At 40.4% G+C, this 144,179-nt stretch overlaps 3 protein-coding genes across 3 annotated transcripts; 2 read left to right on the forward strand and 1 right to left on the reverse strand.

The window, feature by feature from the left end:
- Window positions 1-13,926: 13,926 nt before the first annotated feature.
- Window positions 13,927-22,947, forward strand: si:ch73-390b10.2 (Golgi pH regulator). The gene is made up of 14 exons (XM_067409111.1): window positions 13,927-14,106; window positions 14,287-14,346; window positions 14,433-14,536; window positions 14,629-14,735; window positions 14,840-14,941; window positions 15,190-15,310; window positions 15,410-15,490; window positions 16,251-16,360; window positions 16,619-16,707; window positions 18,867-18,959; window positions 19,051-19,146; window positions 19,840-19,929; window positions 20,176-20,241; window positions 21,766-22,947. Exons 1-14 carry the CDS (start codon window positions 14,065-14,067, stop codon window positions 21,970-21,972), a joined length of 1,368 nt encoding a protein of 455 aa, XP_067265212.1. The 5' UTR covers window positions 13,927-14,064; the 3' UTR covers window positions 21,973-22,947.
- A 3,100-nt stretch (window positions 22,948-26,047) lies between these two features.
- pdzk1 (PDZ domain containing 1) lies at window positions 26,048-36,785 on the reverse strand. Its single transcript, XM_067410555.1, has 9 exons — window positions 36,721-36,785; window positions 34,685-34,897; window positions 34,349-34,577; window positions 33,659-33,795; window positions 32,372-32,567; window positions 29,563-29,759; window positions 29,077-29,298; window positions 27,079-27,408; window positions 26,048-26,748 (listed from the first exon to the last, which is right to left on the reverse strand). Exons 2-9 carry the CDS (start codon window positions 34,889-34,891, stop codon window positions 26,674-26,676), a joined length of 1,593 nt encoding a protein of 530 aa, XP_067266656.1. The 5' UTR covers window positions 34,892-34,897; window positions 36,721-36,785; the 3' UTR covers window positions 26,048-26,673.
- Window positions 36,786-39,017: 2,232 nt separating this feature from the next.
- cckbrb (cholecystokinin B receptor b) lies at window positions 39,018-116,605 on the forward strand. The gene is made up of 5 exons (XM_067409992.1): window positions 39,018-39,180; window positions 102,391-102,639; window positions 105,808-106,069; window positions 107,827-107,954; window positions 116,076-116,605. Exons 1-5 carry the CDS (start codon window positions 39,018-39,020, stop codon window positions 116,603-116,605), a joined length of 1,332 nt encoding a protein of 443 aa, XP_067266093.1.
- Window positions 116,606-144,179: the final 27,574 nt, after the last annotated feature.

Here is a 144,179-nt window from a genome sequence, read left to right on the forward strand (position 1 = left end):
TAGTTTGAGTGTGTGAGGTTGGGGCCTTTGGAGGAGGTTGCAGAGCTGGTGATGGACAGGGATGAGGGGGAACCTGTGGAGAGAAACACCACGGTGGAACAGACAGCGGGAGGAGCCAGGGCGGAGCTTGGCTGAAAGCCCGGCAGAACCAGGGGACCGACTGATGGAACCAGGGTGCGTGGAGCTGCTGACTCACAGGACCAAGGTGGAGACAGGGGCTTGGCAGACCAGGACGAAGATGGATGAATGAGGATGATGGGAAAGCCGGAGGGAAGGAGAAGCCCGGTGGAGCCAAAGGGGTGGAGGGTGGAGCCTCAGCATGAGACCTGGAAGTCTGTGGCGGAGGCAAAGCGACGACTGACTGAAGCTGGGCCAGAGGGACGAGGGTGCCCAGAGGAGTCCAAGGGCCAATGGACCACGGTGGAGCCAAAGGAGCGCGGAGCCGACAGGCTGATGGGTCCGAGGAGAAGCCGGGGACTCTGTCTCATGCTGAGCTGGTGGTTGGAAGCCCAAGATGGTGCCGAAGAGTTGCATGGAGTTAGCGGTTGGGGCAGAGCTGAGGAGTTGGATGACACCAGTGGAGCTGACAGATACAGGGGAATGGACGTAACCAGCGGAGGAAATGGGACCAGGAAGTTAGGTGGGAACATAGGGGGGGGGGGGGATCTTTGGATGGGACTGGAGCATCTAGGTAGCTGGACGGGACCAGCGGAGAAGATTTGAGGGTGGGGACTTGCGAGAGAACTGTATCTGGAAACTACAGATCTATAATGCAATGGTCCACTCCTTGCTTTGGGATGGACTGGGTGGCTGTTTCTGGCTCCGTGGTATACCCGGGGATGATGGGCCTCTCCTCTGGTTCACGAACAGTGAGAGGGGAGTCGCCTTGCCAGAGCACCCATTACAAATATTCCACCAAAGGCCTTTGCTTTCGGAGGATACACAGTGCAGGTGAGTCCAAATTTTATATTTTTGGTTGGCTATTCTGTAATGTTATAAGCAACACGCACAAACTAGGAATATTTCAAACAGTCATTATTGATAAATACAGGAGATAGTTATGAGAATACAGGAAATAAACATCACATAAATACAATAAGCGAAAGCAGACTGAACTGAATTGAACTATGAATAGGCAGGAGATAACAACGGAACTAAATAAGATACAGCTGATAAAAATAACTAACCTCATTGTTCCTCATAAGCTAATAAGACTGGTTTGTCCACTATCTGAAGAATCATTTATTAGTTACAGTTTTATGCTTTTATTTAATTCCCTTTCTGCTTGTTTGAACAGCCAACAGTTAGATATATTTGAGTTGTGTACTGCTATGAGTCTGGCCCAGAGGGAGTATTAGAGAAATCATTCAACATCTGGAGGAGAGAGAGAGAGACAGAGGGGTGGACAAAGGTTAAGGCATGAGGCTTAAAGTGAGATGAGTGTTTGACGTAACTCGTCACTAAGAGATGAACCATTTAGAGCAGGCAGCTTTTGACCCTGGCCTATAATCTCTCAGATATATGTCAGCAAATCACTTCCAAATTTCTGCCTGGGTAATAATTTGGTGTCTGATGCCTCACATGAAACTTAACTACAGTTCATTTGAACTGAATGAACTTTGTTTGAACTCAGCTCTCATATTTCCTCAACTCTATTCTTTTCAATCACTCTGAATCTGAACAACCTTGGTACATTTGCCCACCTAAAGTTATCTCACCACACAGATTTCAAATTGGGTCAGATAACCCTAATAAATTGATTTCATCTTTCATCCAAATAGATCACTCAAAACTTCAGTATAGAGTAAACATATTCAGTAGTCACTTAACCTATCTGTTTCAATGTTATTTCACATGCCTGTACAAAATGTATTTCAGATGAAATCAGTTCTCTTCAAATTCACAGAGTACACAATTATGTTAGCATACCATATATGTCCAAATACTGTATTGTTTTATTTTTTAAAACTTAAAGCTCTTTCTGTGTAATGTGTTGTTTGAAAAGTGTGATCTATCAGTTTTTTGTCTGAAAGAGATCCTGTTCTCTGAATCTGTTCATTAAAGGTGTAGTTGGGCGATAATGACATGAGAAATTTCTGGAAAGTACTTGGAACTCTCACCAGTGATGCTTCTCTAACACTCTTTATTCACAAGGTCTCCGTACACACACACACACACACACTCCCCCCCCACACACCTCTAATTAAATCAGCACTCTCAGCTAAATCACCTCACAACCTTCTTCTTTGTCTGAACTCTAACTAAAATTAACATTATAGCATTATAACACACTAACATTTTTAGGCCTATTGCGGATCATGACAATAATGTATATTGTTTAGGGCTGTCAATAGATAAAATATTTTAATGCTTAATCACAAACTTATGATTACAATAAACAAACCATTTATCTTGTTTAAAATGTTAATTTTCACTCATAATTTGCTATTTTCAGCAAAGTAAACCATCAGACTGAAGGGTGATTCTCACAAAACTGTATTTTATGCAAGCTTTTCAGGTTAATTTCAAAATTAATTTAAGTGTATTCCAAAAAAGGACACTTGGAGCCTCAAAAAAGACACCAAATAACCATGTGATAAGGATTCCATATAATTAATACATTTATACACATTTAAGTACCCATAAAAATAATAATAATAAAAACATTACAGAAAAAAAAAAAAAAAAAAAAAAAAACAGTTTTCAGAAGTCACAGTGTATAATATTTGTACAGTGCAACAGCAAAGAGCTTATTTACATTTTAGACAAGTCATGTTCCCCCGAGGGCAAGTGCTTAGGGGGGTTTGCTAGAGTATGTCTAAAAGTAGAGTTAAACTCAGCTGTCAAGATACACAGACCAGAGAGATGGTAAGTATTTTATAAAAGACAAGCTTTATTTAAAAACAGCAGAATGGTAATGGCGAATGGTGAAGCAGGTAAGTATTGAAGACACAGCAGGTGGATAACAGACAGGTATGTTGTTAGACAAGGAGGTGGGCCTGGAGTCCATGATCTCTCGAACTGTAAAGACTCCACCATCATCCACCAAGGAAGGCAAGGGAGGTACGCCACTATCACCAGGCTCTGTGGAGGGGAGAGAAACAGGTGAGTGATAAGGCTTGAGTTGGGAGACATGGAATACAGGGTGAATGCGATAGTGATCTGGGAGTCTGAGTTAAAATGCTACCAGATTGATCTCCTTGGTGATTTCAAAGGGGCCAGTGTACTTGGGACTGGGGCTGCTTGCAAGGTAGCCGTAACCTGATGTTCTTGGTTGATAGCCATACCTTCTGACCCGGATGATAGCCTGGAGTTGTGGATCTACATGTGTCAGCGTGTTGTTCTGTCTCCATATAGCCCTTTGAAGATGGTAATGAGCTGAGTCCCAGACCCTCTCACTTTTCTGGAACCAGTGGTTGACTGATGGTACATCCGATGGTTCCCCCGACCAGGGGAACAAGGGTGGTTGGTAGCCGAGTACGCACTGAAATGGAGTAAGACCTGTGACTCACTGACGAAGGGAGTTTTGTGCATACTCGGCCCAAGCTAGATACTGGCTCCAGGAGTTCTGGTGGCTATGGCAGAAGGTTCAGAGGAAACGGTCAACTTCCTGTACCTTCCTTGATATCTGCCCATTGGTTTGAGTATGGTGCTCCGAGGACAGGCCCGGGGCACCATACTCAGGGGCGATTGGGAACGGGCAGAGGAAGGAGCTTGCCAGATGGAAGATGGCAAGGAGTTTTCGAGATCGCAATCCGTACATACATTCAAAAACCTTCTGATTTCTCTGGCCATACTGGGCTACCAGAAATTGTCTTGTAGAAGTGAAAGGGTTTGATTGGCCCCTGGGTGACTAGTACCAACAGAGGAATGAGAATTCTTGATAAGGTGTGTTCGTTGGTTACGTGGAGGACAACCTGGGAGGATTCTAGGGTGCACTGGCTTGTGTTTCATCGGGATTGCACTGGATGGGACTGACAAAAAGACGGGAATCGAGGATAGGATCGGGCTGTTTGATGTTTTCATTGGATAATTGAATACGAGATGTTCTTGGAACCTGGACGATAGGCAATCTTGAATCCAAATCTGGTGAAGAATAATGCCCAGCAGGCTTGGCGATTTTTTTTTTTGTGGTCTGTTCAGACGGTGAACAGATATCGATCCCCCTCAAGTCAGTGCCTCCATTCCTCCAGACCTAGTTTGATGGCAAGGAGCTTACGGTTTCTGGTGTTGTAATTCCACTCCGCCAGGTTGAATTTGCAGGAGAAATAAGCAGACGGATGGAGTTTGGGAGGCATCACATGCTGCTGGGAAAAAAAAAAAAACACTCCTACACCAGTGGTAGATGCGTCCACCTCCACAACGAATTGACGATTTGGATCAGGATGATCCAGAGTGAGGAGCATTGCAGAACAGAAAGCTTCTTTCAGGGCATTGAAGGAGGCTTCAGAGGACCAGGACACAGACATGGGCTTACCACGGAGCAGAGAGGTAAGTGGATTGGTAATGGAGCTGTAGTTATGGATGAACCAACAGTAGAAGTTAGTGAATCCAAGAAATCTCCGAAGTGCTTTGATGGTTTTGGGAATCGACCAGTTGTGAGTAGCTTTCACCTTCCTCTTGTCCATGGAGATTAAATTTTTGTTGACGATGTAACCAAGGAACTGGATTTCGGACTGGTGGAATTGACACTTCTCAGCCTTGAGAACGAGATTAAATTCTCTGGGCTTCTGGAGGAGGCAATGTTCGGCCTGGCTCTGGGAGTAGATCAGGACTTCGTCTATGGACAGCACGAATTGATGAAGAAACTCCCGGATCACCTCATGCATGAAATCCTGGAAAACGGAGGGGGGCGTTGACCAGGCCATAAAGCATAGCGGAGTACTCGAAGTGGCCAGTAGGGGTCACAAATGCTGTCTTCCACTTGTCCCCCTCATGTATCCGGATGAGGTTGGATGCTCTGCGGAGGTTCAACATGGTGAAGATCTTCACACCTTGGAGATGTTCCAGAGCAGCAGGGATGAGACAAAAGGGATATCAAACTTCACAGTGATTTTGTTGAGGGCCAGTAGTCAAATCAGGGCTGCGAGTCTCCATCCTTCTTGGCCATGAAAAAGAAGATTGAAGCAGCAGTGGAGGTAGACTATGTGATGTAGCCCTGTTGTAAAGCCTCCCGAATATACTCCTCCATGGCTTCCTGCTCAGGGTTGGTTAATAGATAAATTTTACCTCTGGGTACTGATTATGGAAGGAGATCAATCGCTCAGTCCCATGGCCGATGAGGTGGTAGTTAGGAACAGTTCTGGATCGATTGGTGAGTGAGCGGCGAAGGAGATCCATGACAGCAGCTTAAGAACATCTAACTGCGCAACGTAAATTACATTAATGGCGCAGTTTCACATGCTTCAGTAAATTGTGTTTAATTATTTTAATCACATTTGTTAATATTGAGAACCCTGATATTGTTATAATCGTTTATTTTCACATTTAAAGTCTCTATTTTTCCAAAGGTTTATTGGCATGCCATTAAAATTGTATTTTTGCCAAATCACTGATTGTTTTTCATGGTGAATGATTAAGATTTTTAATTGTTTGTTCATTTGTTGGACTGTGTTTTTGTAGGTTTCTCACAGAAAACCATAATTTGGCTTCAGGAGGCTTGAAGCTAAAGTTGTTTAGACCACTTTAACGACACTTTACGGTCACAGTGTTTGGCATTTTCTTGAAGCTTGAAAGCCTTAGTCTCCATTTATTGAAATTGCATTGAAAGAGCAACCAGCACAAATGGTCAAACGATACAAAACAAATACATTCATGATTCATTCCACAACTGAAAAAGTCATACAGGTTTTGAATGGCATGCGGGTGACTAAATAATGACAGAATTTAATTTTTGGGTGCACTAATCCCTTAAGTAAGATGAGAAATGGTTTTAATCCTAACACAGAGAGGACATTAGCCTTGTAAGATTAGTCCCATGGTAGGCAATGATCCGGTGCAGTGTTCAGGACATTTCCCTTTATAGCAGAAAGGATATATAAAGGAGCACTTAGATAATAGAGGAACAGCCTAATAATTTCAGGCTTTCACTTCTTTTAGTGATTGTTTTTGAAGGTAACACTTTACAACAAGATTTAATTAGTTAATGTATTAGGTATTATGAACTAACAATATACAATACTTTTACAGCATTTATTAATCTAGGTTCATGTTAATTACTATATACTACTACATTTTTAACTTAAAAAGTAACATTTGTTAATAAATTGACAATTACAATAGTAATTTTATACTACTAAATATCACCCCACAACACACAATTGTATTTTAAACAGAGATATAAATGAACATTGGTAAGTGCAGTAAAAATGTTTATTTGTTCATTGTTGTTTACGATACCTAATGCATGCATACAGCAAATGAAATGCAAATATATAATGTCAAACATAACAAATTACTTTGTAAAATGTAAATAGCATACCTCAGTTGAACAGGCAAACAAAAGAAGGAAAATGAGAAATTATAGCGCAGTTTTCCACCCAGTCTATACAGTCTTCCCCAAAACCGCCCAACACCTATCCTCCACTTACCTCTTAAACCCCTTGTAGCATCTTAAAGAATTTACAAGACCCATTTGTCTTCTAATTACCACAAACATGCAGATCGAAATATCTCGTCCTTTCTGTGCATGGCCTGGGGAAGAGAGTTCCTCCACACTACATTGATGAAGCTCTGAAATGTCAGCCCTGGGGAATGTTTTACTTTTGTGATGTGTAAAGCAATAGCAGAACCTCTTTCTCTCTCTTTCTCCTTATCACCATCTATCTCTGTCTGGTAAAGCCATTTGTCAGTGGCGTGATGGTATTCTCTGCCTCAACATGTCCACTGTCACACTCTGTAGAGGCTGTAAAGGATACAGTGTACCAGTGCTGCAGCCAAAACAAGGGGAAAAAAAAGGTAAAATTATAATTTTGCGTGGGCCGATAAAATAATTCATAAGGTACGTGTGAATAGAATAGAATAGAATAGAATGGTTCATTCTTATTTCATCAGATGATGGTCTATGAATATGGTCAAACAGAATATAATAGATTTGTCTATAGATGCTGTTCCAAGAATAGAACAGAATAGAATAGAATAGAATAGAATACAGTAGAATACAATAGAATATAATGGTTCATTCTTATTTCATCAGATGATGGTCTATGAATATGGTCAAACAGAATAGAATAGATTTGTCTATAGATGCTGTTCCAAGAATAGAACAGAATAGAATAGAATAGAATGGATTCATTTCATCAGATAATGCTCTATGAATAGGGCCGAACTGATTTTTTCTATAGATTTTGTTTCATGAATAGAATAGAATAGAATAGAACAGAATAGAATAGAACAGAACAAAATAGAACAGATCCTTCTAATTTCATCAGATGATGTTCTTTAATGGATTTTTCTATAGATGTTCCGTGAATAGAATATAAAATAATAGAACAGAACACATCCTTCTAATTCATTAATGATGTTCTAGAACAGAATTTAATGGATTTTTCTATATATGTTGTTCCATGTATAGAACAGAATATAATAAAAATAGAATAGAATAGAATACAATAGAATAGAATAGAACAGATCTTTCTAATTTAATCAGATGATGTTCTGGAACAGAATTTGATGGATTTTTCTATAGATGTTGCTCCATGAATAGAATAGAATAGAATAGAATAGATCCTTCTCATTTCATCAGATAATGCTCTATGAAAAGGCCAAACAGATTTTTTCTATAGATTTTGTTCCATGAATAGAATAGAATAGAAAATAACAGAACAGAACACATCCTTCTAATTCATTAGATGATGTTCTAGAACAGAATTTAATGGATTTTTCTATGTATGTTGTTCCATGTATAGCACAGAATATAATTAAAATAGAATAGAATAGAATAGAGCAGATCTTTCTAATTTCATCAGATGATGTTCTAGAACAGAATTTGATGGATTTTTCTATAGATGTTGCTCCATGAATAGAATAGAATAGAATGGATCCTTCTCATTTCATCAGATAATGCTCTATGAATAGGGCCGAACAGATTTTTTCTATAGATTTTGTTCCATGAATAGAATAGAATAGAATAGAATCATCTAATTTCATCAGATGTTGTTCTATAAATAGAGTAGAACATACATTTAGGGAATTTTCTATAGATGCTGTTCCATGAAAAGAAAAGAAAAGAAAATAAAAGAAAAGAATGGATCCTTCTCATTTCATCAGACAATGTTTTATGAGTAGAGTTGAACATAACTGAATGGATTTTATACAGATGCTTTTCCATGAATAGAATAGAATAGTTTTCATCAAATTATGTTCTTTTAATAGAATACAGTAGAATAGAATAGAGTAAAATAGACTAGAGTGGATTCTTCTATTTTCATCAGATGCTGTTATAGAATAGAACTGAATAAAATAGAACAAATTCTTCTGATCATCATCAGATACTTGGATACTGTTCATTGAATAGAATAGAATAGAATAGAATCATTCTCTCAAAATCAGATACTTCTTTGAATAGAATAGAACAGAATGAATCCATTTCATCTTCAGAATAGAACAGAATAGAATAGAATAGAACGTTATGATGTTAAAGTACCTTCTCCAGTCACAGCTTAATTTGCAGAGACAACATTAAATTTGTTTGCACATTGCGAACAGCCAGACATAGCAACACTGACTCAGCCAATGACTCTTCATGCATTTGTGCACAATTTGTGCAAATGTGTGGGTTGTATTTTGCACAGGTTTAAACTGTAAAATGAGCAGATTTGTGTAGAATTATAACATTAATCACCACAGCTGAAGGTTAAAGCTGACACTGATGCCCTGAACCATGAAATGGACGTTTGAGCTGTGTGTACACTGCTATGGAGGTGTCTTTAAGGAGCACCCATGTGGGACAGGCTTAATTTAGCTCTCACAGAAGAGGATTCTGACACAGATTGTGTGTGACAGCTGTTTCCTCCCACATATACACAAACATGCTTTCAGACTTTCTCTTTTCCTCTCGCTCATATGCACACAAAGACACACAACCCTTTTAGAGATAAAAGATTACTCTGGAAAATAAATTTACCATTTAAAAATAAAAACTGAAAAAAAAAAAAAATAAATAAATAAATAAATACAGAATGCATGAAAATGAGTGAAAGGTCAAATGTGAGCCACTTTTCAGAAAACCCAGATGCTGATAATAAGTATGAGCCAATTAATCTCTTTGACTGCCTATAAATGGATTATGTTAAAACTGTTTGCAGGGTTTAATGCTTTGTTGTGTTCAGTGTTTTCTCAATTAGCATATACAAAGCATAAAAAGAAGAAATACCTCCAGACAATCAATGTGCTGCTGTATACATTTGTAAATATGAAAATGAAAGCTGGGATCTGAAAGAAGCCTGAGAGAGATGTGTGTGTGTGTGTGTGTGTGTGTGTGTGTGTGTGTGTGTGTGTGTGTGCGTGTGTGTGTGTGTGTGTGTGTGTGTGTGTGTGTGTTTTACCTTTCTCACATTCAAAGAATATTTACTTCCCGAGAGTCCCAAAAGCTCATTAGAAACACTTTATCTCTTGCATCGCTTCACAATCTCGACGGCGGATGCTTCCTCACACATCAGTCCTGAACTCCTACAGTATATAAATAAATCACACCAATGAATTAGAAAACTCTCTGTCACCTCCAATTGTCTGCTGACAGAGCTGTGGGACACCTGAGCATCTGTTTCAATTCACACCTCAGTACTGTCAAGAAGCACTTCAGAGGCCGTGAGGAAGTCAAGCCTTTTGTGGTGTTATAGGAGGTCTTGACTTAATGCTTATTTTCTTTGGGCAAGTTGTAGCAAAGGAATAGTGTTGGTTGGCTAAAGCAGCTGTTCTCAACGGGTTTTGCTGCAGGAATCAGATGTTTATTGGTCTTTTGAAGCTCACAGGATGCGTTTGAGTCAAGTAGCTATCAGCTGTTTCTCAGATGTTTCTTCTAACATTTTTTTTTTTTTTTTTGATGAATGTTAACACAGTACAAGTAAAGTGCTAAAATATTAATGTGGATAGCATATGCTCTCAAAAATAAAGATTCTTTATTGGCATGGTTCCATTAATATACATCAAAGCTTTCCATTGCACAAAAGGTTCTACAGAGGAAACATATTTAGATTATTAAAATGAAGAGTTTATTTGCAAAAACAGATAACTCAATTTTTATGAATTCTCACAAATCATGTTTATTGTGCATTCCAAGTAATAACAATCAAACTGCAGTTGGGCTGTTTTGATTAAAGTAATGATAACTCTAAAAAATACAGGTAAATTAAAATTCATTGAAAGTATGTTTTATATAGGGTGAATTGCCCTAATGTGGGACATTTTTTGCATTTCAGACTTCTGTGACATATTGCAATTTGTAGCCAAAACATTAAATTCACACACAATACCATTTTAAAAACCCCAAGATGTCTCCTAATCAAATCAAAAGATAAAATGGAGATAACACATTCATAAAAGAAATTATAGACATATTAGTGCTCTTAGTGCAAGTCGTCTAAAACAATCTGGTGTTTCCTAATGTGGGACAGTTGTATCCCTAATGTGGGACACTGAAAATTCTATGATAAAAGGCCAAAATCTATGATGATAATAATAATAATAATGATAATAATAATGATAATGATGATAATAATAATAATCATAATAATAAAAGGTCTATGAAAAGGCCAAAGTCTACGATAAAAGGCCAAAATCAATTGATTCATGCAGAATAGTAAAAATCTTCTTAAGTTAGTAATTATCTTGGTTATGGATGGATTGATTGATAAGTGAACATCATCAGAAAAATAATACAATATGATAGTTTTGATGCATCTATTGTAAAGACATTAGGCATCTATTTTCATAGGCTATGTTATGTAATATATAGAAAATAATTAAATGCACAGTCAGAATTCTTCACTGTTCTCTTCAACATATAGCCTAGGCTTATTTGAAGGCAAAAAATAAAATCTTGCAACCTGCAAAAAATAAATCTAGAAAAAAAAAAAAAAACCTTGAACAAACTTTAGGCTAGATTTAACATTGAGTCAAAATTCATAAAAATGCTGCGAACTGCATAAATGTTTATTTGGCATAATGCTTTCTATTTCACTAAACAACAAACACACACAATCATTCTATTATTGCACAACAACATTAAAACACTGTAAATAACCATTTTTGTCCCACAAACCATGCCCCAATACACATTTTTGACTGACTAAAGTACTGTCCCACATTAGGCAATAATACTGTCCCACTTTTTGAGACCACATTTCCTAATGTGGGACACTAGGAAATTTGATAAAAATATAAAATATATAGTTTACACATAACAATGTTATAGTATTTTTTGATGGGCATACATTTCATAAGCACATTAGGCCAAAAGATATCATGATTTTTTTGTTTAAAATTAATTTATACTCCTTAATGTCAAGTTTGTCAAAACTCTATGTCATTGACCTTTGGGTGGCTTTCACACAAGGTCCTTCCTTTTTGATGATTGCTACAGTCTCATATATGACTGGACATTTGAGAGGCTATGTGATTTTGATCACATGGCACCACAGCTTCAGATAACCTATAGTTTCACTGACATTCATGTATTTATGCGGGACCTACAAACACTAAACCTTAGGTGTCCCACATTAGGCAGTGTCCCACTTTAGGGCAATTCACCCTATATATATTAAAAGTTTGTTTTTTAGCAAAAGCAGATAACTCCACATTTCATGTTTCATAGTTAAACAAAACCCAAGTAATTGCATTTAAAACACTCTCAAACACACATGTGCACACAAACACGCGCGCGCACACACACACACACACACACACACACACCTACACACACACACGCTCTCTCTCTCTCTCTCTCTCTCTCTCTCTCTCTCTCTCAAACACACACACACACACACACACAGATCGGCACACAAGCACACACACACGCACGTGCGCGCACACACATACAAGCAAAAAGACAACCGATTTTTCAGCATGTAAGTCGTGTATGGTGTACAAGGACTTACAGGAGTCGAAATCATAAATCCTCGATCACTTTTAGTGAGCTTTGATAAAACGTCCCTCAGCTAGCGCGTCTTTTTGAAGTGACTAGAAGCCTTGTCACCTGACCTGAATACTGCGCGCTGATTCGCTAAAACGGACTTATCGGTTTCTGTCTGTACACAAACAAGGGCGCTTGTCGGCTTCTGCTGTAAAACGTGAACTTGCGATGCCTGAAAGTGGGCAAAACCGGCTCTTCTGACAAAATGGATTTAGGGTACAGAACGTGCTATATATGGAGAATAATGCACAGCACATTTTTTTTTAAATGGCGTTTATCGGTTTTTGCAAATGAACTCTTCAAATGTTCTTCACACTAAGAAATAAAATCCGAAAAAGGTTCTTTGTGGAACCCAAAATGGTTCTTCTATAGCATCGCTGTGAAAAACCCCTTTTGGAACCTATGTTTTGAAGAATTTGGTGAGAAACATTTGAGTTCATAGTGAAATATTTGACTTTTCAATGCAGACTTTATGTGTTTGAGAAACCTTATAGATCTCTTCTGAAACTCTTGAGGAGACATAAGAATTCTGAATACCAAAAATCTAAAGTTTTGATCTCCGTTTTGTATTGCTGCTTTTTATAACATGATCCTATTTGCAATGTTTTCTTTTTTCTTTTTTTGTGGGTGAAATGCATAATTGTGATTTTGCCAAGTAAGATATGTTCCTGAATCAACATATTTTATTGATCCTGGAACAACATTCCTGTCTGAAAATTTAGTCTTAACCCTATTCCAAACCCTAAACCTAACTCTACCCAATACCCATAACTTATCCCTAAAATCAGAGGGGACAGATAGGTGAATAACATTGATGTAGAAGCACCTAACCCTGGTTGTAAGCCTAAACATGACAAAAACGGTAAACATGTCCCTCAAATCTGATTGGTTGATTGGAATGTTGCTCCAGGATCAACAAAACATGTCTTACTTGGTGAAATCACATTCACCTAATTGGGCCTATTAGCTACCATAAAAGTCAGACAATATGCAAAATAAAATGTAATTTAATTTCGACATTTAACAAATTAATAATGAAAAGGAACTTCAAATGATGTAAGTGAAGTTTTGATATTTACATGCTATGAAAATGACACCACAGCCTGAATGGGCCATTGGGACTGCTGTGTGGTGACAGCTTTCACAGGATGTGATTTAGCCAAGACTCCCATGTTCTCTGTTCCATATGTCGCTTCAGTCTGATGAGACTTTCCATCTTAATAATGAAACACCCAGCCCTGGCCTCAATCACACACCAGAGCAGAATGATCTCTCTCTCTCTCTCTCTCTCTCTCTCTCTCTTTCTTGGTAAAAATGGATATAGTAGGCCCTACCTACAACACTTTACAATAAAATATCATTAGTTAACATTAGTTAACATGCACAAAGAATCAACAATACTTATAAAGCATTTATTAATCTTAGTTAATGTTAATTTCAACATTTACTAATACATTATTAAAATCTATCTATCTATCTATCTATCTATCTATCTATCTATCTATCTATCTATCTATCTATCTATCTATCTATCTATCTATCTATCTATCTATCTATCTATCTATCTATCTATCTATCTATCTATCTATCTATCTATCTATCGTTCTATCGTTCTATATGTCTATCTATCGTTCTATCTGTCGTACTAACGTTTGTTTATGATATAGCAGTGTCGACTGTTTCCTCCGGTTTGCTCCTAATTTTTGAGGTGGTGCCGCCCTCTAGTGTCTGCATTACGAAACAGTCAATGATGACATTACTCTGCGCCGGAAAACCTGTGTGCTCCATGTCATGACGTCAGCAGCTTGACAGCTTGGTCAAACACTTGTTCTGTTCAATATTTGTTCCTCTGTATTAACCGAGCTTATTAACATTATGAGCTGAGAGTGCGTTTGACATTTTCTGTGTACAAACCTGATACCACATGCTACGCCATGTCTTTCTTCGTAGATTCAGTGATTATGTTTACTTCTCAGGTAAGTCTCATCTTTTTTTTTTTTCTTTCTCAATCCTCGTCTTCAATCTCTCCAGTAGTTTTTTTTTTTTTAGTAGTTTTAAAGCTATTTGGTTTGTGTTGCTGTATGTTACAATATATAACATGTCCCACATAGAAAAGCTTGAATAATGTATGAAATAACGTAGTTTCCTACACACAGGTGCTGTTTTTCGGGTTCGGCTGGCTGTTTTTCATGCGGCAGTTGTTTAAAGATTATGAGGTATTGTGAATACGTTTAGACTTAGACTTGTTTTGTTGACACTGGCCTTTCAGTATTTCTCATACAGGTCTACATGTCTTCACCAGGTTCGACAGTATGTTGTGCAGGTGGTGTTCTCTATCACATTTGCCTTTTCTTGCACTATGTTTGAGCTCATTATCTTTGAGATCCTAGGAGTATTAAGCAGCACGTAAGTATTTGTGATTTACTTGATGAAATCATTATTGGTGAGAATTGAGAACTGTAGATCAGATTGGTCACAAATTGTTTGTTTCTAAACAGGTCCAGATATTTCCATTGGAAGCTGAATTTGTATGTAATATTACTAGTTCTAATATTTGTGGTGCCTTTCTACATTGGTTACTTTGTGGTCAGTAATATACGTTTATGTAAGTAAATTCAGTCCTCTTTTTATATTCCTTAACTTTTCTATTTGTTAAATTTGCTCAAAGTTTGCTTATGCACTGCATGTTTGCTTTCTTCTCTCTTACAGTGCATAGACAAAGGTTACTTTTTTCATGTGTGGTCTGGTTCACGTTCATGTATTTCTTCTGGAAACTTGGCGATCCTTTCCCTATTCTTAGTCCAAAACATGGTAGGCATTGTTCTTGTCAACATGAAACGTTTTGCAACTAATTTTGCTTTTGTTATCTACGTATTTATGAATGAAACAGGATATTTAACAAGAAAAAAAAACAAAAAACAGGAAAAAACAGAATCGATTTGGTATATGAAAGGTTTTTAGTAGATTATGAGAAATAATGGAAATAATTGGCACCTGAGAATCATGCACATTATGTGTGCATTAATATGCAGATGTGTATCTCTTTCTTGTTGTCTTAGGCATTCTGTCCATAGAGCAGCTGATTAGTCGTGTGGGGGTCATTGGGGTCACACTGATGGCTCTTCTGTCTGGCTTTGGTGCTGTTAACTGTCCTTATACATACATGTCTTATTTCCTGAGGTATCTTTGCTCTCAGACACATCAAATAACATAGAAAATTGTGTTGTTTTGTATTTATATTTTTTTTATGCTAGATATTTGTTTGGTTTGTTTACTCAGAAATGTGACGGACAGTGATATCCTGGCTCTGGAGAGAAGACTGCTTCAGACTATGGACATGATTGTCAGTAAAAAGAAAAGGTAAGAGAGTGATCCAATCAGTTCACCCCAATAATGAAAGTACTGTCATTATTTACTCACCCACATGTCTTTCTGAACACTTTTGCTGTTAAGTATTTTTGTTTTGTTGTTGTTGCTGTTTTTTAACACAAAGACTTAAAATGGTTGTTGTATGTATAAAATATATATTGTTCTTTAAAGTGATATACTACTGTTTAAAAGTTTGGTGTTGAAAAAATGAATAAAAAAAAAGGAAGAAGTCTTTTATGTTCACCAAGGCTGCATTCATTTAATAAAAATAACTGATTTTTGTTTTAATATATTTTTAAAATGTAATTTATTGCTGTGATCAATGCTGAAGCTCCAGTCGTCAGTGTCACATGATCCCTCTGAAATCATTCGAATATGCTGATTTGCAGCTCAATAAATATTTCTTATTATTATCAATAGTCGTGCTACTTAATATTTTGTGGGTTTCAAGATTCTTTGAATAGGAAGTTAAAAAGAACTGCATTTATTTGAAACAAAAACCTTTTGAGTTGTTATTAATTTCTTTTGATCACCTTAACCCTGAATAATAATAATAAAAATAAAAAATCTTATTGACCCTACATATTTGGATGTTATATGAACCTAAAATAGTAAATCATTTAAGAACATAAGTTGTGTAGTCAAGAGATAATGCAATAAGATGTTTTTTTTTTTTTTTTTTGTAATAAGATTTGTATTCAAGAGATAAAGTAAGATGTTTCTTTTTAAGAGGTTTTTAATGTCTTTGTAGGATTGCCATGGTAAGAAGGCAGATGTACCAGCGTGGAGAGGAGCAGAATAAACAGACAGGATTTTGGGGAATGATAAAGAGTGTGACCTCCTCAACATCAGGCAGTGAGAGTATCCTTAATGACCATGTTCATTTGAGACATCAGGCTAAAGACTTCTTACAGTCTCATTTAGGGGTGACCCAGCAACTGGAGAGTTACTGAGATCATAATAATCACCATTGTGCTCACAATGTCTGAGCAAAGAGCTTAAAGGGATAGCTCACCCAAAAATAAAAATTCTGTTGCTCACCTATATGAGTTTCTTTTTATTCTGTTGAACACAAAAGAACCATGTAGTCAGGGATGTTTCTTAACTCCGGCTCTGCAGATCTCTCCCTGATCCAGCAGGAGGTGGATGCTCTGGAGGAACTCAGTAGGCAGCTTTTCCTAGAGACTGTGGACCTGCAGGCCACCAAGGTATTTAACAAATGAAATTCAATGCCTGAGATTTATTTCTATCCACCTTTTTCCAAAGCCTCATTATGCTTAGCACGAATTATTAATCAATCAGCAGAACATTCGCTCTATGAACGCAATAAGCATTTTCAAAAACTGGCTACAATGAGATGACATTATAACTCACCCTTTAACTATTGAACGTTAAAAGGACATTTAAAAGTGTAAAAAGCATTAAGAAATTACTCCCACAGTCCATGAATAACCCCCGATTATTTCCGCAGCAATATTACGGATGTGTTAAATGTCACAGAAGTAATATAGTCTGTATTATGTAACACATTGCCTTAATCAAAAATGTTCATTAACCGGAACATTGAGTGATAATGATTCAAAGTGATTGTGACAGAAAATAAATATTATATTTACTGCTTTAGAAACATTCCCATAAACACTGCTTATAGGAATTAGAAGTGAAAAGTCAATAACATTTTAAAGCATCTGTGTGAAAATAAACCTGGAAAGAAACATGAGGATTTGGGGAGAAAAACGAGCGATTCTTAGTGCATTTCAGTGAATTATTAATGGGATGTATTGTAAATTAAATCGGGAGAGCAGATCATGAATTCTCAGTGTGTTGTCCTTTTTCACACTGTTATAGCGGAATACAAAGGGGAAAAAATAATAATCAGGAGGAAAAGATTGCAGAAACTGAAAAGAGCTCTTAGATATTCTTGTCTTACTATGTCACATTAAAAATACCAAGCATTATGTTATTTTGTTGAAATTTGAACATGAGAACATGAAGGAAATTGTACAGCTCATTCAGTCAAACTGACGGATAAGGATTATTTGTAGTGCAACCTTATGATTTGAAATTATTTTTCCTCGCAAACCGTAAGTGCCTCCCATAATCTAAAACGCAGTAAGCTTTTTAGGAAAAAGGTGGATATACAGGGATCCCATGGTCATGTAAAACTGGGATGTATCAGGCAATTTAAAGGTGCCCTCGAATGAAAAATTGAATTTATCTTGGCATAGTTAAATAACAAGAGTTCAGTACTTGGAAATGACATACAGTGAGTCTCAAACTTGATTGTTTCCTCCTTCTTATATAAATCTCATTTGTTTAAATGACCTCCGAAGAACAGGCGAATCTCAACATAACACCGACTGTTACGTAACAGTCGGGGTGTACGCCCCCAATATTTGCATATGCCAGCCCATGTTCCCAACATTATGAAAGGCATTACACAAGGGCAGGCATTAACGTTTGGAGCAGCACAGCTGAATCATCAGACTAAGTAAGCAAGCAAGAACAACAGTGAAAAATGGCAGATGGAGCAATAATAACTGACATGATCCATGATATCATGATATTTTTAGTGATATTTGTAAATTGTCTTTCTAAATGTTTCATTAGCATGTTGCTAATGTACTGTTAAACGTGGTTAAAGTTACCATCGTTTCTTACTGTATTCACGGAGACAAGACTGTAGCTATTTTCATTTTTAAACACATGCAGTCTGTATAATTCATAAACATAACTTCATTCTTTATAAATCTCTCCAACAGTGTAGCATTAGCCGTTATCCATGGAGCACAGCCTCAAATTCATTCAGAATCAATTTAAACAATATAACAGTATACAATACTCACATAATCCGACGCATGCATGCCACATGCATGACGAACACTTTGTAAAGATCCATTTTGAAGGTTATATTAGCTGTGTAAACTTTGTTTATGCACTGTTCAAGGCAAGCGTGAGCTCTGTGGGTGTGGAGCGTCAGCATTTAAAGGGGCCACACAGCATAAATCGGCTCATATTTAATGATGCCCCAAAATAGGCAGTTAAAAAAATTTATTAAAAAAAATCTCGGGGGTATTTTGATCTGAAACTTCACAGACACATTCAGGGGACACCTTAGACTTATATTACATCTTGTAAAAAAACGTTCGATGGCACCTTTAAAACATTGTAATTTCCCAGAACAGTTATGGAAATTAACAATACCATAAAAATAAATAAATGACTAAATTAAATAAAATAAAATGTTTTTTAGTCATGATTGGCTTTAAAATATCCAGTAATTACACATTCTAGGGAAGTCATTTATATAAATAAAAATACATATTGAAAGCACTATATAAACAGTCTTATGTCTTTGTATCCCAAGGAACGGATAGAATACTCAAAAACATTTCAAGGGAAATACTTCAACTTCTTAGGGTATTTCTTCTCCATCTACTGTGTGTGGAAAATATTTATGGTAAGAATTGATTTCTCACAATATTTTTGGCAGGTATTATAGAATACTGTAAGAATGAATCTCAATCAGTGACATAATGTGTTCTTCTTAGGCCACGATAAACATAGTGTTTGACCGTGTCGGGAAGACTGACCCGGTGACAAGAGGAATCGAGATCACGGTCAACTATCTCGGAATTCAGTTTGATGTATGTTATTATCGTCAACTTAAGCTGCTTTTTATGTTTTGGTTAACCAAGTCTCTTTTAAGGTTCCCCATTAGACTTTGTAAGTCTTCATTTTTTTCTTTCTCTTCTTTTTTTTAAATTTTCTTACTCAGCATTGAATATTAATGTGAAGTACACTATTGTTCAAATGCATAAATCATCCCTTCTCATTTACATTTTTAATGTCTCTTCATCTTATAGGCAACTCTTTCTTCTTGTGTTTCTCTGCCCCCTATTGGCCAATATATAAAACTGATCAGACAGATCAGATTTTAGCACTGCATTGTCACAGCATGACAAATTACCACACCAGTTGTGTTTGTTTACTTTTTTTAATGATAGTAAATGATTACACTTGTTAGTCCACACTCATATACATAATTGTTGTGTATCCACCCTAATAGACTTTATACTCATAACTGCAGTTGTATATTCAGGCTGTGATTGTGCGTGCTGTGTCAGCTGACATTTACTGCTTTGGTTGGCAGTTAATTGTTCTCCAGCCTGTTAAATGATGTTTAATCTTTCCCCATGAGGAGGTAATGATTCAGCCTCTTAAACATGTAATCTTGGTCAGAATTCACTCTCGCTCTCACAAATGCTGCTCATCCCTTTCTAATGGATAAAGCCTCTTAATTTATGTGCAGGAGAACTTAAACCTCTGTTTTCCCACAGGTCAAGTTCTGGTCTCAGCACATTTCCTTTATCCTGGTGGGAATCATCATAGTCACGTCCATACGAGGCCTTTTAATCACACTCACCAAGGTAATGAAGGGTGAACATGTTTTTTTTTTGTTTTTTTTTTCTCATTCAGTCTTATCACTTAATGGAAAAAGGTCACATATTACACGTGCATAGGCGTGTTTGTTCAGCTGGTGTTGAGGGAGGAGATTATTATTTACTTGAGCAACTGTAATATGGTATTGATGGAATTCAGTTTCTGAGAAGCATTAAAATATGTTCAAAGCTCATAAAAAACAGTTTTGGTTAATCTCTTTCTTTTGTTTATAGTTTTTCTATGCCATCTCCAGCAGCAAGTCCTCCAATGTCATTGTGCTCGTCTTGGCTCAGATCATGGTGAGACATAATATAAAAAGCAGACAAAAAACAACTGCACTATTTTAGAAGGACAACTTTTGTTTGGCCAATACTGATAATTATTTGTACATTATAGTCGTTGAAAAATTTAAATATATTTCATACACGTTGAAAAGTTTGGGGTCGGTCAGATTATTTGTTTTTTGAAAGAAACTAATACTTTTACTCAGCATGAGTGTGTTAAATTGATCTAATAAATGCTGTTATTTTGAACTTTGTATTCATCAAAGAATCCTGGGGAAAAATAAATAAATAAAAATAAATAAATAAAATAAATAAATAAATGTATTTATTACACACAATATTATAGAATTAAAAATAATAAAAATATATTTTCCATGAGATAATACTGATTATAAGATACTAGTACACTAATATATATATATATATATATATATATATATATATATATATATATATATATATATATATATATATATATATCTATCTATATGAAATTATTCCCCCATGAATTTATATTAAGTTAATAAAAATTGACAATAATTTATAATGTTTCACAAGATTTCTGTTTCAAATAAATATAGTTTTTTAACTTTATATTCATCAGAGAATGTTGAAAAAAATGATTTCCACAAAATATATTTTTTGTTTTTCCATAAAATGTATAGTAAATTAATTTTAAAAAGTGATAAAAGACATTTATGTTTTAAATGATTTCTGTTACAAATAAATGCCAATCTGTTGAACTTTCTATTCATCAAACAGAATATGTATTACAGTTTCCACAAAAATATTAAGCAGCACAACTGTTTTCAACATTGATAATAAGAAATGTTTAAAGCGTCCACTGACACTGAAGACGGAGTAATGATGCTAAAAATTCAGCTTTGAAATTTTTTAATATATTTACATAGAAAACGTTTATTTCATTTTTTTATTGTAACAATATTTTACAATATTGCAGTTTATCCTCTGTATTTTGATTAAATAAAATGCAGCTTTGGTGAGCATAAAATACTTCTTTCAAAAACATACAGTTTTGACTGACACTGTCGGTGTAAAAACAGTTCAGTTCATATATATATATATGTATATGAATATGTATATGTATATATGTATATGTATATATATATGTGTGTGTGTGTATATATATATATATATATATATATATATATATATATATATATGTACACAGTTATATAAACAGTTCAATAAACAGTTCATATATAAATATTATATATATATAAGAAAAAAAGTCTAATATTATGTTATAATAATTTATATTATCTCATGAAAACATATAGATAGACACTAATATAGTCTCCAGTATATTAGGATAGGAATCATAAAGAAGTAATCCTGGTTCCAATTCTGAATTCATTTTCCAATTTATGTTCCAGAACCTAAAAGTCATAGTTCCAGTGTTGTTTAAAAAAAGTGCAATTGTTTTTGATTCCCAACTATTGTATTGTAAATCCTTACTATAAACAAAATGATGGTGTGGCATCTCTCTCTCTGTCTCTCTCTGCTGTCTATATGTAGGGAATGTATTTTGTGTCGTCGGTGCTCCTGATGCGGATGAGCATGCCTCTAGAGTACCGCACTATAGTGACTGAGGTACTGGGAGAACTACAGTTTAACTTCTACCACCGCTGGTTTGACGTGATCTTCCTGGTCAGTGCTCTCTCTAGCATCCTCTTCCTATACCTGGCCCATAAACAGGCACCTGAGAAGCACATGACCCTGTGACCTTACAAGTGACCTCATCAGAGAGAGAGATATGCACAGGACTGAAGCGTGCCTTTTTTTCCCTCTCCTTTTAGAAGGACATTCATGCCACTATCCTGTAATAAACATTATTGGGTCTGTATTTCCTGAATCAGGAGGGTCCCAGAGATGGTGTTTATTTGACTTTGGGTTCAAAGACAGTGATGCTGGTTCACTGTATCATTTGAATAGACTTATTATTGGAGGGAACAAAATCATATACAATAAAGGTGTATTTTTTTTTTTTATAAAGAGCATGTAATTTCCCATACCAGGTGTATTGTGTTTTCCATGGTAGAAGAACAAACTAACCCCTCTTACTAGTTTGTTTAGCACAGGATCAGTCTTGAGCCATCTTTTATCATTAATAGACAACACATACTGTATATCTCAGCTACACCCAGAGCTGTTACAGTGGACTGTTGGACTCTTTTTCTTACAGGCCTGTTAATCGTTACTATCAATCCATGTCTTGTCCAGGGACATTATGAACTGTAGTGATTCACATGTTGATACCGTATCGAGTAAATGAGAGTCATAATCTGAAATCATGCAGAAATACATGTCTTACTTTAGGCTATTGTGTTATTCTTTTGTGTTAAATGGACGGGTGCTTTTGATTTACTAAAAAGGCTGTGCCAGAGATGTAACTGTCTGGGGTTTATGCTCAAATAAAGTCAGCTCAGAATTCAATTAAAAGGCTTTTTTAAAGCATTTCCACTGTTTCTTAAAGATGCATTTAGTAGTGCTGATTTAAAAGTTTTTACACTAAGAAATAGTGTTTTGTCGGCGCCGATAGCCTTGTGGTTATTGCGCCTACATATGGTGCAAATGCTTTCACGGCGACCTGAGTTCAATTCCCATCTCGTTGTCCTTTGCCGATCCTGCCGAACCTTCTCTCTGCCCAGTGCTCTCCTGTCTGCTCTCTACTGTCCTCTCCAAATAAAGGCACAAAAAGCCCATAAATATAACTTAAAAAAAAAGTTGTGTTTTTGTGAAGAGCCTTTTGAATGGTGTGCACTCAAATGAGCTGAAGGATGTTTTGAATATGCATGTTACAGGTCTCTCCCCTATTTCGCCATTTTGAAATGATGTGACCCATGGTGTTCCACTAAATGTCTCAGAGATTACTCACGCTTAGGCTGCAGCCTCTGTAGATACGCTAGTAGCGTAGTGTTTGGTGATGTGAAGAGCGAAAATTGGATAGTTGTTGTTGCATCTAAAATCACATACTCTTTTGTGTAGTTACTTATTTTGAATAAGTGCTTACTTTGTAAGTGCTAAAAATCTATGTTCTACATAATATGAAAATGTTTAGTATGAATATAATCTGGATGCACTACATTTAACATGTTATCATGTGACCTGACAGACTAGGTAAGCAAGCAAGAACAATAGCAAAAAATGGCAGATGGAGCAATAATAACTGACATGATCCATGATATCATGATATTTTTAGTGATATTTGTAAACTGTCTTTCTAAATGTTTCGTTAGCATGTTGCTAATGTACTGTTAAATGTGGTTAAAGTTACCATCATTTCTTACTGCATTCGCGGAGACAAGAGCCGTCGCTATTTTCATTATTAAACACTTGCAGTCTGTATAATTCATAAACACAACTTCATTCTTTATAAATCTCTCCAACAGTGTAGCATTAGCCGTTAGCCACGGAGCACAGCCTCAAATTCATTCAGAATCAAATGTAAACATCCAAATAAATACAATACTCACATAATCCGAAGCATGCATACCACATGCATGACGAACACTTTGTAAAGATCCATTTGAGGGTTATATTAGCTGTGTTTACTTTGTTTATGTACTGTTTAAGGCAAGCGCGAGCTCCGTGGACGTGGAGCACGAGAATTAAAGGGCCAGTAGCTCTGAATCGGCTCATTTATAATGATGCCCCAAAATAGGCAGTTAAAAAAACTAATTTAAAAAAATCTATGGGGTATTTTGAGCTGAAACTTCACAGACACATTCAAGGGACACCTTAGACTTATATTACATCTTTTTAAAAAAGTTCTAGGGCACCTTTATGAATCTCGCCCGAAGTAGTAGATCATCCGGGTACTTTTGCCTACTCTTTTATGAGTACTGTGAATTCGCACATACTTCTTTTGTCACATACTGTTTTTCGCCTACTATACAGTAGGGCAGGAGTGTCTAAAGGCCAGAACACACCAAGCCGACACCGACGAACTAGTGGAGATGAAAGCATACTGTGGGGTTGGCTCACGTCGGCAGCGTCTGTGTCCAAAGTTGCCCTGATACACCAAACCGACGCTAAACAGCCAACGGCCAAGCAGCACGTCAGTTCTGCGCCTGCGTGAGATGAAATGCCTTTCTGAAACAGCAGGCGGCAGTAGCTGAGCAGCCAATCAGAATGATCGGATGGCCCGATGGACCGCCGAGCTCCAACGCCGATTCGAAAAAAGGCAGACCAGGACCAACTTCAGCCGACGGTGCAGAACACACTGAGAAAAACTGCCCGACGGCCGACCGCCGGCATGGTGTGTTCCTGCCTTAATTCTGCTCCTGGAGATCTACCTACCTGCAGAGTTCAGATCCAATCCCGCTCCAACACACCTGCCTCTAATTATTAAGTGCTTATTTAGCTGGTTCAGGTGTTTGATCAGGGTTGGAGCTAAACTTTGAGTGAAGTTAGATCTCCAGGAAAAGGATTGGGCACCCCTGTAGTAGGGAAATATGCGATTTCAGACACAGCCAATGAAACGCATGCTGTGTTCACCCCATGAAGACAGAAAGACAGACAAAAGCAAAAATTAGTATAAACTTTGTTACAGCAGACACAATTAAAATATTTGATCATGGAGAAAATGATGAAGCCCAAGTCATGTACCCTCATAATCAAAATATTTCCCCCTCCCTCTTGCATAAACATCTCTTCTTTTCTCTGATGACATGTTTACTGGAGCAAGGGTGGGACAACCTGTCACTCACATGACATCACAGCAATTTCAAACCATGACCATCCAATCAATTCCCCATGGATAAAATCAAGTCCAATGTTTCACTCATATATACGTCACAATATGGAATAAAATACTATTGCATCTTCAGTTACACGCCGACTTTAAAGGAACACTCCACTTTTTTTGAAAATAGGCTCATTTTCCAACTCCCCTAGAGTTAAACAGTTGAGTTTTACCGTTCTCGAATCCATTCAGCCAATCTCCGGTTCTGGCGGTACCACTTTTAGCATAGCTTAGCATAGTTCATTGAATCTGATTAGACCGTTAGCATCGCGCTTAAAAATGACCAAAGAGTTTTGATATTTTTCCTATTTAAAACTTGACTCTTCTGTAGTTAAATCGTGTACTAAGACCGACGGAAAATAAAAAGTTGCGATTTTCTAGGCTGATATGGCTAGGAACTATACTCTCATTCAGGCGTAATAATCAAGGAACTTTGCTGCCGTTCCATGGCTGCAGCAGTGCAATGATATTACACAGCGCCCGTGAGCCCCTGCTTGCACAGGGAAGCGTGCCCTGCAACCATGGAGACGTTTGTGAGAAACGCTGCGTAATATCATTGCACTGCTGCAGCCATGGAACGGCAGCAAAGTTCATTGATTATTACACCTGAATGAGAGTATAGTTCCTAGCCATATCAGCCTAGAAAATCGCAACTTTTTATTTTCCGTCGGTCTTAGTACACGATTTAACTACAGAAGAGTCAAGTTTTAAATAGGAAAAATATCAAAACTCTTTGGTCATTTTTAAGCGCGATGCTAATGGTCTAATCAGATTCAATGAACTATGCTAAGCTATGCTAAAAGTGGTACCGCCAGAACCGGAGATCGGCTGAATGGATTCGAAAACGGTAAAACTCAACTGTTTAACTCTAGGGGAGTTGGAAAATGAGCCTATTTTCAAAAAAAGTGGAGTGTTCCTTTAATTATTGTGTAGACCTCTCTCTGAAACTCACTAAGTGTAATTTAAATAAAACATAGTTAAATAACACTGTTATTGGTACACGAAGAGCAGCAATACCAACACTTGCTAAAGAATTTGCTTTAAAATGATAAGAATGGTTTACACAGAATTCGATTTGACGTCTCGTCAAAAAAGAGCAGGTTTTATTCAAAAGGCATTCATCAGAAAAATGACATAGAATAAATTACACATCAAGAAGTAGGCCTATGCATTGTCTGAAAGTCCGTAACTGCTTGTAATTTAATATTTCATGCATCAAAAGTATAATAACGCAAGTTTAAATAGATTGTCATTGTTGTAGATCCCAAAGAAAGCAGTACAGGAATAGTTACATTTGATATCCTTACTAAGTGTAGCTATGTAAATTCACATTTAAAATACTTCAGAATTACAGTCTCTTTTTCAAACGGGCATTTCCTCTCTTAAAAGATTGTGCAGTAGTTGATCAGGTAAGTGCATCAACCTGTCACTAAATCACAGTATTGAAAGGGTTAAACTTTATTTTAAGGTGTCCTTGTTACAGTGTAATTATACTGAATAATATTAATTATCAAGATGTACTTACTTTAGGGTTAGGGCTTGGTTTAGGGTTAGTTGCATGTAATTGTGCTTAATTTACTGTTATTACTATATGCAAAGTACATGTAAGGTGTAACAAGGACACTAAAATAAAGTGTTACTATTGAAAGTATCTGTTGGTATAGGGAAGTGTGGTGTCCTCAGAGTCTGTCGTCCTCACTATTTGATGCTGAGGAAGATGATGATGATGATGACGAGGATGACGAAGAAGAAGCCTAGGGTGAAAAGATAGATGCTGGCGTTAGTATCTCTTTCAGGATTTAGTCATGGCTTTTATCTTTAAAGGCATATTTATACCTATATGGATATACCTCAGTGCATGACAAAGCAAATTAAATCTCAATATAAACTATTCAAAAGTTTGTGGTCAAATCTTACCCAATACCTAAACTTAGCAACTACCTTACTAACTATTAACAAGTTGTAAATTAGGAGTTTATTGAGGGAAAAGTACATGTGTTCCCCATACTAAAGTGGAATTCTTTTTTTAAAAGTATTATTTTTCTGTTTGCTGAGAATGGGAAACGTTGAAAAGCGGTACTGACCCTTGAACGGGTTTGAGCTGGTGGAGTGGCTGGTCTTTCACTGTCACTTCCTGTGTCTTTCCTCTCATCCTCTTGTGCATAAGCTGGTGCTGGGACATTAGTGGAGGGAGCATTAGCATTCAGCAGTTGAGGGGTGATGGCAATCCCTTGTGCTTTCAGGTGGTCATAGGCTGTCCTCTCAGCCACTAAGAGGACCAGCGTGTCCCCGCTCTTGCGGATGAGGTTAACGACCTCCTCATGTGTGCTGGTTTCCACGTTCACACCGTTCACCTCCACAACAATGTCATCATCCTCCAGTCCAGCTTTGTCTGCTGCTCCACCTTTCACCACCTGACAGAAAATACATTAAAGGATTAATTAATTCATAGTAATTAATGAAAAACAGTAACTCATCCTTATGTTATATATCTGAAGGATGTTTGTGAAGAATATTTTTTTGTGAAGAATATAAAAAAAAAAAAAAAAAAAATATATATATATATATATATATATATATATATATATATATATATATATATATATATATATATATATATATATATATGTGTGAATTATTAATTGCAGTCAAAATTTCAGATTTGTGAAGTTTCAACTAAAAATACCCCACAGATCATTTATTATAGCTTGTCAAATTTGCCCCTATTTGTATGAGAGCAAAAACATGCCATTTTTATGTGTGTCCAATGCTATCTCACGACCAATTCATACGTATTTTGCAAGGTGACTAATTTTTACGAATTCGTATGACCTCACTCATACGAATTAATATGATTTGTCTAAACCTCAGTGTCGAGTAGGTTTAGGGGCGGGGTTAGGGGTAGGTCATTCATACATTTGGCAACTCGTAAAATATGTAGGACTTTGCAAAAAACGCACTAATTTGTACAAGTGAGGTCACACAAATTAGCCAATTGTGAAATACGTACAAATTGCCGTGAGATCGGGTTGGTATGTCCCTTTAAATGCAAATGAGCTGCTGCTCCCTGCCCGCTTTCCAAAAAAGGGCGTAACTTTAACAGCTCGCGCTTTGGTTGCTCAACAACAACAAAGCTGGAGAATCTCATGATTATCAGTAACAGTGTTCAGCCTTACATTGTTCAAACCAGAGTCGGACACTGATGGAGAGACTTTCAGAATGCAACTGGACATTTTTTTTGAATGGTTAGAGGATAAATTTATGCAGTTGCTGACTGTGGAGTTGATTCAAGTAATCGACTAGCATGTGCCGTCATGTTAATCTTTTGTGCAAAACCCGTATGCAAAATGCCCACTATACATAGTGTACCTGTTTGCCAAACAGAGCAATACACACCAGGCTAATGATTATGATTGCTATCAATTGCTGTGAATGGTCTGATATTTTTTCCAAAATATCACTCGGACAGAAACGCTCCTTTTTTTTTTTCGCAATCGAGCTTGCCAGGGTCAACTTGCAGGCTATCCAAGCTAACAAGACTCTAAATAGTGTTCTGTGCTCGTCTGTACAGCCAACGGCAGAACAGTTAGCATGCCTTGCTTGAACTTTTGCCATGGCATTAGAACTGGTACAACTGTTTTCGCTTGCAATAACAAAATGATGGCGACGCGGGTGAAAATGTGCTGATTAAGAGGCGGTAAAATTATAATAAGATCCCCTTCCTACGTCACAAAGGGAGCAAAATCTGAGTGGCTCGTTTTTTCACATGCTTGCAGAGAAAGGCTTGCCAAAAACAAAGTTACTGGGTTGTCCTCTTCACATTTTCTGGGTTGGGGAATGCACCGGGGACCCGATTATAGCACTTAAACACGTAAAAAGACAGATTTGGAGTGTATGGCACTTGGAGTTAGGGTTAGGGTCAGCTGAAGAAAGTAAGCCATACGAGTTTGAAATGTGAGGTGAGCAAATGATGAGAGACTTTTTGGGTGAACTATCCCCTCTGAACCTATTGAAACACTGAACCTATACAATTAGATCTAGACAAGCTTTCTAAAAATATCAGTGTAGGTCATTTCTCAGACCTCTTTGATGTACTGTCCATTAACTCCCTGGATGCCATTGAGATGGAAACCATATCCAGCAGAGGTCTTTTCCAGCCGGCACAGTTTGGGTTTGTGGTCCACATCTGCTGGAGCAGGTACAGCTGGGACAGGCACGGGCACTGCTGGAGCAGGTTCATGCTCAGTATAGCTGGGAAGGGATCCTCTCATTTCCTCCCAGTACAGAAGTGGAGAAGCACCACCCTTGATAATACAGCATTATTCAATAATTTAATATAGTATGTAATGTATAATATAATACAAATGCAAGTGGAAAATTTAAGATTTTCATTTTTGGTTGCATGTTTCGATGGTCCACTTTAGACATTCTAGAAGGCACTTACAGTTAGTAGAAGTGTTACCCAATTTTTAATTTTAAGTATACAGTCACTTCAGTATCAATGTAAATGTTTCAAATAAATGTTTAATGTTGCATTGCAGCTATGTTAGTGAATGAAAAGGACTCACCAATTTGTAAATTTTCTCGGTTTCAACATCCAGCACCAGGAGGCAGCACTTGTTTCCTTCTTTACTTATTTTGTCCACCACCTCCTCATGTGTGCAGTTATCAATTTCCTCTCCGTTCACAGCCACTAGTCGGTCCATTTCCTTCAGTCCTGCTCTCTCCGCAGGGCTTCCTTTGTCTATTTCTCCAATGAAATGACCTAAGATAAAAAATATGTCATGAATCAAACACTGAAACATGAAACACATATTTTTTTTTCTATTTCTCACTTTATCTTTTCTTTAAGTCTGTTATTAGTATTGGGATTAATTTATTAGTTCTAATAAAAAAATAAATAAATAAATAAATGAATTTAATCAATTTAATTAGGCAGCGGCTATTTACACCATCATTAAATGCTGTGTACACTAACTGAAAATAAACATAGATGCTATTTACACAAAGTGAAAATAGTATTTTCTCTGCACTAAGTGTAAATAGTTGTTAGATGCTATACTTACAGTATACTTAGTGTTAATAGTGGAAGATGTTTGCACCTCAGTGTATTGTAGTAGTACATTAAAAAAACAGTAAGAACAACATATTCAGTGTATATGATTGTATTCATTAAAATCATAAATGGACACTGCCTTATTGGGACATTACTGCCTTATTGTGAAAAGGGAGAAGAGTGAGTTCAGAAAAGGGAGATTTGAACTCGGGTCGGTTGCATAAAAAGCTAATGCCACCTGCCTTAATCTCCAGGCAATTTTATCTGGCTCAAAACTGAACTGATTTTCGGAGCTGCTTTGCAGCAGAATTGAATTCTGTTTGCATCACTGAATCATTATTTTTCTGTTTATCCTTGTAAAGCTGCTTTGAAACAATCTATATTGTGTTAAGCACTATATAAATAAAGGTGACTTGACTTATTTAAAAAAAAAAAGAAAAAAAAAGTTAATTATTTTATTAAAATGCCTTCTTTTACCATTTGCACCCTAAATCACTGAACATGAAATATTTTGTGGTATTAAATCACACTGAAATGCTGTAACAGCACCATAGAGCGATTACAGTAGATAACCTTTGTTATCATTGTACAATGTTATCAGAATTCCTCAGTTACGCAATGTCAATTATCCAACATGAACACATTGCCCTTACATTGCAATAAACTTCAGTAAGTTCAGCTGGCACCACCATGCTAGACAAAATAATAATAATAATATGAATAAATAAATAAACAAACAAAAGGGATGATAGTAATGCAATGGTTATTACAATCTGGGCTGCTAACATCAAATTTCCAGGACCCAGAAAATTACAATCCCGCTGTATTTCCCTTGTGAGCAGTGCACTTAATCATAGGCTGCTCCAGAGAGAGGTCCATGCAATTAGAGTACTGTAAATCACTTTGGATGAAATGCAAATTCTTGACAAAATTCTTAATGCTTAAGAATAAATAGTGTGTGACTTATTAAATATTCTTATTTAACGTATTTTATTTTGTTTAAATATCTACAACTACTTTTAAATGCACTAGCTGGTCAGATACAAAGTGCACTTCTCCCTCAGCAGGAACCAAAATATATGCTGCCAAGACACTTGGAAAGGTTTTATTTACCCAAAATAAAAGCTCACCGATAGCTTATTTTGATTATTTTGACAGAGCAGATTTTATTTAGACTGCATCAAACTTTGACAAGACCTTAAAGTCAATATGAGCATGATAACACATTTTATTTAAAAAGGGATAGTTCACCCTAAATGAAAATTATTCCATAATTTACCCACCCTCAAGCCATCCTAGGTGAATATGACTTTCTTCTTTCAGTCAAACACAATCAGAGTTATTTAAAAAAAATATATTCTGGTTCTTCCAAGCTTTATAATGGGAGTGAATAGTAACCAATATTTTGAAGCCCAAAAAAGCACATCCATCCATCCATCATAAAAGTAATCCATAAGGCTCCAGGGGGTTAATGAAGGCCTTCTTAAGCAAAGCGATGTGTTTCTTAAGAAAAATATCCATATTTATAACTTTATAAACTAGAATCACTTGCTTCTGTACACAAGACGATTCCAGCGGAAGAGTGACCTGACGCATGATGCTTTGATGAACACGGAAGCACATTGGATAGAGCAAAGCAAAACACCGGTCATGAATTAGAAGTCTAAAACAATCATTTTTAAAGAGAAATGTCGGAGCTTGAGTTGGTTGCCCAGCCCTATTTGATTGAACCGCAAGAGGTGTCTACTACTACTATACGCTATGCCTACATCCTACATTGGTGGAACTCAACTCTCTCATGAACACATAGACGGACGTTATAAGCTAGTGATTATAGTCTATAAAGTTATAAATATGGATATTTTTCTTACAAAAATGCATCACTTCGATTCAGAAGGCCTTTATTAACCCCCTGGAGCAAATCACCTTTAAAGTTGTCCAAATGAAGTCCTTAGCAATGCATGTCCATATATTTTTGATACATTTATGGTAGGAAATTTACAAAATATCTTCATGGAACATGATCTTTACTTAATATCCTAATGATTTTTGGCATAAAAGAAAAATCGGTTTTGTGATCCAGCTTTTTTGGGCTTCAAAATATCAGTTACTTTTCACTCCCATTATAAAGCTTGGAGGAGGCATAAAATATTTTTAAATATAAGATTTTGTTCGACTGAAATTCATTTACATATAAGATGGCTTGAAGGTGAGTAAATTATGGTATAATTTTAATTTTTGGGTGAACTGACCCTTTTAAGTAATGTGTAAAATCGAATTTCATGTTGATATCCACACCATGACAGATGGCACACACTCACCTTTACGTTTAGTATCTTCCTTCAGGATGAAGCCATAACCATCTGCTCTCTTGGTCATGTCTGCAATGCGTGGCTTATGTGCGAGGTGCCTGACCGTGGCATGAGCCACCCCTGGTCGAATGCTTTTGCTCTTGAAGTATTTGTCAGCATCCTCATCCACCAGCAGAAACATCACTTTGTCACCGACTGCTTTCACCTACAATAACAAATGGAGTACATTATTATAATATTTTCCTCAAAGCACTGATATTTGGGGTAATGCAGGGTAAAACAGTTGGGTCAAGTTCTTCAGCAGCATGCATGGCAGCATTCAGGTTGCACATGAAAAGCTATTAAATAGAAACTATTATGATTTTTTACATTTAGTATGAAATGTGGTTGTTTGAGCATGAAAAAGGTCTGCAAAGTTACAAAGCACAAAGTCACTCCAAAGGGATACTGTAAAACATTTTCAGCTGGTTAAACTTAGAAATGTAAGTTCACCTGCTGCCTTAAAAATGTGAGTTAACTCAACTAAACATAAGTTAACTCAACTTGAAGATAAGCTTTGTTTCAACTCACAAATAGTCAAGACAATGCATTAATTTAAGTTTAAATTTTAACTTAAAGTAATGCGTTGTCTTAACTATTTTTTAGTTGAAACAAAGCTTATCTTCAAGTTGAGTTAACTCACAGTTTAACCAGCTGAAATGTTTTTTGCAGTTTCTGAACTTCCTAAAACACCTCGATTGTAGTTTTAAATTTTCTTCTATGAACGTACAGTACGTCACAATATTCCTCATTAATATAATTCCTGTCCAAGACATTATGCTAAAAAGGGGCGAGGCCTGGTTGAGTTGCATTAGTAGTGTGTTGAAAATAATGTTTTTTGAACATTAAAGCATAAAAACCTATTCTCAAAAAAATAAAATCAAGACTGTACAACGGCATAATATGGCCTCTTTAAATTGATGGTCCACCCAAAAATGAAAATTCTATCATCATTTACTCACCCTTATGTCACTCCTTACGGGTCCATATGTTCAAAAAAATATATAATGCAAATCAATGGGAACGAAACAGCATGGTTACCATCATTCTTCAAAATATATTCTTTTGTGTTCCGCAGAAGAAAGAAAGTCTACTGGTTTGGAATGACATGAGGGTGAGTAAATGATGACAGAATTGTCCCTTAAAAGCTTTTCTAAAGCATGAAAGCTACCATTTTGGGTGGCAAAGTGGGAATAGACAGGATATAATTCATGTTAGACGTGACTGAAATGATTGTAGAATGAAAATTAAACTTACCTTTTGCACAATCTGTTCATGTTTGAGACTCTCAACATTTTCGCTGTTTATCTCCACCAAACGATCACCCAGCTTGACACCCGCCTGATCAGCTACTCCTCCAGACACAACGTCAATCATGAATATGCCATTAGTACCTGAGAGAAAACAGGGTTAGAGCAAATATCTACTGTTAGTATTTCAGTTCACGTGTCATTCCAAATATTTCAGACAATTATCAACATATTGGTTGATTTATCCAAGACAGGCTTAAGAAAATGAGTTAAGCTTTAACTTTCTCAGCATCAGATGACCATTTGCTGACTGTTGACAGGACTGGAAACACGTTCTTGAGTTCTTGAGTTCTTGAGCTCTAATCTGATTAGCTGACCATGAGCATTTTTTGTGGATGAACTAATGACTGGATTTACCAACTTTTGCCAGTTTAGAGGCAAATCTTTAAAAGATATTCAGACAGTAAATAGATTTAAAGTTTTTTATTGGCATCTATAATTCCATCGAGACTCTTTCACATCTATGGAAACTTTCCATTGCATAGAAGGTTCATTACAGTGGAAAAGGATTCTTCAGATCATTAAACTAAGAAACATGATGGTCTATTTTGTCCATGTAGTCAATTCTTGGTCCAAACTGTGGACCAGATGTTATGCTGTTACTCAAAGATCTGGCAATTGGAGTTTTACAGCTTACCTTTGGTGGACTTTAAGGAGAAACCAAATCCACTGCTGGATTTTTGCAGATAACAAAGTTTGGCTTTAGCGGCTGGTGCAGACACTCCATTCATGGTGGGCTGGCTCTGACCTGACTGGGACTGAGGGTCGGCGAGATTCACACTCTTGGCTTTGGCCGTCTTATATGGCTCCTCTCCAAGAACGTGCAATGTGACGCTCATCCCACTCTTTTTCACCAAATCTGCAACCTGATCGAGAAAAAGACAAGTGCGAGGTTTACCTCCAAACTTTTTGAATAAAACATAGTTTTCCTGAGATTAACATTTACAGAAAGGCCATTTCCAAATGGTCAAACCTGACTGTGCTCCAAATTGTCTACAAAAGTTCCATTGACTCTGATAATGCGGTCTCCATCCTTCAGACCGGCTAGTTCAGCCACGCCGCCCATCTCAAGGGCTCGGATCAGGTGACCCTCCTCGCCTTGCTCCACTCGGAGGTAGAAGCCATAGCCCTGTCCCTCTCGCTTGGTCAAAGTAATAATACGTGGTTTGGGCCCAGCCATTATTTTCTGTTAGGAAACATTGATCGATCAGTGTTGCCTTCAGACTGAGGTCATCAAACATGTGATAATATGCTCTTCTTGGTAAATCAGGTGTTATCTTATCAGATGTACACAATTCATTATATACCAGTCATTTGGTGATAAAAAATTACAATCCAAAATGTACCAATGAAGTGATTGGAGAACGATTTCATTTCTCACTATATGTAGCAGTGTTACAATGACAAAATGTTGCGATATAAATGACAGGTGTTGGTAATCAATGGCAGCAGACCAGGGCAGATTTGGGGAACACTTCCATGCTGACATGATTATGTAATCTTACGTTCTTCAAATGGAGGTGATAACTGGGGTAATTTAGAATTATCAAAGGCCATATAATCATCGCCCTGTGTTAGAGTGCATCTTCAATTCTAAAGTAAATCACTTAAGGTTTAAAGTCAACATGAAATGACATTTGTAACATATTTGACATAGTCCTGTGCAGGTTATTTAGCTTAAAACACAAAAAGGTCAAATCATTTCAGAGGGAGAGTCAGTATGTTTTCTTTATTAAATATAAATTAAAATTAAACTAGTTACTAAATTTAATTAGGTATCAAATCAAAATATATATATATTTTTTATTTTAATCATATGTACAAAGCCCCTAAAGGACATGGTGAAGGAAAAAAATATGAGAAAATTGTTTGTCAATGCTTTTTTGCATTCTCTCGCAAATGTTTAACATTCTCGTGAGAAATGTTAAATGCTGAAAAACGAGGCAAAGTTTCTTGGGGTAACGCAAATACTGACATATTTTTCCTCCATCACATTTCCCCCCCCCCACCATGTCCCTTTAGGGGCTCCATAAATAAGCACCAATTAATCATGTGCAATAAGACCAGGAATGTGTAAAAATAAATAAATAAACAAATAAATAATAGAGTCAGTGCTCTGACCCAACTGTTAATTGTTAACAAAGTGGCTAATTATGTCCAAGTACATTTTGCTCTAAAACGCTTGTACCTTGTCTCTACAATTATGATTACAGATCATGAAGAAAGCAGAGAATGAGTGAGTGCTCCCACATAATTGCTTATAGGTTTTGACCTAAAACATTTGTACCTTGTCTTAGTAATTACAAACTCTTTACAAAACTGTAGACACAAATGTGAGGAACCGTCATCAAAGCTTTTAAGTCTTTAGCAAGACTGCAGCCTTTGCTCATTTTCATAAATGTTTTACTAGGGAAAAATGCATGAACATCTAGCTTTAGATTCAAGCACCACAGATGCCATATCAATTACACAATACCTCACACATCAGCTGAGAGCTTAAGTACACTTCTCACACTTGAGTGGTCCATGAACTGCTATATGAGCTGGTAATGCTTTCACATCACCACATTATGCTTTAAACTACCTGCTTGCTGCTGTTTAATAATTAATGCTACTTGCTTCAAGTTTCTCATCTGGTACAAATCAGTTGAAAACAAGAATTTCACTTAAGCTGTCAAAATGGATAGCAACATTTCTTAACAAGATTCCTAGGTAGATTCTATTCTATTCTATTCTATTCTATTCTATTCTATTCTATTCTATTCTATTCTATTCTATTCAAAACTTTCAAATGACATGACTGAATATTTTCCAAATTGTACATTAAATTTCTATTCTGATCAAATCTTTTAAAAGACATGACAATGAATATATTTTCCAAATTGTACATTAAATTCTATTCTGTTCTGATAAAAATGTTCAAATGACTTGACTCCAGATTGTTAGTTACACCTTAAAGGAGATCACTTATATGTATCTATGTTCTGAAAAGAAGTGGCTGTCACTCACCAGCTGCAGTCTCCTCGGTGTCCCAGCCTAAAGGAGGTGGCTGCTTTCTTCTGCTCAGGTGTTATCTAGCTCTGTGTATGTGTATATGAAGGACTTTGACAGGCCAAAGGTTGATCTAAAAGGTGAGTTATTTAACCATGTCCCGTGGCTGGAGGTTTAGTCTCTGTTGCTATGAGTGACCATATTCTAATTTAAACAAAAAGATCTTGTTTTTAAGGAGATACCTTCATTTGTAAATCTATGAAGTCTGCAAGGATAACTCTTATTCACTCTATTTACTTGGTTTACATGGCTATTTCATATAAAAGAGTGTTCGTTTAAAGCACTACAACATGCCATTTGTGACAGTTGAATGACTCTTTTAATGTCATCAAGTCCACAATATTAAAATCCAAACCAAGTAACCAGACTGCATATCTTGAACAAGGCTTTTGCAGTTAAAATTACAATGCAATTCTAAATTTTTCATCTGAGAGAGTGTAATCTACAGTCATGGCCAAAAATGATGCCCAGCCTTGGAAAACTTACATCTTCACCCTTTATTTAATTAACTTAATTAATTTATTTAATGATTTTGTAGTATTACATAGATGTGCTTGGAGTCAATTGTTTTATTAGTGTTAATGCAATGAAACATGCCAAATTATGCAAATATTATTTTAAATATGCATTATTTTTTCAATGCATTATTACATATTTATTTTTATCATTTATCTATTTATTTTTGCACATACATGTTTTGGTATAATCTTTTTTTTTCTTCTTTTTTTTCAATAGGCCTACTTTCAAGGTAAGTAGTTTTTCAAAAATGCTGTTGGACATTGTTGATATTTGAAATCAACCCGAACAAACCTCCAAAACTCACCCTCCAATCCTAACCACCCTGCTCCGAGTCAGTCTCAAACCCCGGCCCGATCGCTGCTGGCAGGCGAGGCGAATGCACTAACAATGATGCTAAACACTGCGTTCTCTAGCAGCCATTAGTGCGCACTGCGCAGTGGTTAACCTGCAAAACTATCTGGCCTCTGTTACACACGCAATGCGAGAGTGGATGTCTGTTTATCACAGCTGACATGCAAAATAATACTTCAAGAAAAATAAAGCGCAGATGATGAATAAACGACAAACAAGCACACACACAAAAAAATATTACAGTACACAAGAGTAAATACAAAGTGTTTGTTGTTAGTCACAAACAGCACAGCAGCTCCAGACACTCAAACCCAGTGTTACTCACATGTGAAGCGGAATGAAAGCAGCCTCCACGTCTGTTTTCAGGCCTTCCCACTTAGCTCTCTCCAGCGCTGGAATGCTTTTATAATATAAACGCGGATCCTAAAGCGCTTGCCCAGTCATAAACCTTCATCCCAGTGATATTCTTTTGAGCTCTTTTGTATTGTGTCCCTTCTCTCTTTCTGCAGTTTTTTTTTTCCTCCACCTTTAATATATATATATAGGCAAGAATATATATATATATATTCTCATGGCAAGTAAAAAATAAATAAATAAATATATATATATATATATATATATATATATATATATATATATATATATATATATATATATATATATATATATATATATATTTATTTATTTATTTATTTTTTACTTGCCATGAGAAATGTTAATTAAAGTAAATTTTATGACAACTAGCTCCGTTTTGTATGACTATTTATTCATTTAGGATGAAATTTATTAACACTAAAATATATTGGGTCTGTTAATAATGTTTAAAATCTTACAAAAATCTTTTAATGCTTTTTTGAAAATGGACAAGTTTCACCAAAGCCAATCACTTTTGCTTTCACAAGAGGGCGCTGATGCTTCACTTCACCTGCCTCATCATTCATAACTTTCCCTTAGCCTTTTCTGCACATACTCCACAAACTCCTTTCAGTGTCTCCTCCTCTCCAGGATGCTCAGATCCCTGAATTCCACCGACACACCCCCAAACTCCCACCCCTGCTGTTTAAGACCTCATCAATAAACCCTCAGTCCACTCGCCAGACTCAGTGCCGCTCCGCGCTTCATCACATTCTCATACAGAGCAACTGTGCCTTCACACTGCTGAGCTGAGCAACAACGACTGAAACGTTTTATTTCACCATAAGCTAATCCTATTTATCCCTGATTGCCTTTTTTTTTGTTGTTGATTGATTCCTAATTTATCCTCTTTAAACGTTAAATACTCTAAGCCACTTACCGTAGCTACTATTGCGCACTCATTAGACACTTATTGTTGACTGATGATTGAGAGGAACTACTAATATAAAATAGTTGTGGATAGGTCCGAAATGGATTTACAAACGCTAAATGATACTTCTGGGATTTGGGCATGTCTCCAGTTTCAGAACAGCTCGGTTCTGAACGGGACCTCAAACGGAAGTCTGGAGATCCCCAACGGCACCTGCGAAGACGCGCATCTGCTGCCCAAGACGGAATCAGCGCGACCCAAAGGTGAGGATCTCTCGACACAGCGCTGTTTCAGATCATTCACTCTAACAAAGAGGTACTAAAGCTTATCGTGAACATGTTTTGACATTATGCGGAGGTTGCGAAACCTCCAAAAGCTTGAAGTGGTTGGGGTGTTAAAGATTAGCCCAGACTATACATAAAACACATAATAATAATAATAATAATAATAATAATAATAATAATAATAATAATAATAATAATAATAATAATAATAATAAACATTTCAGTAACCACAAAAGTTAGAATGCAAGTTAGTTAGAGCGTACACAGTATTCTAGCACTTTCAGTTAAATGCGTAACATCTGCAAAACAAGTAGCCTATTTTATATATATATATATATATATATATATATATATATATATATATATATATATATATATATATATATATATATATATATATATACACACACACACACACACACATGCCTATTAAAATTATATATAATGTATATACACACACACACACTGCCTGGCAAAAAAAAAAAAAAAAAAATTAATGGATGAACTATGAACTATGAATGGATCATTATTACAGTGATTATTATTTTTCTAGCATGTTATATGTTTGGCAACAGTTCTTTTAACCCTTAAAGATGGAGTTTGTAGCTTTTAATTTCTTAAACAACCATGTATCAAGATGTATCATGGCCATAATCCAGGATGACAATGTCAATTGTTGGGAGGGAGCATAAAGAGTCATTTTCACACATGAATTGGCACCTCTGAGTCCTGACCTTAACCTCAGTGTAAAGTTTTTGGGATGTGCTGGAGGAGACTTTACAGAGTCCTCACCTCTTGCATTATCAATACAAGATCTTGACCAAAAAATAATGCACCTCTCGATGGAAATGAATGTTGTTATGTTATTCCAAGAGATGGATCAATTTTTTGGTCAAGATCTTGTATTGACAATACATGAGTTGAGCACTCTGTAAAGTCTCCTCCAGCACATCCCAAAGACTTTCAATGAAATTAAGGTCTTGACACTGAGGTGCCAATTCATATGTGAAAATGATTCTTCATGCTCTCTGAACCATTCTTTCACAATTTTAACCCTGGTGAATCTTGAAATTGTCATTCTGGAATATGGCCATGATGTGTCTTCCTACATGGTTGTTTAAGAAATGAAAAGCTACACACTCCATCTTTAAGAGTTAAAAGAACTATTGCCAAACATAAAACATGCTAGAAACATAATAATCACTGTAATAATGATCCACCAATAGACTCTTAAGTATTTTTTTTTTTTTTCTGGCCAGGCAGTGTGTGTATATATATATATATATATATATATATATATATATATATATATATAAATATATATATATAAGTTTTGTTTAAAAAGTCTAGTAGATGATCAACCTTTGGGTTCTAGGTGTGTCAAATACAATTTGGTTGCTCAAGACAAACCTAAAAGAGATTACCTTCAGAAAATGAAAAGCCAATTAATAATTTGCACATGACATACCATAATAGTGACATGTTTTTGTCCCGTATCACTCATGGTAAATTACCAGGAGGCTAATCAGAGACTTCTTGACAATACACATGTTTGCTGTCCATTTCCTACATCAGAAGCTGCCGGGCTCTCTGTTCTTGTGTCAAGAATAAGCCTTTATCATCAAACACGCGTCTGTCATCATCGCCATCAAAATAGTTCTCCAACAGCCTCTTCAAATCCATTTGGACTTTTAACATACACTATACATTCATTCTTCATGACTCGAGTGTGTTTTTGCCCTGTATCATTTCAGTCCTTACCTTTAAGTGCCATATATCTAGAATGCCATGGCATTGATGTGGTAATCATTCAGCACTCATGGTGTATATCAAATTACTGAAGTATTACCATCTTGTATGGTGTAGGGGAAAGAACGATGCTTGTTATATCTTGGAAAACTGTAAATCACATTCTGGCAGCATCTCTTCAGCTTGATTTATCACTGCATAGTGGTAATTCAGATGTCGGTGTGATTATAATCCTATATGGTTTATTAGTTTCTGATGCTAGTAAGCCAACAGGAGATGATACAACAAAAGGAAAATTAAGTGTGTATATGTGGAAACCTGATGTAGTTTAGCTATTTAATTAAACCCTTTTATTCCCACCTGTGACCAACGTTTACATATGAGTGAAGGTATAAGAAGGTGTGTTTTGTGTTAGTGCATTAGTGTGAACTGTAATCAAAGCATATTAAAAAAAAAAAAAAAAAAATGTAATATATAAAATATATATAAAATAAAAATATATAAAAATTCATTTTTAGGTGAACATTTTTACATGGCTGTTGTAAATAGTCACGACCAGAGGTTTTTTTTATTTATTTTTATTTTTTTTTTATTTAACAATCTGTTCCATGTAACATGTCCTACCGTCATATTATGGACATACTGTATATTTAAAAGTTCTGAATATGCCCTATTTCATATACAGTAAATCATGATTTCAATACATCAGTGGTCACATTCAGCAGTTATCATTCATAAGTTGATTTGTAGATTTCAAACTACATTAAATTAAACAAAATAAAAGTAAAATGAAGCATGTATTTTATATATTATCATTCCCTTTATGTCTGATAGTAGGCTGCTAGTTTCACACTTGTACACAGCAAAATCCCTAGAGTTAAATCAACTCTGCTCAGAGAACATATAGTCCCTCTCTACATAGAATTAAAATAACACTGACGCAGAGTTAAAGATAATGAGATAATATGCTGTTTGTGGAGTTGTTTAATCAGATCTTGAGATATTTAATATCTTTTATCTTCAGTTGAGTTCACCTTAGGCTGTGGCTGGAAGTCAGTTGTAGTTCTTGTATTTCTCTTCAGTGATTCTGCTTGTTAACAGCAGGTGTTCATCACTAATGCTCAATCATCACTTAATTAATCACTTAATCTCATTACCTTTAACTCTGCTTCAGTGTTACTTTAACACTGTATAGAGAGGAACCATATGTACTCTGAGCAGAGTTGATTTAACTCTGGGGACTTTGCTGTGTAGAATTGAGGAATAAAACACTCTTACTAACCCTTAGTAAAAGCATGCTATTGTATCATTAGTCTATCCAAGAAGTACAATACATGTGCTCACGCTGATGGAAAAAATTGGATTAAATGGGTTAATTTAATTTCACAGATCTAAATGAGGCAAGCAGTGTCTATTCAAGAGACAAAGTTTGCAGTCTTTCCATTGCTATTAGAATCACAGTCAAACCATGTAAATAATTCAGACGACTTCACTGCATTCGTTGCATGTTCATCTTCTGGGCATTATGACACGAGGGACTGTTTTATGACATGATGAAGCAATTGTTTCTACAGACTTCTTAAATGTTAACATTAAAACATAAAACAGTAAAAGTTCTAAGTATACAATATCCCAAAGCATTAAAGGTAGAAAAAAACTATATTAGCAATGAAGCAGTGGGTAGATTACTTACAAATTGTAGTCCAAATTGCATGACAAAAAGTGTAGTGATGTAATCTAGATTACTCATTTTAGGTCATATATTCTGACTAATTTTTGATTTCTTTTTAAATTACTTTTAACATTGTTAGGTTGATTTGAAAAGACTAATCTTGTATCATATTGAGATAAAAATACAAAGAGATAACATATTAACAACATGAAGTGTATTAAATATTACATTCCGTCAGGGTTAAAATAAATACTTTAAAATAAATCAAAATAAAATGTTTATTAAAATAAAAAAAAAAAAACAACAACAAAAAAACATAAAAAACTTCATTTTATTATTATTATTAACTTAATTGTATTATTGACCTGACTTATTAACTTAAAATCTTGGGATTTACTTCAAGTAAAATAGGGCAAAGAGTTTCAGCTTACAAAAAGTTGAGGATTCCCTTGCATATAAATATGAAATGACGTGAATTTGTACATTTGTTTGAAAGACAAAAGCCTTCCAGAGACAGTAATGGTTAAATGACTGATAAATGAGTGATAATTAAAATAATTAATATGTTCATCAGGAGCTGATTAGATATGCAATGTCGAAAAAAAAAAAAAAAAAAAACACTTCTTAAAAGTGAAATGATTTCTGTAAATCCAATGATCAAATGCTGTATTTTGCTCAGTTTTCAGTGATAGGCTCATGACTAGTGGCTGGTCTGTGTGTGTGCAATTCAATTCCAGGCAGGTTTTTGAGCCCATAAGTCACGACTTCAAATCACGACTCACGACTTTGTAGCGTTCCAGGAAAGTCACGCCAAACTGCGTAAAAGTGTATACAAACCAACATGGCGGACCGTACGGGGCTTATGCTCATTAACAATTATTTCTATCGCCAAAGGTGCTTACTCCTTGCTTATCTGAGGGAAACAGAGGAGGAAAACGGCACATAAGGCAAGAGAAGCTGTTATTCCTTTTATTTTACCATGCATTTGCATAAACACTGCATCAATAGGGGCTGCCATTGTAGTTTCGCGGGTAATGTGACGTCAGAACCCGTAACTGGGGGTACATCGATCTAGTACGAGTTCACGGGTGGGAAGTCATGGCTTTGACTGCTGTTCCAGTGCACTTTCACGGGTAGAAGGTTGGAAAAACACGGGTTGCGGATTGCCTTGAACGCGGCATCAATTCCACAAACATGGAAGACCTTCTGAGCATATACACCAATCAGGCATAATATTATGATTACTGACAGGTGAAGTGAATAACACTGATTATCTCTTAATCACGGTACCTGTTAATGGGCAAAGCGTAAGGATTTGAGCAAGTTTGACAAGGGCCAAATTGTGATGGCTAGACAACTAGTTCAGAGCATCTCCAAAACTGCAGCTGTTGTGGGGTGTTCCTGGTCTGCAGTGGTCAGTATCTATCAAAAGTGGTCCAAGGAAAGAACAGTAGTGAACCGTAGACAGGCTCATGGGTGGCCAAGGTTCATTGATGCAGGTGGGGAGCGAAGGCTGTCTGGTGTAGTCCGATCCAACAGATGAGCTACTGTTACTCAAATTGCTCAAGAAGTTAATGCTGGCTCTGATAGAAAGGAGTCAGAATACACAGTTCATCACAGTTTGTTGTGTATGGAGCTGCATAGCCACAGACCAGTCAGGGTGTCCATGCTGACCCCTGTTCACCGTCAAAAGCTTCAACAGTGGGCATGTTATTACTTAATTTTTACTTAATTTTTAGAATCTGATTACGTAATCCAGATTACATGTTATGTTACCACCCAGCACTGCAATGAAGTAAGTGACTTCTTATATTAGATTAGTGATGGACATTACATGAGGCCAGGTTCCAGCTGCCACTTGCAAAATATCAAGCCATAACCACAGTGTCCTCAAGGCTTCAGGCTGTTGTTCACTTTAACAGGATTGTGAACTTCATGGTTGTGACTGGATTTCTAAAATTCAAAAACTGAATATTAAATTAGATCATGTTTAGAGATTTTCTAGACAAATTGCACTAATCATAATCAAAGCTGCAGTACATGTCTTTTTTTCTTTTTTTTTTTTTTTTTTGGTTAAAAATGATCCAAAATCAATTATCAAGCAAGTACATAACCAGCCACTGTTCAAAACTATCGCCTTACCTCAGCCCGATTCACAATAAGCTTGTAATAATGTATTTTTTTTTTTTTTTTTTTTAAGTTTGAGTGGTACTGGTAGGTTTCTACGGGAAATACGAGTTTGCCTTTGCGTGATTATGTCATATCTGTATACATAATGAAGGAGTCCCGGACACTGCAGGTGGCGGATCATTTGAAGACTCTAACAGCAGCTGTAATAATTAAGCTTGTTATTTTGATGCCGGATTGTAATCAAGAATGGTAAAGACGACCATCATCACCAGTGAATCACCAGTAGAATAAAAATATCGGCAGGGCTTTTGAAAGGTGGCGTGAACTCTGAGTTTTGAATGAGTTTAAAACAGACGCAGAGTTTGATTTTTTCTTCTAAAGATATTTTAATGGTTCATTGGGTACATAATGCTAATTAGATAATGCTAATACACACTAAATACACAGTCACGCAATGCTGATGTTGTTAACATTTACAATTTGAGAACAAAGTTTAACATTAATAATAATTTGCAGTTTGACGTGATGAGCTAACTTTGCGATTGTTAGATTTAAAGGGTTAGTTCACCCAAAAATTAAAATTCTGTCATTTATTACTCACCCTCATGTCGTTTCACACCCATAAGACCTTCGTTAATCTTCAGAACAAAAATTAAGATATTTTAGTTGAAATCCGATAGCTCAGTGAGGCCTGCATAGCCAGCAATGACATTTCCTCTCTCAAGATCCATTAATGTACTAAAAACATATTTAAATCAGTTCATGTGAGTACAGTGGCTCAATTTAAATATTATAAAGGGACGAGAATACTTTTGGTGCGGCAAAAAAACAAAATCACGACTTATTTAGTGATGGGCGATTTCAAAACAATGCTTCAGAAAGCATCGGAGCATAAATGAATCAGTGTATCGAATCTGCAGTTCGGAGCGCCAAAGTCACATGATTTCAGCAGTTTGGCGGTTTGACCCACGATCCGATACACTGATTCATTTATGATCCGATGCTTCCTGAAGCAGTGTTTTGAAATCGGTCATCACTAAATAAGTCATTATTTAGTTTTTTTGCCGCACCAAAAGTATTCTCGTTGGTTTATAATATTAATATTGAGGCACTGTACTCACATGAACTGATTTAAATATGTTTTTAGTACCTTTATGGATCTTGACAGAGGAAGTGACATTGCTCCCTATGGAGGCCTCACTGAGCCATCGGATTGCATCAAAAATATCTTAATTTGTGTTCCAAAGATTAACGAAGGTCTTACGGGTGTGGAACGCCATGAGGGTGAGTAATAAATGACAGATAAATGACAGAATTTTCATTTTTGGGTGAACTAAACCTTTAATCACAATTAGGTTTATGCTAGAACTTTTTTTTTTTTTTCAGTTGGTCAGAACAAACCTTACCTTGATCAGTTGACATTTTCCGGTGAAACACAAAACATATTTTGGTCATACTTCCAAGACGTAGTATCTGTAATTCCGAAGTATCCACACTGGTGCAGTTACTGACAGCCTACACATACAACCCATGTAAAATGAAAATTCTGCAACTAACTGCAATTGCAGGTTTTAAACAGAGATGGCGACAAAGAGACAAAACTTACGGACTGCAGCTTTGAAGTTCAAATGCTCCGAAGCTTCCTGAAGTAGTATTTTGAAATCGGCCATCACTATATAAGTCGTTATTTTGTTTTTTTTGGTGCACCAAAAATATTCTTGTCACTTTATAATATTAATACTGAACCACTGTAATCACATGAACCGATTTAAATATGTTTTTAGTACATTAATGGATCTTGAGAGAGGAAATGTCACTGCTGGCTATGCAGGCCTCACGGAGCCATCGGATTTCAACAAAAATATCTTAATTTGTGTTTCGAAGATTAACGAAGGTCTTACGGGTGTGGAACAGCATGAGGGTAGCAATAAATGACAGAATTTTAATTTTTGGGTGAACTAACCTTTAATAAATAACATAAGCATAAGAAAACAAAACAACATTAATTAGATGTGACTCGAATATAAATAATGAATCAAGTCGACAACAAAAACAAGTCATTGTTAATCGCTTTAAAAATTCCTCAAACGCTTCATGTGATTATTTCAACATTTAAATTAACTGGTTTTATTTATTATTTTAAATATTTATTTTGTTTATGTCAAAAACACTATTTAAAGACTCATTCAACCTGCCTTTATTAAGTGACATCAATGAATATAATTTTAAAGAGTCAGCTGAGGTCGAAACAACTCTTTAAGACACACAGTACTACACATTCACATTTTACAGCAAAACCAAGCAATTTCTCCTCTTTCTCTGTGGGTGGTTTGGAGTAAGCGTTCAGCATACCTCCGGGGTCCAGGCTAAATTTAGTGCATTGCCACTGAGGAGTCTAATCAGAGAATTCACATATTTGCTGTCCATTTCCTCCATCAGCAGAGGCTGCTGGGCTTTCTGTTGTTGTGTCCAGAATATACCCTGATCATCAAACACACGTCTGTCATTATCGCCATTACATTGTGCTCCATCAGCCTCTTCAAATCCACCGAGTTTGGACTGTTAGCATACACTGCATGTTCATTCTTCTTCATGATGACTCCAGGATGGTGTACACATGCTTACTTTGGTGTCATCTAATGATTTATTTATTTATTTATTTTTTTTTTTAATCTTAGTAAATCTCTTTACTTGGCAATGCAATATTGTCAACTTCAATTGTGAATGGAGCCTGTTCTCCTCTAAAGCCTAATAGTTTTGCCATCCTAACTAAGCATGATTACATGGTTAGTTGAATTCTATCACTTGCATTTGGCTTAATTTCCTCTGCTGACCCCTATCAGAACAAACCTGTGACTAGATTCAGCTTTATTTATTTAGTTTCAGTCTTAGGGCCAGATTTACTAACAGCTTGCGCCAGCACAAACACTCTTTTGGCGTTAAAAACTACTGTCAGGATTTACTAAAGACATGCAGTGCAAAATTAGCTCTGAAAAAGCGTGGACCTAGATATTTTTGCGGCTGACATTATTACATATGCATTTGTAGTAGTTTCCCTTTCAGATGCAAAATTTATGGGAGGAGAATATTTAAATGAATCCCGCAACGTGATTTACTAATGTTTGCGCTAGCCAATTTACTGGTATTTGTGCCATTATTTAACACCCCAAAAAATCATGTCTTAATCCGTTTTGCGACATAACTGCAATTGTTGCTGCTTGGAGGAGACAACGCAGAGAACAGAGCGAGTGGTAGAAGGACGAAAATATTTTCCACTCATATTAATTTCTTTGGATTACCAGAGGAAGACATTATCCGTATATTGTATGCAACAATTTGCGCCTGTGTCGAACCACACCTGATGAGCATCAGCTCTGCTTATTTGCGACCCAACGCTAATTTGCACTGCTCTTGGTAAATTGTGTTGGTCGTTATGTAAATGATTTGACTGAGTCTGTGCTCTTTAATTTACACGTCAGCAGTAGATCACGTGCAAAACTTGCCACACCCATCGGCGCATTTGTGGGATTGCGCTCTAATTTGCCCTGTTTAGTAAATCTGCCCTTCGTCAAATGCCATTTTTTGTTTTTATCATATAGTCAGCCTATCCAAATTGTAATCTTGATTGCTGAACATGATTTTTTTTCAGGAAAACTAAGTAGGGGATTGAAATTCTTGACATCTGGCAACCACAAGCATGAAAGCTCATGAAGGCTTGTTATAAACGGTCTATAATATTTTTTTATGCTCTTTATTTTAAGTAATAGAGACAAATTTTGTTAACATTTCAATCTTTTCCTGTCAACAGTATTGCATGTTGCTATAGTCACAGTTTGTGTTTAATGATGTCAATGTCATCTGATGGTAAAATTAACACCTGCAACCCATGAGTTGAGAAACACTGTAGTATATGTTCAAAAATGTGCTGTGTTAACTTGAAAAGGCAGGTATTATAAGTCTGAAACAATGCAACCTCTGATCTCAGGTAAGACCCCTGTTGAGTCCGCTCAGGATGAGGTCATCAGTCATGAGCCCTTAACATTTAGATGAGTCCAGTGATGAAGCTCCATCAGGGTAATTTAAAATGACACAGAGGTTAGCAGAACGTCATGCTTTTGCTTAATATAGCAACATTTTATGCGATTAATAAACTTCCTTGATAGATCTTGACGTGATTACGATTGATGCATATTTGCACATTGAATTTACCGCTTTACTGCCTGTCTGTTACTCTTCTCTTCATATTAGGTTATGCATCTATGGCAGGGATGGACAACTCCGGTCCTGGAGGGCCAGTATCCAGCAGAGTTTAGCTCCAACCCTAATCAAACACACCTGAACCAGCTAATCAAGGTCTTTAGGATTAGTAGAAAGTTATAGGCAAATGAGTTTTTATCAGGGATGGAGATAAACTCTGCAGGACACTGGCCCTCCAGGACCGGAGTTGTCCATCCCTGATCTATGGATATATATTGGTTATATCTTGGATGCTGTATTGCTTCAGCAAAGCAGAATTAATCTTTCACATTGTTCACAGAAAAAAACAAAACAAAGACAACAACAAAAAAATAAAGATATTGTGATTGTATTATTGCAGTATATGGTGTACCTAAATGGGTATAATGGTCTTAAATTATGTTTTATTAACAAAATTCGGGAGGAGCAACGTTCAAATAATCTGACTAATCATCATGTCATTTCAGCTAGCTGTTAGCAATCAGTAATCAACATATCTACCTAATCAGCATGAGTGAAAGTATATAGACACAGTTGACTCAGCCATATTCCTTGACAGTTTTACAGCATACCTCCACCACCCCGTCTCCTCACACTTGCCTGGTTACTTTCCTAACCAGAATATGGCGGCGTACTCTGGGTTTGGATTATATCTGATTATTTGTAAGTGTGAACTCGTGAATTGACAAATGTGCTGTTTGGATGTCTTCAGCACATCAGACAGTGATCCGAATCCAAATGAAAGCATTACCTTTTAAGTTTCTGGCTTCAACTGGCTTCAATAACTGAGCTATTTAACCCATATGTTCTGTTCAGGGTGTGTGAGATCCCAGCTATAAAACATGATTAAATGCAATAGTGTGACATACAATCAGTTTCTGTTTGGTGTTGGGTTACAGTTCACTCAGTTGCAACTATACAGAATCCCAAATAAGTACAAACACACACACACACACACACACCCAAGTCAAAGTAAAGTCATACACAAGGCCAAGGGTTATGTCATGTGCTTTTGCAACTGTGCAAAGGTGAATAATGGATTATTATTTTTTTTTTTCTGGGAACGTGCTTAGGGTGTACGATTAGACCGCAAATGCCTCAATATTTTTATTCAAATCTAGCCTTAGAGAATACTCACATGGGACAGAGGATGCAGGTGTACACAAGTAGTGTTTAGCCAGGTCATGAAGGATCAGAAGTCATTTTCTGAGTAGACCACTATTCAAGTGGGTCAACACAACATGGCAGAATGGGGTCTCCAAGGTACTTCTGTACCTCTAACTGTAGCATCTGCAGTGGCACCGTTGGTGCGCTGTGAAATACTAGAATGCCTGTCCAGGGTTTCCCATAAGTCTACCACCACAGTGTTTTATGATGAGCTTGTGGGTTCTGCTGAAGACCCTGCTGACGCTGTTGAGGTTCCTGGTGTTGGTTGAACCTGTGATGCTGGTGTTTGTGGTTGCCTCTCAGGTCTAGAGGCCTTGATGATTGCTGCACATTGTGAAATTAGATTTTTCACTGCAGTCTGGGCACAGGTGTCATTACTAAAAACAACCATTTTAGTGGGTCTAAAAGTGTTGCCAGAGCAAGGCAGCTCTTTTGCTCATGAGTTGCAAACCTCTCATTCAGTTGTTTGAACAGGTTTGCAGTCAGTCGTGAGTCCATATCTGATGTCACTTGAGTACTCATCTCTTGAATAGATGTTTTCAACATTTTGATCATTGGAATCACCTTGGATCCTGACACCCTTTTCTCCTCTGACATTTCCACTGTGGCTTAGTGGAAAGGCCTAAGAATCCCAAGGCACTGATTCATAGATTCATACTCCTCAGCTGTGAATGGTGACAGTTCTGATCTTAGAGTGGGGAGGAATGCTCTTAGAGGCTCTCGCTGCTCATACAGCTGCTGAAACATTGCGAAGGTACTGTTCCATCTTGTTTACACTTCCTGAATCAGCTTATGTTGAGGCTGTGGTGCTGGATCTGAAATGACCCACGATCTTGCGCCCTCGGTTATGGATGTCTTCTAACTCAGGGGTTGAATCAATGGCCTTCTTCACCACCAAGTTGAGCCAATGTGCTAAACAGTGTGCATGGATGATTTTTAAAGTTTCAACACAAGCCACCATGTTTGCTGCACCATCAGTGACCATACAGCTCACTTACCCCAGTCCCTCATCAGAGTGGCTTTAGCCTCTGCGATGTGAGCTGCTGTGTGGGTTTTGGGGAACTTGGCCACACCCAGAAGGATGGATGAGAGCTTCCACTCTGAGGTCACATAGTGACATGTTACCGCCATGTACGCATCAGTGTTAATTGATGTTCACATGTCAGATGTCAGGCTTACAACTGCAACCTTCCGCACCTCAGCCTGGGCCTTTTCCTTCAGCTCTATGTGCTTGTTGGCTACCATAGCCTTCAGAGCTTTCCTTGTGGGAAGGATGTAGGTAGGGTCCAGCAAGCTAACCAAAGCCCTGAGACCTTCTGTCACGATCACGTCTGTTCCTGTCACATCCCGGACTACATTTCCCATGATCCTCCATTGCTCATCACCTGCACTCACTTCACAATCACTCCACACTAATCACCACACCCAGCTGCCACTCATTACCAGGACTATAAAGGACTGTCACACACACCACCTCACCGCGAAGTCTTGATTTCCCAGTGTGTCATTTCTGAGCGTTTCTTTGTTTCCTGTCTACCCGTGTTTGATCTTGCCTGTTCCTGTTTATTGACCCGTTGCTGCCTGTCCTGACTCTTGCCTTGTATACCGACCTGTGAATGATATCCGCCTGCCTCGATCTACTGCCTGTACTCTGACTACGACTCTGCCTGTTCCTTGCTGTTCCTGTTTGCCCCTGATCGACCCAGCCTGTACGACTATGCTCACTTTGAATAAAAGCTTGCAAATGGATCTCTGCCTCAGTCCCGCTTCATTACAGAAGACTTCGCCGCCACCACGATCCAGCAACTTTCCCGGAGAGCATATAAACGGTATGGACATTGCTCAATTATTGTTGTGGAGTACGCAGGGTACACGATCACTAGAGGAATATGTGCAGGAATATTTGAACATTGCTTACCTCTCTGATCTACCAGACTGTGCTCTGATTGACTTCTTTTGTGATGGCGTCAACCAACCTCTCCAGAGTAGATTAAGACGAGAGGGACCGCGTTCATCACTCTGCGGTTTGATGGACTATGCTCTGTTGTTAGTTGGTTCTCCATTTACTGTGGGTGTCGCGGAGGAATGCGATTCCTCGGCTGGCTGTGTAATGGCCGCCGCGCCTAAGGACACTCACAAGATGGCGGCTCCCATAACAGCAACACCAGTCCACGTCTCCGCTGATCGCCCAGAGTCACGTCACGTCTCCGCTGATCGCCCAGAGTCACGTCACGTCTCCGCTGATCGCCCAGAGTCACGTCACGTCTCCGCTGATCGCCCAGAGTCACGTCACGTCTCCGCTGATCGCCCAGAGTCACGTCACGTCTCCGCTGATCGCCCAGAGTCACGTCACGTCTCCGCTGATCGCCCAGAGTCACGTCACGTCTCTAGATCAGTCCGGGAGCGGAGAGGGTTGCATTCCAGTGTGGCTGATCCTCCACTGACTACGGTCCGAGCGGCTGGCATCCCCAAGTCCTCGCCGGCTGCTTCGCTCTCAAGCCCGGTGGCCGCTTCGCTCTCAAGCCCGGTGGCCGCTTCGCTCTCAAGCCCGGTGGCCGCTTCGCTCTCAAGCCCGCCGGCCGCTTCGCTCTCAAACCAACCGGTTGCAACGCTCTCAAGTACTCCGGTTGCAACGCTCTCAAGTTCGCCTGTGTCTACGGACAAGAGGGCCGCATTGCCTGTGTCTACGGACAAAATGGCTGCATCGCCTCATCGTCGGAAGAGAAGGAGGAGGAAGGCTTCTTCCGTTCTTCCCCCTCTTGCGCCCAAGCTGCTTGCTCGGCCGGTGCCACCTGCGCTCCTTGCCCTGCCAGCGCCACCTGCGCTCCTTGCCCTGCCAGCGCCACCTGCGCTCCTTGCCCTGCCGGCGCCACCTGCGCTTCTCGCCCTGCCGGCGCCACCTGCGCTTCTCGCTCTGCCGGCGCCACCTGAACTCCCTGCCTTGCCAGCACCACCTGAACTCCTTGCTCTGCAAGCACCACCCAAGCTCCTTACCCTGCCAGCGCCACCCGAGCTCCTTACCCTGCCGGCGCCATCCAAGCTCCTAGCCCTGCCAACGCCGCCCAAACTCCTTGCTCTGCCAGTGCCACCCAGGCGTCTCGCCCTGCCGGCACCACCCGAACGCCTGGCCCTGCCGGAACCACCTGAACTCCTTGCCCACGAGGCCGCAACAGTCCCCGTTGAAATCCCCAAGAACTTTTGGGGGGGGGCTGTATACCTGTGGGTGGGGAGCTTGTGGGTGGGCACTCTGCCTGGCCACTGCCGTCATTGGCCTTTGAACTATTATGGCCGTTTATGGACCCTAACCTGCCGTGGTTACCCAAACCACCTGACCTGCCGTGGTTACCCAAACCACCTGACCTACCTTGGTTGCTCAAGTCACCTGACCTGCCGAGGTTACCCAAGCCACCTGATCCCCCATGGCCTTCTGACAATCCGGACTCACCATGGCTGCCCGTGGCACCTGACCCGCCATGGCTGCCCGTAGCACCTGACCCGCCATGGCGGCCTGGGAACCTGCATTGGAGACTCCATTCCTGTCTGCCTCTAGAGCTCCAATGCACCCATCCCCCCCTCCCTATTGGTGTGATCTACGCCGCGAGGACGCGCCTTCCGGGAGGGCGTTATGTCACGATCACGTCTGTTCCGTTGTAAATAAATAAGAAATAACAACAGAGTGTCTTTAAAAACACTCTTTTGTTCAGCACTACTTCATTCCGCCACAGATTCAAATCTCAAGTTGACAGTTTAACAGTTGAGCCCAAGCCTCCGTTACTAATTCTAAACTGTCACTTTAGAACTAGTAACGAAGGAACATTGAGTTGTTTCATTGTAACTCACTGTAATATGTAGAGTATTATGAGAGAGATTGACTAAGCGAGTACATTACCTGCATCTAGCTGATATTCTTCAGGCCAGTCTTATATTTATAATCACAAAATCAGTTTGAAAAGCAACATGTTGGTCTTTGTCCTTTTAACATTTAAGAAATACCCATGACAGCGCTAGTCAATGCATTTGCGTCCCGTAAGATGTTTAAAGTAAAAACAATGTCCTTGTTTCCTTGTTTCAGTCCATTTCAATATAAAAGTTTTTGCAACTGACTCATTCACTCACTCACAAAGACAGTCTTTGCCGTCATCTAATGCCGTATTAATGTAACTTTTACTGAAGTCGCAATTACTAACGGACTCAGTACCAAAAAATATGGCATGTTATTTATATGAAATACTATTTATTCAAGTTAAATTAACAACAATAGTCATTATAACAGTATAAGAAGTAAAATAGGAAATAAACACAAGCACACCGTTCAGTCAAATGTACCAAAGCAGCTTAGTACAGGATTTAATTGCAATAAAGGTATGAAACTTAATATAGCCCTTAAGCCAAATCTATTAGCTCTGGAACAAGTAATCAATTAATAAGACCAAAGATTGTTCATTTGATATACCCAAAACCAATTATAAATCATGTTTAAACACTATCAAGAATCAGCGGCAAATTCCTGAAGGACTGGCCGAGATGAAGCTATTCTCTGCGGATACATGAGCACTGAATGGTCGCTGATGGCCTAGAGCTTGCATCTCCGAAAGCGTCTAAACAAATTTAATATATATTTTTTTTCGCCTAAAAACTCGTAAAACTACATTCTGTTACAAAATAACAGCACTATCTATAAAAATATGGTGGGTTTGCTTGTCCGCCATGACACTCGCTGTGAGAATGCTGAAAGCTGAGTGAGACAAATGGTGAAGTGGTGAAGCGATATATCGCATGGCTGGAAAGACCACACAGCCAATTAGATTTGAGAACCAAATAACTATTTTATACAATGAAATGAACCATGCTATAATAGTTAAAATAGAGGAAATCACAACAGGGACTTTTTTCATTTTAATTTTTTTCAGTGCTTAGGGTGTACGATTAGACCGCAAATGCCTCAATATTTTTATTCAAATCTAGCCTTAGAGAATACTCACATGGGACAGAGGATGCAGGTGTACACAAGTAGTGTTTAGCCAGGTCATGAAGGATCAGAAGTCATTTTCTGAGTAGACCACTATTCAAGTGGGTCAACACAACATGGCAGAATGGGGTCTCCAAGGTACTTCTGTACCTCTAACTGTAGCATCTGCAGTGGCACCGTTGGTGCGCTGTGAAATACTAGAATGCCTGTCCAGGGTTTCCCATAAGTCTACCACCACAGTGTTTTATGATGAGCTTGTGGGTTCTGCTGAAGACCCTGCTGACGCTGTTGAGGTTCCTGGTGTTGGTTGAACCTGTGATGCTGGTGTTTGTGGTTGCCTCTCAGGTCTAGAGGCCTTGATGATTGCTGCACATTGTGAAATTAGATTTTTCACTGCAGTCTGGGCACAGGTGTCATTACTAAAAACAACCATTTTAGTGGGTCTAAAAGTGTTGCCAGAGCAAGGCAGCTCTTTTGCTCATGAGTTGCAAACCTCTCATTCAGTTGTTTGAACAGGTTTGCAGTCAGTCGTGAGTCCATATCTGATGTCACTTGAGTACTCATCTCTTGAATAGATGTTTTCAACATTTTGATCATTGGAATCACCTTGGATCCTGACACCCTTTTCTCCTCTGACATTTCCACTGTGGCTTAGTGGAAAGGCCTAAGAATCCCAAGGCACTGATTCATAGATTCATACTCCTCAGCTGTGAATGGTGACAGTTCTGATCTTAGAGTGGGGAGGAATGCTCTTAGAGGCTCTCGCTGCTCATACAGCTGCTGAAACATTGCGAAGGTACTGTTCCATCTTGTTTACACTTCCTGAATCAGCTTATGTTGAGGCTGTGGTGCTGGATCTGAAATGACCCACGATCTTGCGCCCTCGGTTATGGATGTCTTCTAACTCAGGGGTTGAATCAATGGCCTTCTTCACCACCAAGTTGAGCCAATGTGCTAAACAGTGTGCATGGATGATTTTTAAAGTTTCAACACAAGCCACCATGTTTGCTGCACCATCAGTGACCATACAGCTCACTTACCCCAGTCCCTCATCAGAGTGGCTTTAGCCTCTGCGATGTGAGCTGCTGTGTGGGTTTTGGGGAACTTGGCCACACCCAGAAGGATGGATGAGAGCTTCCACTCTGAGGTCACATAGTGACATGTTACCGCCATGTACGCATCAGTGTTAATTGATGTTCACATGTCAGATGTCAGGCTTACAACTGCAACCTTCCGCACCTCAGCCTGGGCCTTTTCCTTCAGCTCTATGTGCTTGTTGGCTACCATAGCCTTCAGAGCTTTCCTTGTGGGAAGGATGTAGGTAGGGTCCAGCAAGCTAACCAAAGCCCTGAGACCTTCTGTCACGATCACGTCTGTTCCTGTCACATCCCGGACTACATTTCCCATGATCCTCCATTGCTCATCACCTGCACTCACTTCACAATCACTCCACACTAATCACCACACCCAGCTGCCACTCATTACCAGGACTATAAAGGACTGTCACACACACCACCTCACCGCGAAGTCTTGATTTCCCAGTGTGTCATTTCTGAGCGTTTCTTTGTTTCCTGTCTACCCGTGTTTGATCTTGCCTGTTCCTGTTTATTGACCCGTTGCTGCCTGTCCTGACTCTTGCCTTGTATACCGACCTGTGAATGATATCCGCCTGCCTCGATCTACTGCCTGTACTCTGACTACGACTCTGCCTGTTCCTTGCTGTTCCTGTTTGCCCCTGATCGACCCAGCCTGTACGACTATGCTCACTTTGAATAAAAGCTTGCAAATGGATCTCTGCCTCAGTCCCGCTTCATTACAGAAGACTTCGCCGCCACCACGATCCAGCAACTTTCCCGGAGAGCATATAAACGGTATGGACATTGCTCAATTATTGTTGTGGAGTACGCAGGGTACACGATCACTAGAGGAATATGTGCAGGAATATTTGAACATTGCTTACCTCTCTGATCTACCAGACTGTGCTCTGATTGACTTCTTTTGTGATGGCGTCAACCAACCTCTCCAGAGTAGATTAAGACGAGAGGGACCGCGTTCATCACTCTGCGGTTTGATGGACTATGCTCTGTTGTTAGTTGGTTCTCCATTTACTGTGGGTGTCGCGGAGGAATGCGATTCCTCGGCTGGCTGTGTAATGGCCGCCGCGCCTAAGGACACTCACAAGATGGCGGCTCCCATAACAGCAACACCAGTCCACGTCTCCGCTGATCGCCCAGAGTCACGTCACGTCTCCGCTGATCGCCCAGAGTCACGTCACGTCTCCGCTGATCGCCCAGAGTCACGTCACGTCTCCGCTGATCGCCCAGAGTCACGTCACGTCTCCGCTGATCGCCCAGAGTCACGTCACGTCTCCGCTGATCGCCCAGAGTCACGTCACGTCTCTAGATCAGTCCGGGAGCGGAGAGGGTTGCATTCCAGTGTGGCTGATCCTCCACTGACTACGGTCCGAGCGGCTGGCATCCCCAAGTCCTCGCCGGCTGCTTCGCTCTCAAGCCCGGTGGCCGCTTCGCTCTCAAGCCCGGTGGCCGCTTCGCTCTCAAGCCCGGTGGCCGCTTCGCTCTCAAGCCCGCCGGCCGCTTCGCTCTCAAACCAACCGGTTGCAACGCTCTCAAGTACTCCGGTTGCAACGCTCTCAAGTTCGCCTGTGTCTACGGACAAGAGGGCCGCATTGCCTGTGTCTACGGACAAAATGGCTGCATCGCCTCATCGTCGGAAGAGAAGGAGGAGGAAGGCTTCTTCCGTTCTTCCCCCTCTTGCGCCCAAGCTGCTTGCTCGGCCGGTGCCACCTGCGCTCCTTGCCCTGCCAGCGCCACCTGCGCTCCTTGCCCTGCCAGCGCCACCTGCGCTCCTTGCCCTGCCGGCGCCACCTGCGCTTCTCGCCCTGCCGGCGCCACCTGCGCTTCTCGCTCTGCCGGCGCCACCTGAACTCCCTGCCTTGCCAGCACCACCTGAACTCCTTGCTCTGCAAGCACCACCCAAGCTCCTTACCCTGCCAGCGCCACCCGAGCTCCTTACCCTGCCGGCGCCATCCAAGCTCCTAGCCCTGCCAACGCCGCCCAAACTCCTTGCTCTGCCAGTGCCACCCAGGCGTCTCGCCCTGCCGGCACCACCCGAACGCCTGGCCCTGCCGGAACCACCTGAACTCCTTGCCCACGAGGCCGCAACAGTCCCCGTTGAAATCCCCAAGAACTTTTTGGGGGGGGGCAGTATACCTGAGGGTGGGGAGCTTGTGGGTGGGCACTCTGCCTGGCCACTGCCGTCATTGGCCTTTGAACTATTATGGCCGTTTATGGACCCTAACCTGCCGTGGTTACCCAAACCACCTGACCTGCCGTGGTTACCCAAACCACCTGACCTACCTTGGTTGCTCAAGTCACCTGACCTGCCGAGGTTACCCAAGCCACCTGATCCCCCATGGCCTTCTGACAATCCGGACTCACCATGGCTGCCCGTGGCACCTGACCCGCCATGGCTGCCCGTAGCACCTGACCCGCCATGGCGGCCTGGGAACCTGCATTGGAGACTCCATTCCTGTCTGCCTCTAGAGCTCCAATGCACCCATCCCCCCCTCCCTATTGGTGTGATCTACGCCGCGAGGACGCGCCTTCCGGGAGGGGGGCGTTATGTCACGATCACGTCTGTTCCGTTGTAAATAAATAAGAAATAACAACAGAGTGTCTTTAAAAACACTCTTTTGTTCAGCACTACTTCATTCCGCCACAGATTCAAATCTCAAGTTGACAGTTTAACAGTTGAGCCCAAGCCTCCGTTACTAATTCTAAACTGTCACTTTAGAACTAGTAACGAAGGAACATTGAGTTGTTTCATTGTAACTCACTGTAATATGTAGAGTATTATGAGAGAGATTGACTAAGCGAGTACATTACCTGCATCTAGCTGATATTCTTCAGGCCAGTCTTATATTTATAATCACAAAATCAGTTTGAAAAGCAACATGTTGGTCTTTGTCCTTTTAACATTTAAGAAATACCCATGACAGCGCTAGTCAATGCATTTGCGTCCCGTAAGATGTTTAAAGTAAAAACAATGTCCTTGTTTCCTTGTTTCAGTCCATTTCAATATAAAAGTTTTTGCAACTGACTCATTCACTCACTCACAAAGACAGTCTTTGCCGTCATCTAATGCCGTATTAATGTAACTTTTACTGAAGTCGCAATTACTAACGGACTCAGTACCAAAAAATATGGCATGTTATTTATATGAAATACTATTTATTCAAGTTAAATTAACAACAATAGTCATTATAACAGTATAAGAAGTAAAATAGGAAATAAACACAAGCACACCGTTCAGTCAAATGTACCAAAGCAGCTTAGTACAGGATTTAATTGCAATAAAGGTATGAAACTTAATATAGCCCTTAAGCCAAATCTATTAGCTCTGGAACAAGTAATCAATTAATAAGACCAAAGATTGTTCATTTGATATACCCAAAACCAATTATAAATCATGTTTAAACACTATCAAGAATCAGCGGCAAATTCCTGAAGGACTGGCCGAGATGAAGCTATTCTCTGCGGATACATGAGCACTGAATGGTCGCTGATGGCCTAGAGCTTGCATCTCCGAAAGCGTCTAAACAAATTTAATATATATTTTTTTTCGCCTAAAAACTCGTAAAACTACATTCTGTTACAAAATAACAGCACTATCTATAAAAATATGGTGGGTTTGCTTGTCCGCCATGACACTCGCTGTGAGAATGCTGAAAGCTGAGTGAGACAAATGGTGAAGTGGTGAAGCGATATATCGCATGGCTGGAAAGACCACACAGCCAATTAGATTTGAGAACCAAATAACTATTTTATACAATGAAATGAACCATGCTATAATAGTTAAAATAGAGGAAATCACAACAGGGACTTTTTTCATTTTAATTTTTTTCAGTGCTTAGGGTGTACGATTAGACCGCAAATGCCTCAATATTTTTATTCAAATCTAGCCTTAGAGAATACTCACATGGGACAGAGGATGCAGGTGTACACAAGTAGTGTTTAGCCAGGTCATGAAGGATCAGAAGTCATTTTCTGAGTAGACCACTATTCAAGTGGGTCAACACAACATGGCAGAATGGGGTCTCCAAGGTACTTCTGTACCTCTAACTGTAGCATCTGCAGTGGCACCGTTGGTGCGCTGTGAAATACTAGAATGCCTGTCCAGGGTTTCCCATAAGTCTACCACCACAGTGTTTTATGATGAGCTTGTGGGTTCTGCTGAAGACCCTGCTGACGCTGTTGAGGTTCCTGGTGTTGGTTGAACCTGTGATGCTGGTGTTTGTGGTTGCCTCTCAGGTCTAGAGGCCTTGATGATTGCTGCACATTGTGAAATTAGATTTTTCACTGCAGTCTGGGCACAGGTGTCATTACTAAAAACAACCATTTTAGTGGGTCTAAAAGTGTTGCCAGAGCAAGGCAGCTCTTTTGCTCATGAGTTGCAAACCTCTCATTCAGTTGTTTGAACAGGTTTGCAGTCAGTCGTGAGTCCATATCTGATGTCACTTGAGTACTCATCTCTTGAATAGATGTTTTCAACATTTTGATCATTGGAATCACCTTGGATCCTGACACCCTTTTCTCCTCTGACATTTCCACTGTGGCTTAGTGGAAAGGCCTAAGAATCCCAAGGCACTGATTCATAGATTCATACTCCTCAGCTGTGAATGGTGACAGTTCTGATCTTAGAGTGGGGAGGAATGCTCTTAGAGGCTCTCGCTGCTCATACAGCTGCTGAAACATTGCGAAGGTGCTGTTCCATCTTGTTTACACTTCCTGAATCAGCTTATGTTGAGGCTGTGGTGCTGGATCTGAAATGACCCACGATCTTGCGCCCTCGGTTATGGATGTCTTCTAACTCAGGGGTTGAATCAATGGCCTTCTTCACCACCAAGTTGAGCCAATGTGCTAAACAGTGTGCATGGATGATTTTTAAAGTTTCAACACAAGCCACCATGTTTGCTGCACCATCAGTGACCATACAGCTCACTTACCCCAGTCCCTCATCAGAGTGGCTTTAGCCTCTGCGATGTGAGCTGCTGTGTGGGTTTTGGGGAACTTGGCCACACCCAGAAGGATGGATGAGAGCTTCCACTCTGAGGTCACATAGTGACATGTTACCGCCATGTACGCATCAGTGTTAATTGATGTTCACATGTCAGATGTCAGGCTTACAACTGCAACCTTCCGCACCTCAGCCTGGGCCTTTTCCTTCAGCTCTATGTGCTTGTTGGCTACCATAGCCTTCAGAGCTTTCCTTGTGGGAAGGATGTAGGTAGGGTCCAGCAAGCTAACCAAAGCCCTGAGACCTTCTGTCACGATCACGTCTGTTCCTGTCACATCCCGGACTACATTTCCCATGATCCTCCATTGCTCATCACCTGCACTCACTTCACAATCACTCCACACTAATCACCACACCCAGCTGCCACTCATTACCAGGACTATAAAGGACTGTCACACACACCACCTCACCGCGAAGTCTTGATTTCCCAGTGTGTCATTTCTGAGCGTTTCTTTGTTTCCTGTCTACCCGTGTTTGATCTTGCCTGTTCCTGTTTATTGACCCGTTGCTGCCTGTCCTGACTCTTGCCTTGTATACCGACCTGTGAATGATATCCGCCTGCCTCGATCTACTGCCTGTACTCTGACTACGACTCTGCCTGTTCCTTGCTGTTCCTGTTTGCCCCTGATCGACCCAGCCTGTACGACTATGCTCACTTTGAATAAAAGCTTGCAAATGGATCTCTGCCTCAGTCCCGCTTCATTACAGAAGACTTCGCCGCCACCACGATCCAGCAACTTTCCCGGAGAGCATATAAACGGTATGGACATTGCTCAATTATTGTTGTGGAGTACGCAGGGTACACGATCACTAGAGGAATATGTGCAGGAATATTTGAACATTGCTTACCTCTCTGATCTACCAGACTGTGCTCTGATTGACTTCTTTTGTGATGGCGTCAACCAACCTCTCCAGAGTAGATTAAGACGAGAGGGACCGCGTTCATCACTCTGCGGTTTGATGGACTATGCTCTGTTGTTAGTTGGTTCTCCATTTACTGTGGGTGTCGCGGAGGAATGCGATTCCTCGGCTGGCTGTGTAATGGCCGCCGCGCCTAAGGACACTCACAAGATGGCGGCTCCCATAACAGCAACACCAGTCCACGTCTCCGCTGATCGCCCAGAGTCACGTCACGTCTCCGCTGATCGCCCAGAGTCACGTCACGTCTCCGCTGATCGCCCAGAGTCACGTCACGTCTCCGCTGATCGCCCAGAGTCACGTCACGTCTCCGCTGATCGCCCAGAGTCACGTCACGTCTCCGCTGATCGCCCAGAGTCACGTCACGTCTCTAGATCAGTCCGGGAGCGGAGAGGGTTGCATTCCAGTGTGGCTGATCCTCCACTGACTACGGTCCGAGCGGCTGGCATCCCCAAGTCCTCGCCGGCTGCTTCGCTCTCAAGCCCGGTGGCCGCTTCGCTCTCAAGCCCGGTGGCCGCTTCGCTCTCAAGCCCGCCGGCCGCTTCGCTCTCAAACCAACCGGTTGCAACGCTCTCAAGTACTCCGGTTGCAACGCTCTCAAGTTCGCCTGTGTCTACGGACAAGAGGGCCGCATTGCCTGTGTCTACGGACAAAATGGCTGCATCGCCTCATCGTCGGAAGAGAAGGAGGAGGAAGGCTTCTTCCGTTCTTCCCCCTCTTGCGCCCAAGCTGCTTGCTCGGCCGGTGCCACCTGCGCTCCTTGCCCTGCCAGCGCCACCTGCGCTCCTTGCCCTGCCAGCGCCACCTGCGCTCCTTGCCCTGCCGGCGCCACCTGCGCTTCTCGCCCTGCCGGCGCCACCTGCGCTTCTCGCTCTGCCGGCGCCACCTGAACTCCCTGCCTTGCCAGCACCACCTGAACTCCTTGCTCTGCAAGCACCACCCAAGCTCCTTACCCTGCCAGCGCCACCCGAGCTCCTTACCCTGCCGGCGCCATCCAAGCTCCTAGCCCTGCCAACGCCGCCCAAACTCCTTGCTCTGCCAGTGCCACCCAGGCGTCTCGCCCTGCCGGCACCACCCGAACGCCTGGCCCTGCCGGAACCACCTGAACTCCTTGCCCACGAGGCCGCAACAGTCCCCGTTGAAATCCCCAAGAACTTTTTGGGGGGGGGCAGTATACCTGAGGGTGGGGAGCTTGTGGGTGGGCACTCTGCCTGGCCACTGCCGTCATTGGCCTTTGAACTATTATGGCCGTTTATGGACCCTAACCTGCCGTGGTTACCCAAACCACCTGACCTGCCGTGGTTACCCAAACCACCTGACCTACCTTGGTTGCTCAAGTCACCTGACCTGCCGAGGTTACCCAAGCCACCTGATCCCCCATGGCCTTCTGACAATCCGGACTCACCATGGCTGCCCGTGGCACCTGACCCGCCATGGCTGCCCGTAGCACCTGACCCGCCATGGCGGCCTGGGAACCTGCATTGGAGACTCCATTCCTGTCTGCCTCTAGAGCTCCAATGCACCCATCCCCCCCTCCCTATTGGTGTGATCTACGCCGCGAGGACGCGCCTTCCGGGAGGGGGGCGTTATGTCACGATCACGTCTGTTCCTGTCACATCCCGGACTACATTTCCCATGATCCTCCATTGCTCATCACCTGCACTCACTTCACAATCACTCCACACTAATCACCACACCCAGCTGCCACTCATTACCAGGACTATAAAGGACTGTCACACACACCACCTCACCGCGAAGTCTTGATTTCCCAGTGTGTCATTTCTGAGCGTTTCTTTGTTTCCTGTCTACCCGTGTTTGATCTTGCCTGTTCCTGTTTATTGACCCGTTGCTGCCTGTCCTGACTCTTGCCTTGTATACCGACCTGTGAATGATATCCGCCTGCCTCGATCTACTGCCTGTACTCTGACTACGACTCTGCCTGTTCCTTGCTGTTCCTGTTTGCCCCTGATCGACCCAGCCTGTACGACTATGCTCACTTTGAATAAAAGCTTGCAAATGGATCTCTGCCTCAGTCCCGCTTCGTTACACCTTCATCCTCAACCACACAATATAGCTGAGTGTCCTTCACAACCATCTGGACAAGGGCCTCATCCAGCTTGTGTTGTCTGGACCCTATTAAAACATTAAGAATAATTTTAGCATAAAGTTTATTTTATTTATTTATTTATTTTTAATACTTTCCATTATATATAATCTTAAAAATAAAAGTTAGGCTACTTACTGTGAGTATGCCCTGCAGCATTGGGTGGGGGTGTAGGGCTATCTGGATGCTTAGCCCTAAGATGCCTCAATATTGAGGATTTATTGTTGTTGACAGCCAATTGTTGAGTACAAAGCAAGCATCGGACCTGGAAAAATCAATACAATTATTAAAAGATTAACAGATCTACTAATGTCTACTAAGCTCTCCATATGTCTCTCAAAATAAGTGTTTTGCGTGTCTTGATCTCCTACGGACAGCCCAAAAGTAACGGGATAATCACTTCCCTTTTATGCATCAGGTGGTGCCGCAAAGCGCAAATTTTTTTCAAACCAGCTGTCCTGAACTTCCGATACTGCGTAACGTTCGAAGCTTCAAATGTCATCAATAACGTGGTATTGTCATTTCGATACGAGCATCGGTACAGTGTGTGATACAGTGGTACTTTGAAAACTAAAATGAAACATAATATTAAAATGAAAACTGAAAAGATAAAAGCTAATTCAAACTATTAATAAATACTATAATAGCATTTAAATATTACTAAAATAACACTGGATTAGAATATATGAGCAATATTACACCTGTAGCTGTGCGATATGTTATACAACAGTTAGATGGGACGACTGTGTAAATAAATAAGAAATAACAACAGAGTGTCTTTAAAAACACTCTTTTGTTCAGCACTACTTCATTCCGCCACAGATTCAAATCTCAAGTTGACAGTTTAACAGTTGAGCCCAAGCCTCCGTTACTAATTCTAAACTGTCACTTTAGAACTAGTAACGAAGGAACATTGAGTTGTTTCATTGTAACTCACTGTAATATGTAGAGTATTATGAGAGAGATTGACTAAGCGAGTACATTACCTGCATCTAGCTGATATTCTTCAGGCCAGTCTTATATTTATAATCACAAAATCAGTTTGAAAAGCAACATGTTGGTCTTTGTCCTTTTAACATTTAAGAAATACCCATGACAGCGCTAGTCAATGCATTTGCGTCCCGTAAGATGTTTAAAGTAAAAACAATGTCCTTGTTTCCTTGTTTCAGTCCATTTCAATATAAAAGTTTTTGCAACTGACTCATTCACTCACTCACAAAGACAGTCTTTGCCGTCATCTAATGCCGTATTAATGTAACTTTTACTGAAGTCGCAATTACTAACGGACTCAGTACCAAAAAATATGGCATGTTATTTATATGAAATACTATTTATTCAAGTTAAATTAACAACAATAGTCATTATAACAGTATAAGAAGTAAAATAGGAAATAAACACAAGCACACCGTTCAGTCAAATGTACCAAAGCAGCTTAGTACAGGATTTAATTGCAATAAAGGTATGAAACTTAATATAGCCCTTAAGCCAAATCTATTAGCTCTGGAACAAGTAATCAATTAATAAGACCAAAGATTGTTCATTTGATATACCCAAAACCAATTATAAATCATGTTTAAACACTATCAAGAATCAGCGGCAAATTCCTGAAGGACTGGCCGAGATGAAGCTATTCTCTGCGGATACATGAGCACTGAATGGTCGCTGATGGCCTAGAGCTTGCATCTCCGAAAGCGTCTAAACAAATTTAATATATATTTTTTTTCGCCTAAAAACTCGTAAAACTACATTCTGTTACAAAATAACAGCACTATCTATAAAAATATGGTGGGTTTGCTTGTCCGCCATGACACTCGCTGTGAGAATGCTGAAAGCTGAGTGAGACAAATGGTGAAGTGGTGAAGCGATATATCGCATGGCTGGAAAGACCACACAGCCAATTAGATTTGAGAACCAAATAACTATTTTATACAATGAAATGAACCATGCTATAATAGTTAAAATAGAGGAAATCACAACAGGGACTTTTTTCATTTTAATTTTTTTCAGTGTCAAGTCCCTGCTAAATTCTTACACTGCAGTGATTTCACTTGCACTAAGGTTTAAATTTAATTGAATAAACCAAGTTTAAGAATTCATTTTCTCCAGCCACTATAACGACTTCACCTGACACTTCACCAGACTGTTGAGACTGTAAACTTGTGTGGGCTCTTCCACTCAGCAACATGCAATCTCATCCTCTGACACTTTTACAGTTACTAACACCTGCAAATCTCCCTGACTCTCCGCAGACTGATAGCAGCTGATGTCATGATGTGGGTGTAAATACTATTAGTTTCTGTTGTGTTTTGCTCACAGAATGTCTCTCAGGACCTTGAATGTGTATTCTGGTAAATACAGAAGAACTATACAACAGTTTACAGTCATTTATGTGTGCTGTGCATCTGAATGATCCAGATGGAGATGAGCTAACCGAGGGGTTACTGAAGGCCATCGGCTTGCAGGAATGAGCCGCAGCCTTTAATTTTTCTAAGGGCACAGCTCAAGGACTTTGCACACCACTGTATAGAGGGATGCTGGGTATTCACAGCGAGAGACAGACAGCTTATTACTCACGGAAATACTGCACAGTATACAATACATTGTGCACTGCCTACTGATCTTTAAAAATAGTAAGTGAACAATAGGCTTTTTCCCCCTTTTGACAGTCTGATAAAAAAAAAAAAATACTCAAAATAATTGGGTTAAGAAAATAAATGGTTCAAATGGTTCAGCTTGAAATTGACACCCACCAACTTGCCAAATGTGGATGGATTTCAGCAGTGACGTGTAACAGTCATATAATATATACATTTTTTAAATTGTAGTAATCTGAAATAATAAACTAAGTGCAATGTAGTGTTGGCAAAAATATAGATTTTTCTATAAATATCGATACTGAAATATCTGAAACGCTTCTGATACCTATTTTTCTGCAGAATAGATACATGATCCCATCTGACAGCGAGTTTACACACAAACCCACCTCCCCTCCTTCACTCATTTCATTTGCTCCGGATGACTATTGTTGGTGTAACAGGGCTTGAATTTCAGCATGGGATTGCATGTATTGCACAAAAATGTACTCATTCCCACAGATTTTGTGCTCACACAGTAAGCCCACATAAAGCCACCTCTGAGTACTAAATTGAGTTCTTTTTCATAGCTTATGGTGCATAAACAGTCAAATACACACAAAATAATGTCAAAATGCCAGTCTTGGCGAGTATTCACAGTCAGTTCTATTTTAAGTAAGCGTAAACAGATGAAAAAGAAAACAGAGATCAAAGATCAAATCACATGTTAATTGGAGTTGCTGTCTTCCAAACAAAAGAAACTATTCTGAAGTGCCTGAAACAAGTAATTCCAGTCTTCCTGCACAAACCTGTAGGTTTGTAACAATCTAGCATAATGCCAGCCTAAAGTCTTCATTGGCTGCCCGTGAACAACATCTACTTTGAGCCACTCTCAAACACTGTAGTTGTAGCTGAGCCCTAGAAGAGTTTGGTTTGTGTTGTCGGCATGTTGAGCAGATGCTGTTTTTTGGAGTTCCAATGCACTTCCAAAAGATGAGGAATCACACTTGAATTGATACTGTAAAACCGACGCCATTGTTTCTGTTCATATCACTGTGCATACACGTGCTGAGGAAGCCTCCGCTGAAATTCAGATATGGCGATAGGCGTTTTGTTTCGAACACACGCTGTAAGCGGGAGACGAGTTACAACAGACTTGTCCATCTGACCAATCAGAGCAGAGTAGGCTTTCAGAAGGGAGGGTTTTGAAAGTGTTTTTTTGACCTTTGATGTATGTAAACCTGTTGTAGGAGACCTCCAAAACAAAATTAGGAGCCTTTTTAATAGCATAATATGGGCACTTTAACAAAAATAAAATTCTATTTAAAGGGGCAATATATTATTCTTGGATTTTATCATTTATATTTTAAATCTCTATAGTTTAATATATTGCTGTGGCTCAAAAAAGTTTGACCATTTAGGGTGACATCATTAAAGGAACACTCCAATTTTTTTGAAAATAGGCTCATTTTCCAACTCCCCTAGAGTTAAACAGTTGAGTTCCCTTTCGTGGGAACTGTCGACGCTGCGTGGTAACGCATTGGGAACCTTCTGCGTGATGTCGTCACTGAAGCACTCATGTATCTAGCCAATCGCGAAGCGAGACGTCAGAGACGGGTGACGTCACGAACCAGGAAACTATAAAGCACACTCGGATGCAGAGCACGCCAGCTTCTGTGTCTTCAGCAAGCGCTCTATGTTATCTTGTGTGTCTTATTTGGTGTTGTTTGTCCTGCTTATTTTTGGAAAACATTATCTCTTCGTCTGAGGACAAGAGTGTTATTGTGCACCACACATATATATATATATATATATATATATAGTGAATAAGACACGAGTGAAATGGCGGAAGGCAGACAATTTAAAAAGTGTGTTCACCCATGCACACGGTTTATTCCAGATGGGGACACTCATAAGATGTGTGTTGTCTGCCTGGGGGTTGAGCATGCACAGGCAGCTCTCGAGGGGGCTGTCTGTGTTCATTGTGAGAAGCTCACCCTCAGAGTTTTAAGATCACGCCGGGCACTCTTTCACGATAAAGAGGGTGCTCCGGTCGGCGTTCCCCGCGGATCGGGTCCCGCTGTTGCTGAGGCGCAGCGGCGGCTTCATTCGTGGGGTTCGCAAATGGAGCTGGCAGAGGGGGTTGAGACGGGCCCAGCCTTATCTCGCCCTTTACCTGCCAGCCCCAGTGCCTCTTCTCAGGCGGCGGAAGCACGCGCTGCGGTTTCTTCCCCCCAGAGAGAGGCACCCGCGCTTCATCTCTCTTCCTCTGAGGAGGTTGATGTGATGAGCGTGGGGGAAGAGGAACCGCCATCCTCTTCCCCAGCACATGAGGAGCTCCTGGAGGTAGTGACCAGGGCTGTGGCCAAATTAAAAATTGACTGGCCAGCAGAGCGGGCAGATACTAGACCAAAGAGTAAGCTGGATGAGCGCTTTCTGCCCGCTCGGTCACTACCCCAGCATCGGGGTTTGCCCTTCTTTCCGGACCTCCACACCGAGGTCTCGAGGTCTTGGAAGAAGCCGGCATCATATCGCGTCTTCAGCCCCCAGACCTCAATGTATAGTAACATCGTGGGGCTGAAGCAGCAAGGCTATGCGGCATCTGCATCGTCGCTGAAAACCCCGACGTTGCCCACCAAGCCATTAAAAACTACATCAGGCTTGGTGGGCAAGGCTTATGCGGCAGCAGGTCAGGCAGCGGCATGTCTACATACCATGTCGCTCCTACAGGCATATCAAGCCGACCTGCTGGGGGAAGTGGAGAATAGCGGGGAGCTTGGGGATCGGGTCGGCCCGCTCAGCCGAAGCCTTCTAGGGGCAGAACGGACCTGCGCGCCGTTATCTTGGCCCGGAAGGCTTCGAAGCGGTCCTGATGTCTGTGGGTCAGGAACCGATGAGGGCGGCCCCCTCCGAAGGGAGCCAGCGAAAAATACATCTAAAAGCCGTTTCCCTTCGGCGCCCTCAGGGGATCGTTATGCCAACCCTGCCACCCAGGGTGCGTCAGGGCGCAGCGGTCTCCACCGACCCTCCGAGGAGGGCCGGCCACTTGATTCGATTGTTCTCTGCCGGTGCGCCGCTTCAGAGCGTCGAATCAGGTGCTCAAAAAACACCAGAGGCCAGTCTCGAGAGACTGGTTCCCTTAGTAAATTTTCTGGTAGAATGGAAACTTCTTCCGAATATATCAAAATGGGTGCTGCTCACTATAAAAGAGGGTTACAAGATCCAGTTCGGGTCTCGCCCGCCCAGATTCAACGGGGTTCTTCCCACAGTGGTAACCCCCGAGCAGTCTCTGGTTATGGAACAAGAAGTTGCGACACTTTTGCGAAAAGGAGCTATAGAAAGGGTTCCTCCTCCCAGCAATCAGTCAGGGTTCTACAGCCGTTACTTCATTGTTCCAAAGAAGGATGGAGGTCTACGACCTATTATAGATTTACGTGTGCTAAATCGCTCAATACAAAAGCTCAAGTTCAAGATGCTGACACTCAAACAGATTATACCACAGATCAGGTCCGAGGACTGGTTTGTGGCAATAGACCTGAAAGATGCTTACTTTCATGTGTCCATCCATCCTTCTCACAGGAAGTTCCTCAGGTTTGCTTTCGGGGGCGAAGCTTACCAGTACAGGGTTCTTCCGTTCGGCCTATCATTATCACCCCGCACATTCACGAAATGCGTGGACGCAGCTCTGGCTCCGCTGAGGATCCAGGGCATTTGCATACTGAATTATATCGACGATTGGTTGATTCTAGCTCAGTCAGAGCAACTAGCAGTTCAGCATCGAGATGCTGTTCTGTCCCATATGAAGAGGCTTGGGCTGAGGCTCAATGCCAAAAAGAGTGTGCTAGTTCCAGCTCAATCCACCAACTATCTGGGTGTAGTGTGGGACTCCACCACGATGCTGGCACATTTGTCTCCCGCTCGGGTGAGTGCCATTCTTATGGCTATGAAAGGGGTGAAGTTAGGCCAGTCACTCACTGTAAAACAGTTCCAGAAACTGCTGGGTCTGATGGCAGCTGCGTCCAACGTGATACCTTTTGGCCTTCTGCACATGAGGCCCCTACAGTGGTGGCTCAGGACCAGGGGTTCTCCCCGAGGGGAAATCCCTTTCGCATGATCAAAGTCTCAAAACGATGTCTTCGTTCTCTGACCATGTGGAAAGACCCCCGGTTCCTGTCCCAGGGACCCGTGTTGGGGGCCACTACTCGTCGAGTAATGCTTACGACGGACGCCTCCCTCACGGGCTGGGGAGCGATCGTGAGTGGTCGCTCAGCTCAGGGTCTTTGGGAAGACCATCAGCTCTCTTGGCACATAAATCGGCTAGAGATGATGGCAGTGTTCCTAGCTCTGAAACACTTTCTCCCAGACCTGAGAGGTTACCATGTGTTGGTTCGTACGGACAACACTGCAGTGGTTGCATATATAAATCATCAGGGGGGTCTGCGGTCTCGCCGACTATATTACTTGGCCCGTCAGATCCTCCTGTGGTCCCAAGGGAAGCTGCTCTCGCTGAGGGCAGCTTACATCCCGGGACATCAAAATGTGGGAGCAGATGCCCTGTCGAGGCAGGGGCCAAGGCCCGGGGAGTGGAGACTCCACCCAGAAGTGGTGAGTCTCCTATGGAAAAATTTCGGTCGAGCGGAAGTCGACCTGTTCGCCTCGGGAGAGTCAACCCAGTGTCCGCTCTGGTACTCCCTAACACATCCAGCACCTCTGGGTCTGGATGCTATGGTACAGACGTGGCCGAGGCTGCGCCTGTACGCATTTCCCCCGATCGCCCTGCTCCCGGGAGTTCTGGAAAAAGTACGCAGAGAAGGGGCCAATCTAATACTGGTAGCCCCATTCTGGCCAACCAGGATATGGTTCTCAGACCTAGTGTCGTTACTCAACGGCTCCCCAATGGAGCTTCCTCTCAGACAGGACCTCCTGTCTCAAGCGGGCGGCATGATTATACATCCCCGCCCAGAACGACTGAAACTATGGGCCTGGCCTCTGAGGGGGCCAGACTCATAAATGCTGGTCTCCCAACCGAGGTTGTGGAGACCATTCTTAACTCCAGAGCTCCCGCCACGAGGAAGTTGTATGCCTACAAATGAAATTTGTTTTCTACCTGGTGCAGACACAATAATACGGACCCTGTCCTTTCTTCTGTTAGCTTTGTGTTAAAATTCCTCCAGAAAAAATTCTCGGAGGGCCTATCTCACTCAACCTTAAAGGTTTATGTTGCAGCAATTTCAGCATATCATGCTCCTCTTTAGGGGAATATCTCGGTAGGTCGAGACCCCCTCGTCACACGCTTCCTCCGTGGCACACTGAGGTTGAGGCCTCCAGTGCGCACAAGGGTGCCAACCTGGGACTTGGCTGTGGTCTTACAAGGGTTAGCTGAGGCTCCCTTTGAACCATTAGAGGAGGTTCCTGAGAGGTTCCTCACTCTGAAAACGATTCTTTTATTAGCTATCACTTCTCTGAAGCGGATAGGAGATTTACAAGCACTTTCTGTTGCTCCCTCTTTCCTTGAATTTGCTCCAGGAATGGTGAAAGCATTCCTGTATCCTAAACCGGGGTATGTCCCAAAGGTCCCTACCAATGTCCCAGGCCCCATTGTGCTTCAGTCTTTCTATCCTCCTCCATTTGAATCTGCGGATCAGGAAAAATTGAATCTGTTATGCCCAGTAAGGGCTTTGGATACTTATGTCCACAGAGCTGCCCTGTGGCGTAAGTCAGATCAGTTGTTTGTCTGTTATGGGTCCCCTAGAAAAGGGGGCCCAGCATCAAAACAGAGAATGAGCAAGTGGGTGGTCGAGGCCATCTCACTTGCATACGAAGCGGCCGGACAGCCCTCTCCCTTGAATGTTCGCGCCCATTCTACCAGGGGTATGGCGGCATCAAAAGCTCTGATGTCAGGAGTCTCCATGAGTGACATATGTGATGCAGCTGGATGGTCATGCCAGCACACATTTATTAAATATTATAACCTTGATGTTGGCTCCACTCCGGGGTCCTCTGTCCTGTCAAGATAACCTTGGCAAGTGCTTGAGCTACGGCTCAGTTGGGATTGCGTTCCCAATGCGTTACCACGCAGCGTCGACAGTTCCCACGAAAGGGAACGTCTCAGGTTACAGATGTAACCCTGGTTCCCTGAGTAGGGAACGAGACGCTGCGTCTCTTGCCGTACCCCTGCACACTTGCAAGTGCTTGCTTCAGACTTACTTAGAAGCTGGCGTGCTCTGCATCTGAGTGTGCTTTATAGTTTCCTGGTCCGTGACGTCACCCGTCTCTGACGTCTCGCTTCGCGATTGGCTAGATACATGAGTGCTTCAGTGACAACATCACGCAGAAGGTTCCCAATGCGTTACCACGCAGCGTCTCGTTCCCTACTCAGGGAACCAGGGTTACATCTGTAACCTGAGACGTTTTACCGTTTTCGAATCCATTCAGCCGATCTCCGGTTCTGGCGGTACCACTTTTAGCATAGCTTAGCATAGTTCATTGAATCTGATTAGACCATTAGCATCGCGCTTAAAAATGACCAAAGAGTTTTGATATTTTTCCTATTTAAAACTTGACTCTTCTGTAGTTAAATCGTGTACTAAGAACGACGGAAAATAAAAAGTTGTGATTTTCTAGGCTGATATGGCTAGGGACTATACTCTCATTCAGGCGTAATAATCAAGGAACTTTGCTGCCGTTCCATGGCTGCAGCAGTGCAATGATATTACGCAGCGCCCGTGAGCCCCTGCTTGCACAGGGAACGTGCCTTGCAACCATGGAGACGTTTGTGAGAGACGCTGCGTAATATCATTGCACTGCTGCAGCCATGATACGGCAGCAAAGTTCCTTGATTATTACGCCTGAATGAGAGTATAGTTCCTAGCCATATCAGCCTAGAAAATCGCAACTTTTCATTTTCTGCCGGTCTTAGTACACGATTTAACTACAGAAGAGTCAAGTTTTAAATAGGAAAAATATCAAAACTCTTTGGTCATTTTTAAGCGCGATGCTAACGGTCTAATCAGATTCAATGAACTATGCTAAGCTATGCTAAAAGTGGTACCGCCAGAACCGGAGATCGGCTGAATGGATTCGAAAACGGTAAAACTCAACAGTTTAACTCTAGGGGACTTGGAAAATTAGCCTATTTTCAAAAAAAGTGGAGTGTTCCTTTAAACATATTAACACATAAGTTACAAAAATAAAATACAAATCACACTAAATACAGCTTAAAAGCTAGAATATACACAGACAAATAACAGAAAGCAACAGAGTCATGCAACCAGAACTTTTTTAAAAGCAGCTGATCTCATACTGTCAACTGAAAAATGTATAATGTAAATTAACTGATTTTATTTAAGTAAAAAATAAAAATAGTCCAAGGCAACAATTACACTTAAAAAAGTCCCCTTAAGTTATTTATAGCACTTGTCCTATTTAACAATGACTTAAAGTTTGTACTGCACAATGCATCTGACGTGTAAGGAAACAAATTTATGCAAGTGTAAAATATTTATGCACTCACATTTGGCCTCAGATTCATAATTCATGAAACTAACTTCCATGATATCTTGATTCCTCTTGATTGTAATTTATTCATTATTCATCCTTCTCTGGTTTGAGACCTGTATTCATAACCCAGTTTAATCTTTTCATGAATTGTTCATGAGGCCAAAAGCATTGATGAAATAGCAAAGATTTGGAAAGGGGAAGTTCAACAGCTGAAACAGTAGCTGTGCGGCTATAGAGGCGGTGTGTTGTAAGATGGAAATGGACGAGGGATGATGAGAAATCATAGTGATGTTTTGTTTACAGGACACAGAGCCAAGGCATTTAATGACATGAGCCGCAGTTTATCCCATCTTGGAACAAATATTCAGTTCACTTTTAAACAATATCCATCTGATTTTATGATCTGTATATCTTGCATACACATTTTAGATAATGTTAAGTGTGGTATACTTCATGCTATAAATTTAGTTTTTGGGTTCACAGTGTAAATCCTAAAGGCATTCAACAGGATGCATTAAATGGATCATCAACCCTCTGATCCCTCTGAGGTAACCTTTATTGTAATTATTGCAATTATTATTATTATTATTTCAAAATGATTTATTTTGGGAGAGTCCGCCCACTGTAGAGGGCACTATGCATTTTGGGTTGTACTGTAATTTAATATAATGTAAGCCAAAGACAATTTGTAGTTAACCATTCAGGGAGTGATATTACATAAGTAAAGGCCCTTTATTTGTTTGTTGGGCATTTCAATGTGAATTTTCATTTAGCTCTATTTTTAATAAATAAAATCCAAGCAAAAGGGATATTTTAATGACATAATGTTTAAGGCTTTTTGTTGACTTAAATGCTTATATTTTTAAAAACAGGTACACAAAGGGATATAAAGTACACCCAATTTGGACATCTGAGTATGTTCCACTTAAAGAGAGATCATAATTTATTTTTATAGTCATTTAAAACCACAACTTACTAAGGTTAATTGTTTAAAAAGACATATTGTTGCTTAAAATTCCCCTATTTTGCCATTTTAAAGGTTTCTAATTTTGTTTTTGAGGTCTCCTACAATAGGTTCCCTTTCGTGGGAACTATCGACGCTACGTCGGATGACGTGATGGGAACCCTCTGTATTTTGTGTTCGTGAAGCACCTCTGTATCCAACTAATGAAAAGACGTGACGTCAGAGACGGGTGACGTCACGGATCAGGAAGCTATAAAGCACACCTGAACACAAAGCACGCCAGCTTCTGTTGTCTTCAGCAAGCGCTCTCTGTATCTTGTGTGTCTTATTTGGTGTTGTTTCTCTTATTACATATAAACAAGTCAAGATCTCTTCGTTTGAGGACAAGAGTATCTCACACCAATCCATATATTTATATATAAAAAAGACACGTATTATGACGAGAAACAGCAGTGAAATGGGAGTGAGCACAGGCAGCTCTCGAGGGAGCCGTCTGTGTGCACTGTAAAAACTCACTCTCAGGACACTGCTCCAGTGTTCCCCGTGGATCGGGTCCCGCTTCTGCTGAGGCAGGGCCGAGGCTCCGTCCGTGGGGTTCACAAATGGATCTGACAGAGGGATTAGAGACGGGCGCGCCTTTTCTCTGCCCTCACCAGCCAGGTTCAGCGCCGTCTCCCAGGTGGAAGCACGCTCTGCGGTTTCTTCCCCCGGGTTGAGGCACCGATACTCACATGTCCAGCTCTGAGGAGGTGGATATTGTGATATCGATCTGAGGATCGCCACCTCACAGTCACACATATATCGTGTTTCAAATCACACGTTTATAACAAATCAATCGTGAACAGCAGTTTGATTTTCCCCCTGTGCTACACTACAAAGCGAGTTGGGATACACACGATTTATGTGTCGTTTGCTTGGAGTGGAGCATGCACGTCAGCTCACAACTGACAGTGACAGTGTTCATTCATAAAAATGTCCCGAAGAAAAGTATGCACTAGCGGGAGTTTTGTAGCTCCACTCCTGTTGGCTTTATTCTCGAGGGAATAAAAGTCTATTGCAAAGCTCGAATCTCGCGCTTGCCGAGGCAGCGCGTGGATTGAGTTTTCATTAAAGAATATATGGCTCGGATCTCGCGTTGCCGAGGCAGCGCGTAGATTAAGTCTGCAAGAATGAAAATACGGCTCGGGTCTTGCGTTTGCCGAGGCTGCGCATATCACGTGTCCGTAATTATGCATGTGTGTGTATGTGTATGTATATATTAAGGGATCTGAGTAGACGGGAGTTCCCTTTCTCTCTTTCCCTAAAATACCTTGCGAATTATTACGAGCTATAATTCTTTTTTGTATTCTAAATATATTCAGTCTGTTCAAAAAATATATATTTATATAAGAACTGGCTGCATTTAATTTGAGGATTAAATGAAATATTGAATACATTAAATTCTGAGGAATTTAAAAGTCCGGAGGTAGGACGGATCTGAGGACCGTCATTATCTCTCGGAAGGCTTCAAAGAAGAGGTCCTGACATTTATAGTGCAGGATCTCTTGAGGGCAGCCCCCTCCGGGGGGATTCGGATATCGGGTCCTCCTCGGTGCCCTCAGGGGACCGTTCTGTCAACCCTGCCACCAAGCGTGAGTCAGGGCACAGCAGTTTCCACCGATCCTCCGAGGAGGGTCGGCCAGCACGTGATTCGTCTGTCTGCCGGTGCGCCGCGTCAGATAGACGAGCCAAGTGCTCAAAAAACACCAGAGACCAGTCTCGAGAGACTGGTTCCCTTAGTAGAATATTTGGAAGAGTGGAAAAATCTCCCGAATGTTTCGAAGTGGGTGCTGCTCATGATAGAACAGGGCTACAGAATTCAGTTCGGTTCAGGACCGCCCAAGTTCAATGGGGTGCTTCCTACGGTGGTAACCCCAGAGCAGTCTCTGGTGATGGAGCAAGAAGTAACGACGCTTTTGCAAAAAGGGGCTATAGAAAGGGTTTCCCCTCCCAGCAAAATGTCGAGCTTTTACAGCCGCTACTTCATTGTTCCGAAGAAGGACAGAGAGTTGCGTCCAATCATAGATTTACGTGTGCTAAATTGATCCGTAAAGAAGCTGAAGTTCAAAATGCTTACACTCAGACAGATCATCCCTCAGATCAGGTCCGCGGACTGGTTTGTAGCGATAGATCTGAAAGACGCATACTTTCATGTATCCATCCATCCTTCACACAGGAAGTTCCACAGGTTTGCTTTCGGGGGCGAAGCTTACCAATACAGGGTTCTTCCGTTCGGCCTATCCCTCTCACCCCGCACGTTCACGAAGTGCGTGGATGCAGCGCTGGCTCCGCTGAGACTCCAGGGCATCTGCGTGCTGAACTATATCGACGATTGGTTGATATTAGCTCAAACAGAAAAATTGGCAGTTCAAAATCGAAATGTTGTTCTGTCGCACATGAAGAGGCTTGGGCTGAGGCTCAACGCCAAAAAGAGTGTGCTGGTCCCGAGTCAGGTTGCAAACTACTTAGGTGTAATCTGGGATTCCACCACGATGCAGGCGCAGTTGTCCCCTGCTCGTGTGAGTTCCATTCTTGGGGCCGTGAAAGGGGTGAAGTTAGGCCAGTCAGTCACTGTAAAACAGTTTCAGAGACTGGTGGGTCTGATGGCAGCTGCGTCCAACGTTATTACTTTTGGCCTTCTGCACATGAGACCCCTACAGTGGTGGCTCAGGACCAAGGGGTTTTCCCCGAGGGGAAATCCTTTTCGCATGATCAAAGTCACGCGCTGATGCCTTTGTGCTCTGGTCATGTGGAAGAAGCCTTGGTTCCTATCCCAGGGACCCGTGCTGGGGACTTCTGGTCGTCGTGTAATGCTTACGACAGATGCTTCCCTCACGGGCTGGGGGGCGATCATGAGTGGTCGCTCAGCTCAGGGTTTCTGGGAGGACCATCAGCACTCCTGGCACATACATCGGCTGGAGATGATGGCGGTGTTTCTTGCATTAAAACACTTCCTCCCAGACCTGAGAGATCACCATGTGTTGGTCCGCACAGACAACAATGCGGTGGTCTCATACATCAACCATCAGGGGGGCTTGCGGTCTCGCCTGTTATTCAAGCTGGCCAGTCGCATCCTCCTCTGGTCCCGGGGAAAGCTCCTCTCGCTGAGAGCAGCTTACATCCCTGGGCGGTTGAATGTGGGAGCGGACGCCCTGTCGAGGCAGGGCGCGAGACCGGGGGAATGGAAACTCCACACCGAGGTGGTGGAGTTGATATGGAAAACTTTCGGTCGAGCTCAAGTCGATCTATTTTGCCACAGAGGAGTCATCTCAGTGCCCTCTGTGGTACTCACTTCAGCACCCAGCACCTCTAGGGCTGGATGCCATGCTACAGACGTGGCTGAGGCTACGTCTGTATGCGTTCCCCCCAGTCTCAATGCTCCCGGGAGTTCTGGAGAAGGTTCGCCAGGAGAAGGTCGACCTAATATTGGTGGCCCCTTACTGGCCGACCACAATATGGTTTTCGGACATAATGTCTCTACTTCACGGCTCTCCCTTAGAGCTTCCTCTCAGGCAGGATCTCCTGTCTCAAGCGGGTGGCATGATTCTCCATCCCCGCCCAGAAATGTGGAAACTGTGGGCCTGGCCCCTGAGGGGGCAAGGCTCATAGGAACTGGTCTCTCAACCGAGGTTGTGGAGACCATCCTTCACTCCAGAGCTCCCTCCACGCGGAAGTTGTACATATATAAATAGAAATTGTTCTCTGTGTGGTGTGAACAGCATAATTTGGACCCGGTCCATTCTTCTGTCTTTGACGTGCTTCAGTTCCTTCAGGAACAGTTCTCGGAAGGTTTAACCCCTTCCACGCTGAAAGTTTATGTGGCCGCTATTTCGGCTCATTATATCCCTGTAGTGGGCTCCTCGCTGGGTCGAGACCCCCTAGTAGTACGCTTCCTCCGTGGTGCACTCAGGTTGAGACCTGTGGTGTGCACAAAGACCCCGACCTGGGACCTCACTATTGTGCTCCAAGGGCTGGCTGAGGCTCCCTTCTAGCCAATAGAGGAGGTGTCAGACAAGTTCTTGACACTTAAAACTATCTGTCTCTTGGCCGTCTCTTCTTTGAAGAGAATTGGTGATTTACAAGCACTGTCAGTCGCTCCATCTTGTCTTGAGTTTGCACCTGGTATGGTGAAAGCCTTTCTGCATACCAGGCCGGGCTATGTTCCAAAGGTCCGACGAGGGTCCCAGGCCCCATTGTACTTGAGGCCCTGTGGAGAAAAACAGAACAATTGTTTGTATGTTATGGGTCCCCTAAGAAGGGGGGCCCAGCATCTAAACAGCGGATGAGCAAGTGGGTGGTCAAGGCCATCTCACTTGCGTATGAGACGGTGGGGCGCCCGTGTCCTTTGATGGTGCGGGCTCACTCCACGAGAGGTATGGCCGCGTTCAGAGCTCTCCTATCTGGTGTCTCTATGGACGACATTTGTGGTGCGGCTGGATGGTCATCCCAGCACACCTTTATCAGATTTTACAATCTTCACCTTAACATCACTCCGGGGGCCAGGATGCTACAAGATAGCAGCCAGGCACTCGGAGAGACGGCGTAGTTGGGATTGCGTTCCCATCACGTCATCCGACGTAGCGTCGATAGTTCCCACGAAAGGGAACGTCTCGGGTTACGAGTGTAACCCTTGTTTCCTGAGTAAGGGGACGAGACGCTACGTCACGTGGCCGTATCTCCTGCATACCTGGTGCGCTTGCTTCAGACATTTTACAGAAGCTGGCGTGCTTTGTGTTCAGGTGTGCTTTATAGCTTCCTGATCCGTGACGTCAGAGACGGGTCTTTTCATTGGTTGGATACAGAGGTGCTTCACGAACACAAAATACAGAAGGTTCCCATCACGTCATCCGACGTAGCGTCTCGTTCCCTTACTCAGGGAACAAGGGTTACACTCGTAACCCGAGACGTTTACATGCATGCAAGGTCAAAAACCTTTTATTTTTCTCATAATATGTAGCATCCCCTCTTTTCTCACAGTTTCTGAAATGGTTCGATAAAGGACTGGGTCTCTCTACCCTGTTGAAAAAACAGCATATGCTGGTTATGTATGTTTTGAAGCATGATATTTGGTAAGCAAATAGCTCCAGCTCAGGACCAGCTTAAACCAGCTCATGACCAACTAAGGACCAGCATAAACCAGCTCAAACCAGCTGTCATGCTTCAAAACCTACCTAACCAGCATATGCTGGTTTTTTCAACAGAGTAAACCCAGTCTGTTGTGATTTGTCGGAAACAAAACTCCCATTAGCATATTTGAATATCAGCTCTGGAAGCTTCTTCAGCACTATACACACACACACACATATATATATATATATATATATATATATATATATATATATATATAAAACTATGGTGCCATTTTTACCGTATCAATTTAAGCATGCGTCCTTATCATTTTGCATGTGGGTTTACTTTCGCATTTCGAAGCACAGAAAACAGAATCTTCTTGACAACACAAACCAAACTCTTCCAGTAGATACAACTACAATGTTTGAAGGCGGGCCAAAGTAGACATTGTTCACGGGCAGCCAATGAAACCCAAAATGCTGGAATTATGCAGACCTCTTTCTGGATTGTCACTTCCTCATGTGCTGCGAGCTATTACACATCATGCTGTCTTGGATGGTTTGAATAGCGATGTGACTTGTGAATGTTGACAGTGCAGGTTTGTGCGAGAAAGGACGTGTTGAGATATCATCCCAAAACAAACATCTGTCACAGACAGCAAGATTACATGGAAAAATATGCCACAGAAGACATTCATCCAGAAGAGCACAGAGGTAGGAGTAGGTGAATTTGATTAGATGGTCCTTTTGTAACATTTCAATTGTGGAAGGAGAACAAGTGTTTCATTCTCTGTAATCTCATTTATTGTCTCGTAATTCTTTTCTCCTAACTGAGTTATGTTTGCATTCAGCAGTGTATGTTTCTGATTTCTTTAAATGTGTTTTGTCTCAGCCTATTTGTTTAGTCTTTGTGGGTGGTCAGTCAAAGTTAGCTTAACAACCCTTGTGAAAAAAATAAGTGTGCATAATTGCATTGAATGTGCACTTTGACTGTACTTCAAATATTAAAAGTATACAGCTGCATGAAAAAGTATGGGAACCACTTGCATAATCTGTGAAAGACAACAACAACAACAACACACACACACACACACACACACACACACACACACACACACACACACACACACACACACACACAAATAGCTGAATTTATTAAAATTTATTAAAATAGCCCCGTTCAAAAGTTTGAGAAACATTGGTTCTTAATACTGTGTGTGGTTACCTGGATGACTGGATGACCTGGATTTTTTTTTTTTGTGGTTGTTCATGAGTCACTTGTTCTGAGCAGTTAAACTGAGCTCTGTTCTTTAGAAAATCCTTCAGGTTCTGCAGGATTTTTTTCATATTTGCATGTTGCATATTTGCATATTGCATATTTTGCACACTGAGGACAATTAAGGGACTCAAACACAACGATTAAAAAAGGTTCAAACATTCACTGATGCTCAAGAAGGAAACACGATGCATTAAGAGATGAGTGGTGGAAACCTTTGAATTTAAATATTAAAGGTTCCCTAGAGCTTCTTTTTGAAAGATGTAATATAAGTCTAAGGTGTCCCCTGAATGTGTCTGAAGTTTCAGCTCAAAATACCCCATAGATTTTTTTTAATTCATTTTTTTAACTGCCTATTTTGGGGCATCATTAACTATGCACCGATATAGGTTGCAGCCCCTTTGATTCTCCCCTCCACCGGAGCTCGCTCTTGCCTTGAACAGCATAAACACAGTTTACACAACTAAATGGATCTTTACAAGATGTTTGTCATGCATGCTGCTTGCATACATCGGATCATGTAAGTATAGTATTTATTTGGAAGTATTACATTTGATTCTGAATGAGTTTGAGGCTATGCTGCGTGGCTAAAGCTAACAATACACACTGTTGGAGAGATTTATAAAGAATGAAGTTGTGTTTATGAATTATACAGACTGCAAGTGTTTAAAAATGAAAATAGCGACGGCTCTTGTCTCCGTGAAAACAGTAAGAAACGATGGTAACTTTAACCACATTTAACAGTACATTAGCAACATGCTAACGAAACATTTAGAAAGACAATTTACAAATATCACTAAAAATATCATGATATCATGAATCATGTCAGTTATTATTGCTCCATCTGCCATTTTTCGCTGTTGTCCTTGCTTGCTTACCTAGTCTGATGATTCAGCTGTGCACATCCAGACGTTCTGCCCTTGTGTAATGCATCGCTCATGGGCTGGCATATGCAAATATTGGTCTTTTAAACAAATGAGATTTATATAAGAAGGAGGAAACAAAGAGTTTGAAACTCAGTGTATGTCTTTTCCATGTTCTGACCTCTTGTTATTCAACTATGCCAATATAAATTCAATATTTAATTCTAGGGCACCTTTAACACTAGAAGTCCCAGAGATTTGTAACCTTCCTTTAGCCAAGTGGATGCTAACTGGCTAGTCTTTTGGCTATCATTAGCATCAATTCATGTGTAAATATGGTCATTACCTGAGCAATCTGCAGGGGGGTTGGGGGTGTGTGTGTGAATGGTTGCTGGTGGCTTGTTTGTATGTGTGGGGGAGGGAGGGCTGCTAAAAGCAGAGAACTTGATTGACCATGGGCCAGTTTCAGAAAGGAGGTTAAGTGAAAACGCTGAGTATGTTAACCCTGAAATGAGGGAGTGCAAGTGATGTTTAAAAAGTTAACTCACTCATTCACACTGCAAAAATGCTTTTCATACTAAGTATTTTTTTTATCCTATTTTAAGTAAATTAAAAAAAAATCTTAAATCAAGATGGATTTTCTATATGAGAAAATTATATATGATATTTAGTCTTGTTTCCTGGGGGGATCTAAATTAAGTGCATTTTACTTAAGTAAAATGATCTGCCAGTGTGGTAATAAAAATAATCTTAATGCAAACGGAAAGTGTTGGAGTGTCTACCCAGATGAAAAAAAAAGTGCCGTAAAATACACTTTATTTTAGTACACTTTTACACTTCCATAATGTCCAGTGCTCTATTTCTGTGCACTTATTTTGTACTAAAAGCTCTTCTTTAGTACTTCTTAAGATAATCTTAAGAACATCTAAGTGTACTCAACTAAGCTATTTTGAGACACCATGAATTTGAACTAAAATGTGCTTTTAACATACTATCTCTGTATAGAAAAATGTTTTAAGTTACCACTTGTAGTACACTTGAAACCATCTTTCAAACACTTTTAAAAATGGACTTATGATGTATTTCAAATATAAGATTAATATATAATGAATGTATTTATAATATATTGCCAGGCAGTGCCAGGATTGTGAGTGATTGCTGGAATGTACTCACTCACTTTTTAATATTATTTGTAAATATGTGTACAAATGGTTGGTTTCTTTATTTTATTGTGTACTATTTTTATCAATAGATCTCCGCAACAAAGTAAAAAAAACATGTGTGTTGATTTCTCCCTAAGATGGCAAAGTGAAACACAAGTTTCCTTGAAGTGGCTCAGCATGGCCCCACATTGTTTACATAACAAAAGCAACTGTTCACAGCTGATTAAGGATATTAGCCTAAAGACTTCCAGCCCATCGGCTGTCCTGCGGGTTTTATAGGTAGAAAAGCCAAATGGCTGCTCTCTGGGACTTCTAGTGTTAACCTGTTAACTGTCACCCCCACTGTTTTTTTAGAAAAGAAAATGCACTATCCAAGCTTAAATGGTTGTAATTCAAGAATACGTTGGAGTATAGACATAAGGCTGGTCTTGTTTTAAAGATGAAATTTGGCAGATTATTGTAGAAGTGAAACTTATGTATGTATTGGCTGTGGGCCCACCGGTGGGTCCGTGACAGTTAACAGGTTAAGGTAAATTGTACTTAATTTGTCTTCTGGGAAACATGCAAGTATCTTCTGATGCTTCCAAAGGGCAGTACTAAATGAAAAAAAAAAAAAAAAAAAAAAAAAAAGAGAAGAAATTTCAACAAAATAAGAAAAGACCTAGAGGATTTTTCTGAAGAACAGAGCTCAGTTTAACTGCTCAGAACAAACAAGGGACTCATGAACAACCATCACAAAAAAAAAAAAAAAACAGGTAACCACACACAGTATTAAGAACCAATGTTTCCCAAACTTTTGAACAGGGTTATTTTAATAAATTCAGCTATTTATTTATTTATATATTTATTTGTCTTGTGGACTATTTGTAAACATCTTTTATGTAAAATATCTTATTCAGGACAGTATTAAACAGAAAATAACATGCATTTTGTATGATTTCTCTTATTTTGGTAAACTTTTTCACAGATTCTGCAAGTGGTTGCCATATTTTTTTCATGCACTGTATAGTTTTTTTTTTTTTAAACTGTATATATATTTAAAGTTGTGTTAAACGTTCGCCGGTTCCCGCTTCTTTCTTCCCGGGTTTCGGCACCAATATAACACAGTTCGTAAGGGAAGAAGGAGGCGGGAACCGGCGAACATTCAACAAAACTTTCATTCAAAATAAACAAAGAACAAAGCGAAAGTAATGCCGGCAGACGTCCGTGAGGGTCTGCCGGCATTACTTTAGCTTTGTTCTTAATAAAAGAACACAAAATAATATCCATAATAAAACATAAAATAATATCCAGGCCTGGTCCTCTCTCGTCCTTCACTGTCGTCGCTCCTCCTTTTATGCTCCCAGAGCTCCTCTGTGAGAGACTCAAGGCTGGTGCACCTCGCAGGTGATGCTTGTTATCACTTGCGTCACCGGCCTCGTGCCGTTCCCTCATGGCTCTCGCCCCCCCTGCTCGTCACAGCCAGCTATGGGGCAAAGTGAGCCAGATGCTCTGGGGTAAATTGAGCCACCATACTCCACCATAGGGCAATGAATTTAAGTTAAATCTGAAGTATAAACTGGTGTCATTTCAATGTAATATTACACAACTGGTTTAGTGTATCTTTATTTTTTAGTTTTTTTTTTTTTTTTATAGGAATAGTACACCAAATCCTTCTCTGATATGAACCAGAGGATGTTTAATCAAATATATCTTTCCGCCTGTAGTCTCTAATGGCCTAACATGGTTGACATTGCAGAAAAACTACCATGTCAAGAACCTTCTGACTAAAATGTTTATTAGTTTCAGTGACATTTATTCATTCTTATTTAGTTTTTATTTATTTTTACTCAACAAACTCTCTGTTTAGTCTGTTTACAACTTTGATGTTCGACATATTGTTTCAGAAATGCAAACAATTAAAGATAATGAAATTTCAACTTTATTTGGTTGTTTAATTTAGCTTTAAAAAAATAAATATTTGTAAAATATTTTTACATAGAATATTTGTAAAAGGAAATTTGATTATTAAATTAGTTTTTAAAATAGGTACATTATCTTTACCCACCTACTGACTCGGCTCGACTTACCCCTAACATGGGGTAAATTGAGCCGCGGGAACACTTTTTTTTAAAAAGAAGCCATATTTTTAGAACCCTTTGTCATAGATGTATTCTGATCATTTAAAATGCTTGTTCAGAAATGGTTACAAAATCTTGATGAATTAAAAAAAAACAAAAAAAAAAAAAACATCTTTCTCGTTTAACGTCATTTTTTTCAAGCCCAAATATTCGTATACAATATTTTGGCAAAATGCCCATCCCTAAGCTCAACACAGTTAGTCTTTTTGTTTGAATCCCTTGTTTTCTTGATTCACCATGAGTGACACATTTGTACCATGCCTCAGAGACAACATTATTCTACCAAGTGGCTAACATAGCATAATCAGAAAGAGTAACAGTAATACAGCATTTTCTCCATCATACAATATACTATAAAGTTAATTGCATGCCATTTAGCAACAAGTCATCCAGGTTTTATTAAAATGATATTGTAATATCGATCTAGCTTACTGCAGTATTCAACAAGTGTCTCATACCGAGCGAACGCACAGAGTAGCATTAACATTCGACACACTCAAATGTATTTTTAGTTTAATTGTTCTGACAAAGTAAAACTGCGCTGCAATTACACTGCAATTTTAATTCATCAAATAAAGTGACCTGTATGAATAGTAATTCAGCATTTGCAGCTGTTTCATTAGAATTAATTAAAATAATGTGAATTTAAGTGGTCAAACTTAATGGGCCATATGCACAGAGAGTTCTTTAGAACTTCCACAATAATATAAGCCAGCTCGAAGCCAGCTAACAGTTCACCAGAAATGTCCGGGGCTCTCATACCATAGTAACGCTAATAAAACTTTAATACATTAGCTCATCCATGAACATAATTTGTGTCTTGAGTCCCATTGGATTGCTTTCCATCAGCTGGTGAAGATGACAACTTCCATTATTCCATGCTTATTCACACGTCATCAAGCTACGGCTTTGTTATTGTTTTGAATAAGCAACTTCTAGCAGCGAAACTTACATACTGTGCCTTTAATAATAATAATTATAATAATTTAGTAACTTAGGTATGTTTTAATAATATTTTGCCCTGCTTTAAATTAGTAGACTTATTTTAATGCTTATTTTAAAAGTACTTAATTATAATTTTAACTTTTATTGCAACTTCATCATTGCAAATGTGTAATTACAAATATATTTAACCCTTAAATGCATGACTGTTTCGCCAATCATTCTTACATATTCGTGTCTTTATCGACCCGGAACTATATCTAACACAGAAGGATCTCTACCTGTCGCGATAATATAAAACTCCTGATATTAGAGTAACATTTACAGAAGAATAAAATAAATCGTATTTTGTTACCTTTTGGAGCTTGAAAGGGCTCAGTTTGAGCAGATGTTTTATGCCATCATCACTGTCCTCGTCAGAGATCATTTCCCAGTAAATTCAGCAAATAATGGGCTAGTTTTATGTTTGAGGTCACGAATATGAGCCCATTCGCGATCTCAAACATATTCTCAGAACTATATAATTTTCAACATCTTCAAAATCAATATATCAATCGGTAACAGCTTCACCAGATCTATCCAGTAACAGTTACAGTCATATTTGATTGCGTTTAGTACTTGCTCTGCAGTAAATCGCTGAGCCATTTCATGTTTCTCTTATTATTTCGTTTTCTGTCTGAATGAGTCGTCACTTCAGCATTGTGTATCAGACATTGCCACCTTGTGGAATAAAGGTGAACTGCACTTATTCTGTCATCTAAGATTCAATTATTGTCGTGCAGAAAAAAATATATGTACACTCATACACACCTCGGGTCGTTTGCGACCCTATACAATTTTTACAAAAAATTAATACAAAAATAGGCATTCTTTTATAATTTTATGATTTATTTTCTCGTTATATTCTTTATAATGAATTGATTGAGGAATACCAATAAGGTTGGTGTCTACCTTTAAAAAATGAACGAGGAGGAGGGTAGTGAATGACGTTCACTAAAGGGCCACTAAAGACCCGAGGTATGCATTTAAGGGTTAAGTATATGACATTCAAGAAATTAAAGTATTTCTATTTTAATTTACCAAATGCTTGTCAGTACATTGAACACTTTACCTTATTTCAAAGACGTAATTATGAAATTACATATGTGACCCGTCACGGAAACCAGGGACACAAGTGGGCAGCACAACTATTGAGCAAACTGAGAAAGAAGTTTTTTGTTTTTTTCAAAATTGGTGATTTTCATTTTTTTTTTGCAGAATCTGTTAGTTGAGATCATGAAGAAGCATCTACGTGTTTTAGATAGCAGTATTGGTTTATTTAAAAGTGTACATTTTGAGGTTGAAATCGGCTTGTTTTTCAGAGATTCTATCTCGCAGTAGGGGCGTGTCATTGTCTGTTTGTATTTCCATACTGGAATCGGATACACCGGCTTTTGTTTCTTTTGTTATTGCCGCCTGAGGTCTAGGGTAGTTTCCATAAACATCAAAGTTTGTTGTTTTGTGTTCAATCTAAGAACACATAGGCTACACATTATTTCATGTGTCTATTGTTATTAGCTAGCTCAGGACTGTCATTTTAATTGTAATCGTTAGCATCGTATCACTTGCCAAAAACCCCCATTACTATAATGGGCTTTTAGATGGTAATGTTACACTCTTAGCCCGGATTTTATATTTACTTAAAAATATAATTACAATATACTTAAAATATTTAAGTTTGGTTGCATTACTTATAAAATATAAGTAAATTCTACTAATTTGTGGGTGTATTTGAATGTGTTAATAAATGTAAGTTAAATGCACTTAAATTATGAAGTTTTTCTCCTGACCACGCCTCCTACACACTGGTTTGCGGCAGGTAATGACGCCATTTTGTCATGGTGTGTGTGAATTCAAGGAGCTGTTGATGAGCAGTTGGAACATTTGTTTTGGCTGTTCTACAGACATTTTTTCCTAACATTTGCCTTTTTATAGTTTTTCACCAAAGGAGAAAATCACAATTTTTAAGTTACCATCATCGAGGGTCAGGGTTAGTTTTAGTTGAGCTCTTGACCCTTAACATTTTAGTATTAGATTTTGTTTGGGCAGTTTTAACTGCATTAAAACCAACCAGACAAGCAAAGTTAAAAGATGATCAGGTGATGTTGGTTATGTTTTCACATAATCATTATTTGATCTGGATCACTGAACTCATTTAGAGTCCAATCTCTGAGTTAGATTTACATTATTGTTTACAGCAGCACTGTACACTGTGATTATACAGCGGAGGATCAACTTCTACAATACAATTTTTTTTTTTAAAAAGTTGTCCTTATCACAAAAAAAAAAAAAAAAAAAAATTATATTTTAGGCACACACAGACATCAAGAATCAGCCTGTGAATCTCAACAACGGTGACAAACAACATGTTCTGATAAACAGATCAACTCTGAACATTAGAAAACAAGCTACTAAAAAGTCACAGAAAAACAGCAAAATTTAAATAGTGAGAATAAAGAAAATTACTAAGACAATTCAGCTCATAATTTATTCATGCAGCAATGCATGATGGGAGGCATGGATGAATTTTGATTGGTGGCAAGTTAACTTGCTTAGTACATTGAACTTAAATATACTAGTTGTAATAACTACAAAGTAATTAATATTACAAAACATTTTAAGTTAAATGAACTCAAATTATTAAGTTCACATTACTTAATCATTACTTAATTTTTTTAGGGCAACCAGTTTCCTCAAATTTTTTAAGTAAATTCAACTTATCCGGGCTAAAAGTGTAGCATGTTAATTTGAATAATGCTTCAACTGCTTGAATTGACTGGTGTGAATGACTTAGCTCATGTAAACCTTACTATTCTTGAATTGAATGTGACGCTAATAATTTTAGCCAGTTACTACTTCTTAACAAGGATTTACTAATGTAATAGTAAATGTATCAGATTAAATTCCTACGTAAGTAAAAGTATAAAGTATCCGTAGCCATAAAATGTGCGTTATAAGACAAAAGTAAAAGTATTGAAGAGTTTAATGTACAGGATTTTTTTAATCCTTTGACTCAGGTCTAACCACTAACTGAGGTCTAAATCAGGACTATATAGACCCCTTAAAAGTTTGTAAACATTGCAACGTTTCCTGGTGGGCGGGGCTTAGCTGGAGGAAAAAAGAGACGCTGGACTCAATGTTGACAAGCGTAAGCTAGCATGTTTTAGGAGGGATTTATTAAACATAGATGCAGAAGAAGGTTCAGAACTGTCCGAATATGTACAGTCACCTACTCTGCGGGACCGTGACAGCTATTTTTGTAAATTAACTTAAGCTTTGGATATGTCCTAGACAACATATGAATTACTTTCGGGTGGTTCAGGGAATTTTTCAAGGCTTGTCTAATGTAACCTAACGCTGGGCTAACTATGATTATGGCTAGCAATGTGGATCATTCAAAGGATGGCACACACATCTATCGCTGTATGTTTGTTTAACATTTAAGCTAGCTAGTGCGCTGAAAGTGGGTGACTTTTCACCTATAAAACAGAAACTTGCTGATTTGTACTAGATAAAACCAACACACCATTACATATGCATTGATTATTTTACCTGATATGAAGTGTGCACTGCAAACACGAGCATTATTTATGATCATGTCAGTCCAGTCTGTACGGCGTATTACTTTCAACCACAATTATCTTTTTGATTTTTGTGCAGGAATGTCTGGCGGGATCTGGTAAAACTTTAGTTTTGAACCAAAAGTCCTGTTCCTTCTATTCTGGCAGCCAAAAACACAAGAAGACGACATTTTAAAGTCAAAACCTCAAACTTTTAGCGCACCCGCTATGAGTTCTTATTTATGTTTTGCCTCCAGCTAGAGCGGTGATGTCACAGTGGCGTAGGCGATTAAGGGGTCTATACTGTTATCACAGAATCCTGTTCAAAAAGTTCTAATGTCAAAAAAGATAAATTACTGACATTTACAATGCACATTATCCATTATTATTAATAGTATGCGGTCTGATTTTTCCCGTTGAGTCTGTCGTTGCTATGCAACCATGCAGCTTTACAGGGGGTATGGCTTATCTAAATGAGATGTAAATGAGCCCTATTGTCACTCCCAGCAGGTGAGAACAGGCGAGAAGTGCAAAATCTTTAGGTCATTTTCTGCCCTTTGAGCTTTTTTGAGTGCCTACCTTCAAATGGCCACAAATTCTCCAAATATTATCAGGTTTCCATGTGTTACACATCGTTGCTTGGAGACTACACTTTCAGAATCCGTGAATAACTCAAAATGCCCCAGAACTGACTTGTGTCCCTACTTTCCGTGACTGGTCACATATAAAGATGTGTCCTACTGTACTTAAGTGGATTAAAAAAGCACTATAAGTTTCATAAATGTACTTATAGTTATGAAAAGAAGGGCTCTCGATGGGTTTTCAATGACTTTTGAACTTGTAAAGCTTGTACAAATGAATGTGAAGCTCCATATAATAGAGAATTCAAGATAGTAAATTAATCCAATTACCACCAATGATGGCACATGCTGTTTTAACCCTAAATCTAGTCACTCCCACCCCAAAGAAACACACTGGAGTTGTCTAATACTTCTAAGTGTTTCCCAAGGCCTGTGAAACCCATGACTATGACAGAATTCACAGCAATCCTTAGCCAGTTCAGTTCATGCTTCTCCTACATAGTGAGGCTAATGCGTCCCACAGAAAGTAGTGCCATGTGGAAAGTACTTGATAAACGTGGAAGCCTTCTTCGCAACAACGACAGAGAGCATGAGAGATTATATCGATTTTAGTTGAGCCACTCATGTGGACCACATCTCTTATGAGATCAAAGTCCTGAGGATGTCAGCAGCATTTTGGTGGCTCTAATCCTTTAAGACTAGTGGCTACAGGTGATCAGTAATGGAGCACACACAGAACCCTGCACTGTAGTCAAAGGTGGCCTTGATTGATTGCTTTAGCCTGACTAAGCCACAAACAGGATCTGTTCATATCCCATAAGCCTCACTGCTCATGCTGGCTCACATTGACTACTCTCTGCAGATGCAGTAATGGAAAACAGCTGGAATACATAGGACTTTGCCCAAAAAAGAAAAATGGCTTCTTGTCAATAACTGATAGTTGGGCCCAAAAATTAAGGCTTAGTATTCAGTACTGTTTTTGTGGAGCTTTAGTAAGTCAAAATCATTATAGCAAAGTAAGACATAAAGAGCTCATGACATGTATTTTTGTTTGTTCACTTATAATGCTAATGTTTTGTTTAGTTTTTTCCCACAAAAAAAAGAGTCATGCAGAAAATTATTTTCAACACTGATTCTGACCTGAAATGATCAATTTTTAAGGTCTTTAAGGCATTTCACATCAGTAATCTGCTACTGTTATGACTGCTAATGTCATTATGTGTAGGAAAAAGTATCAACGCCCCCTCTCTATTACACGTTGTAGTGTTTTGAAAACATTATCCATAAAAATCTGTAATTTAGAGACAAAGAATTATCAAATTGTTACAGATTGTGATGCAGCTCCAATACAGTTGGCTTCATCTTTCAACAAAAGTTTCTCCACTGTGCCTCATTTACAAAACCATCTGCAGTCAAATGATCAGAACAAACATATACTAATCATCTGATATGATACCGGAGGCCATTTGAACTTGTTCCTGACAAAGTCAGCATGAAGGGGAAGTTGTGATAGTCTTTTCTTCCCTATTGTGACATATATCCGAGTGAAAACAGCTTCTCAAACAAGAAAAAATATAAGGCAGAACTTGATTTTATCCAATGGGAATTGATTCACATCATTAGAGAAGACATGAAATATTGATGCAAGAGGGAGGGGAAGATATTTTGAATATAGATTACAAAGGGCACACAGATTGAAAAAAGGAGGTGGGCGCTCTAACAAGGACGCTAAAGTCTGCAGTCTCTAGTGTCAGTCGCTAGTGCTCCTCTTGAGGCCAGGGGACTGAGGTTTACACGCACAGCTTTTACTAGCTTGCCTCGGTTACACATAGAGAATGTCAGAAACTGAACAAGTATCTGTATACTGTATCCAGTGTAGACAGCGTCAATGATTGTAATGAGTCTATTTTGTTTTGACACAACACTCACATCCAGTGTAGGCTTGTCAACCGTTAAGTGACTGAACACCAGTGGTTGCGGCCTATGGTATGATGATCTATGACTATCAGTCGATGTTTTGCTCTAGAGGCAGTCATATGCAAATGCATTTGCCTGAGTTTTTTAATATATCTTTTGTGTTCCATAGAATATAGAATATTTGTGTTGTTGGAAATTTTGTACTGTATATTGCACTGGTCAAATTAACCAAATAATGTGCGTTATCAGAGGAATTTTAATGAAGAATTCACATACACAGTAAAATCCCCAGAGTTAAATCAACTCTGCTCAGAGTACATGTGGTCCCTTTCTAAATAGTGTTAAAATAATACTGAAGCAGAGATAAATTTAATGAGATAATTAAGCAATTAATTAAGTAATGATTGCGCATTAGTGATGAACACCTGCTGTTAACAAGCAGAATCACTGAAGAAATAAGAAAAAACACAAGAACTCCAAGTTACTTAAGTCACAGCCTTATTAATTGCTTAATTATCTCATTAACTTTAACTCTGCTTCAGTGTTACTTTAACAGTATTTAGAGAGGGACCATATGTACTCTGAACAGAGTTGATTTAACTCTGGGAATTTTGCTGTGTATCTGTCAGGCCATAACGTACTCGGTTACTAACGTAACCTCGGTTCCTTGAGATACGGAACGAGTACTGCATCGTCATTGGTTCACTCATAGACAAGTTGTTGAACCACTGACGGCGCAGCATAGCTGCGCGACCTATGGCGACAGAGCACGCGAATATTCCTGCCGAAATCGGCGGGGTTTAGGGCTATATAAGTGGGCGTTTCGCCATAGGATTTCAGGTCATTCGACTGAAGCGACGACACTGAAGCCGCAGCCTCGTGGCATGGCATGTAACGCAGTACTCGTTCCGTATCTCAGGGAACCGAGGTTACGTTAGTAACCGAGTACGTTCCCTTTCAATACTTCACTCATACTGCGTATGGGGAACGAATTCAACCACGTCGTGCCATGGCAGGGAACGACTGGACTTTTCTTGGGCACCGTGAGGGAACCAGAGGACAAGTGAGAAGGCCGGAGCCGTCGAATCCTCGTTACACTACAAATAGGGAGTTAACTCCCAGAGTGGCATGAAGCGGAGCTCGATAGAGGCCGCTGGATCATACCGAGAGGACCCGAGCTTGTAAGGTCAGGACGTCCAAATGATAAAATCTGACAAAAGTGGACGGCGAGGACCAGCTGGCCGCCTCACAGATGTCTTTAATCGAAACTCCACTAGACCAGGCCCAAGAGGAAGCCATTCCTCTAGTAGAGTGAGCTCTAACTCCTATGGGGCAGTCAAGGCCCATAGAGGAGTAACAAAGAGCAATAGCGTTGACTAACCAACCACGTTGCTTTGAGACCGAAGACCCCTTGGTGCGGCCACCAAAGCAGATAAAGAGCTGATCAGATTGCTGAAAAGGCTGTGATCGATCAACGTAGGTCCTTAATGCCCTGACAGGGCAGAGTAGTTCCAACTCTCGCTCGTCCGACGAGGGAGGAAGCGCTGAGAGGGAAATATCCTGTGCTCTGAATGGAGTCGAGAGCACCTTAGGGACGTAGCCATGCCTAGGTTTCAAAACGACTTTGGAGTCGTTGGGCCTGAACTCAAGGCATGCAGGGCTCACGGAGAGAGGGCCTGCAAGTCACCAACTCACTTAACCGATGCTAGTGCAAGTAGCAGAGCGGTTTTGAGCGTCAGGGGCCTGAGGTCAGCTGAACGCAGTGAGAACAGTGAGAGGACGAGGAGGATTTAATAGCCTAGAACCTCTCAAGAAACGCACCACAAGGTTGTTTCGTCCCACTGACTGGCCAGCAATAGGAGCGTGAAACGCTGCAATGGCTGCTACGTAAACGAGCATTGAAGGGGTGCGACCCAGATCCAAACGCTCCTGGAGGAAAGACAGTATCGGAGATACGTCACACTCCACTGGGTCTATGTTGTGTGTAGAACACCAGTCAACAAAGACCGACCATTTCTGGGCGTAGAGGCGTCTCGTGGACGGAGCTCTCGCCTGAGAAATGGTATTCAGCACGGCCCGGGGAGGTTAGCAGGCTCCCGTTGAGGGACCAGAGGTGCAGAGCCCAGAGTTTTGGCTGGGGATGCCAAATCGTCCTGTTCGCCTGAGAGAGGATGTCCCGTCTCAGGGGGATCGGCCACGGAGCTTTTGCGGAAAGCCTGAACAGTTCTGAGGACCAAACTTGGCTCCTCCAGAGCGAGGCCGCCAGGATGACTCTGTGCTTGTCTTCCCTGATTCGTCTGATGACCTGTGGGATCAGAGCAATCGGGGGAAAAGCGTAAAGGACGGTGCTGGGCCAGAAATGGGCCAGCGCATCTTCCTCCTTCGAGAAATAAATTGGGCAGTGAGAGTTGCCTTCTGAAGCGAAGAGGTCTACCTCTGCCTTTCCGAAGAACTCCCAGATCATGAGAACCGTCTGGGGGTGGAGCATCCACTCGTCTGAGGGGACATTGCTCTGAGATAGCATGTCTGCTCCCAAGTTTGTTTTCCCGGGTATGTGAGTCGCCCTGAGCGACTGAAACCTCGGTGATGCCCATTCCAGAAGACGCTTCGCAAGAGCGTATAAGCGGATGGACGAAAGACCGCCCTGGTGATTTATGTATGACACCACTGTCATGCTGTCCGACTGGACTAAGACGTGGCACCCTGTCAGGTGTGCCTGGAACGCATGAAGGGCTCGAATCACTGCCAACATCTCGAGGCAGTTGATGTGCAGATGGCATTCCTCGTGAGACCACGAGCCGAAGGCCGGTCTGCCCTCGCAAAGAGCGCCCCAACCTGTGTTGGGCGCATCTGTTGAGAGCACCGTACCATACAGGGTTCATCCAGGGTTTCAGAGCTGCCAAACAGGCCTGATTGACCCTGAGACGCAGGCTGCCGTGCCGCCAGGCGTGAAGAGGGACCCGCAACTTCAACCAGTACTGCAGAGGCCGCATCCGAAAAAGGCCGAGCTGCAGAACCGGGGAGGCGGAAGCCATCAGCCCTAGCATCCTCTGGAAAAACTTAAGAGGGAAATAGGCTCTGTTCTTGACCGATGCCGCGAGCTGCTGAATGGCCAGAGCGCGCTCTGGAGAGACTACAGCCGTCATACGGACGAAAACCGCACCCAGGAACGTTATACGCTGGCTGGGGAGCAGTGAGCTCTTGGCAAAGTTGACCCTGAGACCCAGGCACTCCAAGTGGCTGAGTAACACGGATCTGTGATGCTCCAGCTCGGCTCGTGACTGGGCTAGTCGCCGAGGTAATTGAGAACTCGGATTCCCATCAGTGGGGAAAGCGCCGCGTTCATGCACTTGGTAAAAGTGCGAGGAGCTAGGGACAGTCCGAATGGAAGGACCGTATATTGGTAAGCGACACCCTCGAACGCGAATCTCAAGAATCGCCTGTGATGGGGGGCTATCTGGATGTGAAAGTATGCATCTCTCAGGTCCAGCTAGCAGAACCTGTCCCCGGGGCAAACCTGCACGAGGATCTGCTTCAGCGTTAGCATCTTGAACTTCCGTCTCATGAGGGAAAGGTTCAAGAGCCTGAGATCTAAGATGGGTCTGAGACCGCCATCTTTTTTGGGAACTAGAAAATAACGGCTGTAGAACCCCGAGTTGCTCTCTGAGGGGGAGACTATTTCTATAGCTCCTTTCCTCAGAAGAGATGTGACTTTGGCTCGGAGGTCATGAACGTCGTCCGTGTTGACTGATGTCTGAAGCACCCCGCTGAAGCGCGGGGGCCTTCAGGCGAACTGAAGCGAGTAGCATCGACTTATGGTTCCCAGAACCCAGCTTGACACTCCGGGGATGGCCCGCGTGACAAGGGGTTGAATGGTATCGGGTGACTGGCCGCCAATTGGGGGCCCGTGCACTGGAGAGAGTGGAAGAGGAACTTCGCTCTTTCTTAGAGAAGGTAGAATATTCATGGTTTTCACCACAAGAATAGCGTTTTGCATGGACACAGCACTGGGCCCAGTTAGCACAACACTGAACATATCTCCCATGCCCGGAGCTGAACGAGGCGAAGGGGGGGTGGAACGAAAGAGCTTTTGGGGTGGTCCGGCCGTGGCGAGACTTTGCCCCATCCTCTTCCTTCCTGAAACATCAGGAGGGCTTAGGAGGTGTTGGGTCCAGCGTAATCTTAGGCCGGGGTCCCTGGCGTTGCCTCGGGAAGGAGGAGCGCTTACGATGGCGCTGTTCCTTCGGTGGTGCTGCCTGAGAGGTAGAGGGGGCAGGTTTGTTCTGCTGAGCCAGCGCAGACTTGGGGCAGCTGGAAGCAGACGTGGAGCTAGAGCGTTTAGACAGGAAGTGTTGCATAGCCTGAGACGACTTGTGTGCTGCAGTAAAATGCTCCATAAAGCCCTCTACTGCTGGCCCGAAGAGACCAGAAGGAGAGACCGGGGCATCCAAAAAGGCCGTCTTGTCCATCTCCTTAATCTCGGTCAGGTTGAGCCACAAATGGCGCTCAAGCACGACCAGGCTGGCCATGGATCGTCCAATGGCCTGAGCTGTGGCCTTTGTGGCACGCAGTGCTAAGTCAGTGGCGCTGCGGAGGTCACGGAAGGCAGGTGCATCGACGCCGGACTCATCCAGAGAACGGAGGAGCTTCGCTTGAAACACCTGGAGAATAGCCATGCCGTGCAGCGCTGAGGCAGCCTGGCCCGCGGACGTATATACTCTGCCAGCCAGGGCAGAAGTGGTCCTGCAGGGCTTGGATGGAAGGGCCCTGTTAGTTTTCCAACCCACAGCCGTGGGGGGACAGAGGTGAGCCACCACCGCTTCGTCCAGGGGCGGTAGATGCTTGTAACCCTTCTCTTCAGAGCCATCCACACAGGTGAGAGCTGAATAATGCGTAGTACATAGGCGGGCAGAATACGGGGCGCGCCACGACTTCGTCAACTCGTTGTTAACCTCTGGGAAAAACGGTGTGGCGTGTCAACTCCGTGCAATGGGCCGCTCTGCCCCGCTGTCTCTTCCTAGCCGGCTGGCGGGAGGAAGAAGACGGGAGGGCGCGAGCGGCGCGATCGCCTTCACTGAAGAAGGTGATCCGCGAGCGCAGAGAGGTGAGACTCATGTACTCACAGTGAGAACACGAGGTCCCGGTGAGCGCGGCCTCTGCATGGGGTCTGCCCAGGCAGCCAACGCACTCACTGTGTCCATCGTCATCATGCAGAGGGGCTCTGCATGTGCCACAGGAGTGGCGCGGCATTTGTAACAATGCCGTCGCCATGAAAACGGGGCGAGGGTTGCTAGAACGGTGAAAACCGCTGTTGGAAAGCTCTTTTAGAGCGGCAATAAACCGCGGGAAAAGCGCTCTTTTAGGCACGCCGGATGGCGGCAGGAGACGAGCTGGCAGGCGGCCGGAAGCGGGCGGCTCGAGACGGCGCTCGAGGCGGCAGTCGATGAGGGCGCCTGCGCTTCTTCCTTGGCGAGCTCAGCAGTCCGCTGCGGGAGCTTCTTCGATGGCGGCGAGAGCTTCTTTCCAGGCGAGCTTCTTCCAGGAGAGCAGCGAGGAGCAATGTGAAGTCGTCGCTGAAGGAGAGAGAACTGAAATCCTATGGCGAAACGCCCGCTTATATAGCCCTAAACCCCGCTCATTTCGGCACTCTGTTGTCATAGGTCGCGCAGCTATGCCGCGCCGTCATTGGTTCAACAACTTGTCTATGAGTGAACCAATGACGGTGCAGTTACACTGCGTTATTGAAAAAGGCTAGCCTGGGTGCCAGCCCGAACCCCGCCCACAACATTTTTTGGACGGGAAGTTCGGTCTGGACTCGATCCATTGTGGAGTAATTATGCTCGGCTCCCAGAAGGCCGAGCCAATCAAATTGCCAGGGCGGGCTTTAATGGATGATGGACAGGCTATCTGCGGTTACGTAACCACCCACGTCATCAAAGAGAGCTTGGGGAGTTTGATTGACAAGCGATCTAACCAATCAGAACGCCACATCCGCCATTTTGTCCAACAAAGCAGTCAGGAGTTAGAAGATTTACATTGGTGGGGTTAAACTTGAAAAATTGTGCATATTGACGTCTTTCCGCGTTTGAAACAACATTCATTCTCATGTTCATTCATGTTTATTTGATGCTATAAATGGACTAGTAGGAAGAGATGATCGGTTCACGAGCCTGAGGCGCTACAGCAATCTGTCACGATCATGGTCACAACACATTAAAGAGCCACAAAACGGTTTTTATTGTTTAAATTTTTTTAATAACTACACAGTTTGAAAGCTGGGACTTTGGTTAATATCATAAGTAACCTGCTCTGCCTCGTCTGTCGATGTGTTGTCAGTTTCTTTGCTCCGCAATGTATTTTCCACTCTGTGTGGCGTGACAGCGCCATGGCTTGTCGGACAAAGCAACAGTAACTAAGGGGGACGAGTCTTTGCAAAAGATCAATTAGTTTACAACAATGATGGCTGTTGAAGAACTGAGATGTGTAGATTCCGTCATCGCGTCTGTTATAGAAGATATCGACAGCGCATTAATTTTAAAAGAGGAACAGAGGACCGCGATCAAGTCATTTGTCGATGGGAAAGATGTCTTTGCCGTCCTTCCTACGGGATTCGGCAAAAGTTTGATTTATCAGCTGGCCCCGATGGTCGCTGAGAAGAGTTCTGTTGACAACTATGCGTCGCTCAACATACGTCACTTACTCTGTAGCTCTGATTGGTTGTAGGTCTATCCAATTGAGGTCTTTCCTGGATTGGTTGAAATACGCCCCCATAATCAAAGCCCAATGGAGCAGTATCAGACTCATATTCTGACTAGAATTGAGTATGACCACGTCAGGCTAGAAAAAGGCTTCAGTAACGGGGAAAAAGGAGACCTTTCCCCATACGCAGTACGAGTGAAGTATCGAAAGGGAACCACTATAGACTTTAAGGGGTACATGCTCATATTTAGAATAGTGGCGTATTTATATGGTTTTCAATGACTGATTCTTACAATTCTATATTTGGTACTGTACCCTGATTCTTTGGTTATATCACTGAATTTTCCTTTTTTTCCCCCTGTCCAAATAAACAAGTAATTATTTTTGGTTTTATTATTTATTATTTGAAATATCATATAAAATACAATAACATATCTACTTTTCTGATCATTAATCTTTTTGCTGTTTCTTTTTATTTATTTATTTTGTGGCATTACAATGATTTTATCTTGTCTTGCATGAAGTATCATGTCTTTATTAAACTCAGAGGAAATTAAAGTCCATGTCAGGTCTGTAGATTCTGATCATTCTGATGCATACAATCTAGTATTTGCATAATATATCTTGAAGTTATGAAACATTTGTGCAAAATGTATCTGGTTGCTGGGTTAAAATATATTAAAGTCTCTGCAGAGTTTTAGAGTCAATATCATTTATAGGGTATTAATACTCTGAAACTTTCCATTCAAACTATAAATATGAAGTGGCTTATAAAGGGCTCCATGTTTATGATGCTATTAAATTAATTTATTGGAAGATTATGAGGTTTCTGCAGAGTTATGATTCATAGTCTGTTTTGCAGTAATTCTGCATTTTTTTCTCCATTAATCACAGCAATTCCCTCTGAATGATAAACTTTCCAATTACACATCATCATTTCAGTTACAGATATCAAGTTTCCAACTCATTGCTTAAATAAAATGATGGCCTGTGTCAGGAAGAATGATTCTCTCTGTAAAAATTGTGATTTATGCACAGAGATCAGCTAAAAAAGACAATCCATCAGCCATGTCTGGGAAAAAAAAAAAAAGTGTTTGATGATGTTATTTGATGATGGCTGGATTTTTCCCCCATTACCAGCACATCAGTTCTAAATATTATCTGAAGTCAGCAAGAAAACCTGATAGCACATTGCAGATTTGCAGATTGAATAACTTGCTAACACACTCCTAAGGTTTTAAGGACTAAAATTGCTTGCAAATTATAAACTCTAACTAACATGTCACAATGATCCTTGAATTGTTAAAGTTTTTTAGTTTTTCTTAGGTCATGTATTCCATTCCTCTGTGCACAATTTAGAAATAATCACATACTAGTAATTATGTATAAATAAACACTCTAAAAAATGTTGGGTTAAAAACAGCCCAAGTTGGGTTGAAAATGCACAAACCCTTCGATTGGGTGGTTTTAACCCAACTGTTGGGTTAAATGTTTGCCCAACATGCCGGGAAGTTTTATTTAACCCAACTATTGTTTAAAAATTACTATATGGCTGGCTTAAAATTAACCTGAAATAGGTTTGAAATTAAACATCAGACACATAATTACTAGAGGCAACAATAATAATAAACAAAAGGTGAACATTTATTAATAAGCAATTTAATAAATGTTTATTGTTTAATTATTATTCACTATTTTATTGAGTGTTCAATTATTAAATATATGAATACATTTTAATTTCCAACATATTGGGTTCATTTCAAGCAAGCAATACAGTAGTTTATAACAATAGTTGAGTTAAATAAAACTGCCCAGCATGTTGGGCAAACATTTAACCCAATTGCTTGGTTAAAACAGCCCAATCGCTGAGTTGTCCATTTTCAACCCAACCTGGTCTGTTTTTTAACCCAGCATGTTTTAGAGTGTACCTGTATAGTTTAGTTTAAATTGCTGACAGTGTGGAAAGTAAACCCAAAAAGAATCAAGGGAGAGTTTCATTAAGTACGACATTTTAAACCATTTCAGTAATTAAACATATGTGCAAAGTTATGGCATATATAAAAATATAGTGATATTTAAATGTGATCAGTTAAATACCCCATGAGCCATCTTCCCATATCATGGCATTGAACAATTTTATTAAATCAATTTTACTAGGCCCAAACTGAGCAAAAATATGCAATTTGGTGCAGTTGCTGGTATTTATATCTCCACAAAGTAAAATGAAATTCTGATAGCTTGCAATGTAAATCAATAAGATTTTGGTAGCAGTATAACACAGTACTTACATACAATTCAAGTATCAGTTGTCACTCTATATCTCCAAACAATATGACTTAGAAATATGATATGCACATGCTTAGTTTTATGATCAAAGCTCTGTAGTTTTTATTTTGGTGGACAAAAACATTAAATGCAAAGCAATACAATGGTAATTGTAAGAAAACCAAAAACCTAATCTATCATATTTGATTCTCACATTTTAACATTTAACAACAACAACAAAGATGTATGGATAATCAAATAAATCTAAAGAAAATCTTGCTTCAGTCCAGTAAATGCTCATCTTAAAATATTACTAACAGTATAAACGTTATTCTTATGTTTAGTTTATAAAGATCAGTAAAGACTTCACGGCAAAAAGACACGTATACCGCAACCTGAAGGGGGCATTTATACTAAAAAAGGACTTTTACTTGCTAAACAAGTATAATTATAGAAATTTGGTTATCAAATATATTAGAGTAGGCTTTATAGGCTAAGTGTTGTTGATATTTTGTTATTTCAAAAACATGGATCTGTCTTTTAATATGTCGATCTGTTATTTGATCTTTGTCTTTCAGAAATGGATTCACTGCGCATACTGCTATACTCTCTCATATTCCTGCTGAGCGTGTTTGGTAATCTGCTCATCATTGTGGTTTTAGTGGTGAATAAGCGAATGCGGACCGTGACCAACTCATTCCTGCTCTCCCTGGCCATTAGTGATCTTATGATGGCTGTTGTCTGCATGCCCTTCACTCTTATTCCCAACCTGCTGGAGGATTTCATCTTTGGAGCTGCCATGTGCAAGATTGTGGCCTATCTTATGGGTAAGATGGACTGTCATTTCTTCACGTACACTGGTAAATATCACAAGCTTCAAGCACTATTCCCTAAATCTGCAGAACTTTATGACTGCAGAACTGATATTCCTTTTTTATTTAACTTTTCAGTTTAGTCTATCCAGATGCAATCAGCATTGAAATGCTTGCGGTGGCATGAACATTTAAATTAAGTCATTATTTTCTGTGCAAACACACATTCTTTGATTTTTTTTGAATATTGTTTGAATACATGTTCCCTCAGTCGTGGCAGCAGTAATTCATCATATGATAATCAAATGATGGAAAAAAGCATTATAACTGAATTGATGCATTGTGTAGTAAAGTAGCCAATGCTGTCCACCCTCAATGATTAAGAATTATTGATTATTATTTTGGACACTCAAAAACATAACTCTTTGGCTGAACATAATTCAATTGGTTCCACATATGGGGGAAAAATAACCATGTAAACTTAACTAAAACACAGAAAGCAGAAATCTAAATGAACTGAGTAAAGCCCAATAAAAATTAGATGTCAAATTAAATCTTTAAAAAAAAAAATAATAATAATAATAATAATCCCTCTCGAATCCCTTCACAACTAGCCAGCAATAACACATGCTAATTTGCTAAGTGTATTTTTTAAACTACATTATAAAGTATGGTAAAGTCCAAGAAATTATGATGGCATTGCTCCATCATTTACACAGTAAGTTGTATAACAAGTAAAGCAACATACAGTATAGTTTAAACACAAGCTCTTCACTAATCCCCAAAGTGCCAACATAACAGAATAGTAAACACTATCAACTTTCCCCTTTTCATCTTGATCAAAAACCATAAGATAACACTTAATTTCAACATTGAATCTGCCCATTTAGTCCCATGCAAACCATGAGGGAAACTTCTCTGTCCATGATCAGTTAACGCTAATGATTCATGTAGTGCAACACAAATTGTAACATTGGTAAAAATGGTAAAAAGTACCTTTTATTTTACAAATTTAAGTGTGCACAATTAAATTAATCTGTGACAAAAATACTGTGTTGTAGTATTTAATATTAACAAAGTAAACTGAGCAAGTTGTTTGTAGCTGTATAAGCAATACTCTGCTACAGACCTGATGGCCAAAACAACAGTTAATGTCAATTATATATCAAAACAGTCAAAAGACATTTCAAATGAATTGTGTGCATATCTAATATCCATGATCTAATTAATATTCATGAGCCAATCAACCACATCACAATTACTTTTTAAAACAAAGTGTGGTTGCACTTTATTTCAAAGTGTCCTTATTACAGTGTAATTATACATTAAATACTTTAGTGATATTTAACAACATGTACTTACTATAGGGTTAGGGTTAGGATTAGAGTTTGGTTCAGGGTTAGATGCATGTAATTATGCATAATGTATAGTTATTACTAGGGTACGTATATATAACATTGCAACAAAGTCTTGTTTTCACTGTTATATGGTAGGGAGTGCTATTACACATCTTCGGAAAGAGCCAAGAATGTCCAGATTAAAACACAGTCAACAAAGAAGCAGAAACAAACAACAAAAGCATTGCTTATGCATGTTGCAGTCTTTAAAAAATAAATAAATAAATAAATAAATTTTCTCAGCTTTTTGAAATTTGCCCAAATTCAAGTGCTGATACAAAAAGAATGCATAAAGCTAGAATAAAACTGTTTCACGGTATTGTGTATACAGCACATCCTGTAAAGATATACTTGTGAACCAATATATATAATGCTAGTCAAATTTATACATGAGACTGCTGTTTATTTGAAATACATTTACCAGGATGTCAGATTTTGGCACTAACTCACGCTTTGAGAAATTGGCCACTGATGTAGACCGTGATTTTGCCAAGTAAGACATGTTCCTGTATCAACATATTTTGTTGATCCTGGAACAACATTCCTGTCTGAAAATTTAGATTTAGCCCTATTCCTACCCCTAAACCTAATCATACCCATAACGTATTGTAGAAGAATATCAACATTGACGTAGAAGCATCTAACCCTGGTTGCAAGCCTAAACTTTTACTGTTTACCTGATCTGACGAAGATCTTTTTGGTCGAAACGTTGTCTTTTTAATACATTTTGAGAGCAGCAGTGGCAGTGTGCCGATTTTTTTTTTGTTGACATGCAAGCCTAAACTTGACATAAACGTTAAACTTGTCCCTCAAATCTGATTGGTTGAGTGGAATGTTGTTCCAAATTACATTCACCGTATGAATACACCCAGCTTGATCTGCACTTTTTCATGGATCACTACCTCCCTAAATTAAAGTCAATGCTCATCCAATAACAACCGATACAATGCCAAGATCAGATTTAACACAAATGGATTGAAGAAAAAAAAAAAAAAAAAAAAAAACTTAAGACTACTGTATATTGTAGCACATTTGCACAAAAGTCACAGGCACAAATTCACAAAAAAAAAAAAAAAATTCAAATCAGGTATGGTGGCTTGAAAACAATTACACTGTCATGTTTTGTACTTGAGATCAGATTGCGTTTCTAAAGGATGTTTTTCTTCAGCATTATGGTCACTATCTGGTGGTGGCCCTGGAGTTGACATAGTTCAGAAGAGAGCAGATCTTATTTGCTTGAGTGTGTGCGAGTGGCCCGAGGCCCACCCAGTGTCGAAATGCGACAGGGCAGCACATCCAACACGCTGTGCCAACCACAACCTCCCTCCCACTGTTTGTTTTTTAAGGAGGCGGAAAAGAAAGGCGATTTGTAAAGCAAAGAACAATTTCCCTGCTCTGAGCTCTGGTGCGGAGGGCGAGATCAGATCAAAGCTCTTGGGGCATCAGGACAGTAATTCCTCAAACATGAGGGTCGGTTCAGAAATCTTGCTTTACAGCGTTCACCAACAAGAAAGCCATTTTGTAATGTGTTTCACGCTTTGTATTTTTTAGGAGAATGTATTAAGGATTTGTTGCTTTCAATTTTGCAAGGCGTCAAGCTTTCGGAAAAAATAACAGACGTGCAGTGAATACATATAGCGATAGGAGCAACTGAATCAGAAAACTTGGTGGATGAACTATTTAGATACAGTCTTTGAGCTTTTGATTCTAGTTTGTGCAATTGTACACATTGTAAATGTACCAGTTTCTTTTTATGTAAAAATGACATTCTTCTGCTTTATCACAGGAATTTCTGTCTGCATATCTACCTTTAGTCTGGTGGCTATAGCCATTGAGAGGTACAGTGCCATTTGCAATCCGCTGAAGTCACGGGCATGGCAGACCCGATCCCACGCCTACAAAGTCATCGCTTCCACCTGGGTTCTGTCCTTCCTTATTATGACACCCTATCCCATCTTCAGCACCCTGATGAAGTTCACCAAATCCAACAACGTCACAGCTCACATGTGCCGCCATGACTGGCCAAAGAGCGAAGTGGAGCAAGCGTGGTAAGTGCTCGTGTAGAGTAATGCACTTATGGTGTATGGATGTGGGGCAATGCTTTGCACTGGGCTAAATACATTTAAAATACACAAGACTTGTAGTGTGCCGAACTCTTGTCAACAATGAAAATCGTTCGTTTTTATTAACACTCCCCTCATCTTCTATTGGTCGCTCAAACATATCATAGCCTTCATGCATGAGACACTTGAGTGGGATCAGGACAGGTCGCAAGTCAGAATCAAATCCAACTTAAGTCCAGAGCACATGAACAAACCACTACACCACAGCTCTGACAGTTTCAGGCTGCCAACAAACTATATTTTGAAGCATTTTTTTGCTGGGGCCATAGAGGTTACACAGGTTTGGGGTTAGTGTAACGAATGCGGACTCATGGTATGATCCATTTGCAGCTTTATTAAGAATGTCGTAGTCATACAGGCAGGGTCAATCAGGATCAGACGAGAACAGCAAGGGACAGGCAGAATCGTAATCAGGAAACAGGCAATGGTCAGGACAGGCGGATATCATTCACAGAACAGTATAACAGGCAAGGGTCAGGACAGGCAGCAACGGGTCAAGAACGGGTAACAGACAGGAACAGGTAAACAGGATATAAACGCTTGGAAATGACACACAAGGTAATCAAGACTTCGTGGTGAGGTGGTGTATGTGACAGTCCTTTATAGTCCTGTAAATGAGCTGCAGCTGGGTGTGGTGATCAGTGTGGTGTGCAAGGGTGGATGTGGCAAATGATGATTGGAGAGGAGTGTGAGCATGTGACCGGCAGGGGGGATGATGGGAAATGTAGTCCGAAACTTGACAGGGGCCGACGGTGATCGTGACAGTTAGTAAGATTTTATTTTTAAATACTTTTATTGATTATGCAATACTTTTATTAAATAAATAAATAAATTGCATTATTAATTTTACAAAATATTTTATTTTTTATTTATTTTTTTTTTCAAATAAATGCTGTTCTTTTGAGCTTTTTTATTCATCAAAGAATCTTGAAAATAAAATGTATCAATTGTTAATACAAAAATATTAATCAGCACAGCTGTTTTCAACATTAATAATTTGAAATGTTTTTTTGAGCTGCAAATTGGCATATGAGATTTCTGGAGGATACTCATGTGATACTGAAGACTGGAGTAATGATGCTGAAAATTCATCTTTGCATCACAGAAATACATGTAAATAACATTTTACAATATTTCAAAAATTTTAGATTGTATTATTATTTTACAATGTTATGGTTCTTACTGTATTTTTTATCTTAAACATCAGCTGGATGCCTCTTGTGGCACATTCATGTTATATGACAGCTGTTGCTACATAGACAGCAAGGGATTAGAACAGTATTCTCTTTCTCCCTCAGAGTCTACTTGTACACTTTATACATTCTTTCTGAATATTCTGTTAAATAATAAGCTAGGATAGGCTGGGCATTACAGGGATTTTATCACAGGAATATGTTGTTAGGCACATCGCAAATATGTCCCCTTCAAGATATGCGAATGCATGGCTATGAGCTTCTGATGTTAAATTATTAATATGTAAATTTATTCATAATTATAATATGTAAATTCATTCATAATTAAAATCAGATTGAATAAATCTGTGGTAGAATTAACAGAATGCTTTGAATTATACAGGTGAAACATTTTTCATTAAATCAGACCACAAGTGGCCATCCTTGGGGAAATATACAAGCAAGCTTGTGTAATGATGGGGAGTTTCAAAAGGTTTCTCTTTGTTTCAGGTGCATCCTGTTGCTGTTTGTTCTGTTCTTCATCCCTGGAGTAGTGATGATCATTGCTTACGGGCTCATATCTCGAGAACTCTACCGTGGAATACAGTTCGAATTGGAACAGAAGAAGGGACAATGCGGTGAGACCTATGAAGGCAATAACACATTGCAGTCTGATTTAGTGTCATGTTTTAGTAAGCCCCAAACCATCCCAAAAGGTATTAACTGTGCTAGTTGCTGTGAACATATTGCATGACCTGCCCTGAGGATTTAATTGTCTGTGTGTACAGTCGTGGCCATCTGTTTATGAATGAGACTCAATTTCCTAAGTAATGAAATGTGACCTATATGACTTTCAAAAAGATAATTACAGCTGTTCAAAATTTCCGTAACTGCCCCTAAAATAAGAAAGAAAAGAACAGGCAATATAAACTTGAATATTTCCTTGAAATTGCTCATTGATGGAGGCCTTAGATGTTAATATCCGCTGGAGTGCTTTGATTATGTCCTATCCTGAATTCCGCTGTTCTGACTAAATCACATTCTATTAATGTTATAAATATGCCCCCATTTCCCCTGGGCTGCAGTAATCTAGCATTCAAACTCTTTGGTGCTGTGTCACCTATCTACCCATTAAGATGTTTTCAATTGAATTAGCAAAATGTCATTTCCTTTCCATTTTTATTGGTACCAATTTGTGCAAAAGGAGGGAACTCAAGAAAGTCGAAATGCAACCTGCTGTGGGTTCTTATGAAAGTTATTATTTAATAAAATACACAAGGGTTGAGAATCATAAGGAATGTAACAATTCTGATTCCACTTAACAATTCCTTAAGGCGGGCATTCTTAACTGTGGCCCTCTAGGTCCTTTTTTTCTGCAGAGTTTTGCTCCAACCCTAATAAAACACACCTGAACAAGCTAATCAAGGTCTTCAGGATTACTACAAAGTTACGGGCAAGTGAGTTAGATCAAAGTTGGAGCAAAATCTTACCTTACAAAATTGGTCATATATAGGCTACAAAATACTTTTCAAAACTCAAACTCCTAGAGTTTGAGGCATCTGCACTCCTCATCCTCTCAGCACTCTTTTTCTAGACCGCGGAATGAGTCAGCCCAAAAGCCCTGCCCTGCAGCCAGAGCCTTCGGTCCGTGGAGCTTGTACCTGTCAAGGAACGCAAATCTATCGCTCGTTCAACCTGGGGACTGGTTGATTTCCTTGAGATAAACTTCCTAGAGCTCAAGGCAGTCCACCAGGCACTCAAGAGTTTTTATAGCCTTGGTAGAGAATGCACAAGTATGCTTTCCCTCCGGTGAACATCCTGCATCAGGTGCTGTGCAGAAACAGACAAGAGAAGGAGTCGATTTTGCTAGTTGCACCAAAATGGCCCACTCAGCCCTGGTTCCCAGACCTTCCCGAAATGCTGTCGGACCCCCCAAGGCCTATTCCTCTGAGGAAGGACTTCCTATCTCAAAAGAACAGTTCAATCTGGCACCCCAACCTGAGGTTGTGGGACTTGCACATCTGGCCACTCAACGGAGTTCCCCAGCTTCAGTCTCATTGTCCCAGCAGGTGATTAAAATGATTTATGAGGCCAAAGCCCCATCCACCAGACGCCTCTATGCACATAAATGGAAGGTTTTCACTGACTGATGCGACTCAAAGGGTGTTGATCTAATTTGTTTTGTCCTTTCTAAGAACACTTAGATGATGGCCGCACACCCTCTACACTCAAAGTATATGTGGCTGCTATATCAGCTTTCCATAGTAGTTTTGATGGGCAGTCAATAAGGAAGAGCGATTTGGTGATAACATTTTTTACTTGGTGCAAGATGGTTGAACCCTAAATAATTGCATAATAAATTGTTTTGTCAACATTTCAATTGATTCAATTGATTCAACTTCAATTGATTTCTTTTGGCTTGTGCATAAAAACTCCTAACGAACTCCGCAATGATAGGCCGGGCTTAGCTGAATTATCATTATAAAGGAATATCCCACCCAGGCGGCATATGTACTTTTTCTGCTTATGTTACACTGAATTGTTATGTCTCCACATTAGCCGAGCACCATTTGCAATAAAACAGCATGACAGTACACATACCCAATGCTTCAGCATCGGCTGTATGTAACGTCGAAAGACCATCTCAAAAGGGAACGTCTCCGGTTACTGAACGCAACCTTGATTCCCTGAGAAGGGAACGAGACATTGCGTTCGTGACGTGTTTTCTTTGCTCAGGTCTTAGTATTCAGCCGAAAGATTCAGAGATAATGCCACTCTGCACCGCGTTATAAAGGGCACCATGCCCCGTTTTTTTTTTTTTTTTTTTACGTGGTTGAGCGCCATTGGCCATTGCAATGCAATGGTGCTAAGCAGATCAGGCTTCAATATTCTAATGAGGACAAATGTGTTTGCCCAATGTGTCAGCATCAGCTGTACCGAGGTTACCCAAGGTTAGGTTCAGTAACCAGAGATGTTATCTCTAGGGGTGTAAATCGGACAGTTAATCATGATACGATATGATATCGATTCTGTCAGACAGCGATACGATATTTGCCGATACCTCAAAAAATTCCACGATACGATTACGATTGAATTTGATTCAGGGCTATATCGATCGATATTTAGATATTATGTGCCAGGTTTATACAATGAGTTATATTTTTATTAACTCACAACCACAAACAAAATTGATAACATTAACTTTTTTATTAATCTCTTTTTAATTTTTTTTTTTATTTTTTATTACACACCCTCTATCCCAATTGGGACATTTACAACAACAAAATAACTAAATTAAAATTTTTTTTTAATAAATAAATGTAGTATTTATAGTAAAAATAGTTTGTAGTATTTCCCGAGTATTTCCACTGGAACTGGCAAAGTTTACAAATAACGTGGGATTTCTTTGCCTGCCCATATGCTTTCAGAAATACAAAATGTTTCCAAACCCATGATTTGCATCCTACAGTAGGCACAAACTTTTCTGCATCTGTCTTTTAAAGCACCCCTGAGAACAAAGAATGCCAGCTTCTGGATTAAGGATGAAGCAGACGCTCACAGGCGTGCAGGGAGTATGGGTAAGCTATGCAGCGTCTCGTTCCCTTATTCAGGGAACCAGGGTTACAGATGTAACCCGAGACGTTCCCTTTCATGGGAACATCAACGCTGTGTAAGCGCTTTGGGAACGCTATCCCAACTAGGCCATAAGACCAACTGCCTGTCTGTTATCTCTTCAGGACGACAGTACTGAGGACCCTGGAGTGGAGCCCAAATGAAGGTTATAAAACCTAATAAATGTGTGCTGAGTCGACCACCCAGCAGCATCACATATATCATTGAGGGGAACCCCCGACATCAAAGCCTTTGAGGCAGCCATACCCCTGGTAGAATGCGCCCGGACAGCCAAAGGAGAAGGCTGCCCGGAGGACTCATAAGCAAGCGAAATGGCCTCGACCACCCACTTACTCATTCTCTGCTTGGACGCCGGACCTCCTTTGTTAGGAGATCCGTCACATACAAATAGCTGTTCAGTCTTTCGCCACAGGGCAGCTCTGTGGAGGTAAGCATCTAAAGCCCTCACTGGGCAGAGCAGATTTAGTTTTTCCTGATCCAAATTTGCAAAAGGTGGAGGACAGAAGGACTGCAGCACAATAGGCCCTGGGACATTTATAGGAACCTTGGGAATGTACCCAGGTCTAGGATGTAGAAAAGCTTTGACCATTCCAGGTGCAAAATCTAGGCATGAAGGAGCAACCGATAGTGCTTGTAAGTCTCCAATTCTTTTAAGCGATGTTATGGCCAGAAGAAATATGGTTTTTAACGTGAGGAACTTCTCAGACACTTCCTCTAATGGTTCAAAGGGAGCCGCAGCTAACCCTTCTAGCACAATGGCTAGGTCCCAGGACAGAGTCTTTGTGCGTACTACAGGCCTCAGCCTCTGAGTACCACAGAGAAAACGTATAACTAAAGGGTTTCTACCCACAGAAACACCTTCTATTTTTGTGTTATAAGCGGAAATCACTGCAATATATACCTTCAATGTAGAAGGAGTTAAACCATCTGAGAATTTTTCTTGGAGAAACTGCAGTACATGACACATGGAGGAGTGGAACAGATCCACCTGAAATCGGCTACACTAAGTAGCAAACAGCTTCCACTTATAAGCATAAAGTTTTCTCGTTGTCGGAGCTCTGGAGTGGAGAATGGTCTCTACAACCTAGGTTGAGAGACCGGATTCTATGAGCCTGCCTCGACAGGATGTCTGCCCCCACATTTTGATGTCCCGGGATATAAGCTGCTCTCAGAGAGAGAAACTTCCCCTGGGACCTTAGGAGGATTTGATGGGATAACTTGCACAGCTGGCGAGACCTCAGACCCCCCGATGGTTGATATAGGAGACCACCGACATGTTGCCTGTACGAACTAACACATGATGGCCCCTTAGGTCTGGGAGGAAGTATTTGAGTGCTCGAAATACTGCCATCATCTCCAGCTGATTTATATGCCAAGAACGATGATGGTCCCCCCAAAGACCCTGAGCTGAGCGACCACTCATGATCGCCCCCCAGCCTGTTTGAGACGCATCTGTCGTTAGCATTTTGCGACGACAAGGAGCTCCCAACACAGGACCCTGGGACAGAAATCAGGGTTTCTTCCACACCGCCAAGGCACAAAGGCATCGCCGCGTGACCTTGATAGTGCGAAAAGGATTTCCCCTCGGAGAAAATGGAAAAAGGTTCTGAGCCACCACTGTAACGGTCTCATGTGCAGCAGACCAAAAGGTATCACATTGGAAGCAGCTGCCATCAGACCTAACAGTTTCTGAAACTGTTTTACAGTGAGTGACTGGCCTAATTTCACCCCTTTCATGGTTGAGAGAATGGAATTCACCCAGGCAGGAGACAGACGTGCCTGCATCGTAGTGGAATTCCAAACTACCCTTACCCCTACCACACTCTTCTTGGCATTGAGCCTCAACCCTAACCTTCTCATGTGTGACAGAACTACATCTTGATGTTGAACTGCCTGTTGCTCTGATTGAGCTACAATCAACCAGTCGTCGATATAATTCAGCACGCGGATGCCCTGGAGTCTCAGCAGAGCCAGTGCTGCATCCACGCACTTCGTGGGCTGAAAGGGATAGGCCGAACGGAAGAACCTTGTATTGGTAAGCTTCGCCCCCGAAAGCGAACCTGAGGAACTTCCAATGTGAAGGATGGATTGACACATGAAAGTAAGCGTCTTTCAGATCTATTGTCACAAACCAATCCTCGGATCTGGTGATCTGTCTGAGTGTAAGCATCTTGAACTTGAGCTTTTGTACTGAGCGATTTAACATGCGTAAATCTAGAATAGGACGCAACCCTCCATCCTTCTTCGGAACTATGAAGTAACGGCTGTAAAACCCTGACTGCTTGCTGGGGAGACTTCTTCGAAGCCTTCCTTGCGATAATGACAGTCCACAGATCTGTCTTACCCTTGGAAGGCTTCACTTGCGTCGCCCTCCCCGGTCCCCAACATCTTTTTGGGGGAGCACGGGTGGCAACGCTTTGTTTTTGTTGTGCCCCTGTGCTGTTGAGGAGCTGGTAGATGGCTGAGGCTGCTCCCGCTCAGCAACTTTGGCAGAGCGGCGAGGCAGAAACTTTTGGAATGCGGCCAACTGACGTTTTGCCTCCTGGAACCTCTCTACGACCGATGTAACAGAGTCACTGAAGAGGCCCCGGGAGGAGACAGGTGCATCCAAGAGAACTGACTTATCTCTTTCTTTAATATCAGATAGATTGAGCCACAAATGTCTCTCCGTGCCCACCAGGGCTGCCATAGACAGGCCGATGGATTTTGCCGTCTCCTTGGTGGCCCAAGGCCCAAGTTGCCTCGCCACTCTCATCTATCTCCCCCAGCAGGTCAGCTTGATACGCCTGGAGAATAGACATAGTATGCAGGCTAGCGGCTGCCTGACCTGCTGAGGTGTAAGCCCTGCCCACCAACGCTGATGTTGTACGCAGGGGTCTGGTGGGCAAAGTCGGGGATTTTAGGGATGATGCTGACTCAGTTGAGAGATAGCTCGCGAGCGTCTCTTCGACCTGAGGCATCGCCCCATAACCGTGTTCTCTACCTCCTACTATATTACTATAGGGTGTAGACTCTGGATTGTGAACACGGAACTGTGCTGGTCTCTGCCACAACCTTGACACCTCAGTGTGGAGGTCGTGGAAAAATGGTAATCCCCGGGGCTGAGGCTGAGATCGGGCGGGGAGAAAGCGCTCATCTAATTTACTCTTTGTACGCGCTTCTGGTCTTTCTTCTGGCCATTCGATTTTCAGTTTTGCCACTGCCTGAGTCAGCACTTCTAAAAGCTCCTCATAAGCTGGAGACGAGGATGGCGAGTCCTCCTCTCCAGCCCTGGCGTTCGCTATATCCATCTCCTCGGAGCTGGATAAGTGAAGCGTCGGTGCCTCCACTCTGGGGGAAGAAACCACCATGCGTGCTTCCGCAGCCAGGGAAGAGACCTGAGTTTCAGTAGCCATGTAAAGACAGTAACTAAATCAGCATATTATCATCTCAAAAATATTGCAAGAATTAGATGCTTTGTCTCCAGTCAAGACTTGGAGAAACTTGTTCATGCTTTCATCACCAGCATTAACACATCACACCAGTCCTCATGTCCTTGCACTGGCTTCCAGTTGCATTTATAATTGAGATTAAAGTACTGTTGCTTGTTTATAAATCACTCAATGGCCTAGGACCTCAATATATTGCAGATATGCTCATAGAATATAAACCTAACAGCTCGCTCAGATCATCAGGATCAAGTCATTTAGAAATACCAAGGGTTCACTCAAAGCAAGGAGAGTCTGCTTTTAGCTGTTATGCCAGCCGCAGCTGGAACCAGCTTCCAGAAGAGATCAGGTGTGCTCCAACAGTAGCCACATGTTTGCATTTTATTTTATACGTATTATCTTTTTATTCTTTTAATTCCTTTTGCTGTTTTTATTTCATTTTGAATGTATTTTATATCTTTTATGTACTGTATCATCTGTTATTTCTGACTTTTAATGCATTTTAAATGTTGCTGTCTGGTTGAAAGAGCTGGGAGAATAAGGAAGTAAGCATATGTGATTAGGTTAAAATTTGGTAAATTTGGATAAGGGGACAAACCATGGGGAAATTTGAGCTGTGGTGCATGGTTAAGATATCTCTGGATTACAGCCAGGACACTTTCCAAAGGGGGAAATTTCCAAAGGGGAAATTTGAACTGCGTTGCATAGATAAGATATCTCCGGAATGGGGATTAGGGCTGTGCAGTTTGAGGTGTCTTGGCAAAAGGGGAGATTGAAACTTTGTTTATCAGTTTGAAGTGCCTTAACAGGTAGCGGTCCTGTCGGGTGAAGATCTGTTTAGATCCACTCTGACGGACAACAACAACAACAATAACAAAAACTCCCTAAGACTTCCTAGCTCATCCATCCAAATAGCAAAATTCTCTGTTTTATTCTTTATGTAAATAACTTTGAATTACCATTGTGTATGAAATGTGCTATACAAATAACATTGCCTTGCCTTGCCTAGATGTGAACTTTGAATTGGAATAGTACTTGGGTAGTGACTGATAATGTTTCACAAGAACACAAGTACAGACAAGAAAGCATATTGAGAAATGGCCATGTTTGAGACTGATTTGTGAGTTGTTTTGTCTTAAAATAACAGTTCATTTGATCATGAGTGATTTGATTCATTATTATAGGGTTTGAAAGTGTATTTGTATTAATATTTTCTCCACAAATTTCTACAATTAATTTACTCAAACTGCTTAACATAGTGACTAAATTGAAATGACATTTTATCAATAAAGTCAGTCTTCATAAATGTTATATTTTGAGATTGATTCAAATTGAAATTATCCAATTAATCTAAATTTTTATTATGCATTCATTGAAAAAAAAAAATTAAACCAACAAAGACCACACTATTATTATTTACATAAATTCAGATTTTTTTTGTTTTTGTTTATCTGCATACTGAATTAGGAATCCCCCAATGCAGCATTTAATTTACAATTAAGTAAGTAAATACATAAAGCCTAATACTTGAACTTACCTAAAACTTTAACACTTTTCTTTTGCTGCCACCTTGCACGAACTACAGTAAATACAGGGCATGCAAATCTTCTTCAAAATGTAAACATCCTCTTGATGTGTGTTCATCTGAGTACTCTTTCAGAGCTTCTTTTTAAGAAAAATGCAATGTTTCCTCTCTAGGAATGAAAAATGGTATCAGCGGCACTGTCTTATGTAGCACCGATGATGGAGATGGCTGCTACATCCAGGTGTCCAAGAGGCCCAACTCCATGGAGATGTCAGCCCTCACCCCAACTGGCTCCGCAAAGGTAGACCGACCCCGCAGCAACACCTCCGAGGCTAAACTGATGGCAAAGAAGCGAGTGATCCGTATGCTCATCGTCATCGTGGCCATGTTCTTCATCTGCTGGATGCCCCTGTACTCCGTTAACACCTGGAAAGCGTTCGACCTTCCTTCGGCCCACAAGGCTCTCTCTGGAGCCCCCATCTCATTCATCCACCTGCTGTCCTACACATCTGCCTGCGTCAACCCCATCATCTACTGCTTTATGAACAAGCGTTTTCGAAAGGCACTTCTCACCACTTTCTCTTGCTGCTGCTGGCCCTGCCGTAGAAGAGGCTTCAGGGAAGGTGACGATGAGGTCACTGCCACCGGAGTGTCCATGTCTAAATTCAACTACACCACTGTCAGCACAATGGGACCATGCTGATTCTCAGAGGACCAAGGCTGGGAAAGATGGAGGAGAATTGGAGTAGATGCTGACATATTGTCAAGGTTCACACTATGGTAACAGGAAATAGCTGTATTCAAATGAACACCCTTACATTGTTTATCGCCTACTTGCAACCAAGCATACCTAGTGCTAAATCATCGTCGGTCATTGTTTTATGATCCATGATTGCTCATGTTGTTACATATTCACTATAGACTTGTATAAATGTAGATACTTTAGGTGGCGTCCCACAAGCTGACCTAAAACAACTCGGTAGGAGAGGTTACGTCAACCTCATCCTCTTCTGTTGAAGGTCTGTTACTCTCACTCTTTAAGAATGCAAATGAAAGACTAAATGACTTAACATTTCTTTTTGACTGAATTAGGATGTCATTTTGGTGTAGCAGAACCCCAGAAAAACATTTACTTATACAACCACTATAAATCAGCGTTTGATGTATGTGGCTTAGAGTTTGCTGAGGAGAGGTTTGGATCAGATGCAAGCCTGACAGTGGTTCTTCAAGATGAGAAGAAGCCCATTGGTTGGCCTTATCGTGATAATGATAATGTCAAAAAGGCTATTGTTAGAGTCAGTTAGACCATGATCTCAGCAGGAAGCAGAGTTTCTGGAGCTGTTAACATTCACTGAGAGATGGCTACATGCACTAATGTCCCATGATTCTCAAACAACTATGTACATGACTGAAAATAGCTAGTGGAATGCTAGCCTTAGACATTTTATGTTAAGTTATCCTTTTGTTGTTGTTTTAAGTGCCTGCAACGTTTTTTTTTTTTTTTTCTTTCTTCGGGGTAGTAGTTGCATAATATAAAGATTTCACTTATGTGAAATGATCAGAACTCTTGAACACTCACATGTAATACCTCTCCCAAGTCTGAGCCAAAAGGCTTGCAGTAAAAGTCACAATTTTACTGTATTACACATACCTAATGCAGTGGTTAATGATGATAGTCTGTTGCTAGACAAGACAATGCTTTTGGCAGCTGCTTTTGGCATCCCATTTTTTGGAGCAAGTGAGGTTTTGTTTTAGAAAATGTCCTTCATGGCCTTCACAATCTATGACTTGAGTGGCGGTAAATGCAGGTCACCTCAACCTTAGACCCCTGATTGGGATGAACTTATGCACAGCTGTCACAATCTCACAGACTGATTTATGGCTGCTTTTACATGTCCTCATAAATTTTATAGACAAACTTATTAAGGTCCTCTCAGATGGTCCTCATCCAATAAGATCACTCAAACCTGATTTGCAATCGTTCCATTTCTCTTCCTTTAGAAGAGAAAAAAAGAACATGTTTTTGAGGCAGTTTAGGGAGAGAGAGAGAGAGATGCTTGATTAAATGTCAGATATTTTTGACCGCCATGGGACTCATTGGAGGTGAGACTTGAATCAGTCACTGTAACAATTGTCAAGCCACTAAAATTGAAAACATCCATTTGATTGCTGACTTTAAGCAAAATTAAAGTGCTGCCAAAGTGACAACCTGCAGTGATGAGTTCATTGCACTTTCTCAGCAACTTTTAATTACTCATAAAATTAAGTAGGATGTTATATGTTCAATGGATGTATACAAGATTTTTTTTTTTTTTTAAATATATAATGAAAACATTTTTACAGTCTACTTCCTCTATGTTGAATAGTGTAGTAAACTTAAGTTCGTAGTGGGGAAGGAAGTGGTCAGGGACGACGAACAACTGCGGACTGAGTCTTTATTGAATGTCAACAGAAGGACTGTGCAACGCACAACAAACGAAAATAAACAATCCACAAAGGGCTTCACTCCAGGTTCGGCATACGCTATCCACAAGGGCTTCACTCCACGTTGGGCTTACACTATCCACAAGGGCTTCACTCCACGAACCTCGACTCGACTCAGTCAACAGTTCCCCTCTCTCTCCCACACTCCTGCTTCTCACGGCGTTTTGTCCTGTCTCCGCGCCAATCACTGGAATGAGAAACAGGTGTTCGTGATTTGTATTCAACCCACTCACTTACCACGCGTCTCCCGCTATTCTCTCCGGTTGCAGACCTCGCTGAGCCACCCCCCCCGCCCCACATACCCCCACCCCCCCAATCAGGCCGGGGAGCCGTCCGGCCTGCACCCCCCCCCCCCCCCCATTTCTGGAGAGGAAATCGGCCACAGCCATCCGAACACCCGGCCTGTGGACCACCTTGAACTTAAAAGGCTGTAGAGCCAGATACCAACGAGTGATCCGCGCGTTGGTATCCTTCATGCGGTGGAGCCACTGCAGGGGAGCATGGTCCGAACAGAGAGTGAATTCCCGTCCCAGGAGATAATAGCGGAGGGTGAGGACGGCCCACCTGATAGCCAGACACTCTTTTTCTACGGTACTGTACTTAGCTTCTCTCTTAGAGAGCTTACGGCTAATGTACAGTACCGGCCGCTCCTCACCCTCTATCTCCTGGGACAGGACAGCACCCAACCCCCTGTCCGACGCGTCAGTCTGCAACAGAAAAGGGAGAGAAAAGTCAGGAGAGTGAAGCAGTGGCCCGCCACACAGAGCAGCCTTTACTTGGGTGAAGGCCTGCTGGCACAGCTCCGTCCACTGGACCGTATCTGGAGCATCCTTTTTAGTTAGATCAGTCAACGAGCTGGTGAGGGCCGAATAGTTAGGTACAAACCTTCTGTAGTATCCCGCCAGCCCGAGGAACTGTCTAACCTCCTTTTGGTCTTGGGGCGCGGACAGGTCGCAATCGCTGCCGTCTTGTCAATTTGGGGACGCACCTGCCCATGCCCCAAGTGGAAGCCCAGATACTTTACCTCCACGCGCCCAATTGCACACTTCTTCGGGTTGGCCGTGAGCCCAGCCCCTCTCAGCGATCTCAGGACGGCTCTCACATGCTGCATATGCCGCTGCCAATCGTTACTATAGATAATAATATCATCTAGGTAGGCAGCCGCATACACAGCATGGGGCCGGAGAATCTTATCCATGAGTCGCTGAAAGGTAGCCGGTGCCCCGAACAGCCCGAACGGAAGCGTAACGAATTGGTGTAATCCGAACGGCGTCGTGAAAGCTGTCTTTTCTTTGGATAAAGGCGACAAGGGGATCTGCCAGTACCCTTTCGTTAAGTCCAGTGTCGAATAAAATCGAGCCGCACCTAGCCGGTCAAGCAATTCGTCCACCCGCGGCATTGGATACGCGTCGAATTTCGACACTGCATTCACCCTGCGATAATCCACGCAGAAACGAACCGAGCCGTCGGTCTTAGGAACCAAAACTATCGGGCTCGCCCAGTTACTGCTGGACTCTTCTATTACTCCCATTTTCAGCATTGCCTCTAATTCGTCCTGAACTACAATTTTTGTGTTCAGGTAACCTATACGGCCGGCTGCGAACAACCACGCCCGGCTCCGTCTCGACATGGTGCTGAATGAGGTTCGTACGTCCCGGCAGGGGAGAGAACACGTCTGCAAATTCCTTTTGCAATTTGGATAAATCAGTGAGCTGGGAGGGCGAGAGGTGATCTCCCCCCGGGACCAGAGCGAGAGATTGAGTTTTTATATTCGCCTCTGGTCCGAGATCATCCTCCCCACTAATCACCGTCGCCAGCATCACTGATTCTGCCTCATTCCATTTTTTTAGCAGGTTGAGGTGATAGATTTGACGTGCCCCCCTCCTGTCGGACCGTACCACCTCATAATCGAGCTCGCCGACTTGCCGTGTGACCTCAAAGGGTCCTTGCCACTTTGCAAGTAATTTCGAACTGGAAGTAGGGAGCAATACAAGCACTTTTTCCCCCGGTGCGAATTTACGTAGGTTAGACCGTCTGTTATACAGTTGGCTCTGTCTGTGCTGGGCCTGTAACAAATTCTCCATTGATAGCCGCCCCAAAGTGTGGAGTTTTGATCGCAAGTCCAGCACATACTGAATTTCATTTTTGGCCTGAGATGGTCCATCCTCCCAAGTTTCCCTGAGGACATCCAGCACCCCACGGGGCTGGCGCCCAAAGAGAAGCTCGAAGGGGGAAAACCCCGTGGAGGCTTGCGGGACCTCTCGCACTGCGAATAACAGAGGTTCTAACCACTTATCCCAATTTTTGGCGTCCTCTTGCACGAACTTACGAATCATGGATTTAAGCGTGCGATTAAAACGTTCGACCAGCCCGTCCGTTTGTGGGTGAAAGACGCTGGTACGAACCGATTTAATGCCCAATAATTCGTACAGTTCGCGTAACGTGCGTGACATAAACGCCGTGCCTTGATCAGTGAGAATTTCTTTTGGAATCCCCACCCGGGAGATTAAGCGAAACAGTGCATCCGCAACACTTTTAGCAGAAATGTTGCGGAGAGCCACTGCTTCAGGATATCGTGTTGCATAATCAACAATGACTAATGCAAAGCGATGTCCCCTTGCTGATCGTTCTAATGGCCCGATGAGGTCCATACCAATTCTCTCGAAGGGGACCTGCATTAAGGGAAGTGGGCGCAATGGCGCTTTTGGGGTGGCCGGTGGGTTCACCAACTGGCATTCACGACAAGACGCGCACCACCTGCGTACATTCTCGTGAATGCCCGGCCAGAAAAAACGGGTCATGAGACGATTTAGTGTCGCTGCCTGTCCCAAATGCCCCGCCATTGGATTAGAATGAGCCGCGTGGAAAAGCATTTCCCTGCGGCTCTTTGGCACTAATAACTGGGTTGTATCTTCTTTTGTCTGAGTGTCTTGGGTCACTCGATACAACCTATCTTTTATAATCGCGAAATATGGGTAAGCAAGCGGACGTCCAGGCTGGAGAGGCTGACCATCAATCATCGAGACCCTATCAAAAGCATTCTTTAATGTCTCATCCTGAGACTGCTCCAGGGGAAAATCATCGCGTTCCGGAAGAATTAGTCTTCCGGCTTCACTCAGATCCCCTGCAGCAGAACTCTCCGGTCTCTGATCAGTCTCTCCGACTTGTACTCGCGCTTGCTCACCCCGCGTTCTTTTCCCCCAAGAGGCATCCGAGCATAGACATCCCAATAATTGTTTAAACGCGGGCCAATCCGTCCCCAAAATTATCGGATGCCGGAGGTGCGGGTTAACTGCCACCTCAACACTATGCTTTTGTCCCCTAAATTTAATTATGACGGACATTACGGGATATCTTACCACATCCCCGTGCACGCACCGAACCCCAACCATGCGGCCTGTATCCAATGCCCCGGACGAAATCAGGCTTTGATGGAGAGAGGTTTGGTTACAGCCCGAGTCCACCAAAGCCTGATAGGTACCCCCCTTGATACTCACAGGTATTTGGTACCCGCCAGCCTGACCAGGGGCGGCCTGAGGATCGTCGGGGACCCGGATCACCGTCCCGACCTCCATAACCGGACATTTATCCACAAAATGATCCGGATCCCCGCACCGCCAACAGGCCGGCCCAGACCTGCCCGCCGCTCCAGTGGCAGAGAGTGGGCTGAATACATGGCGCGGAGAGAGGGGAGAAGCAGGAGCGGGGTCCGCCCCGGCAGCAGGGAGTCCCGCCCCCCTGGGCGGGGCTCTGGGTCCGTAGGGAGGTGCCTGTCCCGTTCCGCCCCGCCCTCGGGGCGGAACACGAGGTGGGCCGGGCGGACGAGACCTAGGGAGAGGGACAGGTCTAGAGAGAGAGGGGGACAAAAGAGAGGGAGAGAGAGAGGCAGCTGGAAGGGGTTCGCCGCCCCCTTGGCACGCCACCAGATGATCCTCCGCCAGTTGGATGGCTGAGTCCAGCGACGTGGGGCGGTGGCACTGGACCCACTCGGCCGTCTTCTTCGGGAGCCGAGTGACGAATTGCTCCAGCACCACGCGATCGACGACCAGGTCCACGTCGCTTCCCTCAGCCAGCAACCATTTGCGGCACGAGTCCCGGAGCTGCTGGGCCAACGTGAAGGGCCGGCCGGACTCACCCAGGTCGAGGGAGCGGAAGCGCTGTCGGTGCTGCTCCGGGGTCCGACCGACCCGCTGGACGATGGCCCGCCGTAGGTCTTCATAGACCAGGAGGTTCGGGACGGGGAGCTGCTGTGCCGCCACCTGTGCTTCACCTGAGAGGAGCGGGACCAGCCTCATCGACCACTGGTCCCGCGGCCATTTACACGCCTCCGCGGATCTCTCGAAGAGGTCTAAGAACACCTCTGGATCATCCAGTGGGCCCATCTTATTTAAGGGCAGGTGGACAGGCACAGCGGGCGGTTCGGTGGGCTCCCGGGGAACCTCCCGGTCAATCCAGCTCCGGAACGCCTCGCGGTCCTCCTGCTGGGTCTGTAGAATGGCTTGGAAACACCGCTCCTGGTCGCCTCTTAACTCCAGCAGGGCCTGTTGTTGTTCGCGGTGCAGGACCGCGAGGGACGCGATGATGTCCGCAAATGTGGCGGAGGACGACGATTGCATGGCGACGTGCTCACCGACTTCCTTCCCGGGTTTCGGCACCAGTGTAGTAAACTTAAGTTCGTAGTGGGGAAGGAAGTGGTCAGGGACGACGAACAACTGCGGACTGAGTCTTTATTGAATGTCAACAGAAGGACTGTGCAACGCACAACAAACGAAAATAAACAATCCACAAAGGGCTTCACTCCAGGTTCGGCATACGCTATCCACAAGGGCTTCACTCCACGTTGGGCTTACACTATCCACAAGGGCTTCACTCCACGAACCTCGACTCGACTCAGTCAACAGTTCCCCTCTCTCTCCCACACTCCTGCTTCTCACGGCGTTTTGTCCTGTCTCCGCGCCAATCACTGGAATGAGAAACAGGTGTTCGTGATTTGTATTCAACCCACTCACTTACCACGCGTCTCCCGCTATTCTCTCCGGTTGCAGACCTCGCTGAGCCACGCCCCCCTCGCCACAAATAGTCTTCACAGCTAAACTGCAAAACAATCAATCCTTAATTAATTTGCATGTAATTTGCATTTTGAAAAATGAATCATTTGCAATTCACATCCAAACATTATAATTACTAACATTACAACTTATTAGTAAGTGGTCACATTGACTTTAAGTCAATCCCAGGGGTATTTTCAATTTTTAATACATATAAAACAGATATTAATTTGAATAACTAATCTTGATTCATGTCGTGATGTTTCTCAGTTCCTTTATAATGAAGGAAAACCAAATAATAGGCAACATTAATGAAACAATTTGTGTAAATTGGTCATAAAGCAATTCTTACATGACTGATTTGAACTACATTTCAGCAATAAGGCTTGTTTTAAAACCTTGATGACTTTGAAGACGTGTTTTCACCAAAATTCACATTTCTGGTTTGGTGTTGATAAAGAGACTCTTGAGCTATACTGATGGGGCATTTGAGATACATAAGATAAAAATGCTTGGGAAACACTGGTTTAAAAGATGACATTTTGTCCTTGTACTTTACATTGCTCATGCTCACTTCAACCATCATTATGTGCAAAATGTTTCTTTACATCATAGGTACAGTTAAAACGTTTGTTCACCCAAAAATGAAAATTCTGTCATAAATTACACACCCTCATGTCATTCCACACCCATAAGACCTTTGTTCATCTTCGGAACACAAATTAAGATTATGATAAAAGCTTCAAAGCTTTACGAATCTTTTGTTTCGAGTCAGTGGTTCGGAGCGTGTATCAAACTGCCAAAGAACCATTGAAATTTTGAAACGTTTCTAAACACTTATGACGTAACAAAGACTCATTTACTGAAATCACATGACTTTGGCAGTTTGACACACACTCCGAACCACTGATTCGAAACAAAAGTTTTGCAAAGCTTCAGAGCTTCATGAAGCAGTGTTTTGAACTCGCTTATCACTAGATATTGTTGAACAAAGTCATTTTTTTTTTTTTTTTTTGGCACACAAAAAGTATTCTCGTCGCTTCATAACATTAAGGTTGAACCACTGTAGTCACATGAACTGTTTTAAATATGTCTTTAGTAGCTTTCTGGGCATTTTAAAGTGTTAATTATCTTGCTGGCAATGTAAGCCTTACTTCGGATTTCATCAAAACAAAAAAAAAAATATGTTCTGAAGATGAACAAAGCTCTTACAGGTTTGGAAGGACATGAGGGCTCCCCAGAATATTCCTGTTACTTTGCTTTCTGTTTATTTTGCCACCTACTATTCTGTTTTCCAAATTTCTGTCCCTTTCTTCCCTGCTTTCTATGTTCCTCTGTTTTTCCCCTTGGCTTTCTAATCAATGTGCATCTGCTCCCTGAAACTACTTTGCAGTGATCAATATCAACAATGTACTGATATCTTGGTATCCACATCCCTACCCAGCCCTGATGGCCGCCCATCACACAGCAGCCCTTAAAACCTGCCAATTCCCCCATTCAATTTATGCTGCTTGGCCATCCAAACTTTCCCTGATGCACCAGCCAGGGTTTTAATAGCATCCTTCCCCTGTGTTGCTCTTGCCTGGTTTAATGGTTCGGTATTCAGGATCACACACAAAGATTACTTTTATGAGATCACCCAGACAATGTTGTTGGATTCACTTGTTTCTGACATTTTAAAACAGCATCCTATTAGTTCAGGGTGTTATTTTTAGATCGGAAAAGGTGACGGCATTTGCAGTTGAAACTGATCATTTGAACTCTTCCTGATTGCATGCTTTGAAAAAGGATCAAAATGCTTTTATATGAGCCAATCTTTAAATTGTATTGCATCACTCAGTCTTTAAGAGGGTTTGGAGGGATGTCTGTTCAGCAGATGTTTCAGCTTTATTCTAATTGGAAGAGAAATAAGGTCAGTAGATGCATTTATTTCTGACCTTTCCAAGCCCATCATGACTCCTTTTTTCATGAGACCAAGAAAACCAATATATAACCAGTAGTACAGATCATCCTGTGAAGATGTTTTGAAATAGACGTCAGGTTTGGATCCAGACTGAGAAACCATGAGTTTCCTAAGAAAAACAAGTGGCATGCTACAACATGTTTTCCTATAAAGCTTCTACATTTATAAAGAAGTTTCAAAGCAAGAGAAAAACCTATAACTAGCACTTAGTGAGTTTGAGTGCTTATTGAACTGTGAAAGCAATAGTAAAATGTAGCATAGCCTCCTGTAGGTGCACATATGTCGTTTGTGAAGGATAATATGGATACCACACTGTTGTGCATTTCATAGGCCATGATTTTTTTTTTTTTTTTTTTTTTTTTTAGTACAAAACAGAACAGGCTAATTCAGGAAATGCTCTCATGAAGGAAACATTTGACATAATGTTTTTGGATTAGTGGAACGTGGAATCAATTAAACTTTAAACACTTAAATGAATACGTCTGAACAGACAGCAACAACATCTGCCATTTAAATCCAGTAAAACAATAAGCGTTTGGAGATTGCAAACGTCTATGCTTGTAGAAAAATTCATTTCATAAATGAGCTGTGGGACACTTTAATTAGTCGGACATCATTGCGCCTGCCTCCGTCTGGAGGTGTTTCACTGTTGTAAATGCTCTCAAGCTTGGGTGCTATGGCTGAAAATGGAAGGGCTGTAAAATATTGATTTCCCAGAGGTGTGTTTGAGAAGTCTACGGCGAGAGCTCCGTACACATTGCATTGTTGTGGCTCACAGCTCTCTTCTGATTAATAGGATATAATCTGAAGCTTAAACTAACCACATTCTTCATGATGAACCAACAGACAACTCAAGTGTTCTCATTAGATTACATACACAACCTCTCAACTCTTCTCAGCTATGCAGCGTCTTTCCTCGAAATGCTTCACATTGCCACTTCTGTACGAAAAAAGTTAGCATGATGAAATAAAAGTTTATCAGCCTCATCAGTCAAGATGACAATAAGCAATAAGGCAGCCAACTTCACACAGACAGAAAACAGAATTTTTTTTTTTTGCATATTTGCCTAAAATCTGTTCAGTCAGAAGAGCCTTTGTAGTCAGACAAAACACATGGCATCTGATTTATACAAACCCAATCCAAACCACATTCATAAAAGTCTATTCGTACAATACTGCACAATTTCTATGACGACAGATGCAGTCATACTGAGATTGCAAAAAAAAAAAAAAAACATTTTTTTGCATGAATGTATAAAATGTCATTCAACTTGCCACTCTCATATGCCTCAGGAGTTCAGAATAACAGCAACATGTCATGATTGACATAAGCGAATGGAAATTTTAGTTGCCTACAGCAACTGATTTATATACACTGGATATGAACTAAACTATCTGTACAAACGACTCAAATTGCATCAAAATGACGGTCAGTCTGAAAGATTGGAATTATGTGCAGTGTGCACGTCAAGCCAAAAAGTCTTTAAACCTTTTTTTAAAATTTTTTTTTAGATGATGTATTAAAACGTTCATCTCTTTTGCAGGCAGCTTAACACAGCCTTGTAACCAGGATTAAGCAGCATCTGTTACTAAGGCAGCGGACAGATTTCACTCAGTAAGCATCATCATCATCTATTACTGGCTCATGCAAACTGATGACAGATTGTGCTTTCTACAACAAATAGCAAAGCTATGTTCATCACATCAAAGAATTTGAAATTTAATTAAAGTGACGTTCTCCAAAAATTGCCAGTCACCAAAAAGTGTAAATAAAGACAGAGGGTGCCATTTATAATAAAACAGATGAAGAGCATATGCTCATTTAATCATTTGCAATCATAGTTGCTATGTTTAGTGGACTTGTATTTTCCTTGTGAATAATTTGTACAGAGCAAAGTAACTGGTGGAGATATCCATCATAAAAAAAAAAAAAAAATAATAATAAAAATCTATATACATGTGCATTGCCATTATATCACAAGGCCATTTTAATAACTTGAAAAATTGTATATAATATAAAATAAATTAAATTACATACAGTATCATATCATTTGAATTACATATACATTATTATTATATAATTCAAAATCTCGGCAGAACATAAATGTTAAAGTCATTCATTTTTTAAATATTTGTAGTAAATATGCTATGTTTAAATAAGATAACTAACAACGAATATATATATATATAAGTAAAAGAATGTGGTCCCACTTTATATTGTCTTTACTATGTACTACCATTTAAACTAATAATCAGTGCACTTATTGTGTTCATACAAAAATTTTACATTGTACTTGTATTTAAACCTACTTGCATGTAATTACAGCTGTAATTAATTTCTATGATTACATCTATAATTATACAGTTGACTCTTCCCTTAACCTTTAAGGGTCCCTAAGCTTACCCACCTTAATAGCAGCAAAAGTGTGTTGCAATACAACATCAACACAAAAAGAGCATTATTTTTAATTCAAGTACATAGTAGTTAATGACACCTAATATAAAGTGTGACCAGAAATATTATATACTCTTGAGGTAAATATGTTTTCTAAAGGTATAACCACCTCCAGAGGTTTAGAGCTGAAGCTAGACATCTAGAGGAAGTTATTACAGTAATGGTAAGCATTTATTATTCTTGGTTAATGTTAACTTCAGCATTAACTAATACATTATTAAAATCTTGTTAACATTAGTTAATGCACTGTGAACTAACATGAACAAATTGCATTAACATTGACAAAGATTAGTAAATACAGTAACAAATGTATTGCTCATGGTTAGTTCATGTTAGTTAATACATTAACTAATGTTTAACTAATTAATCTTACTGTAAAGTGTAACCTTTAATATATCTACTGATATCCATGCACTAATGTCTCCACCCCAGCAACTGTGGTGACATGTTCCATACAGCAAATCCCGAATGTAAGAATGGATGCTGCCGCCAACTTATAGCAAAATCCATAGCTGTGTGCCCTTCAGAAGTGTGTCTCCATGTAGGTTATGCCATGTATAGTTGCAGCTAGTGTTATAAATTATGTATCATTAACCTGTCACAGACTAAAATTTGTCTACAAGTTATTGCTGGAATACAAAGGCTTAGTGTTTTTAAATGAGAGAGAGAGAGAGAGAGAGAGAGAGAGAGAGAGAATCAACCAAACAAATGAAAATATGTGTCCTGGTCTGAATGCCTGAAATATATTTCAGGTTGTATAATACAAAGAAGATTATTATTTATTTTATTTTTATGTATTTATTTGTTTATTATTATTTTGAATGAATGTTGGGGTTTTGCTATCTACTCTATGGTTACATTTCATTACTTTTGTGTAATACTGTAGGAATTTGAAAGGATTTTAAATTTAATCTGTGTATTGTGTAAACAAGACTAGAAAAAAAGGGGGGGGGGGGTAGGGGGGGGGGGACTTCATGGAAAAGTGGAACATTATAGACTTTAGGCCACCAATGCCTTAAAATTATGTGTGTGTTAGTGCGTGTGTGTGTTTGTGTGGATTTTTTTTTTTTTTTTTTTTTTTCTTAGAAGATTGAACATTGGTTAAAATAATCTGTTTACCACTGTTGTGAATTTGCTTTGTTGTTTTTTTCAGGCTTGTGTTTATTGTACTAATATTACTTATAATCTGTATTAATATGTACTATGATTGTTGTGACAGCCATTTGTGTTATTGCCTTGGTTGTTAAGAGATGGTTTGTCTCATTGCTCATGCAACAAAGTAAAAAAAAAAAAGAAGCTAATTCAAAAGTAATGATTTAAAAATATGAAATAATGTAGCAGTGAACAGTTAATTTTACAGTATAGTAGAGTGTACTATATATGACACCATATATAGTATCTATATATGGTGTTATTTATATATATGACACCATATGAAGGAGTATAAACAGTAAGTTCATTTAAGACACTATATTATGGAATATTTTGTTCTGCTGCAGAATCATCCACTGCGAGTATAAATTATGCTTGCAAACCCAAGAGACTGACGCTTGTTGCTTGCACAGCGTGTAAATGTATATGTAAACCAGTGAGTCCGTCTGGGGCCACTGATGCTGTGTAATTTGATGTTGTGCGGTTATCAAATAATAAAGCTTATCATCTCTGTAGTGTCGGCTGTGAAGATTACAATAATCAAATATGTTCTCAATACAATAAATAACTTCAAGATACATAACATAGAAGTATGGCCCTTATTTTGTAGTTATTGGCTCTGTTTAATACAGTTTCAAAGTTCAAGGTTGCAAAACAGTTTTGTAGATCAGAAATGCATCTTTGCCAAAATCTAAGATATGAATTAGAGATAAATTCCATTGTGTAATATGTTTACAAGCTTTAATGGACAGGGACAGGGGTATGTGATATTAAAGAGTTATTTCCATTGTGTCATATCAGGAAGATGTTTATTATGTTCTTCACTTTGAGCATCAAAACCTTTCAGAGAGGAAGAGAAGTAGAAGGATATTGATTAATCTTTCAAACTAACAGCATTGCTGTACATTTATAGCTGATTACTTCACTCCCTCTCACAGCAAATATGACCATAAAGTACTTGAAGGTTTTGATCCCATGTCCCAAAGGGATTATAGAGGAAAATGCACACTTAGAACAATTTTCTGCTATCTAAGCAGTTTGCCTCCCTAAATGTTCCGGAACAAACTTTTGATTGATGCCACTAAAGAACAAGTGGACAGTGCGTAATCAGAAGAACGATAGGCCCTGTTTCCACCTGGCATTAAGATGCGTTTTGGTCGATCAGATCACACATTCCTGTTATTTTAGTCTCTTTTGTCCACTTTCAACCAATTCTGTCCTAATTTCTTCGAGGGGAAGGTCTATAGGCAGGTAAATGTATGTTTTTTTTCAGATCTTGCCACTAAAACAGATGGACGTGCTCAGCGCTTTTCATTTATCACAAATATGCAGTGTTTTCAACAGCATAATTTCAGATTTAATTTAACGACTTTTTTCTCATAATTTAATGACTTTATTCTCAACATTTTATCTCGACTTTTTTCTCTAAATTTAATGAATTTTTTCTCATAATTTAACGAGTTTATTCTCGTAATTTAACAACTTTCTTTCTCGTAATTTAATGAGTTTATTCTCAACATTTTATTTCGACTTTTTTTTCGAAATGTAACAAGTTTTTTTCTCAAAATTTAACAACTGTAATCTCGAGATGGTTTCATTTTTTATTATTGCTTGGCCCTAATCCTCTTCCGTATGGCACCCATCGCAAGTATAGCTCAAATAACGCGATCGTTATAAATGTGTTTAAACAGCAAAAGACATCCACTTGCACATATTTGACAATATCAGATATTTCATGCTATAGTTAACAAATTTGTGAATATTTTAAATAAAAAAAAAGGAAAGGAAAAAATAAATAAAAGCAGGTGTGACACATAACAAGCAATGATGTGTCACTATGGAAACAATAAAGTGATACGTTCTAATATAACGGTCGTCTTGAAAAACTCACGCTGGGGGCTCAGACAGAATATTTTAAACTTACTTGTGAAAGGGTTAATACCAGGTGGAAACAGGGCCTTAGGGCCTTAGTCCCTCTAATGACAGTTAGTCATTAGAATGTCTGTTGGGGGACCATCAAAATAAAGTGTTAGAAATTAAGCAGACAGTCTAATGAGAGTTAGTTGATACGAAGTTGCAAATTTACTTATAGTTAGTAGAATTTCTGAAGTGGACCATCCAAATAAAGTGTACATGTAAAATGAATAGTTTTAGGCCTGCCTTTCATGTAGAATTAGATCAGGGTCACAATGTTCAAGACCATAACAACTGTTACTTTAAATTTCATGATTCTCAGTTATTGATTAGTTATTATACTAACTATACCATCTAAATATGGTATACCATCTTATACCATAAAAATGTAGTCTGCTTTATAACTTGTACAAGTGTTTGTTGGAAGTTATTTTCCCCTTCAAACATTGCAGAAACACACACACACACTCAAGGGAGCTTGGAGACTTATTGATACTGAAGGGGATCAGATAGTGTGAGTTCAAGAGAAGAAAACACATCAAACACTTGTCTTTATCAAGCTTTTTGGAGTTTAGACACGGTGACGAAAACATCGCCAAAAGTAAAAATGAGAATGTGTCCTTTCCCTTTATCTCTGAACTTTCCTGGCTTGGAAGACTTGCACATCAAATGAGCAGTCTTGAGCCAAAACATCACAAACATCAAAGTTTTGGAACATGTCACCTAACTACCTTGTTAGTGACCTGAAAAGATGAAGACTGGGAGAATATGTGAAACACTGGATAGTGCACTGCGGCCTGGCATTTACACTCCTACTCCCAAAGCATCTGGAAACCAGAAGATAAAAGACAGTGGAGGAGGAAATTGTAAGGCGGATTAGCACTCTCCAGATCTGACCGGAGGCCATACATTTTAAAGAGGCCATCTGCATTCACATAGGCTGTCTCTAAGTCATATCGTAAAAAATGGTAGTCTGGAGGAAAAGGAGCCACTCATCCGAGAGATTTTACCATGGCCATCCATTGTTATGAGACATTGTCAATAACCAGAATGAAGATGTGACCTAATTTCAACTCATGGACTTCCTATAACAACCATGAATCAAACAAAGTGCAGCAGTTTAGAAGTGAAACACAAGGATGATCTTAATAATAGGAACTTAAATCAATATACCTTAGAAAGTAAAGCTCAGATTCACCAGGAACATTCGCATGATAGATTCAAGATCAGATAAATAATACACAAATGGTATTCACACGGTACTCACACAGTATTTAAAAAGAAGTCTATAATACATGGATAAGCATTCCCATCTCATTGGTAGCTGCTTGACAGGATTTGAAACTGCCATCTTTGCTTGTGTGTGCTTCAGCCCGGTTGCGCTTAATTGAACTGAATATGCACTTGTAGTGTCCTTCAAATCCTAAAAGTATATTAAAAAAAAAATAATATTATAATATTAATGAAATAAACACTTAAGTGTACTTAAAGATATACACAGTTTCTTCTAAAAAGTGCACTTTGTAGTAAAGTTAAAAGTGCATTTTAAATAATTAAGTTTTAATAACCTTTTGTTGTGTTTTAAAAAAGTACACTTTGATGTGTTGACTAACATACTAAAGCACATACACAATAGAATTATGACAGTATTGTCTACATAAAAAAAAAAAAAAAGTTTAAATAATTGCATTTAATATAAATTTAAACTGTAACACATTTTCATTTAATTGCAATTAACATTCAGGTAAGTGCGTTAAAACATTACATTCAGTTTGCACTTAACCCTTCTAATGCATTTGGTGCAAGGTATGACTAAGCTGAAATTTCACAGGGTCCAAACGGTTTTCACTGTCTTGTTTAGTTTTAGTCTTATTTTTTTTTTTTTTTTTTTGTCATTGCCTGAATTCTAGTTATTCATTTGTTTTCATAGTTTCTAATTAGTCCTCACCTGTTCCAGTGTATTTAAGCCTTCTGTTTTCCTCAGTTCATTGTCTCTCATTAACATTTCTGGATTGTGTTGTAGACTTTGTTCTTGGTATTAATTAAAAGACATATTTCTTGTTCATTCTGTGCCATGCATCAAATGTGGATGAAGCTACAGCCTACCCGTGACAGAATAAGAGACCTTTAATTAGATTTTTACGACATAAACATAGATATGCCTGCAGTTGGCCTTCTCCTGCAGGAGCAGAGGGATCGCTCCCTTGAGCATCATATGCGGGACAACCTGGTGTGCCTTACTCACTATCCTGACCACTCGCCATGCGGATGGTCCTCGAGGGAGTTGTGGTTAGTGGTTAGTGGTTAGAAATAACATACCATTCACCATCTGCCCCGTGGATGAGGACATCGCCAGCCCCACTCCAGACCCACAGCCCAGCCAGCCATCAGCCTTGCCACCAGAGCCCACCGCTCACTCAGAGCCCAAGCCCACCAGAGGCTAATTTTATACAAAAAGAGCCCGAGCCTAATGCAGAGTCTGTCAAGTTGTGCGAGCCGGCAACAGCGTACATCACTGAGGGCATGTTGGTGGACTTCACTGGAATGGATTGAAGCCCTGCCCAAACTCTCACTGCTCAGGAACAGACAAAAAGCTGGTTTGCTGAGGACTTCTGAATAATTTGCCGGATGAGGAGTTTTTTGCAATACTGAAGTTACCGCTGGTCCCATCCCATTCCATGACATCAAAGTCATCCCTGGATAAGACTTTTTCCAAGTTGTCGCTGGTTAAGCCCAGTAACAAGTCTTTGATGCCAAGCTTCAAGTCCTCATTGTTGATGGTAGCACCCAGCCAGGGCCGTTTCTAGACTTTTTGGCACCCTAGGCAAGATTCCTATTAATCCCCCCCCCCCCCCCATTTTTGTGAGTCAATTCTACTAGCTCTCTGCATGTTATATATTTACAAAAATATTTATAAGAACCCATGCATGAAAAAAAGATGATGAAAAAAAAATTTTAAACATATATTTCAGAGCAAACTGAAACTCTTAAGCTAGTTAAAATTGTATTCTACTCACAAAAATGATAGTTAATAAAATAAACTACATGAAACTGTTATTAGTTTAACTCTAAATACAATCTAATGAAGATGGTATTTTGGTGTTCATGTAGCCTACAGAAATAAAATATTTTTAAGAATGTTTTTTTTCTCCAAAGTTAAAAAATGTGTTGAATAACAATACACCACTCATTTATGTTCTATAATTGTTTTAGCTTCTCTTTCTACAGTAGCATCTGCCTTGTGTTTCTCCAAAAATGTGTTGAGTGCACCTTATGATTGTTTGTAGAATTAATATAAAACTCTCCAGCAGAAACAGATTCTCGTGATCTACACACCCAAATCACAATGCCTGTCTGTCTGTGACTTCAACTGCACTATTACAGCATGAAGAAATGTATATATTTGATGTTTTTAAGTTATTTCTTGATATGCACTGAATTCATGTAAACTAATTTTTATTTATTTATTTTTTGTTTGTTTTTCTGTTGAAGCTATGTTCGTTTGGCAGGTCCACGCTGGTTGTCAAACTTGTCATAGTTATGGTACTATCACTTGGTCAATTTACACTAAACAGCCATCTCTGATAATGATTTTTTTATTCAACTTTATTATGCTATAAATTAATATTCCGTTGCTGAAATGAGCATGACGTGGTAAACCTGTCCTGTGTTAATATGCAGTGTCATGTTTTGCTCGTGATGATGGAGCAACTTGTATAGAACAGAACAATTAATCAATTAGTAACATACCTGCATATTTCGCTTTCTTTTTCTCATCCTCTTTCTGAAACTAAAACACTTAATCCAGTAAGCATGGATAACGACGTTCCCTGCCGCCTTCTACGTCTCATTTCTCTATTCTCTTATTAACAGCAGCGGTTGAATCTGAGAGCTCACTTAACATCCCGATGCGATCCACTAGCCTATCACCAGGAGACTTGTCACTCAGATAATCGCAAGTAACGTTAGCCTAATCATAATGCCTCAAAATAGCAAAAGTACGAAATAATAATATTAGTAATAATAATAATAATAATAATACAATAAATAAATAAAAAATCTTGGAGGGGCGGGGGCTCTCACTGGCGCCCCCCAGCTGTTTGCGCCCTAGGCGACCGCCTTGCTTGCCTATGCCTAGAAACGGCACTGCACCCAGCCATCCTCTCCCTCTTTTACTGCCAAAGCCATCCAGTTCTTCAGCCTCATCTTCGATGTCTCCCTTCAGCCCCTCGGCTCTACCTGAGGTTCTGCTATGCTGCACGAATCCTCCAGGGGTTTCCCAGTCATCAGCTCCACCTTGGCTCTTGGATCCCTTAGCTCTACCTCAAGCCTCCAAGCCCTGGACTCCACCTCGGCTCTCCGACCCATCGACTCCACCTTGGTTCAATGCTCCCTCGACTGCACAATGGACAGTCATCCCTAAGGCTCCACCGGACTCCCTATTCCCTCTGGCTCTACCTCGGACTTCTGAGTCAGCTGCAGCGCCTCGACTCTCCACCCCTGCGGATCTGCCTGGCTCCTCCGTCCCTCCAGTTCCTTAATGGTCCTCCCTCCCACTGTCTCTGCCCCAGTCTGTCAAGCCCACACCTCCCCCTCCACCTTCGCCACCCTGGCACTTCAGCTCCACCTTGGTCTCCATCTAGACTGCCTCTACTTTATTCAGTCATTACCCTGGTTCCACCCAGTAACCCCACCAAGGCTCCTCCCTTCATTTGCTCCTCCGTGGACTTTCAAACTGTCATGGCTCTGGGTTATCCTCCTGTTTCTACAGTCTTGTCCCTGTCTTCTCCCGCCTTCATCTCCACTCTGCTTCCTCTGGTCATCGTCTCCTTGGTGTCTTCCTTTGCCTGCTCCTTGTCCTCCTCCAGAGCCCCCGCCCTCACTCCTCAGTTTGGACTTTTTTGTAGCTCAAGGATGCCCTTTTCTGGGGAGGAGGAGTAATGTCACAGCCATGTTTAGTTTTCACTGTCTTGTTTAATACTTGTTTAATCATTGCCTGAGTTCAAGTCATTCATTTGTTGTCATAGCTTCTAATCCGTCCTCACATGTTCCCTGTTCTGTCAATTACCTTCCTTGTGTATTAAAACCTTTTGTCTTCGTCAGTTCATTGTCCCTTGTCAATGTTTCTGGATTGCGTTGACTTCGCTCATTGTGTTTATTAAAATATATTTTTTGTTCATTCTGCATTATGCATCATCTGTGGATTAAGCTACAGCCAGTATGTTACACCTGGGAATGCAACAGGTATAATACAGTTTTTAAAGCATTACAAGGGTATAGTATATTCTTTTAAACTATTTTTCAGTATAAAGTACTCTTTTTAAAAGCATGTTTAGCATGTTTTGTTCTTTTTCACAAGTGTAGTCACCCTGGAGCCACAAGAAAACACATTGTCTGATGATATCACAAGAACAGAGTCTCAAACCTTTCAATAGCATCTATCTAGAGTTCTGACATCAAAGGCAGAAGACAGGAAAATGTATCCAAAATGTCACGTTTTCAAGAGCCTCCAAAAAAATCTACCACTGTTAAAACATCTGCCATAACAAATAAATATTTTTTATTCATATGTTGCCTGCAAAAATATGTATTTCTTCAGAATTTATTGCTTAAGTTCTAGCATCTCCCAGCAGGAGCTAACAAGGCCATGCTAAACATGATAAACTTCAAAATAAAAGCTCACAAGATATATATATAAAAAAAAAAAAAATAGGACAGAGCATAATAAAAACACCCAGCATTCCCTGTGGTCGTTAGTGAAAGTCCCAGATAACACGACACTGCCAACGTGGCACTGCCATCTGGTTTCATGGTGCCTTGACAGCATTTGACTAATGAAGAGAGCAGAGTGTTACTCCCCATTAATGTAATGGAAAACAAGGCACTTAAATTCTGAGAAGTAAATGTGTGCAGGATGCTTTACTGCTCTTGTGGTTGTCTCAGATCAGAGCTAAAATATTATCCAATAATAATAATAATCCACCAAGAACATCCTTGGCTTTTGTGACTCAAATACAGAAACTTCAGTCCTAGTATACAATCAAGAACAGATGTTCTTCAGCAACTGCTTCAGGCCAATTACCACACCTGATAAAATCACACCATCATGATCCATGTTGACAACAACTTACAAAGGACAAAGAAAGAATTCCTGTAGCAACATCAAGGTTATGGGTTCGATTCTCAAGGATTACATGAACTGATACAATGTTTGATAAATATAACTATTTATTTTCTGAATAAAAGTGTTTGTCTAAAATCAAGTAATTACCATAATGTTAAATAAGAATACTTCAGTGAAAACTATCGTAAAGCTCTGTAATATGAAGATAAAAACTTCCCAAAGACATTGGATATTTTTAATTATTTTCATTTTAATGTTGTTAATTTCTAGTTGTTGTGGTTTTGTCATTTTTTTAAGTATTTCTTTTTATGTAAAATTTATTTTTATATTTATATTTCATTTATTTTACTATTTAGATTTATTTATTTATTTATTTTCATTTTAGTTTATGTTTATTTCGAGTTTAAATGTTGTGAAAGTTTTAGCTTTAGTTAACCATTTGTAATGGTGGCTGTTTCAGAGAAATGAGAGTAGGATCCAGATGCAACACACATTTATTCAAACAAACATAATAAAAGTAAATTCAGGCAAAACTGATAAATCCAGACATGGGCAAAGATGGCAAAAACTGACAACAAGCACACATGTAACATCAGAAGGACAACATCAGACAAGAAAATGAGAAACACAGGGGTATTAATACACAAGATAGCAAGGGGCTGGGGACAGATGAAGGTGACTTGTAACCATGGAAACAAACGAGGGTCGCTATGGAAACAAACAAGGTACAAAGCAAACAAGAACTAAACACAGGAACAATGGGAACAGAAAACACTTCAACATAAAAGTCCTAACACAAACCCAGGGAAACAAGACAGGAACGTAACAACAACAGTAATAACCCTGAGATGGAGTGAAGTGCAATAACATACCTCACATGGCCAGCATAAGAACTGTTGTCTACGCATTAGTCTAATGGTTTGACGCAAAAAGATGACATGTAAATGTCATTTCAAATAATATTTATATTTTTAAAAAGATTGGTAGTATTTCAGTTTCCATCTTGGAAACAAGATGAACACTGGACCTGCTACAGCTGGTATGCATACAAAGTTTAAGATCATCAAAGATAAACTATCAGATATCTTCAGGATGGCAACATGGCTGGGTAATATCCCACACCACCGCAAGACAATATCCTGAGGCTTCTGTTTAGACCAGACTGCTGTCTATACTAAACAATGAGATCAAGTTTGAAATGGAAAAAGTTTTATGATTAACTATTGCAACACTATGGGCATACATGACAGCAGGTTTCACTTGATAATAATATGGAAAAAAATTGACATATGAAAAAAAAAAAAAAATGGCACAGAGACATTTTGTTTCTTCATATTATTATGTTTGATATTTCTATGTTCAAACTGAGTTTGAGTCTTGTTTACATTCCTTATTGTTATCTTTTGACAGGTTTGAAATAAGTGCAATGAAGTGTTTATAAATGCGCTGTATATTTAAAAGCAGCTCATGCATGTAATTTATTACAAGTTATATACATGAAATTTGGTTAGATTATAAAATAAAATGGATTCAGAAAGCACATTCATCCAAACCGCATGCATTTCATTTGTCATGTTGATATAGGTCACAGTGTGTGGGAATATCTCTGAGATTAAGGTTTTGCGGTCGAGATACTTAGATACTAGATATTTGAAAAAGTGCCAAAATCAAGGAAACAATCCAGTTTACAACCTGGCACATCTCTATTTACTGCCAACCTGACAGATTGTTTTCATTCAAAGTCATTTATAACACATCCAATGCAACAGCCATAAAGATTAGCAAAATTTCCACACAAACTAAAAAAAAAAAAAATCACCTGTAACAGAACAAACAGTTCTTTAAATGGACTTCTAAACAAATGAGCATGTTCATTCAATAATGTCATTTTACCATGCAGGGGTATAAACAAATGTTTACCTCACCCCATAACAATTCTGCATTTCTCCAATATCAGAATTATTTGCTAATATCTTCAGAAATTAAGATGTACAGTGGAGTATATCATTGTTTTATGCTCAAAACCTCCATCACAGACGCAACAGACAAATATGTTTACTTACTCATTTAAGTGTATAAGAAAATGTGAACTCTTCAAGTATATTTTCTTTTTACTAATCTTTGCAAAAGCTAATTAGCTTATTAAAATATTAAACACCAAATTACAAATTAGAACTTGTTTATATACACTCAAAACTTTTACTGTTGTTAGTAACTATCCTTGTACACATTACTTAAAAACTCATGTAACTGCATGAACATAATTTAAAGTTGTTTCTACTAAAAATGAGTATTGTCAACTTTACTTGAGTTTTTGTTCAGTCAACTTAACATTGCTGAGTGAAACGCACAAATTAATGTTGACAACTTGTGGATCTGTGCATTTTGTTGAGCAAATAGATAATTTAATAACGTTAATTAAGTCAATAAATGTGTTCACCTTACATAATAAACTTTTATAAAGTGTAGATTTAAAATTACTTAAATAAGTTTGACTTCAAAGCCCCAAGGTAATATAAAAAAAAAAAAAAAAAATAGCATTTCAGATTTTTCAGTACTTCAAATTTGATTCCCTCGGTGAAAGTGAATGATATTTAGGTTTTCACATTGCCCAGTCAAACATGTAAAGGTTAATACTGTAGTGCAGATCAATCTAAGTAAGATCCAAGAATGAATAAAATAGTTTAAGACAGGGAATGTGACTGTAAAGGGTTTTTGGAGAAGGGTTATACAAGCAGCTCTAGTCCTCTCAGATTTGTATTCCTTTTCTCCACAACTGTGGTAAATCTCCCCTGAGCTGGTACACATTGAATGTGACATATGAGATGTCGATTTCAAATCTCTTTTCTTTAAAGGGGTTATATCATAAAGGTACAATCACAGACTGCTGTACAAGCCACCTCACAAACATTCATTGTCTGGTCTCGTTGCTCCTACTGGTGACTCACCTGACGACTTACATGTAATTCCGTTTCCCTCCGTCTTCATCATCCCCTTGGAATCCTTTTCTGTCCTGAGACCTGCATCAGAAAGAGACATTGTTTTTAATCAAGCTTAGTTGTCTGTTTGGATACTTAACATTGCTTTATGTTCCTGAGTTGTTTTCCCTTGAAGTATCCTCATTAAGGCTTTGTATTGATTTATCCTCGTGTCTGTCTTCATCAGTTGTGGCAATATGTTTATTGATTTGAATCATTAGTGTGGATAATAACTAAAGAGTTTACAGTGCCATAGTGAATGCATTGTAGAAACGTTAGAAACAGTTCTGTTCACTTACAGTACGCTCATGTTATTAGCTGCAATCTCTCTCAGATAAGACTTCTCTCTTTTCAGTTTCAGTGTCAATTTGTAGTTTCTGCAATTCAGTTACTGGCAATTTAACATATTATCCAAAGAAAAATAGCAGATAAAAAGCTTTTTAAAATGAACACTTCATTACAGCCCATCCTTTCGGATGTTCTGCATGGCTTGTCTCAGATAGCTAATTAACTAGATTATGACTGATTTTGGTGCAAAAAAAAAAAAAAAAAAACTTTATAAGTGGACCTCAGGGGGAAGAAACAGCCTGAGACTCTGTAACATAACAGAGTTTCCATTAGTATTTTGACAGTGTCTGATTCACTGGAATTTACTGTGTTAATGGTTTTGAGTACCATTATGGAGCAGAATGTCATGTCTGGAGGGGATATTTGTTGACTTTGATTAAACCATCAAAATATCTTATATTTTTTTAAATATTTTAAATATAAACTAAATTTAGTTAAAGTGCCCCTGTTATGCCTTTTTTAGGGTTCCTAATATTGTTTTGGGAGGCAAGAGGTTTACATGTATGCAAGGTCAAAAAACACATTTGTTTTCTCATAATGTACATTTAGGGTGCGTTCACACTTGTCATGTTTGGTTCGATTAAAACGAACCCTGGTGCAATTGCTCGGTTAGTGCGGTTCATTTGAACATATGTGAACGCTGCCCTCCGAACCCTGGTGCGCACCAAACAAGTGGACTGAGACAGCTGAAAAGATGCGTCTCGGTCCGCTTCCAAACAAACTCTGGTGCGGTTCGAATGATATATGAATGCAACACGGACCAAGACATGTAACTGAACCAAAAACAGGAAGACGAGATTCTAAAATGGACAGAATCCTCACGCATGTTGGTTTTTCTCTTCATAGACGTGAGTTTGCCCATGACAGACATCAGACGCGCGTCTCCACGCAGCAGATGGTTTGTGTGTGACGGAGGGATTCTCCCCGCTGTTCTGACTACTTTACACATTTTATAAACTCTTCACGAGTTTCCAGCTGGCCAAAATACCATCACATTTTGAAGAATCAGTCTCTCTAAACCCCTCCTTTCCCCAGTCTACACTGCTCTGATTGGTCAGATAGCCCAATGCTTTGTGATTGGTCTACTTTGTCCCAGAAATGAAACGCCCATTGCCATTACTGAATGACAGCTATCAATTCGCAAGACATTGTATACAATGTATGGACAGAAAAGATAGCATCGATTTTACTGCATCAATTCGAGCCCGAGTCCCATGGTGAAAAGTCTGAAGAAGTCGATCAACCAGAAACTGATTCACAATCATGACTGGAGCAGGACGGTTCTCTATGGTAAGTGTCACCTTAATTTGCGTTATTCATAAGACGTGATAGCAGCGTCAATGTTATACTTTATGTAGGTGCTGTATCAGAATACCAAGAGAAGCTGAAAACCTCTAAAAATAAGATAAACATTTAGGCCAGATGTGTACACAGAATTTTTCGTCATAACTATTAACAAAGAAAAATGGCTATATCATTGTTTGACATTACAATGGGTGTTTACTGTTTACAGAGAGAATACTTCAACTAGTTAGCGGGGACTAGCATTTTAACATCCTATTACAATACAGATAGAGCTCCATATTACTTTAATAATAAAAATGCAGATGAAAAACAGTTTGTTTTAAAGTTATTTAAGTGAACCGGGCCCACAGCTACATTGTAAACTCCCACATTAGCCGAGCACAAACGTGAATAGCTGATAATGCATTACACTTTGTAAACATAAGTCGTGCTCCATCCATGATCATTACTCCAAGTAATAAGACAGACAAGCTGAATTAATCAACAAAGTTTTAGACAATATTGGACCCACATCTGAATAGTGGAACTACAGAAATGCGAGTTGGCAGGAGACAGACTAGGGTGTACGTTACACAACATAACATACAAAACTACAAATTTTGAACAATCGCTAGATAATATAAACATCAATCATTAATCATACTTACAGGCTGAGATTCAGAGGAGCAAGCTGAATAAACTGGGCATTGATCCATATTTTAAGACCATGTGTTTTATGAATCATGTGTTAAAGGTTTGAGAAGCTGTCATCAGTAGTGGTATTGTTGAAAAAAAAAATGTCCCTGGTGTCTGTGAGCACAATAAGTGGGCAGGCAATGTGCTACATTTTTGTTTTGATGTCACAACGAAACAGCTTGGGATTCGTTTTTACAAACGACTCGTTTAATTGACTCAGAGTCTACTCTTACTTTTGAGAGACTATAACTTATATACGGTGCACTTTCAGATTTAAAACTTTGCTGTATGTTTTCATTGACTTACACAGCAAAATCCCTAGAGTTAAATCAACTCTGCTCAGAGTACATTTGGTCCCTCTCTAAATAGTGTTAAAGTAACACTGAAGCAGAGTTAAAGTTAATGAGATTATTAAGCAATTAATAAGGCTGTGACTTAAGTCATTTGTAGTTCTTGTTTTTTTTCTTATTTTTTCAGTGATTCTGCTTATTAACAGCAGGTGTTCATCACTGATGTGCAATCATTACTTAATTAAATGCTTAATTATCTCATTAAATGTAACTCTTTTTCAGTGTTATTTTAACACTCTTTAGAGAGGGACCATATGTACTCTGAGCAGAGTTGATTTAACTCTGAGGATTTTGCTGTGTAGAGCTATGTTAAACACTACATGGAAGGTAATTTTCAAAAATCCAAAATAGGGGCACTTTAAGGCATTCTTCTGACAAAATTATTTGGCAAACTACACCTCACAGGAAAACGTTTATACATGATCACTTATTAATATGTTCTTGCATGTTAATAATTTCTTTATAACAGTCTGTCCAAAAATGATGCCAGCACAATTTGGAAAGGATGTTGTTCCCCCCCACCCCAGTCGGACATCACTTTTGGCCACTACTGTTTAGGCAGTAAGCCAAATCAATGTTGGATTGAAAATTAAAAATGACATTAAAAGGTTCTATAAGCATAGATTTTAATTTTCAGAACAAGTGAAAATTATCATAAGGGGAGTGTTAAAGGATGTTATTTTTCTGTCCAGTAGCTGTTGATGAGCATACTTATGAAAGACATGTGATACTGTAGTAAACACTGATGTTCTTTATTTGATTTTGTCGATAAAAGCAGCTGTCAGGAAATACTCTGATTAAAAGTGTTTGCTGAAGTGATAGAGCAGAAAGTGAACTCTGAGAAAAACAGTCATCCCTCACACATCCCTCAAAGGAATATGACTGGGTGAATATGACTGACCCTCTCACAATCATTTTCAGCAGTGAGTCAGCAGTGAGTAACTTGCTTTCTTTCTATAATCATTAACCTTTAAATTTAGGTTAAGCAAAGCTTTTTTCTTTTTTTTTTTTTTACATCAGCAAGATTTGCCATTTTTTTTTCATCAGCCGGGAGAGTTGAAAACTGAGCCGTTAAGTTGAACACTTTCTGCTTCCTGAAATGTTTGCACACTTTATCACAGATGAAGTGGATTAGATACAATATTTGTCAAACACACAGACATTTCAGACATTTTCATGTAGCAACAGAAACACTTTTAGTAACACTTTATTTTAATGGTTCCCTTTAGAAATTCTGTTGAATGTCTAACATTCTACTAATACTCAACTAATACTCTATGGAGCTGACATGTAGGTGCAACGTAACTTATAGACAACAATGTCTGAAAGGGGACCATAAAAATAATGTGTAATTACACATTTCATTCAATACTTCATGTTCTGCTTAATTCAGTTCCTGTTTGTAAAGGAATACATTTCAAATTAAGCATATACTGCTTAAATACCAATAAAGTAGGATCTACTTAGGTATACACTTGTTC

The sequence above is a fragment of the Chanodichthys erythropterus genome, chromosome 14 (genome assembly GCF_024489055.1).
Source record: "Chanodichthys erythropterus isolate Z2021 chromosome 14, ASM2448905v1, whole genome shotgun sequence".
NCBI classification, from domain to species: domain Eukaryota; kingdom Metazoa; phylum Chordata; class Actinopteri; order Cypriniformes; family Xenocyprididae; genus Chanodichthys; species Chanodichthys erythropterus.

What these genes read in the sequence shown, in the direction of transcription:
- pdzk1 (XM_067410555.1), bottom strand. Translation starts at nt 34,891, where the DNA reads ATGGCTGGGCCCAAACCACGTATTATTACTTTGACCAAGCGAGAGGGA. An exon ending in ACAATTTGGAGCACAGTCAG is followed by an intron (nt 34,578 to 34,684) that starts GTTTGACCATTT and finishes TTTCTCGATCAG; the next exon opens with GTTGCAGATTTGGTGAAAAA. An exon ending in ATGAACAGATTGTGCAAAAG is followed by an intron (nt 32,568 to 33,658) that starts GTAAGTTTAATT and finishes TTGTTATTGTAG; the next exon opens with GTGAAAGCAGTCGGTGACAA.
- si:ch73-390b10.2 (XM_067409111.1), top strand. Translation starts at nt 14,065, where the DNA reads ATGTCTTTCTTCGTAGATTCAGTGATTATGTTTACTTCTCAG. An exon ending in CTAGGAGTATTAAGCAGCAC is followed by an intron (nt 14,537 to 14,628) that starts GTAAGTATTTGT and finishes GTTTCTAAACAG; the next exon opens with GTCCAGATATTTCCATTGGA. An exon ending in ATTGTCAGTAAAAAGAAAAG is followed by an intron (nt 15,491 to 16,250) that starts GTAAGAGAGTGA and finishes ATGTCTTTGTAG; the next exon opens with GATTGCCATGGTAAGAAGGC.
- cckbrb (XM_067409992.1), top strand. Translation starts at nt 39,018, where the DNA reads ATGGATTTACAAACGCTAAATGATACTTCTGGGATTTGGGCATGTCTC. An exon ending in AGCGAAGTGGAGCAAGCGTG is followed by an intron (nt 106,070 to 107,826) that starts GTAAGTGCTCGT and finishes TCTTTGTTTCAG; the next exon opens with GTGCATCCTGTTGCTGTTTG. An exon ending in ACAGAAGAAGGGACAATGCG is followed by an intron (nt 107,955 to 116,075) that starts GTGAGACCTATG and finishes TTTCCTCTCTAG; the next exon opens with GAATGAAAAATGGTATCAGC.